The 111363-nt window shown below is 40.8% G+C and overlaps 35 protein-coding genes across 35 annotated transcripts; 16 read left to right on the forward strand and 19 right to left on the reverse strand.

The window, feature by feature from the left end:
• Window positions 1–3820: 3820 nt before the first annotated feature.
• On the reverse strand, window positions 3821–4781 carry EAF01_004202 (uncharacterized protein; the record flags this gene model as incomplete). Its single annotated transcript, XM_038912456.1, has 2 exons — window positions 3821–4165; window positions 4215–4781. 2 exons carry the CDS (start codon window positions 4779–4781, stop codon window positions 3821–3823), a joined length of 912 nt encoding a protein of 303 aa, XP_038772140.1.
• An 8063-nt stretch (window positions 4782–12844) lies between these two features.
• EAF01_004203 (uncharacterized protein) lies at window positions 12845–14861 on the forward strand (the record flags this gene model as incomplete). The annotated part of the gene is made up of 8 exons (XM_038912457.1): window positions 12845–13046; window positions 13129–13325; window positions 13382–13647; window positions 13707–13812; window positions 13861–13985; window positions 14037–14357; window positions 14409–14633; window positions 14690–14861. The coding sequence occupies 8 exons, from the start codon at window positions 12845–12847 to the stop codon at window positions 14859–14861; spliced, it is 1614 nt and encodes a 537-aa protein (XP_038772141.1).
• Window positions 14862–16264: 1403 nt separating this feature from the next.
• EAF01_004204 (uncharacterized protein) lies at window positions 16265–18089 on the forward strand (the record flags this gene model as incomplete). The annotated part of the gene is made up of 2 exons (XM_038912458.1): window positions 16265–17991; window positions 18047–18089. The coding sequence occupies 2 exons, from the start codon at window positions 16265–16267 to the stop codon at window positions 18087–18089; spliced, it is 1770 nt and encodes a 589-aa protein (XP_038772142.1).
• A 1305-nt stretch (window positions 18090–19394) lies between these two features.
• On the forward strand, window positions 19395–20334 carry EAF01_004205 (uncharacterized protein; the record flags this gene model as incomplete). The annotated part of the gene is made up of 2 exons (XM_038912459.1): window positions 19395–19787; window positions 19864–20334. 2 exons carry the CDS (start codon window positions 19395–19397, stop codon window positions 19873–19875), a joined length of 405 nt encoding a protein of 134 aa, XP_038772143.1. The 3' UTR covers window positions 19876–20334.
• Window positions 20335–21425: 1091 nt separating this feature from the next.
• Window positions 21426–22685, forward strand: EAF01_004206 (uncharacterized protein; the record flags this gene model as incomplete). The annotated part of the gene is made up of 1 exon (XM_038912460.1): window positions 21426–22685. The coding sequence occupies one exon, from the start codon at window positions 21426–21428 to the stop codon at window positions 22683–22685; it is 1260 nt and encodes a 419-aa protein (XP_038772144.1).
• A 1090-nt stretch (window positions 22686–23775) lies between these two features.
• Window positions 23776–26214, forward strand: EAF01_004207 (uncharacterized protein). The gene is made up of 3 exons (XM_038912461.1): window positions 23776–24045; window positions 24104–24275; window positions 24326–26214. Exons 1-3 carry the CDS (start codon window positions 23987–23989, stop codon window positions 25925–25927), a joined length of 1833 nt encoding a protein of 610 aa, XP_038772145.1. The 5' UTR covers window positions 23776–23986; the 3' UTR covers window positions 25928–26214.
• A 295-nt stretch (window positions 26215–26509) lies between these two features.
• On the reverse strand, window positions 26510–28013 carry EAF01_004208 (uncharacterized protein; the record flags this gene model as incomplete). The annotated part of the gene is made up of 5 exons (XM_038912462.1): window positions 26510–26739; window positions 26798–27048; window positions 27076–27470; window positions 27544–27563; window positions 27626–28013. The coding sequence occupies 5 exons, from the start codon at window positions 28011–28013 to the stop codon at window positions 26510–26512; spliced, it is 1284 nt and encodes a 427-aa protein (XP_038772146.1).
• Window positions 28014–28644: 631 nt separating this feature from the next.
• EAF01_004209 (uncharacterized protein) lies at window positions 28645–30230 on the reverse strand (the record flags this gene model as incomplete). The annotated part of the gene is given in 6 exon segments (XM_038912463.1): window positions 28645–29213; window positions 29267–29409; window positions 29470–29694; window positions 29798–29905; window positions 29922–30119; window positions 30225–30230. 6 exon segments carry the CDS (start codon window positions 30228–30230, stop codon window positions 28922–28924), a joined length of 972 nt encoding a protein of 323 aa, XP_038772147.1. The 3' UTR covers window positions 28645–28921.
• Window positions 30231–31280: 1050 nt separating this feature from the next.
• EAF01_004210 (uncharacterized protein) lies at window positions 31281–31490 on the forward strand (the record flags this gene model as incomplete). The annotated part of the gene is made up of 1 exon (XM_038912464.1): window positions 31281–31490. One exon carries the CDS (start codon window positions 31281–31283, stop codon window positions 31488–31490), a length of 210 nt encoding a protein of 69 aa, XP_038772148.1.
• A 61-nt stretch (window positions 31491–31551) lies between these two features.
• On the forward strand, window positions 31552–31802 carry EAF01_004211 (uncharacterized protein; the record flags this gene model as incomplete). Its single annotated transcript, XM_038912465.1, has 3 exons — window positions 31552–31586; window positions 31610–31686; window positions 31729–31802. 3 exons carry the CDS (start codon window positions 31552–31554, stop codon window positions 31800–31802), a joined length of 186 nt encoding a protein of 61 aa, XP_038772149.1.
• Window positions 31803–33380: 1578 nt separating this feature from the next.
• EAF01_004212 (uncharacterized protein) lies at window positions 33381–35057 on the forward strand (the record flags this gene model as incomplete). The annotated part of the gene is made up of 1 exon (XM_038912466.1): window positions 33381–35057. One exon carries the CDS (start codon window positions 33381–33383, stop codon window positions 35055–35057), a length of 1677 nt encoding a protein of 558 aa, XP_038772150.1.
• Window positions 35058–35989: 932 nt separating this feature from the next.
• EAF01_004213 (uncharacterized protein) lies at window positions 35990–36667 on the reverse strand (the record flags this gene model as incomplete). The annotated part of the gene is made up of 1 exon (XM_038912467.1): window positions 35990–36667. The coding sequence occupies one exon, from the start codon at window positions 36665–36667 to the stop codon at window positions 35990–35992; it is 678 nt and encodes a 225-aa protein (XP_038772151.1).
• Window positions 36668–39682: 3015 nt separating this feature from the next.
• Window positions 39683–40478, reverse strand: EAF01_004214 (uncharacterized protein; the record flags this gene model as incomplete). The annotated part of the gene is made up of 2 exons (XM_038912468.1): window positions 39683–40143; window positions 40205–40478. 2 exons carry the CDS (start codon window positions 40476–40478, stop codon window positions 39683–39685), a joined length of 735 nt encoding a protein of 244 aa, XP_038772152.1.
• A 926-nt stretch (window positions 40479–41404) lies between these two features.
• On the forward strand, window positions 41405–44266 carry EAF01_004215 (uncharacterized protein; the record flags this gene model as incomplete). The annotated part of the gene is made up of 4 exons (XM_038912469.1): window positions 41405–41435; window positions 41481–42508; window positions 42809–43345; window positions 43397–44266. The coding sequence occupies 4 exons, from the start codon at window positions 41405–41407 to the stop codon at window positions 44264–44266; spliced, it is 2466 nt and encodes an 821-aa protein (XP_038772153.1).
• Window positions 44267–45759: 1493 nt separating this feature from the next.
• EAF01_004216 (uncharacterized protein) lies at window positions 45760–47648 on the reverse strand (the record flags this gene model as incomplete). Its single annotated transcript, XM_038912470.1, has 3 exons — window positions 45760–46291; window positions 46353–46984; window positions 47046–47648. The coding sequence occupies 3 exons, from the start codon at window positions 47646–47648 to the stop codon at window positions 45760–45762; spliced, it is 1767 nt and encodes a 588-aa protein (XP_038772154.1).
• Window positions 47649–47933: 285 nt separating this feature from the next.
• On the reverse strand, window positions 47934–49292 carry EAF01_004217 (uncharacterized protein; the record flags this gene model as incomplete). The annotated part of the gene is made up of 4 exons (XM_038912471.1): window positions 47934–48230; window positions 48285–48740; window positions 48793–49149; window positions 49212–49292. The coding sequence occupies 4 exons, from the start codon at window positions 49290–49292 to the stop codon at window positions 47934–47936; spliced, it is 1191 nt and encodes a 396-aa protein (XP_038772155.1).
• Window positions 49293–50314: 1022 nt separating this feature from the next.
• EAF01_004218 (uncharacterized protein) lies at window positions 50315–51478 on the forward strand (the record flags this gene model as incomplete). Its single annotated transcript, XM_038912472.1, has 1 exon — window positions 50315–51478. One exon carries the CDS (start codon window positions 50315–50317, stop codon window positions 51476–51478), a length of 1164 nt encoding a protein of 387 aa, XP_038772156.1.
• A 364-nt stretch (window positions 51479–51842) lies between these two features.
• EAF01_004219 (uncharacterized protein) lies at window positions 51843–52682 on the reverse strand (the record flags this gene model as incomplete). The annotated part of the gene is made up of 4 exons (XM_038912473.1): window positions 51843–51872; window positions 51934–52020; window positions 52101–52496; window positions 52671–52682. 4 exons carry the CDS (start codon window positions 52680–52682, stop codon window positions 51843–51845), a joined length of 525 nt encoding a protein of 174 aa, XP_038772157.1.
• A 467-nt stretch (window positions 52683–53149) lies between these two features.
• On the reverse strand, window positions 53150–54003 carry EAF01_004220 (uncharacterized protein; the record flags this gene model as incomplete). The annotated part of the gene is made up of 3 exons (XM_038912474.1): window positions 53150–53483; window positions 53541–53599; window positions 53758–54003. The coding sequence occupies 3 exons, from the start codon at window positions 54001–54003 to the stop codon at window positions 53150–53152; spliced, it is 639 nt and encodes a 212-aa protein (XP_038772158.1).
• Window positions 54004–54377: 374 nt separating this feature from the next.
• Window positions 54378–55379, reverse strand: EAF01_004221 (uncharacterized protein). Its single transcript, XM_038912475.1, has 3 exons — window positions 55292–55379; window positions 55083–55219; window positions 54378–55022 (listed from the first exon to the last, which is right to left on the reverse strand). Exons 2-3 carry the CDS (start codon window positions 55206–55208, stop codon window positions 54711–54713), a joined length of 438 nt encoding a protein of 145 aa, XP_038772159.1. The 5' UTR covers window positions 55209–55219; window positions 55292–55379; the 3' UTR covers window positions 54378–54710.
• Window positions 55380–59502: 4123 nt separating this feature from the next.
• Window positions 59503–61753, reverse strand: EAF01_004222 (uncharacterized protein; the record flags this gene model as incomplete). Its single annotated transcript, XM_038912476.1, has 6 exons — window positions 59503–59746; window positions 59805–60715; window positions 60770–60836; window positions 60888–61404; window positions 61456–61578; window positions 61744–61753. The coding sequence occupies 6 exons, from the start codon at window positions 61751–61753 to the stop codon at window positions 59503–59505; spliced, it is 1872 nt and encodes a 623-aa protein (XP_038772160.1).
• An 827-nt stretch (window positions 61754–62580) lies between these two features.
• On the reverse strand, window positions 62581–62946 carry EAF01_004223 (uncharacterized protein; the record flags this gene model as incomplete). The annotated part of the gene is made up of 3 exons (XM_038912477.1): window positions 62581–62690; window positions 62749–62838; window positions 62901–62946. The coding sequence occupies 3 exons, from the start codon at window positions 62944–62946 to the stop codon at window positions 62581–62583; spliced, it is 246 nt and encodes an 81-aa protein (XP_038772161.1).
• Window positions 62947–71067: 8121 nt separating this feature from the next.
• EAF01_004224 (uncharacterized protein) lies at window positions 71068–71909 on the reverse strand (the record flags this gene model as incomplete). The annotated part of the gene is made up of 2 exons (XM_038912478.1): window positions 71476–71909; window positions 71068–71422 (listed from the first exon to the last, which is right to left on the reverse strand). Exons 1-2 carry the CDS (start codon window positions 71649–71651, stop codon window positions 71068–71070), a joined length of 531 nt encoding a protein of 176 aa, XP_038772162.1. The 5' UTR covers window positions 71652–71909.
• Window positions 71910–75144: 3235 nt separating this feature from the next.
• On the reverse strand, window positions 75145–76743 carry EAF01_004225 (uncharacterized protein; the record flags this gene model as incomplete). Its single annotated transcript, XM_038912479.1, has 1 exon — window positions 75145–76743. One exon carries the CDS (start codon window positions 76741–76743, stop codon window positions 75145–75147), a length of 1599 nt encoding a protein of 532 aa, XP_038772163.1.
• Window positions 76744–78812: 2069 nt separating this feature from the next.
• Window positions 78813–81825, reverse strand: EAF01_004226 (uncharacterized protein; the record flags this gene model as incomplete). Its single annotated transcript, XM_038912480.1, has 3 exons — window positions 78813–80601; window positions 80649–81556; window positions 81694–81825. The coding sequence occupies 3 exons, from the start codon at window positions 81823–81825 to the stop codon at window positions 78813–78815; spliced, it is 2829 nt and encodes a 942-aa protein (XP_038772164.1).
• A 1885-nt stretch (window positions 81826–83710) lies between these two features.
• Window positions 83711–84196, reverse strand: EAF01_004227 (uncharacterized protein; the record flags this gene model as incomplete). The annotated part of the gene is made up of 2 exons (XM_038912481.1): window positions 83711–84125; window positions 84168–84196. The coding sequence occupies 2 exons, from the start codon at window positions 84194–84196 to the stop codon at window positions 83711–83713; spliced, it is 444 nt and encodes a 147-aa protein (XP_038772165.1).
• A 905-nt stretch (window positions 84197–85101) lies between these two features.
• On the forward strand, window positions 85102–86638 carry EAF01_004228 (uncharacterized protein; the record flags this gene model as incomplete). Its single annotated transcript, XM_038912482.1, has 3 exons — window positions 85102–85494; window positions 85587–86387; window positions 86429–86638. The coding sequence occupies 3 exons, from the start codon at window positions 85102–85104 to the stop codon at window positions 86636–86638; spliced, it is 1404 nt and encodes a 467-aa protein (XP_038772166.1).
• Window positions 86639–87771: 1133 nt separating this feature from the next.
• On the forward strand, window positions 87772–88248 carry EAF01_004229 (uncharacterized protein; the record flags this gene model as incomplete). The annotated part of the gene is made up of 1 exon (XM_038912483.1): window positions 87772–88248. The coding sequence occupies one exon, from the start codon at window positions 87772–87774 to the stop codon at window positions 88246–88248; it is 477 nt and encodes a 158-aa protein (XP_038772167.1).
• A 515-nt stretch (window positions 88249–88763) lies between these two features.
• EAF01_004230 (uncharacterized protein) lies at window positions 88764–92613 on the forward strand (the record flags this gene model as incomplete). Its single annotated transcript, XM_038912484.1, has 3 exons — window positions 88764–88790; window positions 88853–89161; window positions 89248–92613. 3 exons carry the CDS (start codon window positions 88764–88766, stop codon window positions 92611–92613), a joined length of 3702 nt encoding a protein of 1233 aa, XP_038772168.1.
• A 297-nt stretch (window positions 92614–92910) lies between these two features.
• On the reverse strand, window positions 92911–94048 carry EAF01_004231 (uncharacterized protein; the record flags this gene model as incomplete). Its single annotated transcript, XM_038912485.1, has 3 exons — window positions 92911–93680; window positions 93731–93812; window positions 93863–94048. The coding sequence occupies 3 exons, from the start codon at window positions 94046–94048 to the stop codon at window positions 92911–92913; spliced, it is 1038 nt and encodes a 345-aa protein (XP_038772169.1).
• Window positions 94049–94919: 871 nt separating this feature from the next.
• On the forward strand, window positions 94920–97014 carry EAF01_004232 (uncharacterized protein; the record flags this gene model as incomplete). The annotated part of the gene is made up of 4 exons (XM_038912486.1): window positions 94920–95251; window positions 95317–95431; window positions 95481–95863; window positions 96060–97014. 4 exons carry the CDS (start codon window positions 94920–94922, stop codon window positions 97012–97014), a joined length of 1785 nt encoding a protein of 594 aa, XP_038772170.1.
• Window positions 97015–98837: 1823 nt separating this feature from the next.
• EAF01_004233 (uncharacterized protein) lies at window positions 98838–99353 on the reverse strand (the record flags this gene model as incomplete). The annotated part of the gene is made up of 1 exon (XM_038912487.1): window positions 98838–99353. The coding sequence occupies one exon, from the start codon at window positions 99351–99353 to the stop codon at window positions 98838–98840; it is 516 nt and encodes a 171-aa protein (XP_038772171.1).
• Window positions 99354–99954: 601 nt separating this feature from the next.
• On the forward strand, window positions 99955–101911 carry EAF01_004234 (uncharacterized protein; the record flags this gene model as incomplete). Its single annotated transcript, XM_038912488.1, has 5 exons — window positions 99955–100207; window positions 100671–101081; window positions 101132–101492; window positions 101543–101800; window positions 101860–101911. 5 exons carry the CDS (start codon window positions 99955–99957, stop codon window positions 101909–101911), a joined length of 1335 nt encoding a protein of 444 aa, XP_038772172.1.
• A 644-nt stretch (window positions 101912–102555) lies between these two features.
• EAF01_004235 (uncharacterized protein) lies at window positions 102556–103609 on the reverse strand (the record flags this gene model as incomplete). The annotated part of the gene is made up of 2 exons (XM_038912489.1): window positions 102556–102961; window positions 103032–103609. 2 exons carry the CDS (start codon window positions 103607–103609, stop codon window positions 102556–102558), a joined length of 984 nt encoding a protein of 327 aa, XP_038772173.1.
• Window positions 103610–105627: 2018 nt separating this feature from the next.
• EAF01_004236 (uncharacterized protein) lies at window positions 105628–106092 on the forward strand (the record flags this gene model as incomplete). Its single annotated transcript, XM_038912490.1, has 1 exon — window positions 105628–106092. One exon carries the CDS (start codon window positions 105628–105630, stop codon window positions 106090–106092), a length of 465 nt encoding a protein of 154 aa, XP_038772174.1.
• Window positions 106093–111363: the final 5271 nt, after the last annotated feature.

The raw sequence follows: 111363 nt of genomic DNA on the forward strand, positions 1-111363 counted from the left end.
CGCATCGATTCGTAAAGCGTCACAAAGAATTAAAGACGCGTTTTAGTCGTGTTTATGACTTTCAAAGAGCTTTGTGCGAGGATCCTGAGTTTATTCGAAAGTGGTTTCGTCTTATATCGAATATGCGAGCGAAATTTGGTATACAAGATTGCGATATGTGGAATTTCGACGAAACAGGCTTTATGATGGGAGTTATAAATGCTGGTATGGTAGTTACTAGTGCTGAGAGGAGTGGTAGGAGTAAAGCAGTACAACCAGGCAATAGGGAATGGGCGACAGCGATCATATGCGGTAGTAGTGTAGGGGAAATCATACCTCCATTCCTGGTGGTTCAAGGACAGGTGCATCTTTCCAATTGGTATACGGAAACCGATCTTCCTGCAGATTGGGCTATTAAACCTACTAGCAATGGGTGGACGAACAATGAGACAGGATTGGAATGGTTAAAACACTTCGATAAACATACAAAGGATTGCAGAGTAGGCAAATACCGAATGTTGGTGCTAGACGAACACGAAAGCCACGAATCCATACCTTTTCAATCATATTGCAAGGAGAATGATATTATATGCGTATGCCTACCACCGCATTCAAGTCATTTAACTCAACCACTTGATGTCGGATGTTTTAATAGGTTAAAACAAGAATATGGTACTCAAATTGAGGGGTTTATAAGGGCACATATCAATCATATCTCAAAGGTTGAATTCTTTATAGCTTTCAAAGCTGCATATCAACGATCGATCACGAATCAGAATATGAAATCTGGATTCCGAGGAACAGGATTAGTCCCCTTTGATCCTGAAATAGTACTCTCAAAATTAGATATTCGAATACATACACCTAGTCCTCCTCCTTTTGTCAATTTAGACCTCTGAATCTCTCAAACTCCTCACAATCCTATGGAAGCTCTTTCTCAATCAACATTAGTTAAATCTCGAATCAATCGTCATCAATCAAGCTCTTCTACACTTATATTTGAGACTGTACTAGCTCTAGCTAAAGGCACAGAGAGATTAGTTTATGAGAATACACTTTTAAGTGCAGAGATCTGTATACTTCGGGTAGCAAATGAGGCATTAAGCAAGCGTCGACGTGCGAAAAAAACCCAATTGCGTTAAGGAGGAGTATTTACTGGACAAGAGGCTCTTGATATATTATCTCAGCAAAAGGTTGATGTTCAGATTCAACGCGACGAGCATCAAAAAGGGAGGAATCCTAATGGGGAAGTATCTTCTAATAGATGCTGTAGTAAGTGTGGAAAACCAGGTCATAATTCAAGAACTTGTCAAAACGATATAATAGATCTTAGATTATTAGATTCTTAATAGTTTTAATCAATTGAATCAATTGTTGTTGAGTAATATGGATTTAAAAATACAAATTGAGGTGAAAGTGGGCCGCATGATGATATGGGCCGCATGATGATAAACCACGTTAATTGAAATACTTCGATAATGTTACGATGGGTAACAGAATGCCATGTGACAAGTGTCACGTGGTGAAGTCCCCAGGAGCCAGGGCTCCAAGGAGGTCCTTGGGAGCCAGGACTCCAAGAAACTCCAACCAACATCAGAGTACGAAGATCTATATAAGGGAATGGGATTTCATTACAATGTAGAGCTTCGTGCTCAAGAACAATCATTAGTTTCATTACTATAGTTACGAGAATTGCAACCAGTTACAACCTTATTGAATTCCTACTTGAAGTCTAGTCTAAACCACCTCGAGAGATCTCTAGACACTTCCACGTGACCCTAGAGGCAGCTCCCGTAACAGATAAGCATATTAAGAATTGAAGAAAGAGTAAATATCGAATGTTGATGCTAAATAGATATAAAAGTTATAAATCAATAGCTTTTTAAGTATATTACAAAGAGAACAATATTATATGTTTAAGTTTATTATTGTATTTAAGTTATTTAACTTAGCCACTTGATATTAACTATTTTAATAACCTGAAACGTTCATATGGTGATTAAATTGATGGATTTATTAAGATACATATCAATTATATTTCGAAGGTTGAATTCTTTATAGCTTTTAAAACTATATATAAAGAATCAATCATCTTTTAGAATATAAAATCAGAATTTCAAGGAATAGATTTAATACCTTTCAATTCTAAAGCTATACTTTCGAAACTAAATATTTGAATTCGTACACCTACTCCCCCCTTTTTTAATCAAGATTTATAAATCTCTTAAACCTCTTATAATTTATTTAAAGCTTTTTCTCAATCAATTTTAATAAAATCTTAAATAACTTGTTATCAACCAAACTTCCCTATATCTATATTCGAAATTATATTAATTTTAATTAAAAATATAAAAAGATTAATTTATAAAAATATACTTTTGAATATAGAGATTTGTATATTTCGAATAATGAATAAAATATTAAATAAATATTAATATATAAAAAAAACTCAATTATATTAAGGAGAAGTATTTATTAAATAAAAGACTTTTGATATATTATTTTAATAAAAAGTTGATATCTAAATTCAATATAATAAGTATTAAAAAGAGAGGAATTCTAATAAAGAAGTATCTTTTAATTAATATTATAATAAATATGGAAAGACTAGGTATAATATAAGGACTTATCAAAATGATTTAATAGATCCTAAATTATTAAAATCTTTATAATTTTAATCAATTAATTTAATTATTATTAAATAATATGAATTTAAAAGTGTTTATTGAGATGAAAGTGTTACGACCGAGGTCGTCACATGACTAGATTGATTAAAATATCACCTGACCAAGGTGTCCCACTGAGTCCCACTGAGTAAGGCCCAGTGGGACACAGTGGGAAGCAGTGGGACAACAGAGAACGAAGGTCTATATAAGGGAATGGGATTTCATTACAATATAGAGCTTCGTGCTCAAGATCAATCATTAGTTTCATACTATAGTTACGAGAATTGCAACCAGTTACAACCTTATTGAATTCCTACTTGAAGTCTAGTCTAAACCACCTCGAGAGATCTCTAGACACTTCCACGTGACCCTAGAGGCAGCTCCCGTAACAGAAAGTGGTTCACTTGATGATATAATCCACTCGATAATAAATCACGTTATACAAACTTTCATATGCAGATATCGTTGAAGGATTTGACCGTGACAACGATTTATTTCAAGGCAGCTTTTTATTTTTATGTCATATGCTTTGCTATTTATTGTATTGAGCAAGAATGAAGAATGGAAGTCACTGCTCTCTTTGGAAGTCACCATCGCTCAGCCAGGCTTTACATATCATACATTCTGCCCGTTTCCTCACTACACTGTGAATACTGCATATACTGCATCCTGAAGAAGAAGACTACCTCCAGCGAATCTTTCAAGTACACTTCCACTGAAAGCCTCAAGATTACTTGAGTTTCCTTCAAGGTTATCTTAGTTAAGAGTACCCCTTTTTCTACTAGCAATTCATATACCTTTGTCGGAACTAGTTCTATCAAATCTTCGATCATTGGAACTTCAATCAAGCCAAATTCAAATACCGAGACTAATGCAAAGACCAGCGTCAAGACTTCAGATAAGCCAAGCTCAAGTGCTACTCCAAGGATCATTGGAATATCGCTAAACTTCATCACAAGATAGTCCACTAGGTCCCCCAGCACTAGCGATAGCTCTTTCCACGCACCCAGCCTTGATTGTCGTTGGCAACGTAAATCTATACTCCCTTGTCCCCATTCAATCCCCACGTCACCCAGGGATAATGGCATCGGATGCCTTCCCATCAAGTAGGGCACCACATCCACTTTCTTGCTTTTTCAGGGCCGCACCCAAATCGCTTTCGAAGCTGTTTGTAATTATCTGAAATTCAACCAAAGAGTGTCATCGTGCAGGAAACAGACTGCTCGAGGTGCCATTGGTGTTGGTCTTGGTGTCACCAATATGATGGAGGTAACGGTAGAAATGCTTGCTGTGAGCGACGCAGTGATCGTTGTTGTAGTGGTTGATTGCAAGGAGCCGTAATATTTCAATCCGGCTTCGATGACAGAAGGAGCAATAGCATCGTAATTGGTATTTGTAGGCGTCCGATCTATATCGTAGAAGCCAGTCATGATTGCTGTTGTTACAGGATAATGTGTTGTGTCGGTAGTAGTTGTTCTTGTGTCTCTGGCGCTGCATGCAACGGACTCCTGGCATTCATTCTAGCATCATCGTTAGTTGTGTGACTAGAGGAGAGTTTAAGTAGCATACCTTTGTTGTTGACGAATACTCTGTCATTGGCGAAGGGCCCCAATTACTAATAATCCCCGTACCCGCCAACGCAGTAACAGGATCATCACAATCATTATCGTCGTTGACATTCTCATTGTTATTGCTGTTATTGTTACCACCGTTATCGGGCCCACTAGATCCGCACCCTGTGACATAACCAAGGCCTCCACACTTAATAAGGGGACAGTCCCCCCAAAAACATCCGAGTGGACCGCAACCACCACTACAGCCAAAAATTCCACACCCACCGTAACAGGCAAACAAGCCGCAATGTGATTTGCAGCCAAATATCTTGCAGTTACGAGTTCCATGACCTTCGGCGGACTTCGTTGATTTAGGCTTGCCACTTGAGATTGTGACGGAAGGGATAGTTTTTGTTAGCGGGGGAATGACGATTGACACTGTTGGCAATGGCTGGATAGTAATTGGGTGTGGTGTCGAGAACCAAACACCAGCAGGTACGGCAGTGCTCGAACTTGAACTTGAATCTGGACCCGTGGTAGATTTCCAAGTGGTTCCTCCATGCAGGCCGCCCGCCGAAGTCATCAGCGCTGGGAATGGGGGTTGTGGAAAACGTATTCTGGAATGCGGGAATGGTATAAACAAATGAGGATGGCATAATACTTTACATGGGAAATATTTTATAGGTTGCATTGTGCGTCGCGTGCATTGTAATTGGTTGAAAATGGACCTCTGATATCGCGAATAGTGGAGCACTGATTGTTGATGTCACTGTTTGGAGTTCTCCAGTGGAAGAAAAGAGAAAATTTGTAGTCAGTAGAGGCCAAGTAACGGTGGTTGTCGTTCCCGGTGGAAACGGAGGGAGAACGAAGATGCAAGAAGGCTCGCAGGTCGTAGACAAATTGTCACTAGTCCCACTTCTTCCATCACTGCTTCCATCACTGCTTCCACTACCGGTCCGGATAGATAGACTAACATAGACTTTTGAGCTGCCGCCACAACCAGTTCTATTCTTCCCATTGTAGGACTGGAGGTCGACTGTCCAGTCCACCGTTTCACCAAAGTTGTACTATTTAAATAATGCCGCTCGAGCTGACTTGGATGTTTTTCGACTTTCTGTCACGGGGACACAGATTACCAAGCTGGGTGGGGCTCGAACCATCGGAGGCGGTAATACAGAGGATCTATGGATTAGCAATCAAGGAACTCTTATATCTGATGATCTTCACACTTGGCAGGATACTAAGGTATATCTATGATTCTACAAAGGAGAGTCCCTACATCATAGAATACAGAACCAAGGATAAGAGAATGTAAATAAAGGGAAGCTAGTGTAGTATATATAGTCCAGTATATACTGGGGGTTAATCAGAACATATAATTAGACTTAACCAGCCTTAAATATACATTATTACCCTAAATATTACATAAGTTTCATTCGGAATCTACTCGACATATACCTACCCTATTACAGAATGTGAAGGACGGGAAACTAAAGGAAGGGTATTTTAGTAATTTGTAGTCATTGATAAGGAACTAAAAGGAAGTTGGAAGCGAAGCTTTCAATTTATACGAAGAGAGTTAGTTAAAGAGGCTATTGTAGACGGTCACGTGCCATGGAGGGTTCGTACGCCCTTATATAGAACCTTGATATTTTCAATCCTTTTATTTGATTGGAATCCGACTGAGTTATATTTTTATATAATGATTTATAAATGAAAGAGAGATGATAGGGAGTGTTACACTGATTGTAATACTGAACAAGGGAGAAACTTCCTTTTACGTCTCTTAGACAATTATATCAGGGTGCCTAGCTTGCTTGACCAGGAGGCCACGTCGCTCTGTTAGCGAAGTGTTTGATAATTGACCGTTGATTGCTGTCGTATTCTTATATATCATATACCTTATAGGCGACTACATTGTCTAATCTAGGCATATATAGTTGGTATGATTAATATGATCAAACCTGAAGTGAATCTAGTTTATTATCTTTATTACTATCTATTCCCCGATCAAAGTGCCGAAGTTACATAGTCATTTTCCATGATAAAAATAATTAGGTGTCCGTGGATAATCTGCAAATACTCTGTAGATTATCCGTCCTAGATTCTAAATTGTCCCCTCCGCTGACAGATTGTCCTTGAACTATCCTCCAAGGCCATTATTCACCCTGTAAGTAACTACTCGTTGAGCGGCCTAATAACAAACTGAATCTCAGACAATGGAACGTTGATCTGGACCAGGACTTTGACGCCTTGCTAACAATTTCAAGTGAGTATTTTGTCAATATTGAATATTTATTTGTTTTGTTTTATGAGTGCCTAAACGTAGCAGTGTTGTAATTAGCATTTCTCAAAGGTGTTTTGCCAATGATTACTGATATTGTACATTCTTTCCGACTGAAACATCATGCTTTCTACTCAAAAATAGTTGTAATGTAATCGATTCGAGAAAGCCCTATAGGGTGTACCTGAGAGTTCAAGCGTTTCTCTTGGAGGTCAGCTCTAGAATAATAATAACAATATTAGTATTCTAGTATTAGTGGAAGACTTAGTCACTTTTAGCTTTAAGGGATAAATCGAATATATAGTATGAGAGTTGAATTGAAGACAAATTATAAGAGAGAGCTTAATTGAACTGAATCTGCTTGCTTTTTCTAGGTTTTCTTTAAGGAATATCCTAGGTTTATATAGTTTATAATAAAATTCTAATAATTTTTACACTTATAAATAAGATAGATTTAAATCGAATCTTATAGAATCATTTATATTATAAAAAGAAAAAATACAATCAATCAATTTGGTCTATTTTATTAATAATCTTTTATGTGATTTTATCACATTCTATTTCATTATAAATCAATTTGATAAGAGATATAACAATATAGTAATATAATGATATAATTTTATGATATAAAATTATATTATATATATATTAATCATCAATATATCGCTTAATTAGTAAGATATTAATAAGTGATTTAGTATAGAATCTCACAACATTAAAGTCTATCTGTGTAATTAAATTTCACTAGTTCTGACGGGCGTGAATCTGGCATGATTGCACTGCATCCCCAGGAGCCCTCGTAGAAATAGCCGCGCTTCGCAGTAGTGCGAGAAATATGCATCCATTAGGAGCAGTGTGGAATGCTAGCCTTATACAATCTAGATCGAAACGCTGAAAAAGAGTCTGAATATATTGGATTCCTAAACTTTATTGTATTCCAATTCTCTTTCCACATTCCAGATCTTTTTTAAGCTTCTTTTAAGCCTTCCCCAATATTCCAACCTTTTTCCAATATTTCAATTCAATGTTTTTAGTCTTTCAGTACATCCCTTATATAATTCACATGAATATATACAAAGCATCGTATGAAAAGCTTTCATACGGTTCAATATATCAATCCTGGAATAATATACTAGTCTAGACAGTCAATCTGCCTGACCAAGCTATTTTAAACCTGGAACTGTTAACATCCAATGAGTCACAACAATAGTTCCTATTTATGTAATCGATACTTACTTCCATTGTACCATAGTTGACAGTTTGTCATCTTTAGAATCCCGCAGCACTAACATATCAATCATGGACTGAGGCAGACACCTTCCAAAGAAGACAATTCGAAGTGTTCTGGAGGATTTACACTTCATTGGAAAGAAAGAGTAGTAAGGTTGCATCTACTGTAACCTTACATTACAACTGAATCCGCGACGACCGCAATGCAACCGTATTATTGGGCTTATGAAACCGAAGATATATGCTATAAATTAGCTCAAAATCTTATCTAACAGAAGAAAATCCAAGCGTGTTCTCTGAATGCTCATCTAGCAAGTTAATTCTTTCTATTAAACGTCTTCACGAAACGCCAGTTTGAGATTGAGTCAACTCGATGCATCGAAACTTGAAATAACTACGTGTTACTGTCTATGAACAAATCTTAGAACCCGATCGTCAAAACGAAGTTTCACCAGGCTTCAACAAATCGCACAGAAAATTAAATCAAATGGTGAGTTTAACAAATAGGATAGCTAAATGTAGAAGTGTCAAACATCTCACAAATAAGAGGACCCGGAAGATCCTGCTCTTGCTCCACGCCCAAAGTCTCCGCCGTCTAATTCCGGAATGCTCCTGTAGTAGGTATCAATTGATTAGATCTGATTAAATTTATAGGGGCAATATAGTTCAGCAATGAATCATCTTCGGAGTCAGGATCGTCACTAGAGATATTCTTGATACTAAAAAGTGTCACGTTAAGTTCCTGAGTAAGTCGTTCCATAAGCCCCAAACCAAATTGTGGCGTGAATGTGGATTCTCCGTTATTGCTTACAAGTTTGACGAAGGCTTTGCGTTGTTGCACTTCCATGTTGATTCCGTTGACGAAAATTGTGTTTTTGAAAACGTCAGTGAGGTCTCTGTTGGAGAGCCGGAAGTCATCGGTGGCGTTATGTATAAGGTTATTAAGGTTCTAGGGGAAGCAGTGATAGTTAGCATGATAGAAAGTAGTGTTTGAAGTTTTGGTGAAACGTGCAATCGTCACTTCTCGCCGTTGATTTGTGGTACCAAATAGATCTGCCGAAACAACAGTTGATAGGACAAGAATCAAGGAGATGGCAAGTCGGTTGAGTTTCATATTGCTAATCATTATGTATATGATAGTCTTTGTAAGCAATTATGATTGGTCTTGCCAGTTGCTGCACCTAAAAGCAACAATGCACGTGGTCTCCTAACGAGTTAGAACTCAAGGGGGCTCGAAGTATTGGAACGAGTAATTCAGAAGCACTGTTAGAATGCAATCAAAAAGCCAGAGATGTATGTTCTTCTTTATAATATGTTGAAATCCCACACATCGAAAGAAGCTATTGGGAAATGCGAATCCTACACTCAAAATATCGTCTAAACTATATTCTCGTTAATGGCAAACCCCAAAAGCTACCAGTGATCAATCATAGTTAAACTATCTTGGGATAAACTGATCTGGTCTCATTTGCTGCGGTGCAAATCAGCTGTGTGTACCGCAGTACTGCAACACAAACCTCTTGGTACTTCAGTGGTTCATCTCATAGAGTTCAAATAACTACCCCCTTTGAAAATCATTCTTTTCTGTTCTAATTCCGTTTTTCCGGGACTAGTCACTTTGTAATTAACTAAAAATCGTGATTTTAAGATCAAATCTGTTCCTAAATGTTGTGTGCTGAACTAGCGCAAATTCTATGATCAACAATGACTATAGGGTTTGAATTATATTCCAACCCTAGGGTCCAGAGACGCAACAAACAGTAAGCCTACATCAAACAGATATGAGGAAATTCGGCTCCTTCATCTAATCCAATTTCTAAAGCATAACCGCTGTCTTGACGTTGTACGCTAAGACACGAAGCAAGTGTAATGTGAGAGAAGATTCAACAGAGTGTGCCATATCATAACATGAAATTGAAGTACCTCGTTTCTCGTTCAGATGGCACAGTTTTATTTATTAGGGGTAGGTGAGGTACATTGTGAAGGTTAGCTACTGCTCACCATCATAAAAATATTCGTTCAAAATAAGTTGTATCTTAGGGCCCGTTTGGCTCGATTCTTGTATAAATAGTGCGTCACCAAAATCAAAGTGTACACATTTGATCTTCATATATATAATTAAAGTGTATACTTTTGAGTCGATTCATTTGGATCACTATCGATTTTTCTCAAAAGTGAATATTTCGACTTTGCACAAAAAGTATATCATCAAAAATTCAACAACTCGATTATAAAACAATTCGATGTATTTGAAAGTGTAAATCCTTATACGATTCATTATCTGCCTCTGAATCAACAGTCTCATCAAGTTTTTCGGTGTTATTAACCTCACTACCTTTTTTCTCTACAAGTTAAACACTTTTGCACTTTAACAATTTTAGTAAAAAATGCACGCTTTAACTTATACGCACATAGCCTAATATTTATACAAAGTGCCTGTCAAACGGGCCCTCAAACACTATATAAACATTTCTTTACTTCGATTAGTACTTTTGATGATTAAACCACCTTATGACACACTGCAAACATTAACACACGATCAGCAAACCAAGCAAGAAGCTATTCTAGCAAACTCAAAGTCTCCGTGCCGCACAAAGCCACTTCGCTAATAGCAACTTCTCATCATCGTCAACATACTGCTTTCTCCCAGATAAATTTAAATGCTCTCGAGTAGTGCTCTCACTACCTTCCTCTCAGGGATAACCCCATGTTAGGATGCGTGATTAGGGCTAGAAAACAAGCATACTGACAAAAGTCATCGCTTATTCTATTCAGAGTAAATAGCTACTCTCGCTACTCAATCACGGTCCATACTCGACATTATTTCACTGACTGTCAAGAGCAAATAAACCATCAAAATCAAAAATATAACATTCGCTACACATTTAGTATTGTGATTCAGATACATGTCAGCTTCAGGGTATTCTATTCTTATTTGTGAGAGTTTCATTCCAACCCTCCGCGCTCAAGAAAACACCTAAAATGACATCGATAAAAAGAGTGACTCTGCATAACGCCAACCGAAAAGCAAAGATACAAAAACGCTCCAATGTCTCCATCTGCTCACAAGCATCCAATAAACGAAAACAAATAACCAAACACAATAAACAAACCACCGCTCTCAGCCTCCCTATTTACTTCTAATGCCATCTACTTCCAATCCCCCAAGCACCAACTCCCCAGCCCAAAACCCCCGCATCAAAAGCCTCTCCTCACACTCCCGGAGCAGGAAACCCCCCCTTCCCCCCATCAAACCCACAAACCTCCAGACCACCCGGAACCACCCCCCACCCCCTGCCGACCTCCATGCCCTCAAAGCCCCATTCAAATAATCAAAACACCAAATCCTCTCCAACGCATTCACAATTCGTTTTACCTGAACCTCAAACGACGCACTCTGCGCATTAAGCGCGATGAGATTTCTTAATTTCTCATTGATCCCGCTGAATGCGCTTTGCACGTGATTATGTCCTTGAGTATCTGGTTTGGTGTTGGCGATGGAAGTGAGGAGTTGGTCGTTGAAACCGTGAGTGTCAGCTTGAAGTTTTACGGTTGAGAGAAGGGTTTGCAGGGAGGTGGTGAAGGTGGGGGAGTGGGAGCTGAGGGTGTTGAGGAGGAGGGTTGCTTGCTAGGAGGTGGATGGGTGGTTAGATGGGTTCTGGGGTTGGGATTTAGGGGGGGTTTACTTTGATACTATCATTCCATTCGCTTATGATGGTTTGGGGATCGCTTGGGTAGCCGTGTGAGAAGTTGCGATGGCGGAGACGCCCATAATCATTAAGGCGCAGATGGTAGCAAACTTGGTGAAATGCATGTTGATTATTTTGGTCAACTGAGGAGGAAGAGATGTTATATTTAAGAAGGATGAGATTGAGGATTTGCAACGAAGAATTCTTGGAGCCAATTTCGAACGTAAGAAAAATGAAGTAGTTTAGATGATCACTGCTAAAGTAAGTAAAGAAGAATTATATAATTGAAAACAAATAGATCGCCGCAAAAATTATCCATATGCATACTATTCCGAGACACCCATCACCAGAATCACCAACTCTTAAACACGATATATAAAACATATACTATCAGAATTAAATAACTATAGATTTCTATATCAAAACAATATATATACTATTCTTAACGAATATAAGCTTTTATACTGTAACAAGTTATTCAAATATTAAGGTGTTAATACTATTCTTAAATAGTAAACTAGAATTTAGATTTATATTTTGAGATAAGATATTTAATAAAGAAATAAATGAAAGTTAGAATCCATTACAGCTTTATTTAGGGCCATAAACGACAAAAAGTAAGACGACTGATATGAGCTAAGTATACTACCTAGGTATATACTGTACCGAATGTTATTCGCTTTCTATCCGCATTACATCATTATTCAAAACCAATGCAGGAGAATGAGTCTCAAGAAATCAGACTAGACCAAGTCAATACCAGAAAATGCGACGTAAAAGAAACTTGATTGATATTACTGCAGTGTCTAATTTGCAATATTCAACGTTGAAATTATTCTACTTAAGCTAGGGAGTCCCAGAGAACATTCTCTCGCGAAGTCTGATCTCTTTCCCAATATCATGTTGCGAGTTTGTTGCGTTTCTAAAAAATGATGCTTGACTTCACTAGAAAGTCGGAAGCTCCGATATTTGCGACAAGATAAGTAAAACTTACACCATTTTTCGCCTCGTTAGTTACCACAACTTGGAAAAGATTAGATACCAATTCCTTCATGGCATTTTGTGAACGAGTATGGCTGACATCAAAACCTCACCAATGAAGTGCTTCGAATATCTTATCTATCATCACGTAGCCTATGCATGGAGCACGTCATGAGGGGTACATTGAAGTTTTGCCCGCAATATAAATCGCAATCACTACAGAAAACCTTTTGGAGAAATTTTTAGCAATGTATATGGTAAAATTGTCGGCCAACGTAGGGTTATAAATACTAGGTAGTCGATGGTGTCAATGGCAAGGATCATATCGAAATATCAGCAGCCCGAACTTTCGAGGGTGTAGTTCCGCACATTTTGTATGAGATGATTTACATAAATCAACGGTACTTCTATCATATAGAACGAGCATTCATCGGCACTCTATCAATTCTTTCAACATTGAAGATGACTTCCGACAAAAATAACTTGGTTGTACATGGCCACGTGATCGACAATTCCAGTTCAGAAGAAGTGTCGAGCTCGATCATCAAGGAGGAAACAAAGAAAACGTGGACTAGTTATATATGGGATAGTTTGGATAAATCCCCTCAAGAAAGGCGGTTTTTGTTCAAGCTTGATCTGGCAGTTTTGACGTTTGCTTCTCTGGGTAAGTTTTGTTGTCCATTTCCAACGCATTTGGTACTCTCATAATGAAAGGACTTCCCAATTTTGACTAATCAACAATGTAGGATATTTCATCAAGAACTTGGATCAGCAAAATATAAACAATGCATTTGTCTCGGGTATGAAAGAAGATCTAGGTTTGTATGGAAACCAGCTCAATTACATGGTCGCAACATGGACTGCAGGATATGTAATTGGCGAGATTCCTAGTAACATTATACTCACTCGAGTACGGCCTTCTATATGGATTCCTACCATTGAAGTATGTACCAAATACCTATTGACGATGGTTGAGTATGTTAGCTGAAAGTCTTGCAGGTAGTTTGGACAATCTTGACAATGTGTATGTCGCGTTGTAATAACGTTTCGCAAATATATGCATTACGCTTTTTGATTGGTCTGGCTGAGAGCGGTTTCTATCCGGGAATGCAGTATATCATCGGATCGTGGTACAGGAAAGATGAGTTGGCGAAAAGGTCGTGCATATTCCATGCTACAGGTGCACTTGGATCAATGTTTTCCGGATATCTGATGGCTTCCGTGTACCATCTGGGTGGCCGAGGTGGTCTAAAAGGTTGGCAATGGTAGGAAAAGCGAAAGGGAGTATCATCAGCCTGCTGTGTGGTGACTAACCTCTACACAGGCTGTTTATAATTGATGGGGTCATTTCCCTTCCTATCGCCATAGCAGGATATTTCATTCTCCCAGATGTCCCAGAAATTGCCAAGGCGTGGTACTTCTCTAAAGAGGTTTGTGATCAACCAGCTCGTTGGTCTTCCTTGCTAATGAATCAATAGGAATTAGACTATGGGAAGAAACGCATGGAATTAGAAGGTCGGGAGCAGAGAAAGCCATATACCAAAGCAAAGATCACAAAGATTTTCTCGTCTTGGCATATGTATGCTCTTACCATCTTATATGTGTAAGACTCGAGTAATTGAATGTACTGTAGATCTAGCTGACATCCATTTAGAACTTTCAACAATGGGGCGAGCGGAGCGGCCCCAGTTTTTTCTCAATTTCTCAAAGACTCGAAAAATCCCAAGTATACAGTGGGCCAGATAAACACATACCCGACAGGTACTTCCGCAGTACAAATTGTGACTACACTTGCGTATGCCTGGACTTCAGATGCTGTTTTGAACGGAAAACGCTGGCCACCAATTATTTTTGGCGGAGCTGTGAACATTTTATGTTATGTTTCTCTCGCGATATGGGACATACCCATTGGATGGAAATGGGCTTGTTATTATCTCATGGGCTCCGGGTATGGCCTTTCTGGTCTTTGCATGGCGTAAGTTTCCACGGGCCTCATGTATATGTTGAAATACTGACAAATATTCAGATGGGCGCATGAAATCTGCAATAAAGATAATGAAGAAAGGGCAATAATTATTGCAACCATGAATGAGATGGCTTACGTTCTTCAAGCTTGGTTGCCATTGATTGCTTGGCAACAGGTTGATGCTCCGCAGTATCGAAAGGGGTTCATCACCATTAGCGTACTTTCGTTCATTCTTATTCTGACGGCGTTTGCGATCAGAGTATTGTGGAAGCGGGAGAAACTCAGGTAGGTAGCTTATGGATCGAAGTTGACTGTATGCATCGAGGCTAATGCAGATGTAGGGAAGCCAGACATAAAACGGCTGAGTCATTGACAAGTAATAAAAATAATGAGAGACTATTCGAGGATGTTGAATCGAATATGGGTGTGGGTAAGGCTTTGGATTTGGATATTCGAGAAGGTAGCATCCCTGGTCCACAATCCAAAGAGCACAGTTCTAGGATCGATGAGTGAGCAACGCTGTTTTGATATTGGCTTCACTGGAGAGATCATAGCGCCACCTCATCTATCACAAGACTAGGTACTCCAATCTGCTCTTAACAGCGGGTGCAGTTCGGCTGTGGCATCAACTGTGCGATTGCTTATTGAAAAGCATGACTGCCCGCTGTTGTCGCGAGACATCTTCCGATCGGATGTTTGGCCCGATTGTCTGTGAACGGCACATTCTTCTCATGGGGCCGACTGTCATACTTTACAGATAGTACAAATGATACAGTGATAGTGTACAGTATTCATGACTTCCCAGCTTCATCACTCTGTCGTGAATGGTGGGTGATATTTAGTCGTCATGGTTGACCAAGATTATCATTGTTCCTATCGATAGAAGTGGTTCTTCATGAGTCGCATGTGGTGGGGTGAAAGATCAACCAATGAAAACCTGACATCTCGATGAAACGACCATACCCATCAAGACTGAGGAGGAACAAAGCCTTTGGATGATTAATGAATGAAGTAAACTCATATAAGTTAGAGGAATCTATCGAGGGAGCGAAGAAGGTAGAGAGAAGTAACGATTACCTCCTTACTATCATTATCATGTGATCACGTCGTAGATCCAAGGACTGGTCATTCATATAATTGTTCATATTAATTCTCCCCCCTCATTCCCCTCTCTCCCTATTAAAAACTAAACTAGTTATATAATTACTTATATTAATTCTCTCTCTCTTTTTCTCTCTCTCTATTCCCTTCTCTCCTTACTAAGAACTAATCATATAATTATTCATATTAATTCTCCCCTCTCATTCCCCTCTCTTCTCATTATTCAGACCAAGAAGAGAGAGTCTTCCGTCTGGGGTGTATAACGTACCAAGAGCTTGTCATAATTCTGCCCATAACAGGATCATTCACCGCCTGCTGAAACGACGCAGGATCTTTTTCGGTCCAGTCTATCAAGGTGGGATGTGGGAGAAAAAAAAAATCCTAAACCTTCAAAATGTCGTCAAAGTTATCTTCTGTTCGCAGGTATCGGCTCAATTTTCGACCTTTCAGTCACCATCAATTCCATCGGGATTGATTGTGTTTCTTCCGTTTGAAATTCAACTTACAATACAATCATCGGGTTCTGACTTCTCTCAAAAGAGTCGTATTGGAAAAGTCCTAAGAGTAAGTCCGTTCTCCTTATCTTACACGTTCGCGAATTTGGACGTCACGCTCTCTTCTATGAGTTACACCACGCTGAACTTCCTGAACTTGTTCCGGCGACAAATACGAATTGTTACACTCATAAGCAGTATTCTGCGAGTCCAGTGGTTTGAATTTAAATGCCCTCAAATTTGTCTTTTATTCCTTATCAGCAAGGGAACTAACGGAGTCGACATAGAATTCATATAATTACTCCATTAAACTTTTACAAAATGTGCGGAATTCTCGGTTTGATCTTGGCCGCATATGACGACCCCAATTCTACTACGGCGGCGTCGCAAATACACGAAGCTCTTTACTATTTGCAACACAGAGGACAAGATGCCTGCGGAATCGCTACATGTGCCGCTGGAGGCCGAATCTACCAATGCAAGGGTAACGGTATGGCTTCAAGAGTATTCCAAGATGGATCTCGCATTCAGGATCTCCCAGGCTTCATGGGCATCGGTCACTTGAGATACCCCACAGCTGGCAGCAGTGCTAGTGCCGAAGCTCAACCTTTCTATGTCAACAGTCCTTATGGAATTACCTTTGCGCACAACGGAAACTTGATCAACGCCCCAGAGCTCAAGCGTTTCCTCGACTTCGAAGCTCATAGACATATCAATACCGACAGCGATAGTGAGTTGATGCTCAACATCTTTGCCAATGAGCTCAATGAGACTGGAAAGGCCCGTGTCAACGAAGAAGATATCTTCAAGAGCTTGGAAAGAATGTATGGCAGATGTGTTGGAGGATGGGCATGCACAGCAATGTTGGCTGGGTTCGGCATCCTCGGTTTCCGCGACCCACACGGCATTCGTCCCCTCATCTTGGGTTCTCGAGTAACCGAAACAGGAGCTAAGGATTATATGATGGCTTCTGAATCAGTTGCTTTGAAGCAACTTGGATTCAGCGATCTCGTGGATATTCTTCCTGGACAGGCCGTCATCATCAGAAAGGGTTCCGAACCTCACTTCAGACAAATTGTTCCACAAAAGAACTATGCTCCAGATATATTCGAGTATGTCTACTTTGCTAGACCCGATTCTATTATCGATGGAATCAGTGTTCATAGAAGTCGACAAGCTATGGGAAATAAACTCGCCGATACAATTAGCAAGGTTCTTGGCCCTGAGGCAGTCAAAGAGATCGATGTCGTTATTCCAATTCCTGAAACCTCCAATACATCAGCTCAGAGTGTTTCGAAACGTCTCAAGATACCTTACTGCGAAGGATTCATCAAGAATCGCTATGTCTTCCGCACTTTCATTATGCCCGGACAAGGTGCTCGTCAAAAGTCTGTTCGCCGCAAGCTTAGTGCAATGGAGTCTGAATTCGCCGGACGTACAGTTCTCTTGGTTGATGACAGTATTGTCCGTGGAACGACCAGTAGGGAGATTGTATTGATGGCCCGTGAGGCAGGTGCAAAGAAAGTCATATTCGCTTCTTCTGCTCCACCCATTACCCACGCTCACATTTACGGTATTGATCTTGCATCGCCCCAAGAACTTGTCGCACATAATCGTGATAGATATGCGATTGCTGAACATATCGGTGCGGACGAAGTAATTTATCAATCATTGGAGGATTTGAAGGCAGCTTGTGCAGAACTCTCTCCTCGCGATCCCAAGACACAAGAATTTGAAGTTGGTGTTTTCTGTGGTACTTATGTAACACCAGTTCAAGATGGTTATTTCGAGCACTTAGAACAAATTCGAGGTGAAACTCGTAAGATGAAGGTTTTGGAAAGTGCGAAAGAAGCTGTTATTCATGGGGTAGCAGGAGAAAAAGAATTCAATCTCATCAGCCAGGGAGCAATAGTGGATTCAAATGGTCAGGTCGTCCCCGATGGCAGCCAAGATCAGGCCGGTAATGGAAATGAGAATGGCAGTGCGAGACCCAAGCTAGAGTCAAGCGAGTCAAGCACACCTTCGGTCAGAGATCGTCAAGATATCAGGCATGTTTACTCGCGATCGATACTTTATCCTGGACAACACACTGACTTTTGATAGTTTACATAACTTTGCAAGTGACTCCAACAGAGATTACAGCTGAAATTTTTGAAATTCAGAAATAAATTTCAACTTTAGCAAACTTTTAGATTAGATAAAAATGTGGCGCGGCTTTTTGAATTTGGCTACTTTGGTCAGATTAGCGATTCAACGAATACCATAAGAGATTTCGATGTATACAATCAGTGCTGCAATTAAATCATGAATAATCATTGCGCGACTCGTGAAGTGAAAGAAAACTCTGTCAGAACAATCTCAGCATGTGCCTCAAACTAAATGTTTTCATTCTATGTAATTTGTTGCTAGACCCTTTTGCATACACCGCGCGTCAGTCGCCGGTATTCTTGCTTCTCATACACGGTTTTCTTCCTTTACTGTCACAACTAATTATAAGACAGAAAAACAGATCCTTTCAGCGCCTCTCTCTATTCATATGATCCGCTTGAACGCGAATAATTGTTATAGAATGTCCCTTCTCATCACCGTATCCGGATTCCAATCAAGTACACCGTCTTCAGGTTTCTTGTTTCACTATTAGTGTTATTCAGTCAACGAAATACCTTTTCTCTTCTGCATCTAGCCCACATGGTGATAATTACTGCTAACATCTCTTCATCTGTCTCATGCCAGGATTGGGTCCAGATAGAGTAAGCTCGAAGTAGGTGATTACAAGTGCTCGCTTAGGTTTTGGATAGATACTAGGTAGGTAGGTACCAACAATTACTTTTTTATGGCGATGCAGAACCAACAGTTGTGAATATTGTTTGTCTCACATCTCGCATGTTCATTCGTACTTCGCCTCATGACTTCTGGATGTATCTGGGGAGGGGGGCTTTTTGATATATTGCGAGGTTGGGATATTGGATCCTGGGAAATGTATGGTGGAGGCATGTAGGAAGTTTATTTGTGTATCGTTGTTGGATTGGCTTTTGATGGTGGTTTAAGCGCAGGGTTAAGATTTAATGCGGAAGGCTATGAGAGTTGGTTTGCTGGGATGGGAAATATTGGGGATGAGGCGTTGGGCTTCTGGATCTTGGGGACGGCATGGGAGAGATCTATGAATAGTTTCTTGATGAGAGTTGGCTTGGTTAGAGAGTTTGTGTTCTTGATCGATGGCGCTGAGGTGGATGTTTGTTTTTGGTTTTCAGTATGCATTTCTCATGGTTATACAATGATGGGTTTTCTGGGTGTGATATTCATGGTATAAATATCTATGTTTCATCCCCCTCGAGAATCTCCATTTCAACATCAAACAGCCATCTTTCTCATTTCTCATCAGATCAATCTTATATCTTACATCTCTTCAATTCCTCAACTACATACTCAGCTTGTTAACCATCCATTAGCCATGCATTCCATCCTAGCACGTTCTCTCGCTCTCTTGAGTGTTTCCACCTACTTTTCCACAGTATCAATATTGCCACAAACATCTCCCGATCTTCAAAATGCCTTGGGATATAATATCGCAGAAGCAACTTTCTCTCCTTCTACAGTAATAGATTCCAAGACTTCCCTAGCAACATCTGTTTCTACAATTCCTTCCGATAAATCATCGTCCACAATTCCACTCAACCAACGCAGAAACACCGACACGGAACACAAAAAGAAACTTCCCCCACGCAATCTCGGTCCATTTGGTCAAGAAGGATTCAACCTCGCTACATATCTAGATACCGATCTCAGCAACACCGTTGTCGCAGTGACTTCTCAAATTCTCGCTCCAGTGCCTTCAATTACTTCTGTGAATACTCTTACATTGCTCCCCAAATATCCATTCCTTGCCTTCATCAAAAACTCAAAAGTGCTAATAAACCCAGGACCCGAGCTAGAGCGAAAAATTCCTCATTCCCACAACCACCATAACTGTTCCCGCTTCTACGATTTATTACACCGAAGCCACAGTAACGATTACCCAAACAACCATTACAATTACCGCCAGGGGAATTGGTACATTTGCAACCCATTCTCCCATTTCCCAATTACAAGAAAATAAAGTATCAGCACCACCGCAAACATTCCACACAATTACTACCGATAGGGCGTCTACACGCGCTTCTTCGATTCCTGGTCAAAGAGAAGGAAAACGTGGGCTTGAAGAAGAGAAAAAGGCGTGTGAAGCGCTGGGGGAAGAGGAAGTGCTGGGTTGTTTAGAAGCGGAGGGATTGTTGGTGCCGTGGACGACGAGGATGGAGGTGCTGGAGGGAAAGACGATGGTGATGGTGGAGGTTAGTGTGGGGACGGGGTGGGGAAGGAGGGCAATGGAGGCGAGGGCTACGGGGAGGGGGTAGGTTGAGGTTGGGATGAGGGGGTAGGTGTGGAGATGGAGATTTTCTTTTTTTGTTCGTGTGTTTTAGCCGCGGATTCGGGGTTGGTTGGGAAGGGGTTGAGGGAGTTGCGTGAAGGGGGTGATGAGTGAAGGGGTGGATGAATATCGATAAGCGAGAATGACAATGTCAAGTTGAAAACTGGTCTGTTTGGAAGTTTGGAGTACTCATGAGGAAAAAAGTAGCACAAGTTCGTCCTCTTTAGTCGAGGCGTTGCTCTTGAGAATCGAAACACGAATCCTGAATCATCAACAAGTGTGTCTCGTGCAGATTTTGTCACTATGTGAAAGAAAGTGAGGAAAAAATATCAAGCAAGATCTCAAGCCGGTTCATTGTGCTTTTCCATCGCGCATGAGGTTTGTTGATGATACGAAATCTTTCGTATACTGGTGAGCGTAGCAGACTAAGTCTAGACGAGGAGGATGTTGAGATTTCTGGGCTCCAATCCATGGAAGAGATACGTCTCAGTGACCACATTCTTAAAACCTATACATTGTGGAGACAGAAAGGTTCCATCGGCTGATTGCGCAAGATAGTCAGAAGAGTGGTCACTAGCAGGTATCGGATATTCCGGATTTGCACAATAGACATGAATGAGTCTTTGATGCGTGAGAGATTTGAGCAATATGAGTATAAGTTGAACGTTACTATCAAATTGGAAAATGAAGGAAGTTCCTTTACTTTCCAATTGAGAGGCAGATTAATATTATCGACCGTCCTGTTCAATTCCCCAAGACCTTTTGTTTGTTTGTTTGCTTCGAAATTGTTGATTTCAAATATCAAATGGGTTTAAAGCACTAGAAGATAGTCTGGATTATGGAACGAAGATATTTGCGCCTTCCTTCACAAGCTAGCGGTGATCGGTCCTTTCTTGTCGTTCCTTCTTCACTCGTTTATAAATTGGGTGTATTTCACTCTTCTATCTCCCTTTCATTTCCTAACCACAACACATTCTTTAATTTTAGTCTTCATTCGCGTGCATCGTTCTCTTTTACTTCTGAATCATTGAAAAATTATCTTTATATATTCTTTTGTATATCGAAAAATCCATAATCATGACACCAACAAGTTCAGAACTTTTTAATTCGAAACTCTTATGGCCAAAAAGTCAAATCATCAAAGGTCTGGGACGAAGCACTCTAGGATCAGACCCTCAAAGGGCAGGCTCTCTAGATTCAACTCCTCTGATATCAACCCCTCCAATGTTGGACCCTTGCAAAGCAGCCTTTCCAACATCAGCCTCAAACTTGCTATCAAAGCCCAAATTAATCAATGTCGCATCGCGACCAATTCCCCTAAGAACCTTAATCACCCTCCTCAACTACGAACGCGTAACTTCGGATTGGCGATTTGAAAATTTCAGTCTTTACCATAGCTCAGAAATGGAAAGTAGAAAGTTCGAAAAGTTCGACACAGTGCATACAGAGGGAGTGCGATGTTTCTGCTACGACGATAGTCCTTACCCACCAGACCAACAAATATGGCGACAAGCTACCTGCAGAGTACATCCTGAAGCACCTCCAGAAACTCGACGACTAAGTTCTTCGCAGCTTGAGCGCGCATTTTATGAGTCTCGGAATGCAGAGTGGAGTTTTGGAGTTGAGTTGATGTATCAACTTTTCTTCAAGTTTTGTGGGCAAGGTCAGCAATTGAAGATTCAAATCAGCAATGAACAACCAGTTTTGGTGGATGCGTCTGATATGCACGTATTGCACTTTCTTTTGATACATCCGAGACATCGGAATCTCAATGGGAAACATCGAGCGACAGACGGTGTCTTTCACAAATTGATGTTAGGCCGTCGCAAAGGAAGCGTTCTGGTATTTCCTCCGCGGCTGAAGGACATGAGTCCACCGGTAAACGATAAGAATCACACTACTAGATTTGAAGATTGCTTTGTGGTTGATATGCTACATATGCGATATGGTAAGAAGGGATTATTTGAAGAGCCTTACTTTCTAGGCAATGGTAGACAGTGGCAAAGTTTTATGTACGCCAATGTTTGTGAAGGTATTATAGATTGTGGAATAGAGCGACCCTGTTTGGCAAAGAACCGAGGAGAGTGTTCTGTGCGGACGTGGGATTGGTTTTACACACATTCACTGAGAGCCTTTCATAGATGGATAGCGAATGACCAAAACCCAAATTTTCTATGGTGCCACTATTGTGGAATCGGAGGAGCAAGATTTATTGGATGTTGTGGAGAGGGAGAGGAAATGACCAGGTATTGTAGTGAAGAGCACAGAGAGAGAGGATGGGCGTTACACCGGTTCACTTGTAAGAACAAAGTCATAGATTTGTGGGATGTGGACTAGTGTTGCAAGTAGGGTGGATTCAAACTCTAAAGCAAATTTAAAACTTGTAAGGAGTGCGAGAAGAGTGGGAAGATAGTTGAGTATTGTAGTTCAAAGCAGCGAAATAATGGGTGGCAGTTACACCAAGTGTCGATGCGAACGCAAGAAGTATCCCATGAGTTAGCGGGGGGAACTCAAGCGATCGGTGAGAAAATGAGAACATTAAGTCGACTGCTTCAATAGGGGAACTACAACTCAAGCGTATTTGTTTAGGGAACAGAACTCTAGCCAGCGTCCAGTAGTTTTACTTGCAAATATACTACACATTTCCATCTTGAAGTTGTTGTGAAAACATATTGACGTCTGAATACTTTTCAAAGCAAAGCGACATGAAGACACAAGATATGATTCTCGTCTAATTCGTGTTCTCCAGATGAGATGCCAAATCCCATTGTTTTGAGATACAATGAGACGACGGGTATGATCTGACGTATATTTCTAATCTTGCCCTTACCACCAAGGAATCACTCTCGTTATTGGAAGCCACAGTTGCCTTCCAAGTACTGATTGGAGAGAGCGTGGTTTCAAGAGAATTCTCCCATCTCATCCTTCCATATCCTATCCTTGTAGTACAGAAATGCCATTTATTATTCAGAATTCCCAAGAAATTGTGATACCTACCAATAGATAGTGCGGTTGTATGCGTAGTTTCTCGTCCGTAAGCGTGATATCCAAACACGATCTTCATGATTGGAAATCGATATCTTTAGTAGATATCTCAAAGCATCAGTTCGTAGGTACTAATGTCTACAACATCAAGAAACACTATGCAGCCTACAATACTTCGTAGGATGAAATGAACACTGGGATACTTGATTTACCGCCATGCTTGGATGAGTGGACATTATTCGAAGCGAGAAACACGGCATAGTACTTCAAAGGACTACCCGATTCAGTAACACGAGGCCCCTCGGTCCGTGTTTTGCATATAGCCTAAGTTGTTGTACGTAGGTTGTTCAACGTTGTCATCTTTCGGGGTCTTGTGCGGAAGGTTCCGTGGTGACACTAGCAGGGATTAAGCTCTCCCCAGAGATTTGTTTGGGCCATCATTGCGATGCTACTTCTTCCTTTTCTGAGAAGGTTGTTGTTCTTTGAAAGCATGCTTTGAAAGGGTTTATTGATCTTGGGGTCGTATGAATTGATCTGCTGTATTTCTTCTGGTCAATGGGCACAGTGCTGGATATCCTTCATTGAAAACAGGCCACCGAATCGGCCAGCATTTACCAATTTCCACCGGTATTGCTTAGGTGCAATCGACCAAAATGGAAAGAGACCACCCCCTTCCAGATGGACCTTTCGCAGGTTGGAAGCATGGAGATGTGTAAGTTGAGTTGGCGCAGAAAAATTGGAAACCATTGCTAATCTCAATGTGTGTATAGTGAGAAGCTCATGTTCACATTAGCCGCTGGAGCTACAGCAGTTGTTGGATGTTTTCTCTACGGAACAATTCGTTTCATTGAATGGTATAATGCGGAGCCAATTCTACGCTATTCTATTGCTGAGCTCAAGGCACCAGAGGAGAAGAAGATTTTGGAAAATCCGAGCATCAAGGTTCGTGGGAACAAAATAAATACAGGAGCAATGACGCTGATGATATATAGTCCGCCGAATCCTCAAATATCCAATGCTATGCTCCAGCAACTGGACAATTCCTAGGATATGTCACACCTTCAACGCCTGAAGATATCGATAGAGCAATTGAGAAGGCACAGGTCGCACAGAAGAAATGGGCGCGAACAACATTTACCCAAAGACGACAGGTACTACGATCTATGATGACATACATATTGGATCACCAGGATGAGCTTTGCAAGGTCGCATGTTTGGATTCAGGCAAAACCATGATTGATGCCGCATTGGGAGAAATCTTAGTGACTGTAGAGAAGCTAAGCTGGACTTTAAAGCATGGCGAAAAGGCATTGAGTCCTTCTCGAAGACCTACGAACTTGCTCATGATGTATAAGAAGAATACGGTCCAATACGAACCCTTGGGAGTTGTCGCTGCTCTAGTCTCTTGGAACTATCCTCTTCACAATTTGCTTGGTCCAATAATCTCTGCAATATTCTCTGGAAATGGAATTGTGGTGAAAGCATCCGAAAATACGGCTTGGAGTGCACAGCATTTTTCTCTTGTTGCAAGAGGAGCATTATATGCATGTGGTCATGATTCCAATCTGATTCAAGTTGTTACATGTTGGCCAGATACCGCAAATCATCTTTCGTCACATCCTGGGATCTCTCATATAACTTTCATTGGTAGTCGACCAGTCGCCAAATTGGTAGCTGCGGCAGCATCTAAACCTTTAATTCCAGTCGTTGCCGAGCTTGGAGGGAAGGATGCAGTCGTTATCATGAATTCCGCAGTCAAAGATCTTCCACGCATCACCGAAATCCTCCTTCGTGGTACATTTCAAGCCGCTGGACAAAACTGTATTGGTATCGAACGAATTATTGCTCTTCCAGACGTTTACGACAAAATTGTCGCAACACTCGAGCCACGGATTCGAGCTCTTCGCGTCGGCTCTGCTCTCGACTCTACAGCAGAATCGCCAGTTGATGTCGGAGCGCTTATTTCTGATGCTTCATTTGACCGACTCGAGAAATTGATCGCAGGAGCCGTCTCAGATGGAGCTCGTCTATTGGTTGGCGGTAAACGTTTCAATCATCCAGTCCATCGCTCCGGACATTACTTTAGTCCTACTTTAATCGTCGATGTCACCCCTGAAATGGCCATTGCGAACGAAGAGTGCTTCGGACCTATTTGCGTCGTTATGAGAGCCAAGAACCCTGAAGATGCCTGCAATATCGCAAACCAACCTGATTTTGGACTCGGTGCATCAGTCTTTGGATCCAAAGATTGGGAATTCAACGCTATAGTCAAGAACATCAAGGCTGGTATGGTAGCTATAAATGATTTTGGTGCATATTATGCAGTTCAATTACCGTTTGGCGGCGTGGCAGGCAGTGGATATGGAAGATTCGCTGGCGAGGAGGGCTTGAGAGGACTTTGTAATATCAAAGCTGTCTGTGAGGATCGTTGGCCATGGTCTCCTGCTTGTACTGCTATTCCTCCTCCACTTCAATACCCGATTCCGGATACAACAAAGGGCTTCGCATTTACGAAGGCAGTGGTGGATATTGGGTATGGAGCTGGAGTGAAAGGTAAATGGAGGGGAATCAAAGTCATGTTGGGGATGAATTAATACGAGATAGAGTAGTAATAGATGGAATGGCGGGCTGGCTATCGGCATGGGTGGAGGTATTTATTTAAGGTGGCAAGTTTTTGAGTTAATATCATATGCAAGATACCTTTATGCGAATACTTATCATGTACATTTGGGATAATGATCTTCGCAAGGGGAGAAAGAGGGAATAGAAGAACCCAAACTAAATCAAGAACCGAGACAAACGTATATTGTTTCCAAATTGTTTTCATGACTGGGATTCTAACAATGGAATTCGCTTCACTCTATGCAAAGATTCTCTCGTTACCTAGTGGTGAATACCAGTGCATGGCCGACTCATGTAGTAAGCAAAGTCTGATAGAGCAATGAACGAGACTTTCCACTCAGATTTCGCGCAAACCAAACATCCAATTACAAACTCGCTTCAAGTCTTGCATACCTCATGTCATCAAACTTACATTTAAATGATTTCGACCAGATCTGTTTACAGGATATGTTTTCGGTCTCTAATCATTCACGTTGGTTCCATCCTCCTCTCCAGCTTTTGAGCTTAGTATGCGTCAAATTTTCGACAGAGCAAATCCCATTGATTTTGAAATATTACAGATGAATCTCGATAACTGGTCCATTCCACTCATGTCTCCCCAATATAATATAGTATATTACACTAAATATCATTACGGCACCAGTAACCAAAGAGCTATAGTTCATGTTCGCTGCAGTAACCGGTGATGTAAAGGGCCAAAAACTGAAGAACAGAATAGTAGTCAAGTAAAGACTAGCAAAAGTGCTGTTGATAGTACCGAATACTCCGGGAACATGCCATGGTCCTATTGATTTAGTTCGAGTTAGTTTCCTGACACTGCAATGGAGAGAAGATTATCTTACCCCAAACCAATTGAGCACCTGTAGTATTTACCAAAGTTGGTCCATCGGAGATATCTGTGAGTTTTTGAAACCGTCCAGTGAGTCGACGATATAGTAGAAGAAGCGCGCAGATTAGATAGGAACTATAGAGACCCGCTACAGATAAAGATACAACGTCGTTAAAGTCGGTTGCGGAGCCGATATTGATCAATGCAAGTAAGCATGAGACAACGCATGTGATGGCAATAGACCATAGTGGAATCGTAGTGCGACTATCAACCTAGATTAAGATACAAAACCGTGTTAGTGTCAAATTAGTTGTAGTCCACGAACAATTCGTAGGATCAAGAGTGTATGGACTTTTGCACACCCACCTTTGAAATAGTTCTCCAGCCAGGTACACCATGATCTCTAGCAAACGACCAAAGCATACGGGATGTCGAAGCGAGACTGTCAACAGTAGCGCATAAACCACTAGCGACGCCATAGTTGTCGACCCACTCACAGATCTTGTCGCATGAAAAAAAATCTCGATAAATGGGTATCCAGTATTTGTCGATAAAGCAGCATCAATATCTCCAAGACAAAATAGAATAGGTATTATCATTGCTAATCCCATGCTTCCGTTTAGTATTATGCTCAAGATGATGGATCTGGGTACGACTAGAGATGGATTGCGGATTTCTTCGGACATCTGTGGAGCTTGTTAGTCTCCTTTGAAAATCTCGCTAGGCATTATTTAATGCCTCGTTTAGTAGATTACTTACGTGGAATGCACCATCCGCACCTAAGGCAAAGTTAGCACATTATCTTTATACCACCATTATCCAAAGATATTCAAAAGCTCACCAAGAAACGCAAAAAAATTCCCAATCAGCCCAACAAAAAACGAAAGTCCCTGACTCGACCAATTTCCTTCATTCAGCCACCCCGTCACATCCTTTGCCGAATCATGCGGTGCCAATATAACCAACGGGATCAAGATGCTAAAGAAACCTAAAATATGCAGTACCAGTATCAAACCTTTTAACTTCGGCAACAAACTACTAACCACCGTATTAATAAAACCCGCCAAAAATATCGCCGCCCAGTATAACAACGTGTCTTGCCACGAAGTTTCAGACGCCGCATATGAAAGAACAGTCAAGACAATCAAACTCTGGATGATAGTCCCCGTGAGATATCCCCCCGAAGCAACAAGACCTTGCCAGCCCGTCACCGTCAACCAGCCTTTCATGTAGCTCAGAAATTTCGAGCATCGACGAGGCGCAAGCATAGAAACTCAATGATAATGAACACCTGACGTAGGAGCCATCGAAACGAGTTCTGAGAGGGTGAAAAATACAGAGAGCTTACCAATCCAGACGAAGAGGTATCTGTAGATGATTCCGGCGGGTCCACCGTTTTGAAGACCGTGAGGCTTCCTTCACAGGTTATCAGGATGGTGCAGCTGAAGCCGAGGATGGACATGAAGGCGAAGTTTCGCTAGGGGATGTTAGGATTTGATGAGGCATCTTGGGGAAAATTGGGTGATGAGCGATGTTTGGAAAACTACAAGATTAACAGACCTTCAGAACTGGCTTCTTTCCTCATCGTTTCAAATATCTCAAGAGGAATTCTCTCTTTTTTCTTCCTCGAAAGACAATGAAGAATGAGATAATTTATCGAAACGATATGGTTACGGAATTAGATGGTTACAAGCTCTCACAGGGGTCTAATGAAAATGCTACATGTGTTTTTTTATCCATCCATGGAGTTGCACCTGCACATCGGCCAAGTCGTTGTTGTAGACTGGATTTAGATCCCTGATACATATCAAAATACATATCTTTCCTGAGCACTAGTCCGGGGGTTGCTTTATAGTTGAATGTTCTTATGAAAGAATCCAATTATGTTGGTATTGAATTTGATACTGATGTCGTGAGACTTTCTTCTTTACATCTAATTTACATCTGATTTACATCTGATTTCCAAGTACGAGGTTCGGCTATGATTCTGGATTGACTAAATTCGCTCTGTGCATCCCATAAATTTCCCTCATCAACCACTCTAACAGTATTTGATTGAGCAGTTGAACGTGCCGGCGCAAATTCTGACAGTTTCTGGCTCTCTAAATTGCCCCTACTCGCAAAGCCTAATTTCTAGCTAATCATGATTCTTATCTTTGATTTTTTTGATTCCTCGAAGATCAGATGTTTTGCGATTAAAATCGCGATCATCTTCTGCCGCCCTGCTAGCTCGTCGACGCAAGTTATCCAACCGTAACAATCCCGATTCTAGACTATCGAGAAACGTCTTCGAATATGGAACACATGCTGTGATGGTACTAAGGGACTGCACGATTTGGTTGCAGATTGTTGTTCGCCAGGGATCAAAAGTTGGATCATGTATCCTTTTATTCGAATAGAATAGCTGACAGGACACAGCGGCAATGACACTAAGTTTAGTTTAGTCAACTGAATTTCAAAATTTCCTTGTACTTATACTGACCAGATACGAGTACCAAAGATACCTATTAATGTGAGTTTCCTACTCCAGGTAGTCTGTATGTGTAATGCTATGAATATTATGAGCAAGATTAGACTGGCGTCAGTCACAATATTGACGATTGCGCTATAATTCCAAAAGGCTATCTTGGTCAAAGAATGTCAGCAAGAGTTTGAAAGCAAAGGCAGAAAGTAGAAAATACTGACTTGGTTGAAACATTCGCCACCTATACTATCCCACACCTCTGAAGATTGACACTGGAAGGCAATAGCCAAAATAGAAGTGATAGCCCATAATGATATCACAATCCCAAGAAATTTTGTCGCTATTCTCTCAGCTGCGATAGGTGTGAAGTCATATATGAACATTACTATAGAAATCTTTGCAAAGAACAAGCTTGCGATATAAAGTATACTTGCCGAATATTGGGCCTAAAATACTACCGATTAGTTTGGTGTATTCATCTTGAATCGTGGTTACCTACTTTCAAAATCGTTTCTACTTGCCCGTCTGTCAGTGTGTCGAAAACTTTACCAAGCCCATTTGCACATTCAATTGCAATCGCAATTGTCTGGCCGATGGAAAAAGCCTAAGGTCAACTGTCAGAACACTTCCACGTTTTCTCAGAACTTGCTTCGCTCCCTATTGATATTATTACGAAATGATCTTGCCATTCAAATTTCTCCGAAATAGCCAACTTTGTACCTAAATGCGCACATACTCCCAGAGTTGAGGCAGTGATTGGAATCCACAAAAATATCTGCACCAAAGGCGTCTTGTTGGAACTCGTTATAAGCGCCTGCGTTTGATTCACGCCGGAGGCCAAAAGGGGGAGTGAATAGGAGAAGAAAACGGGCTGCACAATATGGTTTGAAATGAAGAATCTTGTCAAAAGATGAACGAAGAAACAAGATAATCTTACAATCTGCTCTGGTCATGCTTGTAGGCTATGGTTTCTAACAGTCATCTTAAGATACGTAGGTGAACGAAAGACCGGGAATCATGACAACACTTGTTCCATGAGCGATGGCATTCAAGTTTCAACATTACGAATGCTAACGGAGGTTATGGTGACGCTCCTAACAGTTGGAAAACGTCGGCCTCATTTCCATGGAACATGGTTGTTATGTGCGACTGATAAATGCAAATCTTGATTTTCATCCATTGCGATATGGTAAAGTTCCTATAAGATTGTTATCAACAGATTCAGTTAACACAACAACCTAGTGTTACTTCTTGATTCCATGATTCTGTGTTGAAACCTGATAGCACATACCTTTCCATCCAAAATATTTTCCAAAAATGAAAAGATCGATCCTAAAAGATGGGACGGCTGAATGCTCGGCGCTATTACGAGGTGTAGTCTGTGATCGTCCAGCTTTTGCTTAGAAGCTAAAACTATTGTGAACTGTGAATGGAACCTAGAACTGAATGTTTGCCACAAGATCCCGGTGCCGTTTCCCCATACGGCAGCTCGAAGAAGATTACGGAGCAAAGGAACCTTTCTCGAGCCATGAATGTATTCCGGCAAAAGAAGGGTGCCGGCTTCTCTACTTGATAAGAATTATCCTTTTCATACCAGTTGCATATATGAATGTAACGTTGACAATACCTAAGACCCGCACTAAACTTGGCTCAGAATCTTGTTACCGTTTTATTTCAAATAACTGCGTCTATGCCCAAGACCCATCAGGGCATGTCTAGTCTGGACGAATCGTTGGTACAAGATTAATACCGGTAGTCTGGAACGCCCTGGCTTAGTGCTTACAGGTCCACTCTAAATCATCCGGACTTTGTTCCGGACCCTAGTTCCCGTATCTTTTTAGGCTTAACGAGATTTAATTCTAGTGAACACAAATTCGTACGGTACTTTAACCAATGTGTAACCGATCTTGTTCTAGACATAGCCGGCACATGTAGTTATCGCCTAATCTATCACCTATCCAGAACGCCCGAAACAACCTCAGGTCTGTCCATCTCATCGATATGACTACATGTTAGTACTCGAAGTCTCGAAATGACTCTCCAGCTTCAACCCATTGATTCCGAGGTTGATTTTCCTGCGCTTGCACGATGCTTGTTTGAGTCCTACGAAAGCCCTTCGCAGAAATTCTCTCACATTTTCTTCCCCATCCATGGAACAAGTGATATTGCCCACGAAGATGCAATCAATGAAGCAGCAACTCGGCTGAAGCTATGGCATACGCACGATCCATCGAGTTACTAGCAAAAATTCGTCGATACCGAAAATAGTAGAATCGCAGGAGGAGCCCTTTAGAAAATTTACCATGGAAATCCATTTGAAAACCCGCCCCCTTCTACTGTGACTTGGTTTTCGGATGATAGCTCCCGCAAGTATGCCGAGCAAGCACTGCACACACATTCTAGACCTCGATCTAAAGTGACACAGAAACCACACATCTGTGAGTAGATTAGTCAAATATACTGCTTGGAACTGACCAAAGTACAAGATCTTCATATCGTCTTCACACATCCAGACTACCGACGCAGAGAGGTTGGTCAACAGTTCATGAACTAGGGTATGAAAAAAGCGGATGATTTAGGGTATGACTTTCTTTTAGATGCAACACCGTACGGACGACCTCTATATGATGTGAACGGTTTTGTCTATGTCGAAGAGAACATAAATCATCCACAGACCGATCCTCCGGATAGAAAATGGAAGGAGATCGACGAAAAAGTAGGTCCCTTCACTTTCTGGCTCATGAGGAGGCTACCTGGCAATAGAAGTGAGGTAGAAAGACAAAGCAAATAGTGGAAAGATAATCGAAAACAATTCTGTACCAGTAACTGAAGTTCAAAACACATTTGACTGTTGTTCTTACACTTGCATCGAATGCGAAGTAAACCATTCCCTCTCCGCAAATCTCGAGCATCACTTTTCCGAAGCATTAAATTCGCAATTAATTTGTACCAGGTGTTCACATGAGTGAGTGAGCGGCGTTGGATGATAATGGTTGCAAGAACGTGCCACCACCCTGAATCGAAGGGGAAAGAGCTGTATGGATGTCGCTGTTATCAAGCGGAATCATTTACTCTGCGGAATCACATTGGTTGACTGCAACAATGAGCTTGAAATCAAATACCCTGTGTGTTTCATATCGTCTTCCAAATCAATTGTTCCAAATCAGGATTGGGTACTAGGTAGAGATGTGTGATCTTCCAAGCTCCATTGTCCTCCACCATTTGGGTATTCCACATCGATCTCTAGATGTTTGGCATACTTATAAAACCATAAACCATTCCAGAGAGTGTGTCCAATTTCCTCGCATTAGGCATTGAGAATTGGTATCTGGTTGATCGATCAACGGCATAGGGATGAGAACAAGTCAATACTCAGTAGGTGTCAGGGAAGTCCATAATCATTTCCACAGCTTCCTCTCCTTACTTTTAAATGGCAAACAGTTCCCAGCATCCATCTGAGGTCCTTTTTGTCCATACATCAGCTGTATTTCATCGAGGCAATATCCCTCAGCAGATGACGGGACTGACTAGGAAGCAAATCCTTTCCTTTTCTCTTTCGAAACAAGGAAAAAGAGTGAATGAATCGTTATGGTCCCATTTCATCCTTAACATTTGTAATGAAAAGTTCTATTGAGGTGAATATAAGATTTCCCCTCTTGCTTTCGAGGTTTCAATATTTCCCACCAGTTATTCATAGATACATCTCAAGTTATCCCGAAGTTTCCCCAAGTGGGAAGATGCTAGAATAATACTAGAAAAATACCTAGTATATCTGACGCTCAAGCCACTCTGCAGTCAAAGTCTATCAAACAACTACTCGTTTGGTATTAGTAAGTGTGTCAGTGGCGTTGATATTGTCATCATAGAGAATATACTCGAGTACCAGCTTTCATTGCCAAAAGTATGTTGACTCCTCATCTTTCGTTCTTCAATTCACTCTCTACATCTTGTTTTCTTCTACTGCACAACCACAATTCATCTCCATCCTTTCTCAAAATTGATCAATCATTTCTGCCTTGGATCTCTTTATTTCTATCATTAAGTCTCTTCCTCGAGCAGCTCCCAATTATCCTCACCTCCAAATTGACGTTCAATTCAATTAAGGTCAGGTTCCCAAATTTGCAATTTTATCATGCCCACTCGAGCCGCCACCAAGGCTGCAGAAGCTGCTGCTGCTCTAAACTCTGCAGCAGCAACTCTCTCATCTCCACCAACTACACCCGCCGGCCGTAAACAAATCTTCGAAAATGTCGCCACTGGTTCGCCAACCAAGTCTCGAAAGCGTGCTCCACCGAAGAAGAAGGCAAAGTCAGCGGCGGAGCCAATGACCGGTGGTTGGGATGTTCTTCCTCATGGAATGGGACAAAAGGGTGATCTTCTTGATGACAATTTCGGCAGTACCGGCATGGAAGAAGCGACTCCCACCACCCCTAAGAGAGCCACCAGAGTCAGAGTTACCAAGACTACTGTTAAAACTTCTATCAAAGATGAGGATGAGGAGAAGCCACTTAATCTTGGCGATTCAGTTATTCCTGATCTTCTTGAAGATATCAAGGAAGAAGAGCCCAAGAAGAAGAGATTGCCACGCAAGAAAAAGGTTGTCGATGTATCCACGGAGGTTGATGGTTCCTCAGCTAAGCCTATCAAGGCAAAGAATAAGAACTACGGTATCGTCTTTGGTGAAACACCTTTCCCCGACCACGTCTCGCCCACTGCTCAAGAGGCCGAGACGGTCAACAGCTTGTTGACTGCTCTGCATGGTGAAGTCAAGCCACCAGTTACAGTTCCAGCTCCCTCCGATACTGTAACTGGATGTGGAGAGGTTCCGGATGTTCTCGACGCGACTATGAGAACCCTTCTCAGTGCTGCGACCACTGCTGGTAACGCCAACAAATCAATGGCAGGTCTGAAGGCGGAGTATGGGTTGAGAACTTCTGGCAAGGGCGCAGGCAGCGTTTCATGGGAAGCTGTACATGCTTCATCAAGGGAAGATGTTGAGGAGGCTATCAGATCAGGCGGGCTTGCTAAGGTCAAGGCAGGCTATATCAAGGCAATTCTACAAGTGGTTTTCGATAAAAACACCGTACTTCTAGAGACTCTACTAAAGGAGGTCAATACTAATGTTCCAGTTCCATTCGTCGGAAAGGTTCTAGAGACTAAGGAGCAAAAGGAAGCCGAAATCAAGAGCTTGCGAGAGAACATGCTCTCACTTGACTATGTCCACTCCTTGGATAAGCCAGCTGCCATGCGCGTATTGATGGATTTGCCAGGTATTGGGGTCAAAACTGCAGCATGCGTTGCTTTGTTCTGCTTGGGAAGACCTAGCTTCGCTGTCGATACGCATGTCTGGCGTCACTGTGTTTGGCTTGGTTGGGTTCCAGAGAAAGCAAGCCGCGATCAAACCTTCAGCCACTGCGAAGTTCGAATTCCCGATCACTTAAAGTACTCTCTCCATCAATTGTTCCTCCGACATGGAAAGACATGTGGTCGCTGTAGAGCTGCAACAACCGAGGGTTCTGTGGATTGGGAAAACACTGTTTGTCCAATTGAGCACTTGGTCAATAGAACTGGAGACAAGAAGCAACCAGGGTTCAGGGCTGGCAAGAAGGTGGTTGTCAAGAAGGTTGTAAAGAAGGTTGGCAAGGGTTCTAAAAAGAGAAAGAGAAATTCTGAAGACAGTGACGAGGAAGCAGAGGCTGAAGCAGATGCAGAAAATGATGAACAGTTTGAGGAAGGCAAAGAAGAAGACGATGCTGACATTAAAGTCGAAGTTGACACTGAATCCCGCGTCAGCGTTCAAACAGACTGAATAATTCTTATCATGGAACGAAAGAGGCATCTATTCACGGCACATACAAGGAATGAAGCATTTGCATACTTGGGGTTATTTTCTAGCTATTTGCTATCAATTTGGAGCTGACATGAGGGTGGCATAGTTGGCGTTTTTACTAAGATACCCATTTGCTTTTACTGATTACGTATCATTTCATTGAGATGATGTACTGGGAAATATTGGAGTATTGGGGTACATGAGAGGAAAGAGATACACGGGAACACACAATACAATTAGGTGCATTGATTGCATTCACATGGGATAAATAGGCATACATTGTGAACAGAGCTTGCACTTATTCCATTGTAATAATAAGTTTCAACATAACTATTTGGCACTTGTGGAATACGCGTGATGAAATTTTGTTGCTTTGATACATGAGATCAAGTTTCCTCGTTCAATGCGTATGCCATTCTGATTATCATCACACTCTTCCAGTCCTACTTCTAACCTCATAGATCCCCGTGCAAAAATCACAATGGCTCCCTTGCTTTCCATATTCTATTGTTAGAGCGGAAAGTCTAATATAATGTTTATGTATTGGGACCGAGATGAGTTAGATAGATCACTCAAGGTTGAGATTGAGGAGCCGCCTGGATTTATGGAACAATTCAAAGTCTCCGTAGGCCAGTGTATACTAATATTTCCAATGGTTCTTTACATGATCGATCCCACTTCCATGCATTTCACTATCCATGTAAAAACAATGCCTAGCGTATCAAAAGTGCAGACTTTCAAGAAAAGCTTGATGACATAAACTTTTCTTATAAGTACATCACCTAGGTATCACACGCAATTTAAAAAAGACTTTTTCTCTCCTTAAGTCAACTTATCATGACCTCTCAATCCTCCCGTCATCATCTCCCTAATCGTCTCTTCTATCTCCTTTGGCTTCACCCCCACACTCGCTAACAGCTCATCCGATTTTCCATCCTTAATCTCACACTCTCCTTTTCACTTAGCGCCATATAACTACTAACCCACCACTCCAACATCGCTCTCGGGAACCCCTTCTCCGCATAATACTCGACATATTCCCATTCTGACACAATCTTCAATCTGATTTCCCTCCCCTTAATCCTCGACACCGTCTTCAGAACCTCATTCAAAAACACCGATTCCCTCGGACTCAAGTACAAAAATTCCTCCTCATACATCCCCGACCTATCCACTAATACCAACGCATCCGCAATCCCCAAATCCTCCAAACTAATCATACTTACTCCCCCATCCCCCGCAACCACGACTTCCTCTCTAGAATCCGCAACCGTATCATAGAAACCCGCATACAGCGGCCAGGATTCCTGGTACAGTCCCTCTCGTACAATCGTCCACTTGATATCTGCCAATGTTGTCAAATACGCTTCAGTTCTCAAATGTGCACGCATCACCCCCGCTTTACTCTCTAATCCAAATGCTAATGATGCGTATACGATATATTTCACCCCCGACTCCCGTGCAGCATCTATTGCTGCGAAATTATGTTTTTCGCGACCCTGGCCGTGAGGTACATTGTGGTAATCGAGATCATCTTGAGGTGTGGACATTAAGAGGAGTTTGTCAACGCCGGAGAAGGCAAGCTTCATGGTGGATGGGTCGTTGTAGTCTGATTTTTGGATTTGGATTCCTTGAGATTTGAGGGAGGTCAATTTGGGGAAGGAGGGGTCGGATGAGGGAGCGGAAAAGGAGGGCGTCAAGGACAGCTTTGCCTATTTTGCCGGTAGTTCCTGTGAGGGCGAGCATTTTGATGGTGTGCTTATTGGAGGTATTTGCAATTGTTGAATGCGTTTTTGTAATGAGGAAGTTTAGATTGATGAATGAAATAGCTGCTTCTTACACTCCTCAGGTATTTGTATCTCATGTGGAGTCAACCATGATTAATAATCTCGAGCAAAAGAACACTCTCCTGTGGAGTTTAATGGGGCGCATTGAATTCGGGGATAGGCAATAGATGATGAATCGTCTGGTATTCATCATCTATGTTGTACAAGAATATGTATAAAGAGAGAGACCAGGCAAATATACTTGCCTGACAGGAAGATCTTTGAGATTCACATTTATTCAAACCATCACAGGCATGCTTCTCTTGGAAATTTGAGTATTTTGAGAATACCGTCAGACAGAGTAATGTTGAAAACAACTATAAAATCAAGAATGGGTTGCAGAATGAAGCTGGAAAGGAAATTGGGGTTTGCTTTGTAAGTGAAAGGAGGGGTTGTACTCTTTGGATCACGTGAGACTCAATCCCGAGATGGATGATCTTTGACTAACAATCTGTATGGAACTTTGAGATCCAGTCTTGGTAGCTGGTGCTTAACAATATTGAGATTTTGCTTTCAAATCTTTATCGGAAATGTCGTATATCTCTTATTAATCGAGGGCTGTACTTGTAAGAAGCTCAACTGAAGTTTCATAGGTAGGTACGCATTATTATTTTCCTCATAAGGATAATTCGCAAAGATATAGCAACGGCTATGGATTGAAGTGGCGAAAGAAGATAATGATTCTCTACGGCGCAGGTAATGAGAATATCATCTACGCAGAACCATTTCTCGAGGGTGAAACAGCAGATGGTTACGATCACAAGCTTGATCGTCAGAGCTCAGGCATACAGATATACGACTACATACTTCAAATTACCAAGGAGAACTGGGGCAAAGCGTAATAAGCCATAGATGAACTGCAGAATGATGAGTGGGAAGATCCCTATCTCAACTTTCTCAACACTAAACTAGATAAGATTGCAGATTGTAAGGTGAGAAAGAATTATGTATCCGAGTCACGCATCACAATTGCGAAAGTGGAGCAGGAGAAGGAGGAAAGATCAAAAAAAGATATCAAGGCTGAAGTATGGAAAGAAGATGAGATAAAGATCGAATTCGAAGAGCAACAACGTCTCAATGCAGACTTGGCTCTGACGTGGCTATACCATGACTGCGTTATCTTTGTGTCTTGAAGTAGATGTGAATTTATGAGAACTTGGTCTATTCTGCATCCCAAAACCTCGCGTGTACGCAAAGCTCCAAATTATAAGGATAAAGTGGCTCTTTCATAAATGCGCGAGGATTAAAACCCATCCGGTGGCTCGAGTTCTGTTGTAAAAATACTTTTAGATGTTTGATTCAGATGCTTGAAGTATGAGGACAAATACTAATCCACAAGAGATCGGTAATTATTCCAAATAAAACAGATCTCTTCAACCTAAGGAATTCTTGAGGGCTGTTCTAGTTGTTTCTTCAAGAGTAAGCAATGCTATTCCAAGTTCAAGCTGGCTCAGATCTAAGTTCATAGATCATTGCCGGTACATAATATTTGAGAATGCTGTATGACTGTATGGGACGGAGAATTGCGTGTGCTTTTGAATGGAGTGGAAATACTGCAGAAACGTGGCTCCAAAAGCAATTACAAGGGAATGCCAATTAAAACTACTTTGTTTTTAAGAAATCGATATTGAAATGTTTAATACTTCCTCTACGCTTTGGTACTATCCTTTCGGTCAACGTACCCCGAATCCTTGATCCTCGCTTATCAACTGTCAGATTGTGCGTGCAACGAGGGGTTCGAGTAATTATATGTAGAATTCTATGAAGAACTAGGAAGGAATGCGAAGGTTTCCTTTACTGATATAGACTAGGCTAGAGTGATGTTTGGCAACACTCGATTTGTCGGCATCGCTCCTCCACACCAACATTCACGAATCAACCTCACCAGCTCACTACCAAATTCAAGCACACCTTTAGACTGTGTGTTATTCGCCTGGCATTCATGAAATCAGCGGCGTGTATTGATTTTGATGAGTTTGTTTAGAATGCAATAGGATGAACCTTGTTTATGAATTGGAATCTTCCTTTTAGTAACTTTCTTCTTGAGATCGCTCCGAGGGAAGGTTCTCTTTATCCATGCTATCTCATGTGTTAATGTATTTAAATCTTTTCCGGGGCTAGGTCTCCAATTTTTTCTTTCTGCTATTCAATTGAAATTCCTATCTTTCAAGGTCCGCTCTTTCGCGAAGGATCTCGGCTCTCGTTATAGTAGAACTTGACTATACCGGACTGGGATATACCGGAATCTTGGATATATCGGAATAATTTCCTCATTTTGATATTGGATTTTTGGATATATCGGAATACTGGATACTTTTTTTGTAAATCCGATATAAATTTTAGTGGTCAATCTGGCTGAATAAGCTATATTTTGGATGAGTAAGCTTGAAAGGCTATTATCATATGATATTTTCTTGAAGATATTAGGGTTTAAAGCTGAAATCGAATATAAATTTTAATTAGGAAGTTTAGGCCACCATTTTTTATATCGGAATCTTTTTTATACCGGATTTCATTAGTCGAAAATTTCAGTTTGGTATAATCAAGTTCTTCTGTACTATATTCATCTCGCTTACGATTTTGCTATTCGTTTGTTAAATATAAATTAATTTAACCCTAGCCCTATGCAGCGTTGTCGTTTGTTGCGAAACAGACTACATTCCTGGTCTGTTACCTTCGTCATTTGACACCGTGGAACATGAACTTGAAATAATCTATTCTCTCGTCGATTGTTTAATTCGGTTATAACGTGATGTTGTTTTCTGTGTTTCGAAGAATCTACGATTCATCTTCTAGATCATTTGGTTCGACCACCGTTCCACATATCCACTGGCCAACACCGACTATGAATTCAGAATTCGAGGCCTCGACATAGTCTCCTGGATAGCTTTTAGGTAGTGAAATCATGGACTCATCGTTGATACTCCAAGAGCTACTCCAAGAGTTTGGAGGAGGTGAACAAAAGTTTTCGTGATACAAGCTCATTTCAGAACTTCTTGATGTATCAAATCTATCAAAACTCTTGCAACTCTGATTATCATCAAGGTTAGGCTTTGAGCTTTCAGTCGACATGGATGGTTCGAGCCAAAGATCATGAAATTCTTCCCATTCCTCGCATCGGGAATCGAAAAGCTCAAAGTCCTCGAAATTGAGTCCGCCATCGAGATTGGTCGGCACGTCTATTATTCCTGGGAAAGATCTCGATATTGATACCTGGACTTGTTCAAATTTATATTCATCTGTTGATAAATTAGATCTAGCATATTTCCAGTGTACTAATGTGGAGGTATGGCAACATACCGCAGTCACTCATTTCGGTATTGGCACTTCTATTCCTGCAATAATGATTCGTAGAGCAGCCAATAACATCAAAGGATAGGGCCAGCTCATCATCAGATTGTAAGTCATAGTCCCAGGTATGTGTCGGAAAGATTAATTGTGATATTGCCTCTTCTCCATTGAAGTTTCCTTGTCGACCTTGAGGGTATATAGAATTTGGAGACGCTTCGTCGAGCCGCGGTAAGTTATGATCATATTTGCAATGATAGTAGGGAGCTCTATTAGTGTGCGTCATTTCGATTGATACGCAGCTTGCTCGAGAGTGATTCGTTTTAAATTGGTAAAGAATAAGTACAAATAATAAGACAGTATGCAAACTGGGCTGCTTTTGTAGCCATCTTACCTCCCAAATAATATGGATAGTGACCTGTGCACTGGAGGCGGTCTTTTGTTTAGAGGATAGATATTTGCAAGCGGTCTCATCACTGATTTTGAGCTTATAAACACATGGCATCCGTAGAATGTGGTGGTTGATCCCGAACGCGGGATGGTCTGTAGGTGATTTTGTTTATTTTGGTAGGGCTGGACTGTAAGAAGGCGGTCTCTGTGGATTTCTCTTATAATCACCCCTGTCAAGATACTAAAGTCGCACCACTTGATCTGACATCGCCGTGTATGGTGTGTTGCTATTGATTTATATCGTGCATCCGTTACTCTCATCCGAAGCTAAGCGATGTCCAATCATATTCTAGGAAGGTATATATATTCCTAAGACCGCCTTCGCTTTCTTGCCTTGGGTTGACATCTACAACCCTGCCTGAAACCCCGAGGAATAGTAAATGTCTTCATCAAAAGAATTTATTCAGTCTACAGTAACAAATTCTCACATACTCGACACCCATTCTCAACTTTATTATCTATATTGAATACATTGTTTCTTGTTGTTTAGTTGGATACTCAACAAGGCGGTCCTCAGCAAGATCAAACAACCGAAGGAGAGCAAGCACCGTAGTATTCTTATGCCATATGCTTCAAGTCCCAGATAGATTCACCCTTGCCGGCTCCATGTCAGTGATCACTTCTATCAACAGTCAATTATCATTAATGTTATTGACTTAGCACACCCCATAGAAAGAACAGTCACTATTCGCATGGGGGGTTTTGCGCTCACGTGACTACATTCATGAGACTCGAGCTGCCTCTCGATCATTCATCCTCATCATGGATGACTTCCTAGATACTTCTGGAATTGGTGAATATACTACAGTTTTCACTTTGCATATGCTAATTCTCATAGATATGAATAACAATTCAAATCTTTCCATTTATATCCAATTGATTACCTTCAGAAAAGGCTCGGCGGATGAAATAGTCATTGATGCACGAGAGGATTGCCAAGTCGATACTGCTCGATGTCTGTCGAAACGACTAGATTTTCGATTTCGCTATGCATATGATACTCGCAAAGTCACTATCACCCGGAATTCATCTCTTCATAATTTTGAGTTGCCCGATTTGGACAATTATCAGACTGATTTGCAAGGATCGTTTTATCATGATTTCATCATTGATGCTGGAGATTCAAACATGGACGTGGACATTTCCGCGTACCAAGATCTCTTAGCACCACTACCTGAGTTCTTGGGTGATTTCGATGTATTTGCACAAAACATGGGACTTTCAGATGAGCGATCAGCCGACGTGCTACTGAATGATTTGAATCCGAACAACGACACCTTTGATACTTCTACAAATGGCTTTCAGATCGAGCAAGATCGCGATGAGAGGTTGCCAGACTGGATTGACCTGGTAAATATCGTGGATCAAGAGGACTTCGATCCGGACACCAACATGCTGGATGACACTCGACGCGACAATAGTACCTTGGAGAATGCACATGAATCATGCGAAAGTGTTCAATTGGTAACGGATACTGCAGTTGCCAGCGGAATTCAGAACTCTGTAACCGATATACCAGCATGGAGACACACACCTCCAGCTCATGTGGCGGTACTAGACGTACCAACACCTCGACTTCTTAGTCCTGTAGAGCCGGTCCATAGTGTGCCATCAAAGAATCAACAGTCACAAGGAATTGACATTGTTATCAAACCTAACCTGGATCAAAGCGATTCTAGCCTCGGCAATACATCATCAAGTTATAAAGAAGGTGTTTTTAGTTCGACGCCTGGTTTTTCGAGTATGCCAACTACTTATGGATCGTCACCCCGTCGTATGGGCCCTTTGGACTCCGCCACACGTGCCAAAGCAAATGCTGTAAAAGCTATAGGGGCTTGTTGGCGTTGTAAGTTCTTACGAAAGCCAGTAGGTCTACCCGTCTAAATTCCCTTCACCTCCAAACAAAATTTTTGTGTGGTATGGTTTTTTGTTTTCTCCTTTTTATTTATCAGTGTGGCTTGGAAAATCTACGCAAATCACTTTTTCCCGGCAATGATAATTCGTTCACTACTACCTTGAAGTGTGTGTCGCGACACATCAGCCAAATGCAAAGAAGGCTCTTTTCAGACGCTTGATTTGGTGTTATTGTATACGGCTCTACTATTCATGAAGATTGTGCCCAGTCCATACTCAAACTATCAAGTACAGTTAGCTGACAATCTAAAGTGTGATGCACAAACCTGTTGCAGTCAATGTAAAGGGAAGCAGGGTGGACAGTGGCACAGTATTGGGTGCAAACGGGGAGATATCAAAAACAAAATGTTGCCGGTATCATTGTGTCCTAAAAGAACCATGCAAGCATCGATTCCATCCGAATTATCAGAAATTTATAAGCCATGGCTTTCTGCAAATCGATGTCGCCTCGAGATCTCCGAGTGTCGCGAAAGGGGTTTACGTCCCGAGATTATGAGCGCATCACACCCCACGAAAATTGGGCGATTTCTTCAAAATTTGGCGACTGATAGGCAGCTAGCAATTGATCTACAGCGAAACAGATGGTCCTTGTTAGAAAGATTCAAAGATACTGCACCAGCTATGTTGGAGCCGCTTGATGATTGTATCTTGACTATAGTATGGGGACTTCTCAATTGTGAAAGTGCAGCAAAAGCAGTTCATCCCTGGATGGCATTACACAATGGGACCCTTGAAGATTTTGTATTACTCTTAAATTCTGCTGCTGTATATCAAGTAAGTTTTGAAAGTGTAAGTAGTAGCATTTTACATTCCTCATGGCTCGAGCTCACAAATTTGCAGAATCAACTAATCGCTCACTCGCTCACCTGCCTTCGGACTTGTGTCGAAGCTCTACACGTTAATACATTGGGCGGCTTCAAAGATTCCCATGGAGCATGCGAATTAGCTACTTGTAAGATCGATTGCATACGGGATCTCGAACTACAAGTAGAACAGTACCTTGATGAACTATCTCGGGTTATTTTTCTGAAAGAAAACATGCGAAACCGATCCTGGTGGCTGTCAGCATTCTATAGTCTTTGTATTCAAGGGGTGATTCGACAAGCATTAATATTATTATCCTCTAACGACCACAGCGAGACATCTGGAATTGAGAAGTTGACTTCTACGCAGTATTTATACATTGCGATTCGGTTATTCTCTGCGAGTTCCGGCACCCATGATCCGTTAATTCAAGACTGGTCTTCGCAAATTGCGTTTCGGTCTGCTGAAGTCGGAGCACCAAGCATCGAAGATTACCAAAATGCCCAATCAGCAATCAATCAATCCCAGTGGAAAATTAGGGGTATCAAGAAGTCTGGGAATTATCTGAAGAAACTATTTGAAGACAATGGAGGTGCTCTTGCAGAACCCCATGATTGTGGAACACTCACCATTTTACCCGAACCATATCTTCCGAAAATATTTACACTAGAAACTTGTCGTCAACTTCGCGCCGACTGGGACTTAGCTCGATGCAACTATACGAAGAATTTGTTACAAATCGTCAAGGATTGTGGACATGACTCAAAAGCGTACACTGATGCTGAAGGGAAATGGGGATTGGTGGAGGCTGAGTGGAAAAGGGTAAATGATGAGGCTATGACGAACACTGTCAACCAAGCGCACAATGGCCGCGAAGCACCGAAGCCTCTCATTCCAGAGACATAGTACATTTCGAGTCGATTGAGGAAATACAAATGTCAGTGTTACAGTCATTGACAAGTTGAAGTAAGCTACCCAATGAGAGGGCATCAAACAATTATATGAAACCCTCGGAAACACCAACGCTAGATGTTCTCAACATTGCTTCCGTGTCAAACTACCCCGCCTCAATTTCCCATTTCACTTCCCCCATTCTTTGCCCACCCTCGCTCTTTTCTCATCTATTCTTCACGCCTCCTCTGAAACCGAGTTTCTCTCGCCTTTGCTGAGCAATGATAAGACTTTATGGACGAGATCCAATCGGAAAGATAAAAAAGCACCTAAGTTTACGAACCGATGAGGTCCCAGTGAGGGCGTAATGCCGAAATGCCGTGAAAACTTGGTTTCGTGTTAGACTCATTAGTCTGCAACTAACAAACGAGGAAGGCGAAGTTCAAACAACTTTGTGCTCAGAACGAGATCGCCGTAGTAGGTTCCTACTTGTGGGAAGAGACCTATAACCTATCTCCATTGACCAGGATGGGTAATCTGCGAAAATCTGAAAAGTCATTACGTATCAAGAGAATTAGGGAATTGTAGAGGGTGAAAAGATAAGCGAAGAGGAGAGTAGCCAGGAGATACAAAACTGTTATATAAAGAACATGAACAATTGGTCCCCATTCGGTCCGTTAAGATAGACTTGAAGAACCACTAGAGACCGGATGATTTGTGCTTATTTTTGGGCATTTTCGAATCGATTCTTTGTGGAGATCAGATTGGATGGGAGAGGGTGGAAGGTTAAGATCCCAGAAACTTCAAATACATTGGGAATATGGGGGCATGGCTAGCTCTCTCGCCCGATGTTAGATGAGAGTGGTATACAGGTTGGTGATGAGACGATAAGACTGGACGTTATGTGAGATTACATGAATGAGGTAGGATTATATATGAAGCTCCCTAGGCAGATAGTGATAAGTATGTAATGCACATGGAAGACATTCAAGCTTGCGAATGTACTGTTTCATAAAGATACGCCTGATACACTACCGGGAAACCATTGTTTCCTTATTCCTGATGAGCCTTCCACATTGCTAGATAGCTACACATACATTCACATTATCTATCTCTCATGCCATCATCTAATTCCACATTGACTGACTCCACATCTCACACAAATTATCATCATCGAATCATCGAATCAACCAACCGAGCAAACGAACAAAGTTAAATTTGAGTCAATAAAAGAGAAGTGAGGTATCTCATTAACCAACATCCCAATCATATCTTTCCGAAAGCGGAGTCTCGTCCAACCTTCACCCGTGGATCTATCTAATCTCAGTAAAGTACAGCTAGACCATTACCAAAAGCTCCTCGCCACGTTCTTGTAAGACTTTTGCTAGTGAGAAACGCCCAACTCCTTTTTTCATACATATACTCATTCATATTCGTACACACATATCCATGACGCCATATCAGAATGTAATCTCGCCTCCCACCTATCCTCTAGATGAACCCTACATTTAAGTATCAGAAGCGGTGTTTAAACCCCTTTTCGCATGACCATGACCATGACCTGCACCCCTAGCCGCCATCTCTCTTGCCCTCTTTTCTGCATTCCCAGCAGCCTGTGCACTGTCATGAATAGATTTTCTCTGTTCCATCACCTTGGCCCTAACCTCTTCCATAGCACTTCCCCTCTCCTCTTTCAATCTTCTCCCCCTATCCCTCCTCCCCTTGTCCATTTCCAGCGCCTTCGTTTCATCCTCCGCAACTCTCCAATTGCGACCGCGCATTCCACTTTCTCCCCACATACTAACGCGTTGAACTTTCTTGAGTTTGGAGATTCCGTAGAACCAGACAATGGCGGCGAATATTCCGCACCAGCCTGATACGCCTAGGAACCCGAGGTCGGATTCTTCAATGTGGTTCTTCAAATTCATGCCGTAGAGAGCGGCGATGAATGCGCCGGAACCCATACCGAGCGTTCCAATGGATATTTTGAGCTCGAGAAGCATGAGGGAGTTACGATTGGCATCGAGGATGGCTTTAACTCTGTAGACGCATAGATTAGTACTTGCAGGACGGAAGTATAGTGAATGTTTTGAAATCATACATTTCTTCAGTGTTCCTAATGTTGGAAACTAAATTTCCAGACTCTTGAACAATTTCGTCGCAAAGTTTGTGGTAAGATTCTAACAACATTTCGACTTCTGTGTGGTCATCCTCCCCTCTCTTTAGATCATGATCTTTCTCGGTAAGATACATAGCAGCTAGATCATCATCTGCCTCCAATAACTCATCAATCGAGTCCCTAACCAATTTCGCCTTCTGTTCGAATGTGCCGAGTTTCTTGGAATAAATAAGGAGGTAGCGGAGCTTGTCTCGATCGATGTCCTCTTCTAACTCCTTAAGAACCCTAACAACTGGTTCTCGAACTGTTTCAAATTCCTTTTCCAAGCCAGATGTAACCGATATGAGAACAGCTTCGAGGGCACGAAATTCGTATGGAAGGGCACCAGCAGATGCTGTAGTTTGCTTTTGGCTAAGCTTTCCTTCTAAATCATACATAAAAAGCGATTGTGTATAAGTATCAGTAGAGCCATAAGCGTCGAAAATCAAGACTCTATTAGACTTTATGAGGACTCGAAGATGGAGGAGGTTTATGAGGATAGCTGAAGGACGAACGAGGATATGCGGAAGCGTACTCGAATCGATTTTTCGAAGATCGCGAGGAAGCAGTCCATACTATATGCAAATCAGTATTGGCACAGTCAAAATGCCTGCGAGGGAAGATGTCCTGCCCCACCTTAGCAATAAGCTCGCTCTTCTTGAACTCCCCATTCACAAGAACCACATTCCCATTCTCATCTAACTCTGTACATCGTAGCCGAGGCTCACTGGCAGCCTTCACAGATACAGATCGTCCCAGACTGAATACATCTATTTCTCTTCCATCCTCACTGAGATGTGGTAAATCGTCTGGTTGTAATGGTTTTCCATCCCTCTTCGAAGACCAAAGCTTGAATGGCCACTTTCTTGCGCCCGTGAATATTCCGCGGCTTGTCTGTGAGCGATTTTGAGTCGCAGTTTTCTTGCTCGATAGAGTTGCTCGTTTGGGTTGAGTAGCGTTTGAAGAAGAATTCGAGGTGGCCAATCGCGATCCTAAAAACTTCGGGTTTTGGAACCCAGCTTCAACGGTCGCTCTGCGCTGTAGTGAAGTTGAAAGTGATCTTCGACATGACATCGAAGGATAACTGTATCCTAGGCTAGAAGCTGGAACATGAGGGGCTTGATCGAAAGAATAACCTTGTCCTGGGTTGGAACTGAAAAAACAAACGCCTTCAGATTGTGCCCGCAGAAATCTCAATAAAGATGCTGATGGTACATGGTTATGTATATGTGACCGCATAGCAGCTGAAAAGAGCTAATCCAACCGTTCACGGATCACTTGCGGCTTCATGTGCCTTTTTTGAACCGTTGATGTTGTAAATATATTTCTCTCCAAAAAAAAAGCTTGGACTATCCAAATATTCAGATCTTAGTATCACCATGATCACGTGAATTATTTCTATGCTACTTCTTAATTTTTGAATTTGCGTCTGCATAATAAGAAGCTTTTGAGAGTCGCATATGAATTTGGGTATTGGAAAGCATTTGGCTATAAAATCTAATCTTAACACCCGACCCTAAGTAATCAAACATCGAATACCGTGAGGAAATCCTCGACCAACTTAACCTTCTTGTTATCATTCTCATGCTCATGACCACTTCTGAAGCGGAAAATTTCTTCAATGATCCAAGGGTAAGGGTCTTGATAAGGAAGGTAGACCATCAGAAGTATGGTCATAAAATGCCTGTTTGGATCTCCATTTTCGAGAGTGTATTGAAAAATGTCTTCATCAAGCTTATGAATGACGCCAGCATACAATAAGAGGTGTATGACCTCGATTCTACACTCTCGAACAGCATTTTTATAACCGATAATAGCTGCCTAGATTTCTATTAGCCATTACCTTGACACAAGTCGTTTTCAGGGGAGCAATACCTCTCCGCTGGTTGACGCGAGCCAATCAATACGTGCTCCTCCCATAACTAACCAAAATAAGTATTTGACAGCTTCCTCATTCCATGGGCCCATTAACAGTGTATGAGGTATCTCGGTACCTTTAGCAATATTCGCATAATTGCGAATACCCAGGTCGAAAATTTGTTCTCTTTTCTCACCCAAACTCGACATCAAATCCATTGTTTCAGGGGCATCCGCTGTATGAGAGATATCCATTCTTTGAAAGGCATTACAATACTTGGCAAAATCATCGTCAAGTAATTCAGCTGCCGAGGCATTCTTGGGGTCAATACCTTCTATATTGTCCCCATGGTGAAACGCAGCCATCCCAAGAGCAAGCTGAAATGGACGTTCCAGTGCGTTTTTCTGAACCCATAAGTCTTGCCCTTGCAGAAGGATCGGCAACTTTGCCCAGCGAAATTTTAAAATAGTAGACTATGTCTTGATCGTTAGTCAATCCTGACCCAGCTACAACATCCAGGCTTACCTGTAAACTGCTATTGCCACTATAATCCAAGTCCAAACCTGGATCCAACAGTTGCCCATACCATCTATCCCAAACTGGACCAAAAGCAGTAATAATAATCTTGTTGTAGACAGCAGCACTACTTAGTTTACCTCCTATGACCGGACTACATGCTGGCAAACTCAAGTTCCAACAGCCGAAGAAAATCTGCTCGAGAATCTCCGTTGGCAATTTCTCAAGTTCCGACATCTTACGTCTCGATTTGATGTTCTTCAAAGTGCGGACCTTCGACTCCCGAAGAATGGAAGTGAAAGGCTTTGACGCTTGTGATGCGCCCTTTGAGGACTTTTTCTTGAGAGGCCTCCCAGGTGGTCGTTTCTAGAATCCAAAGTTAGTCGAGCTGGTTCAATATGTTTGATTTTTATTATGAGAGTCCATACCATAATCTTTCTAGCTAGAACAGCAGATTTGCTAGAGTCACGAGTATTCTTTCCCGGAACCTTGATCGGTGTTCCAGCCATGATTTGATGATATGCACTCATACTCCATATAGTCCAACATGAAGGATGGAAAATCCCGAATTAGTTGCAATGGTGTATCAACAGCACATATCTCTCGTCCAGCAAGAAATTCACCTAGCGAGATTCACTAAATCGTAGACGTTATAAAAGTAATGCAATCTACGTAGTGAATGAGAGACGAGACCAATCATTATTTATTTTGCAACTCACCGCTTTCATAATGCCGGTTAGTCGATAGCGGTGAGACTCAAATATAATCACCTACGAGTACAGTAGGTACATAGCTTGAGATGAGAGTGATAAACTTCCTTTGAAGGGCAGTATAGGGGTATGTGAAGAGCTATGTTGGCGACAGAAAGTCAGAGAGGACGAAATAAGCCATCATCACCACAGATCTAACAACTGCTCGTATCACCGTACCCGAACTGGGACTCCAACAGCATTCATCGTCTTTGGGCTAAACTCTAATAACAGTTGTAGCGTCGAACATTGGAAGAACTATTGCTCAGTAATTAGACAATTCAAACAAGACGCGATCGAATACAGAAAATGACGCTCGAGCATCACTGCCAGTAAGGATTTCCGCACTGGAAAGGCATGTTACTAAAATTGAGTATCTCAGTATGTACTAGGGACACAAAATACCCCGCCTCGGGAAAGTTACGCTAAAGACCCTGCATATGTGCTCGAGCAAATACCGTTAGTCTACAGAACACGCCTCGCACGTCTTGTACAACCTACAAGTTATCCACCGGAAAAAAAATCTGGCTTCAAGATACTGTAATTTGTAAAGTCATCTTTGTATTAAGTTGGTAGTTAATCTTCAAGCGAGGTTGACAGTTCTTCCGTCATCATTCTTCCAATGATCAATTTGAATGCTAAACTAAGCGAAATAACCATACCACTAATTCACATCCCATTTATTGAATCGAATGTTCCTTTCACTTCAAATCATCACTTCATACGATACCATCAAGCAGCAAACGAACAATCGAATAGTCAGATCGAAGAAAGAATCCCCAATGTCTTCCAGCCCTGATTCCAACTCTCACCCCCTCATTCTAACCCATCCTCCTCCGCTCAATCCAGCCTGGGAATCACATATTCCTCATCTCCCAGCGCCTAGTACCTCCACCTCCCCTGATATCCGCAAAGCTGTATACAGTCAAAACTGCATCAATCAAAACACCAGTCTTCTCCGCACTTCTCTTATTCACCTTACTCAAGACCTCCTCATAACCTCTTCTTCCATCCCTTCACCATCCGGTCACAAGATCCCTACTCGTCTCTACACTCCCACTTCCGCCACCAACTCCGCCTCTGTTCCCAGTTCAGATTCTCAATCACTAATCATCTATTTCCACGGCGGCGGTCTTTACGTTGGCAATCTCGATTCCGAAGATCTAACATGTCGTCAACTGTCCCTTTCTCTTTCTCTCACACTCCTCTCGGTATCCTACCGCCTAATGCCCTCGTACCCTGCCGACGATGCTGTCTCCGATGCACTGACCACTTTCACCCATCTTTGTACTGAATTCCCTTCCAGAAAATTCATCCTGGTGGGGAGTTCGAGCGGTGGGCAATTAGCTGCTACTGTTGCTCTGACTTATCTTCGAGAAAAAGGGAGGAGTGATGGGAAAGAAGGTGGGCGTATACTGGGAGTTCTTCTGAGATGTCCAGTAACATGTGATGCTACGGATAACGGTACAAGTATCCCAGAAGAATGGAAAAGTATACACACGAGTATGAAAGAGGAGTTTTATACAGGGATATTGAATAAGCCGGCTGTGACGAGAGAAAATAGAGTCAAGGGGTATAAGATGCCTTTGGAAATGTTGGCGGAGATGCCGAAGTTCACTGAGGCATCCAAACTTGTTGGAAGCGATCAAGAAGACGTCAATACAAGATGGTTCATACAGCTTTGTACTAATGATATATATTATTCTGACGGGGTATGTCTTGCGCTTGGGCTGAAAGAGAGAGGATATGGTGTGAAGGTTCGAGTAGAATTTGGATGGCCTCATACGTTTTGGTTGAAGGGGATGGTGTTAGAAGAAGCTCAGAAGACCGAAATGGAACTTGTTAAAGGAGCGAAGTGGATTTTAGATAGACCAGAGGGAGCTGACACCAAAGAGCTGCAGGAACAGAATGATTGGGTGAAACAGAGTGAGGTGGCCAACCTGTGAGGAGGAGGTTTGAATGGGGTATCTCAATATTCGTGGATAGTTTAACTCGGTTATAAAACGCTTATACATTTAATGACACTGATACTTTGCTTCTCCAATTTTCATTTCTCTTGACTCCAGGAGTGATGAATATGATATACATGCAGTTCCAACACCTTACAGGTTTACTTTCGACGACTTTTTGTAACAGCATTCAATCAAAACAATAAAATTCATCAGATCTTCGAGAGATTGAGGGAACAATTCATGATTAGCCAACTTGGCACTTAAACGATTAACCACCATGATCTTGCTTCTCCAACAACCGGTCCCTATCTACAATAGTGCGGGTAACAAAGAAAAGGGAAAGTCGAATTTATTCCATCTAAAGCATAGAAAGATCGCCGAATTTCTCCTATAGACATATTAGCAGCCGTATCATTCATAAAAACAAAAGTTTGCCATTTCAAACGTACCTTGTAACCTGGAACACCCCAGCGACCTTTGGAAACGAGTTGAGCAGTCTTCTCGTCAATATCTGGACGAGCAGCAGCAACTTCATCCTATAGACACACATCACACATTAGCCAACTCCATTTCTTTCCTTTGACTTTCCGTATCCTTTCCTAGAGCTGATACATACCACAGTCAAATCCTCAAATGGTCTAGCCTCCTCAATGTTCTTCAATGTCTTCTCCAAATCCTTCAACTCCAAGTCCACTCTGCCCTTGGTCTCCTCTGCATTCTTGATAGCTTGGGCCTCGAAAGTCTCGATTGCCTTGATTTGTCTGGCTACATCATATGTGGCTGGCTTGAAGGTAGCGAAATGCTTCTCGATTTCGTCGACAACGGCGGTGTTCTTGAGAATCGACTTGTAGTGTGCGAAGTCTACTTTGGTGGGTTGCTCAGAGAGAGCTTGAACGCGACGACGGGCATCTTCGTTGCGCTTCTTGAAGGCTTGGAGGGAGGTCGCGGTGGCTCCCTTGAGTCCAAGGGATTGGGAAACTTTGGCCCAGTCGAGTTTGAGGGCTGCGCTGCGCTGTGAAGGTAGAACAGTTAGTCATAATCCGGACTCATTTAGAGCGAGGGAGTGGAAGTCGGGGCAGAAGTCTTCGGAATTCTTCGGAGGGGTGCAAAGTCTGCACGGCAGCGAGGTCTGGGGGATAAAGTTCTGCTGGCGACAGTATGACTTCAACTAAGAAGATTGACTTACTCCGGCTGCCATTGTGAAGGTGTTGATATGATGAGGAAGTGGAGAACTGAGATGTGTTGAATTCGTCGTCAAAAAGTTGCAAGTCTCGGTTCAAGCTAGAAAATACAATATCACGTGATGCTACCACAATACTCAGCCTGGTGAAAGATCTCCTAATGTATCAGTGTTAGACAGAATGCCAATTTTGTTATCATTATAATTGTTATTTTTTCCGAACTCGTATATGTATCAGACATTTGCTCAAGTGGGAATATTTTTGAACAGATTTCACATTATTGCGAAGTCACATTTCAATTCGGCGAGCGAAATTATCTATGCATATGAAGGTGACATAGTTTAAATTGTTGTTTTACTATTTAGCACTCCCAAATTCGTTCAGGATGTGTGTGACTGTATGCCCATGTAATACCATTGCCATCCATTCATAGAAGTCTACCCAGAACAGCCGTGCATAAGGATCCAGCTAAGTAAGCTTAGACCTATATGCTTAGAGCCATAATCGAATTGACTATATCGTTGTCATTCTCCTTCAATGCCTTTACAGCCTTGTTGCGCGAAACACTGGCTTGGGTCATGACTAATTCAATATCCTTGTCCTCGAGTCCAGTGGCATCGACCTCCTCTGTGTCATCCTCTTCCTCTTCCTTCTTCTCCTCGGTGTCAACAGCCTTGCCCTTTCCGTGATCGTGGGAGTGGTCGTGGCCAGAGTGATCGTGACCGGCGTGATCGTGGGATTCTTGAGCAGCCAACTGTGCGGCAGCAGAAGCTTGAGCTTGAGAGTTAAGGTCCTCAATCTTAGCCTCACCGAAAACACTGGAGAAATCATTAGTCCAAAATGTATTTTTGTAGTGCGGGGTAGAGGTTCCTTACATGTAGGTGTTGCTGGTTGGGGACTTGTAAACCTCTGGCTGGTTGATGACAAAGAGGATCTATAATCCGAGATTTGATCAGTAAGAAGTCTTAAGGTTGTCCTCAAATGTTGTCAAAGCTACCCCGCGCTGGTGAAGCAGCTGCGAAGCAACAGCCCTTGATCGCAAGAGCTTCCTTCAGAAATCGTGAACCGACAAACCAACGAGAAGTTGCTTACGTTCTTTGGTCGTCTCAAAGTGACTCTGGTAATACCAGGGACTCTTGTAAGACCGAGCTTAGCAATTGACTTGCGTGCCTTCTTCTCGTTGCGGGAGAAAGCGACTTGGGAACCTGCTGGGATACCAGCTACCTCCTCTCCCTCTGCCTCGGAGTCAGAACTGTCGGATCCCTCATCCTCTGCGGTAACTTGTTGCTTGGTTGGCTCCTCGTTATCTGGGAGTTCTTCAATACGTGGGTTCGACATGTTGGGTGGTGGTTATGGCTGTACAAAGGGTTGTTAGAAATTTTGATGATATTGTCGTTGTTTTGGTTTTCCGAAATTTTGTGCGTGCGCTAAAGAAATTGGGGGGCAGTTTTCTTGTACGGCGGAAAACTCCACCACAACAAGGCTGATGAACATTGTGAACATAATGGCATTCACTAACCTGACTTTACAAGAAGACGATGATATTAGATATTGGCTTAGGGAATCGAATATTGAGGTTGTCACCGTTGCAATTAATTAGGGTTGTGAGAGTTCGCTAAGTATTAGGTAATCAATGTATCTACTCCATCTTGCTGAGATTGGGCTGGGTCAATTCTGGGGGTACAAATTGTTGAACGACGTCAGACTGGGTCAAGGTGCATTTAATATCATTTATGGTTGTGGAATTATTAGTATCAATATCTGGATTTGTCCGATAAAGCAGTAAAATGGCTCCTAATTCATTGTGCAGGAAGAGGTTCCGCACCTCTCGTGTCGAGAATATTTCAAAGTTCCAGAACCAAATCACATCAAAATAACGCCCAGTATTCAGATCTTGGAGAGAATTGGTTTGGAGGTATTTTTGAAGTCCATATGCTCATTACGCCGGTCAAATTGACGCAGGATACAAAGCTCAGTTAAGAGCAAAGGAACCCATCAACCCTTATGTAGTTTTGCTTGCGCTCCCAAATATTCCATTACCAAATCTATGCCGCGGCGATCTTAGCCCTGGCAACCTTGACTTGGAATCCAGCTCTCTTCCTCAATCTCATAACCTTAAATCGCTCGAAATCTGTCAAAGCAGCTCTCTTGGCTTGCTTCTCACGCTTCTGGGCCCATGGGCTTTGTTGCCACAACTTCTCGATACCAGCCTTCTCCCACTCCTTTTGAACAACACCAGTGCGCGAGGCTCTTGGAAGACCCTTGAGGACGAGAGGTGTGAGGACGACATTGGCGAGGGAAATGGCTTGTCTTGGGACAGCTGCGAGTTTGTCGGTTGCTGGGCCATCGATAAGAGCCTAGTTTTTACATGTTAGTTTTCTTCCTTTTTCCCTCCAATCTTCACCAATTGTACGTACGCGCTTGTGGTCGATGATCTCAACGATCGCGGCAAGCTTGCCATCGTGTGGTCCACCAGTTACGAGGACGACACGGCCGACCTCAACCAGTCTCCAGGAAGATGCTTTGATATCTGCGTCACCCATTGTGAAATCTTCTGAAAAGAAAGTATTAGTTGATTGATTTCTAGAAGTTCAATGAATCGAATAGATAATTAATGAAAACGTACGGGGCGTCGTTGGCGAGGATTTGTCGATGTTTAGTTGTCGATTACTTTCAAAAAATCCGAAAATCGAAAAAGTGCGGCATAAGATCTAAGCGAAATGGCCCTAGAGATATACAGATCATGTGACGCAGCGGCCGCATTTTTGCATCTGTGGGATAAGGCTAGAACCAGATCGAATTAGCGTTCTTTTCCATGGGCTCAGAGCTTTTCAAATGGACTTTCAAAAACTTATAAAAGAATTCTTCCGACCAATTTCTTCATCTTTTTTCCATCTCATCAACAACCACAACACAAACTCAAGAAGTACTTGAGTACTTCATGGCTTGAATTGATTCATTCTTGCTTACAATATGCCTCTTCTTGAGCGATATTCTGCACATCTACAGGTATAAGGTTCGTACATCAACATTCCTCTCACCTCTTCTTTTCCTACTTAAATGATGAGATAATTTGCGATTGACCTCACTTCGATGGCACCCTCGCCGGGGTCGCTATATCATGCGAGTGGATGAAATTCATTCTTACATATTCTGATTTCCTTTCCAACACAATCATTCATACCTTGATATCAATTTGGTCGAACTCTTTGCTAACATTTCGAAGTACTAGGAAGCATCTTCATTGATCACCTTGGAACTGCCAACTTGCTACAAAATTCCCCCGCCGACTAACATAGATCACATGAACGATCCCAATGTTCACCTTGACAGGTATGTTACAACCTTTCTTCGTACATCATCTTCCCTATCCTACTATGATTAAGAAAAATGCACTGAAAATACTGAACTCCTCGGAGTCATGAAAATTCAACTTAACCAAGATCTATGAGCACAACAAACTTCCGTTCTTATTACTAGTTGCTTCACTTCTAGAATCTCCTGCTAATCAGCTCAAAGCTTAGGAACAACTTTATGCCACACATTTGAAGGATATTGATGGATCGTGCCAAATACCTTTCGGGGCATCACTGGAGCCTTCTGGGCGGCTGGAATCTCAACAAAAGTAACAATCGGCCATGGCTATGCAGATGCTCGGGACCTCATTGGAGGAATGATTGCGAGTAGATAGATTGGTAGCTTAAGGACAATCAAATTATATTTCCAACTTTATACCTCTGCTCCACATGGCTGAGTGTTATATCACTTTCTCTGTTTTACCTTGCTGGCTTTTGTTCTTTACGTGCACAGTTCATCTCGTTCACGTTTGCGACAGCAGCGTTGACCTGTTGGAATTTCGTCTTCCTTTTCGTAGCTCGGTATGTCCCAAGATGTCAGATTCATCACACTGTGTACCTGTGATCCACATCTCGATAATTTGTCATCAGGCAAACCTGACATTTCATTTCATATCACACAATCTGAAGATGTTCCAACAACCTCTCATTTATCCTCACCTCCACCTCTATCTTCAACTCGGCATCAGCTGCGCCAAACGAACAGTCTGTGTAGGATACGTCAATCCTATTACTCATAATCATAAGATAGTAATAAATTCATTGACGTCGCTATATTACATCCTCCAAACCCAACGTCTACCAACCTCAGCGTCTCCTTTGCAGTATTTTCAAAAAGTCCGCTATCACAACGAGCATCGCATACACCCAAACGTCGGTACCCTCCCGTGAGAGTATGATTGTATACTAAACAAATGAAGATCACCCATGGCAAATTGCGATATTTAGTAGCACTAGGAGATGAGCAATATACCTCAGTGCGGTTCTTCACGCTGATATTTTGTTGATTACTGGCGTCGGTGTTGAAGTTGAGTTTTTGTTTCTTTTCTTGGTCTGGTACTGTGGATGAGATGGTGGTGTTTGTCGAATTGTATTACGACTTTGGATTAAGTTACATGGGGTTGTGAAATAACCATCAGACCATATTGCATTATTAGCTCATATCAATCAACTACATTTTTTAGTATCAATTATTGTATGAAAGATGATATGTTATCAAAAAATACCTTAATTATAGACTATATAACTAGATTTATCTGTCGAAGGGAGCCAAACTAGCACTAGGAATAGTAGACGTCTTAGATTGAAGAGCCGTCTGCTTCTCCCTCCACGAGTGTGCGCTACTGATGAACATTCTTAATTCATCTATGGCTTCGGTGCTAAGCTCTTTCTTGGATGCGTTGCCTCAAAAGGGCTGACTTCCAACCGTAAAGGGCGTACAAGACGGAGAATCAACTTCATGACTTCATCTCATGAAGTTAGCTTAAGTCAGATGACGCTTCATGTTCACTCGTACCCCGCAGAACACTCAATACGAACAAGCAATTAGAATATCCCCAAACAGCACTTTTCTGGAGCTCAAATAGCGTCAATACAAGCTAATATCCGCCTATACAGTCTTCTACGTGATTTAATTTGTTCGTTGCTTAAATCTCCGGGAATTGGCTTCATTCTGCTGTATGCTGTGCATTCTGAGGTGTTCGCCCCAGCGGTCCCCCAGGCCTCATAGTCTGAGACTCATCTCGCCAGCGATCTTCACTTTCGCCTATATGTGTTTACCGAGCGAGGTCTTCTGGGTTACGAGCTTTTGATTCAGTGCGTACGTCGTACCGACAGCTGTATCTAGCACTCGTCTCTCGAAGTTTCTATGTTCCCTTTCTGTTCTGATGTCACCAATAAATTCTCGATGATATCCTCATGCTTTTTGTTGTAGTTACGATGATGGTTATTCCCATAATTATGATTGTGCTTGTGATTTTTATTATTCTTATGATCAATATCGTTTTCATAGATCCTCATGGTCATTGTCAACCATCTTTATGAACCATCATGATCATTGTCATTCTTATGAGTTCTCTTGAACATTATCATCTTCATCATTGTTATATTTATGATCATTGTCATTTTCATACTTGTTATTATTCTCATGATTATTGTGTTTTTCTAATCATTCTTGTCCCTTATAAACATTGTCAGCCTCCTGTTTATTTTCATCCTCGCGCCCTGATTTTCCGTTCCAATCAACCACCTAGCCTTCATAAATCCTGCTGTCTGGGCTCTGTAGTGCGTTATTAATTGTAAGTACCCAATTTTATATGGTGATGAATTGTCCACGTTTACTCCGCACACGCTGGACAGATGTGAGCATTGTCAATTCATTTATTGAAATTCTACACCAGAGTTTGAAATGAAAGTAGCTAGAAGTTTCCAGATACTCGACAGCGATCCTCAACTTCCTCAATTGAGTTACAAGCACTATTGATCCATCTCACAGCTTGATGAAAACCTGCATCCGAATGATTGACGTTTCATGCCATCAACAGACGAGGAACCTTCACTATGTTCATTTAGATCTACAATGATAACTAATGGTGAAATATCATCCAGTTTAACCTGAAAACCATTCAATCGGGTGAATACTGTGATGTTATAATAGCATTGGCAGCCCCTCTCTTTCTCGCTTCCGACTTCGAGACCCCAAAGCCAAAAACATTGCACAATTTTAATACAAAACTTAGTGCAGAGCATGATTTGACAATCTTGCGTTACGTTCTGTGGTATAGTAAGTTGTACAAAGTGATCAGCTCATAGTAGAGGCTCATAAAGCGGTGAACATGTTGTCAACAATATAATTGGAGTCGCATAACTTACCATTGATAGTGATATTATCAATATCCATGGCGATATCATCTAACTGCATAATTTGCCGTTATCTTGTCATTCTCTCAGAGGGGATACCAGACGGCCGAGAATGGAGATTAAATATTGACCTTGCGCTATTTCTCACGAACATCGACCAGCATCAACGTCCTTTCAACTAAAGCAGACGGCTGAATTTAGTTACGCTTAATAGTTCATTTGCTCTTGTCTAAGACACGCATACGTTCTTGCAAATTTCGATTATAGGCAATAATCTGAAGGACGAGCAATACTTCGCGAAAACTGATTGGATAAAACTCAATAAATTCTCCCACATTGGCTCTCACTACTCAGTTATAAGCCGTTGGTACAAATCCCATCTTGAAATGTCTCTTCGAAAGAGTAGAGCTTCCAGGTGAATTGATGCGTAGAGTGAGAGTATCGAGAGTGGATCCAGACTCCCGAGACTAGATGAAATGGAACCAGCATTTCAAAGACTAATATCATAAGTACTGAATACAACTTTATTTCTGGAATTTTACTCGTTAATCAAGTGTACTAAACTAACCGTTGATATCCTTCTGACATAATCGCAATTTTCCACTATTCAAGTACCAAAATCTTACAACCTCGCTTTTCCATGTTTCAAATCTACCCAGTGATCCCGGTGGAACTCTACATATGTATTGCCTTTACCATTCTCCTCTATCCACAGTAATTTATCATCCGCTTTGACTTTATCATGATCAACGCCCTGTTCACGAAGTGGTGTTTTGTGCTGTTTATTGTTGTGGATTAGGACCATTTCCTTGACGATCCGGAGGAATACCGGAACTGCGTATTTAGGGAGATGTTTGCGTGTGTGTCTACGATTTGTCAGTTTGGAGTATGGGGCATGAACAATGAAGCCTTGAAATGACTTACTTGAGAAGCCCAGCAAAGTCGAAATTGTCAATGCTTGGATCGATAAACACAGCAGCACATCCAGCTTTACCATCATGAGAGGGTAGTTGAACACCATAAACAATCGCCTCCACAACTCCGTCGTATTTACCTAATACCTCTGCAACTTCTGCCGTGCTAACGTTTTCTCCTTTCCAACGGAAAGTATCGCCTAATCGATCGAGGAAAAACCATCGCCCGTCATTATCTCGACGTAGAGCATCGCCAGTTCTATAATAAAGATCTCCTTTCTTGAATACATTGCTCTCGAACTTCTTACTCGTCGCTTCTGGGTTATTGAAGTAACCCGCAAAGGCAGCTGTACTGGGAATCGCAACGATGATCTCGCCGCCTTTTTCAAATGGTTCACGAGTTGCAAATCCAGTTTTAGGATCTCGTGCAATGGCTCCGGAAACATCGTCTATCTTGACGGGAACATAAAGATCATTAAACTGCCATCTGGAGATAAGTCCATGATGTCCCACGCAAGTAGCCAGCCAATCTCCACGTGCATGATTGGTGAGTGCAAACACCCCTTCTGTACTGTTGAAGAACTCAACGACTTCAGGGACTCCAAATCGAGCTTTGAATTTGTTCCACACATCTGGACGCATACCGTTTCCAAACATGACTCGAACGCAATGATCTTTATCCTGAGGAGAAGGAGGTGCAGCGAGCAGGTAGCGAGCAGTCTCCCCAACATATGTGAACCATGTTGCTCTAGAGTCTCGTATATCTCCCCAAAATTTCGAAGTGCTGAATTTCTTGCCGACGCAATTTGTGATTCCACTCATCATGTTTCCTATGGCGGTAATACCACCGGTTCCATGATACAAGGGCATACAGTTGTACCATCGGTCATCGTCCTTTATTGGGGATTTACCAGCTGCTCTCTATGGAAATTATCAGCATTCATTGCGGTGATAATATCTTAATCTAGGCCTTACCCCAACTCCCGTCATGAAGCCTCTGGCTACCTCAAAAGTACATCCTTTAGGTAACCCTGTAGTTCCACTTGATGATCGATTAGCCATCTGATTTTTACAGCCCGGAAAGAACACCAACCTGGTATACAACAAACCCAAGGGCGAGGTCCCCTTCACTCCCTCTCTATAGATATCTCCTGGTCTTTCAGCCTTTCCGCTGCGAATTTCCGACAATGTAGAGCTATCCATGAATATAATTTTAATCCCTAAATCCCCCTCCAACTCCTCCTTCTCAGCCTCAATCCTCGCTCTCAACTCCGCATCATCATCCACCAAAATGAGTTTGGCTTTTGGAACCTTAACGCAGTGAATCAATGCTTTCCCAGCTAGATTATAATTAATCATTGCCGGAGCAGCTCCTATCGACCATAATCCCAACCAAGCAAACAGAAAGTCCGGAGAATTCTGAAGATAAAATGCTATCAAGTCCCCAGGCTTCACGCCTTGGGAGAGATACCATTGACCGTATTGATTCACGAGATCGTAGGATTGTTTCCAGGTGTAGCAGCCCTCCCGGGACCAGATACATTCTGTGTTTGGATGACGATGCACGCTATCCTCAAACAGATAGTAAAGACATAATTTTCTATTTTTCTCTGTGTTGGGCTGTTTTAGTGAGAACAATGTGATTTGGGAAGATGTCTTACCAGCTTCGGCGTACCATTTCATGGCTCGTCTCATTTTCAACTTATCATTCAAATCTTTTAATATCGAATATTTGCCATCGAGGTACATTGCTGCAGCAGATGTACCTGCTACAACTGCTGTTGCTATTCATTTCGATTAGTATGCTGTTTAGAGATCGAAAACGAAGCTGTCTATAGTCGGCGATGGTAGAGAGTGACATTTATTTTCCAATTCATGTAATGAGGCTGGAATTGGGTTGTGTCTAACCGTGGCTTGACCGAGTAAAATGCGGGGTTTAGTGTGCTTACCGAGCGCCATAATGATTGGAATCAAATGCTGTCTGTTGCTCTACAAACAAATTGGTGTATAGGGATATCAAGAGCTGCAAAAAGCTACAATAATCTGTGAAGTGTCAAGAAAAAAGAATAGAACTCGAAAAGATAGAAGAGCATTAAACGGAATCCCCAGACAAGTTACATCAGTAAATGTAAATGTCTTTCGTCGGTAAAGCTACCTAGGTATTTGTCGATCACCGAGGCAGGCTACCCCGGATTTCTGACCCAGGGCTGAATCTTGATTGGTTAGGCTTGAGGCACAAATACGGACGAAACCTTTGCCGTCGCTCCTATCCGCCCCACCTCCGCTCTATGATACTTCTGACCCACGCGATTCCCTCCAAAGCGGGTATATTCCTTGTTGGTCGAAACTAAACGTGGAGCTGGAAGTAACTTGTTTGATGCGTGTGCTACGAGATAGACTTGTGAATGGTTTGAACGCCACATTGCTTGTCAATTTCTTAGGCAAACGAGCGAGTTTCCATATTTGCACGATGCACGGCGTTCGGAGCCTTGATTCCTTGAAGGGAAGTGGGCTCGATGGGTTAAGATATCTGGATTCATTCGCGTAATCATAGTAGATTTTGGTAGTTGTGCACGGGCTCCCTTCAGAGGAAACGACAGCAATGAAGGGGCAATCACCATTCCTTGGCCGAGAGTACTAGACTTTGAATTGAGACTCGCAATTCAGGATTATCTTTGAATGAAAATACATTAGTCATCCATTGTCTTCATTTTTGGGAACATCAGTGTACATTTTTTTTTTAATCTTTTGTGGATTTTATACCCTTGGACAGTGTGGGTAGGGATCTATTTCAGTAACTCGATGTTACTCATGCGTATCTCGCCAACCAATTGTAGAATCAAAATCTTCTGCTCCAATCCTTTAGGAGATCCCTCCACGGCTCTGAATTCCGACGCTACTTATCTGTCAGATATCTACTTGAAATGGAGGGAATTGTGTTGAAATTTACTTACGTTTTCCCGACTTGAATGTCCTTGATTGTGCCAGACGCCCCTCTGCTGTCGGGGCGACAGATTGGACAGCAATCCACCTCGAGAACCCATCTGCATTGCGGTTTAATGAACAGAATGAGGGTTCTGGTGTAATCTAGACTGAAGCTGGTTACCGCTGGAGTTTGGAGTGTCTGTAGGACCCCCAGGATCCGGGCTCATGCCTGAAGCTTGTACCTGCGAACCAGGATTTTTCTTATGCATATACTTAATCTCAAAAATAAATAAATGTACCTGTTGGGACAGTGATCATGTGACTACGCTAGCGTCTTCCGACACTACAGTAATACGTTTCGTAACCCTAGCTTTTAGAACCTTAAGCAATATAATAACAATATAAACCATAGTACTATATTAACTTCATTATCCCCATAGTAATATCAATATTAATCAATGATATTATAGATTAGAAGCCTGGTATTTTAATTTTAATTATAATATATGGTTTAAATTAAGATTGATATTTCTTTAAAAAAAATATAAATTCTTATATCATTTTAATATAATTTAATATTTGTTTTTATATAAATAAAAGTAATTGATAATGTAGTAGTAGTTTTTATATTAACTCTAATTTATTTTTTATTTTTTATTATAATATATATTGAAGAGTAAAAACCAATAACATTTAGCTTAAGCTTAGTATTATACTCTTCGAATTCAAACTTTATTATATCTTAATAGAATTAATATCTCATTATCTATTTATTATTCATTAAATATTAATTCTTTAAATTGTAATTTCTATATTAATAACCTTTTTTATAAACGAAAATATTAATTATATCGAATCTAAAAAACAAGTATTAAATCTAAGATTCTATTGTTACGGGAGCTGCCTCTAGGGTCACGTGGAAGTGTCTAGAGATCTCTCGAGGTGGTTTAGACTAGACTTCAAGTAGGAATTCAATAAGGTTGTAACTGGTTGCAATTCTCGTAACTATAGTAATGAAACTAATGATTGTTCTTGAGCACGAAGCTCTACATTATAATGAAACCCATTCCCTTATATAGATTTTCGTACCTTATGAATCGACAAGTCGATTACCGTAAAGCCGATTTCGACAAGTCGGTTTCCTGATCACGTGATGTCCATCCCGTGACTGGTAATGATGCCACCGCTTATCTAACCTGTGCTCTCTAGCCGACCTGTGACTGCTGCTTACCCTGTGCCCACTGTAGGGTAGGTAACAACAAAAGATAGGTACCTATCTTTTAATCACTGATTACTTATCTGGTTACCGCTATCTTTCGTTACCCTTCAATTCAACTGTCCCTACAGTGCTGTTTTCGTAGGTTCCAACACCAAGGCCTTAGGTTTATCTTATAATCCATGTTGCGGTGCGGGTACCTCCGTAACATCTATTTCCTAAATAATAATAAACTTAATAATATTAAATATATAAATTGTTTTATAATATCTATTAATAATTCAATATCAATAATTTTTATTGAATTAAAATAAAAGGAGATCAATAATTTAATAAAAAACATTGTTTTTTAATTTATGAAAATTACAAATATACCTGAAAATATAAGAATATTTAATTTAGAATTTATTAATAAAATAAAGAATAAGGGAATTAATAAGATATTCTTAAAATCTTAATTAATAATATAAATATAAAAGGATTAAGAAAAAGATATTATTTTAATATAATTATCTATAATATAATAAGTTAACTAATGAATTATATTATTAATAATAATTATACTCTTAAAAAGCAAGGTAATTATAAGTATTCATAATATTATACAAGTATATATATAATCAATATTAAATTTAATTTCAAGATTTTGTATATAATTATTAATAAAGATGAATATCCTAAAAGGTTTTATTCTATAAATAATACAATTATTATATAGTGTCCTAAAAACAAATAACCATTGATTTAATATCTATTATAAATATTATACTAATACCCTTAAAATAGTATAATCGATTTACAACCTATATCTTTTATATATAATCAAAAATGATATAACATTTAGTATTATAGAATTATAAATAAATAATATATTTATTATTATTAATAATAAATTTATAAATTATAAATAAAAAGAATTCTATAATATTAAATTTATAATAAAAAAGTATAAAACATTTATATCAAATATATTATTTAAGTTTAATAGCGAATTAATTATTTAATAAAATGATAATATAATTTACTTTAATTAAAAGAATTAATATGAAAATCTATACCTAATTAAATTAGAACTATTTGATATATAAGGAATATATGGAAAACTAAGAAAATTTGTAATAATAAAGGATTAATATGTTATATAATATACTCAAGGAGTATATATCATAATAATATATTAATTAGAGATAGCTTTTGATCTATCTTATGCTATACAAACTATTAATTCTAAGGGATAAAATGTCGATTCTCTTAATAAATATATTTAATAGTAGATTAATAATTCAAAAAGAGGCCTATAATTTATTTCATTTAATATAGATTCTCTAAAACTAATTGTATTTATTGATATATTCTTTATCAATAATAAAGATTTGTTCTCTCAAATTGAATATATTATCGTTTTAATGAATAAGTATAATAAAACTAATATTATTCATTAATTATTCATCAAGTATAAAAGAGTTATTAAAAGTATATTAACATCAAAACTTTATACTATAATTTTAGGGTTTAATATAAACATAATAATTAAAGGTATAATTAATAAAATCTTCCCGAACTATAAGATCTCATTAATTATATATATCAACTCTAAATCATTTTATAATTATCTTATAAAACTTAAAACTATTAATAAAAAAAGACTAATAATTAATATTGTCATGGTATACATGTGATCGCGTCCGATCGGGCTAGTACAACACTAAGCTCCAAACCGATCGCATATATAGCTCTATAGTATACTTTCTTTAGTTCTATAACTTTTAATTTTAAGGTTGATTTTTAAATATTTGTTAGATTTGTTATATTATTAAAAGCTCTTTTAGATAAGAAATAGAATAATATTAGTATATATTTATGAATAAAGCCTTTATATATATTTTGCTTACTTTTATTTAGATATATTGTTTTTGCTTTCTTATTTATATATAAATCTTTTTAATATTATTTAAAGATATTATTTCTTTTTTTATTTTTAATTTCTTAATTATGGATTACGATTTGATAAACCTTATAATTATAAAACTTCGTGGCAAAATAACTTATTAATAAAATGAAATTTTGTTTCTACGCTTTTTAATCTTTAAATGTATTTTTATTATTCAAATATTTTCTTAATTGAAATCCTCTTTTTCTAATTCTAAAAAGTTTAATAATAACTTTTAGAAATTTGATATATAATTATTCTCAATTCGAATAAAACTATAAATAAATAGTATTATAATTAGTAATTTTATTACTCAATTTTATTATATTTATTTCAATCTTAAATCTTATATACAAGTTATAATATTATCTTAACTTTCTTTTCTCGATTAAAACATTTCCTTAGATTATATAACAATTCTAAATCAATTTATATATATTCACAATAATTCGAATAAAATATAAGAAGCTGAAAATAAATTATTTAATTTTAAATAAGGAATTGATTCTTTATATATTTATATTACAAAATTTAGAAGAATTTTTTACAAAATAAAAGGTTAGAATAAATTAATTCAAATAAAATCTTAACCTTTTATAATAAATTCAATATTATTTTTAGAAATTGTTTTTCTCAACAACTTTTATTATTTTATTTATATTCCAACTTTATTTAGATTATGTAATAATTAGCTATATATATAGCAAATGAATTCCTTATATTATCCCACTTTAATAAATCTAAAGCCTTATATTTATTACAAAATTCATTTCACTTTTAAAACCATAATTCAATGAATATTAATAATCTTAATGTTTTTAATATCTTTGATGCCTTTTTGAATAAAGCTGATTATACCCCGATTTCACTCTATATTAAAATACTTGAGTTCTTCCTTACTAAAAGAATTCAATTATATAAGAAAAATAAATACATTCAATATAAAAGTGCTTTTTATTGAGTACAATCCTACCTGCTTGATTTATATTAAGGCGCTTAAGATCAAAAAGAATCTATCTCAATTGTTATATTCATTTCTGTTAATTTCTATAATAACAATGATGATAAGGATTTAGATGAGATAATTAATAATTAATATTTTGAAAATCTTTTAGAAAAGATATAAGCTTTTATTAATACTTTCTATTTAATAATAATATATTTAATCTTTTAAGGTATTTTATAAAAAATCGATAAAAAATAATAATAATAATAATGAAAAAGAGTTTTATTGATTATATTTTGTATTTAAATTATTTGTTTAAAGTAAATTCAAAACGAACTTTTTAGAAGAAGGGGGTTAATGTTACAATATATATATAATTGTGTTTAATTGGGCTAGTATAATATTAAGCTTCAAGCCAATTACATATATAGCTCTGTAGTATACTCTTTTTAATTTTATAGCTTTTAATTCTAAAGTTGATTTTTAAACGTATGTTAGGTTCGTCACAAATATAATAATAATTCAAAAGGTATATGAAAAACAAGAAATTGTAAAGATTAAATAAATTAATGAAGATTCTAACCCTATAAATTTGATAACTAAATTTAAGCTATATCAAGTTCTAAAAAATCTAATTAATAATAATACCATAAAGATTAAGATTATAAAATGAATTGAAAGAGATTAGAAGAATAAATGATTACATAGGTAAAAGAGGTATTAACTAGAAGAATATAATCTAGTGACTTTAAAGAATTGTCAATATTGGGACAAGGATTATATAATTATATTAATATTGATACTAATGTTTTCCAATACTATAGTAATACATTTTATAGCCCTAACTTTTAGAATCTTGAGCAATATAACAACAGTATGAATTATAGTACTATATTGACTTCACCATCCCCATGGTGATACTAACAGTACCCCTAATTATTTCACACCAAATTAAATCTAATACTACTTTATCATTTTAATTAATATTTTGTATAATATTTATTTATTTTAATAACAACTTTATAATATATTAGTATACTTTCAATTAACTTTCAAATTTATTCTTTTATAATCATATTCTAAGTCTTTAATATTATATCTTTTAATTTATAATAAAAAGAATAAATTTGAGAATATCATTCTATAATATAATTCTTAATAATATTCTATAAAACTTTAATTAAATTCAAATTCAAGTTTTTAATTAACTAATAAATCGGTTTGATATTTATTCTCTTAAGTTTTATAATTATTGATTTTATATTATAATTTAAGGTATTATTTTATATATAAATAAGATCTCTTTATAGATAATAATCCTGAATTATAAGTACAATCCTTTATATATATAATTCAAAGATAATCTTACCCCAACTCTTTTTTTAGAATACATAAGATCCTTTCCCATATAATCCAGAAATATAATCTCATAATATCCATCCGATTTTATACTAGTATTTTAGTTCAATATAATCTTTATATAATATTTCTTTTATACATCTTATAATTTTTACTTTTTTATATTTTCCTGATTATATCTACAATTTATTATTTTATAATATATATACCCAATCTTCAAATAATTAATTGATATGCTCTAAAACCTAAACTAAATATACTATAATATATTAAGGTATAAGATCTAGGTTTTTAAAATTATATAATACTTAAATCCTTTAAGCTTAAATATAATTTTGATAACATAAATATAACAATTCTATTTGAAAATAGTTAGGATTTTATACTAAAATGTTTATCGATTCTTTTTAAATATACAAACTTATTCAACTAATTATTAATATTTAGAAAGGCCTAAGAATAATCAATAACCAAAATACTTCTTTTAAAATATAAATAAATAATATAAAACATATTTAATTTAACAAATTGAAAGATTCAATTATAAAATAATTTCATTTTTTATAAAGCTAGTATACTAATATAATATCTATATCTAAAATCAATTATTATATAAATAATAACATTATATTTTAAATATAAATATTGAAATTGTAAAATTTATATAAATTCAATTAAAATTAATAAAATAAAAATATAAAAGTAGCTATTTTTATAAATATTTTCATTAATCATTTTCTCAAATCTACTAAGTCGATCACCCTACTTTCAGGCCACCCCTATTTTGAGCCACCCTTTTACACTAAAAATCGTTTTTTTAGTCTATTAATATCTCTATCAATATATAATCTAATATAATAAAAATTTAAATATATATAATTTAAGCTATTTTAAGCTTATTTTGAAAATTAGAAAATTTTAGGAATTTTTTGTATTGAGATTTAAAACTTTAAAATATTGATTTTTAAATTTGTATAGGAATTATATATAAATTTGAAACTTTTATAAAATCTTTAATAACTTTTTAATAAAAATTATTAAAAATAAACTATAAAAATTTATTATAAATTTATAACATATTTATTTTATAGGATTCAGAAAAAAAGAAAATTTCCTATAAATAGATACTTAAAAGAATACTCTCAAAATTATAGAAATTATTTATACTATTCTAAACTTATTATATATTATATCTCTATATCTATTAATTTTTTTAATTTTTTTTTAATTTCTATATAGATTTAAGTTCAAAACTTTCAAAAAGATATATAGTTTTCTTTTAATAATTATTATTAAAAAGTTATTAAAGATTTTATAAAAGTTTCAAATTTATATATAGTTCCTATACAAATTTAAAAATCAATATTTTAAAGTTTTAAATCTCAATACAAAAAATTCCTAAAATTTTCTAATTTTCAAAATAAGCTTAAAATAGCTTAAATTATATATATTTAAATTTTCAATGAATTCTATTCATAAATAAGAAAGTTAAAAATTCCATTTTTGGTGTAAAAAGTGGCCCAAAAGGGGGGTGGCCCGAAAGTAGGGTACCTGACTTAGAATATCAAATAATTAGAGGTACACTTATTTATCCTCGAGACCAAGTACCAGTGCTGGCCGAAAGGCCGGATGATCCGGACACTTTTCTGCTTTTCTCCAATGATAACCTGAATCGGATTTTTACAATGCTATCTCATAACTGCGAAGTCAGGGCAAATTTGTCCACAGGCAGGATGCTCCTCAATCGTCTTCCATTTCGAGCAGTCGACCGGGCAATCGGCGAATACGTCCTTAAACTCTGTTTGGTAATTCTCATAAACATGATGTTGTGCTAACCCGTCTTATATCATTCGAATCGTGATATAAAGACAGTGGCATGAAAGAGCTGCATGGCGAGTTCCTTTGCAACCTAGACTCATTGAATGAGAATGAATGCTCGATATTACAAAAGCACCAGGCACGAGAATTTACCAGCAAGTTTTGAGCCATGTGCTTTGAATGCCGTGTTGTCTGAAGAACCAGCACCTTCCAGCGTCTTATAATTAGAGGAAAAATGTCCAACTTTCATATCCTAGCCGAAAAAAGTGTTTCTTTAGTTAACGTGGTTTATCATCGAGTGAACCATATCATCGAATAGGCCACTTCAAAATACACTAAAATTAGCCTTTTCCTAATATTTACATTTTAATAATTAATCAATATTTTTTAAAAAAGAAAAAAGATTTATTAATAAGAAAAGATTTCTTATATAAATATTTAGTTTTTATATGAAAATTAATATTATATTTTATGAAAATTATAAATTGTTATGATTTTCATTACAAAAATATTATTTTAATAATAAATTTTATATTAATTAGAATTTTAAAAAGCAAATTAGATTTCTATAATATTTATATAATTAAATTTCATAATTTCAAATTTTATAAAATGATATTATTAAATGAAAAAAGTGTACAATTATATATAAACAAATTTTGTATGTATTTATAATGGCCTACTTAATGATATAGTTTACTTGATGATAAACTACGTTATACATTTTATGTTATACAGATATGTAACTTTGGCTTTTAGTATCTACATGGGTCGTTGTGTGTAAATCATGGTTGAACCACTAAAAGTTCATCACAGCATCAATTTAAGATCCCATTTTCGGGATTTTAGCACATGAATTTGATACCAACCTGTCAGTTATGATTGACCGATCTTGACCACCGCTGAGCAAAGTTCATACGTTGTAAAACCACCCACTCAAGCATGTTTTTCTTGCAGGACCTGTAAGACTGGTTGTGGTAAGATTGATTATTTAGTCAACTACCTTTCTGAATTGTGTACTCCATAATTTTCACTCAACCGCCTTTCCCCTGCGTATCTGACCAGTGACTTGGCTTTGATTACAAATCGAACAACCCCCTAGTACCCCGTCTGCTTTGAGTGCCGTTGATTTGCCTGCTAGGACCCTGGACCGTGGGAGCTGCGTGGGATCCGCTGGTCTGTCCCCCATTGCCATCGTCGTGTCGGTCAAAATCTCTTGAATTCTGTCTGGTTTGATTAGATGAGCGTCTACCGGCATGGCCCCCACCCCTTCCAGTTCCACCCCTTCCAACTCCACGCCTTGCGGTTCCGCCCCTACGACCAGCGCCTTGGCTATCTGCACCCCCATAACCTCCACTTCCAACCTCAGTTTCGCTTGATCCAGAATCGCTATTTAGATCATTCGGGCTACTGGTGGAACGGGTCCTCTGGTAACTCATCACCAATTAATTGAGCTGTCTTTGAAAACCTCATCGCTTATATCTTACCTCTGAAACCTGCAGTTTGGACAAGGACACTCGTCCAACGATTGTAAGTAGACGAAATGGTAGGAAGACACTCTACAAGGATGCATTACAGTGCCGTACGTGCAAGGAAACACGCAGCGACACTCGCGATAGCCATCGGGGCAGGATTCCCAACGTTTTCCTAGATAATAGCACATTATGTTTTCAAGTCAGTTCTGAATACACGAGGGAAATATCTTTCGAAGTAATGAGATAATATTGAGTTATATAGTATGGCTAGAGACAGGCTGTGCTCGGGCTGAAGGAGTTTGATTCTGAAATATTCATTGTAGATGGAAGATAGGTCGTTGCTTCTAGAACTTCCTTTGAGAATTGCGGCCTGGGATCATTACATTAAAGAGTCAGCTCACTATACTGGGGTGTGGGACAGTCAAAATTTTATATATTTGATCCAGACAATATGAAGGAATGATATTTCAAAGAGAGGAAGAAAGTAAACATGGCAATTATCCAATGAAAGACTTATTCCAGTACTATCCTAAGAGTCCTTGACCAGATATAAAAGGCTTCCACGACAAACAACACCTAATTGTGACGAAAGAAGCTTCTCTAAGCAAAATGAAAAGACTCAATTTTTCAAAGAACTTCCAACCTTCATTTCAGGGGGTTACAATTCTAGGTACATGAATCGAAAAAATAAAAGAAAGTATCACTTGCACGATTTTCTAGCACTTTTCTTGAAGAAATCGTAGATCCATGAGCACCCTCTTCATTTGTCCCTCATGCATTTTATCAGAAGAATGGTGCGACAGACTTTCGTGCGATATCTGGTATGCATTGCAGAAAAATAAAGAGTTCAGTAAGATTTAGAGACAATGCATTGGCGATAGACCTTTAAAAGCATATATATAATCTCATAAAACAGAAACAACCATGAACTCCCTTTCTTTGTAGCTACATGGAGCACTTGATCTCAACTTCGACAACTATGCATTCAACAAGATAATAAGAACCTACAAAACAAAAGTTTAATGCGTACTTTGTGTATGTGTTCTCACAAAGCCTTCAGATCAGGTCAAGAGTCATTTAATCTGCGTGTTGGAAGATGTCAGTATCCTCGCGAACATCAAAGACGCCAACCCGCTCGTAATGTTCCGATCTACAACTTGAGAGTGTGCACAGAAGAGCGCAAATTCAAGACGCCGTTTTTGGTTTTGTCGTTGAATCTTTCAAACGCATAGTACCGACAACCATACAAAGTATTTTGGTAGTTTCATTGGTTGCATGGTCGTTGGAGAAGTCGAGACTTATTATTGTCTCGGGAGAGGGAGCTTTCGCTGAATAGCTTGCGAAATTCAGCGTTACTCCGCCTACTTCACCATGTTTCTTCGCAATTTCGCCAGCTACTCCCAAACCTTGGATTCTTACCTTAGGGATATCCGTTTCCAAGAATTTAAGAGACTCAACAGCTGTTGGTGGCAGGTTTGTACCAATATAAGAGAAGCATTTGTGTGTTTTAAAAGTACTATCCTGAGTAGCAGGAAAGGTTATGATTCCGCCATCTTTGAAAGCTGCCGAAGCCCATGACCAACTACATGCAAATATTGGTTTGTTTTGTGATATGTCTTGCTCATTTTTTTTAATTGATTGGTGAGCCCCCCTAAATGTCCAGAGAAGACCTCTAGCTATATCAGACTGCCAGGGACCAGCTAAGTATCCACATTTTTATCGGTCCTGAAATGTACTTGCGACTCCAATGAGAGCTGTGAGTCGGTCAGTCGGTCGTGTCAAGCTCAACTTGCAGTACTCCCGAACTATATCGAACCACTGTTCAAATACTTTTAAATCTTCAATCTGTTCCAGCTTAGACTCTGTTGTGATAGAAATCGCGTACAACTTCTCAAGTCCCGTACATTCACACCGTAGGCCTGATTTACATTCCATCACTAGTTCCGATGGATGGAAATGGATCGTGCGAGGCGCTAGCCTCTGTTCTTGAAAGACCCAGGCTCGAGTCAAAAGTGGCGTGCGTGTGCTGAGCACTGCGCGATACATTAAATATGGGTAATTAGGTGAATTGTATCGATGATGAACCACCTCGAGTGAGGGTCTGACAAAGATGGAGCTTCCATTCTCTAATCTTCTTAATCTTGCTGAACTGATTCGATGCGATTGTAATGAAAGTGTTAAGTGTTTGAGAAGGAGTTTTCGGTGATGAAAGCACCCCCTCGGCTATCATACGAACCAGTAGCCGCCAAGTTTAGGTTACTATTTGAGTACACAATAACCATACGGGCAGCCTCTTTCTTCCAGTCGTCCTCGTCATTCTGAATTATGCACAGACTGTCAATCCAAATATACCGAATGCCAAGTGCTCTCACAATCGAAATGGCGTCTCCAAACGTTAACGGCAAGGTTTTCCATACAATGGCCTTTCTATGTTGCATGAAAGTTTCGCTTTTAGTTTGTAGAGGCTCGTGACCTCCCCAGCGATGGCTGAGAGTTGCACAGCGCTGCTTGAAGCCAATATTTTGGGGACTATGAAATGACGCGTCTGTTTTCTCAACCAAGACAACTATCGCCGACTCTCTTCTCAGTTGACAGACATCAAGTAAGCGTGTTGGGAAGGCTTTATAGTTAGCTCACGATGTGCATTTTGTGTGTTGACTGTCGCGATTGGCGATCCATTCGCGTATGATTGATGCGCTTCTCTAAATTGGATTGAAAGTGGAAACATCTCGTGCAATTCCAAACGCTGACACTAGTTCAGATTTTGCATGCATCGTATCTTCTGACATTCACGTTAGATGTGACTTTCATCTACAAGTTCATTGTGGCAAGTTTTCGTGCTGTCATTCTAGACCTCAATGCGATTTTTTTCAGGAAGCATAAGAATTGTAGATTCTGTAAACACTTCATGTAATGTCCTTATAAGGCTATAGTCGCACACAAAGTCGCACAGCATTATCATATTTTGCACTATGGGCAAGATCAGTAGGTCAAATGGGCTCCACTCGTTTAGACGAGAATGGGTAAGTTTGTGCAACGTTTTTGGAGTAAAGTATCCGCGGCCATTATGCGGATTTGATAAAATAGGTTGAGCCCAACGCGTTTTGCTATATGACCGTGAGTCTGATGCTGAGGTAAATAGGCTATTTGAGCATATTGTAATAATACATGTTGATAAAGCCAATTGCAAGATGTCAAGGTTGTGAGGTCCTGGTATTGACTCAATGGTCTAGAGATATAGCGTATACACATAGATTTAGATAGCGTCCTATTTCTGGCATGCTAATAAACCTAATCACTTAGACAAATCTTCAATGAAATCTTTGGGCAGTGTAATAGAAGTCATGCTACGCTTGAAATTGTATATTGGAGTGAAAGGGGTGTCATTAGTGCCATAGTGTTGCCCTTGCTTCACATTTTCAAAATTCCTCTGCTCAATTTTATTAGAAGTAACATATCCCATTAGTGTTTTTGAAAATATCCAGATATAAGACAAGGCCCTACATCGTGAAAGAGCTTCCTTTGGTTTATCAACCTAATTGAACATTTCTAATGATACAAGGCGGATCGCTCTGAAAGTAAGCCAATATAAGTCAACTACCCCACTTTCCGACCACCCCCTGTTTCCGACCACCTAAAAAATTCATATTATCTACACTTAAAACTTTAATAACTCAATAACTATTGAACTTCAATGAAATCTCCTGTAGAATCACTTTCTATAGCACTAGAGCTATCATCTACCTCATCTTCACGATCTCCAGCTTCAATTTGTGTACGCCTTATAGCTCTAATCCCTGCGAACTTCGAATTTGGAGATACCACAACCTTTCGCCTTTTTCTAGGTAATGCTTCATCTAATTGATATTCTAGCTTTCTAATCTTATTCTCTGCCTCTAAGAGTTCATAATCCTTAGCATCGAATCCTTTTATAATCTTGCGAAATAGTAATCTTCGTGTTGGCAAATCGATCTCCTTCTCTTGAATCATTATATCTCTATATTTTCTGATATCGGCTCCTTTTTGAGGGGTTTTCCATTGAATAAACGATGAATATATATTCCATTGAAGAATAGGATCATCATCAGATTCAGGATTAAGTGATAAAACCTCTCTATTGCTATTTTCAAGCAAAAGTCGACTCATAAGAGGTTTAGCCATATTTTTGGGCCAAAGACCACTAGCTTGCCACCCAGACTTGATATTTTGAATAGTTAAACCTTCTATTCTAGCCTTCTGATAGCAAGAAAGGAAATTGCGCTTTCCAATTGGTGAGGAATCGGATAATAGACTTAATTTATTAAGTTCGATTCGATATGCACTTTTTAGGGGTGAGAACACAGATAAATCGAGTGGTTGTAGTACGTGTGACGTATGTGGTGGGAGAAATAAGAGATATATGTTGTTATTAAAGCATTCTAACATAAATGCTGTAGTTTCATGGCTTCCGTGTCCGTCCAAAATGAGGAGTCTTGAATTTTCCGGCTGAATAGGGGTAGTTTGAGGGATATAGATCTTTTTCAGCCATTCTAAAGCTGTAGCATCTGTAGTCCATCCATTTTCTGTAGCGGTAAAGTTCCAATCCTTGAATAGAGTCAAATCTGTTGGAAACCATTGTTGTTGAACTGATTTTCCCTTATATATTACAAGGGGAGTAATGCTTTTTCCATTGGCTGAAATGCATTCTATAAAAGAGGTCCAAATTCGAGATCCAGGTTGCTTTTTTTGAATAAATCTTCGATCAGTGCTTCCTACTACTAGTCCATTAAGACCCTGACCCTCCATTATACCTGCTTCATCCATATTCCATCTGTTGGCCGGCTTAATAGCCTTGATTTCAGGGATTGCGAGGTTCCGGAACCACTTCTTAATAATATCAGATGTAGCACCTGAAACTCGTGCAGAATCGATTTGATGTTGCTTCTTAGTTCCAATATTAGGATGCCTTCGAAAAAAGCTATGTATCCATTTCTTTCCAAGTGAGGGATCCTCCCCTCGTACAATAAGGAGGTGCTCTGCCATCTCTCTGATTTGACGATGTGTAGGGCTAGTACCAAGAGCTTCCTGTACTAATATCCATTCTGCTAGTCGATTCTCCTGAATTGGAGATAACTTTTGAAGTATTTGGGCGCCTTTTTGATGCGAAACTCCACCATATATTCGATCGTGAAGTGTGGTACGTGGAACACCATAATCCAAGCTAGCTCTTCGTATGCTTGCTCCATTTGTAATCGCTCTAAGAGCCTCTGCGATATCTTCTTCGGTATATCTATTCTTCATATCACAATTATAATAATATCAAAATTTCAAATCAATTGATTAAAGCATTGTTGAGTTATTCAAAGTATAAATTTTATAATTACTCAAAGCGGTGTGGTTTTTGAGGTGGTCGAAAAGAGGGGGTGGTCGGAAAGTGGGGTAGTTGACTTAAGTAAGCTTTTTTGTTTCTATGGTGTCTTCGAAAGCTTGCAAACAACGTGGAAATAGATCCATATAGAAATCTAGCCTTCGTCTTTCTGCTTTTTACTCAGGATTCTTTTACTCTCTTCAAATATCTCTTTGAGTTTTGACTTCCTTCCTTTCGATTCAACCCTTCTTTCAAAGTCAGACAGTACCATAAGCCCCCAGCAATCCCAAGATGGGTCTATTTCAGTGTATTCGTGCCGTTGTATTGGGCGGCATCCAAATTACACACACGTATCACAGAAAGCAATATTTACGACAGATCTATTGCGTATGGAGAATGTGTTCATACAACATGATCACCTACGTTCGTTGTAGACAGGATCCAAAACATGAAAGGGTCGCTCTTGTGACAACTTTCAGGGATGGGGATGCTCTGAATCGGATTCTGTGTGATGAGGTATTCACCCAAGAACCGCCAACAACTGCAAGTTATCAAACAAAAGATCTGACGAATCCGTGTCCCATTTGCGAGTGAATTAAAAAATTGTTTCCCAATCAATCTGTTCCTTAAGACTGACAAGTTACCAGACAGGATTTAATCTTCGCGAAGCTTAGACCGAGTCCAAATGATGGTAGCGGGGGGGGTAATTTCACAAAGATTGCTGGAGGTACGATCAACACAATGAAACGTTGGACATCACGGACTACAAATGGTAGCCCTACAACATAGACTTCCCGATCTACAGAGATAAATGGTCCAATGACATTAGTATGAGAGCTAAGTAGACTTAGAGTAGCTTCACAGCGTTGTAGAAAATGTCTAGAGAAAGTGTCTAGAATTAGACCAGAGTTGCCCAAGTCTTCAAAATGACTTGAAATTCAAGTTGCCAGTAAGCTACCACCCAGTTTCGAATTCCACGTTGAGCCGTGTCGATCTTGTTTCTCATCCTGAAGATCTGTTCCTGGAAATATCACACATAGGCAGATTCTCCTAAACAAGGAGAACTTTAAAAGCTTTTTCCATGATTGAGTTGCGCACCAGAATCAAGCCCAAATCAGCATCAAGTAATTCCAGACACCCCACGCAGTAATATCTGCACTTTCAGCACCCAAACATAGTCATCCATCCACCAGACTTTCCATCACTGCCTCTATCTGACTTCGAACGCTATTCTCCGTCAATCTCGACTTGACTTGACAAATATAGACTCGGTTGAGCTGTCATTTCTCGTGAAAATGCATGAAAATGAAGTATATCGCAAAAGACCGCTTAACGTAAGATTTCTCCTTTTAGTCATACTCATAACCGACCACTAGTCCGTTCGTATGCAATTGAGATCTGGCATAAGGAACTCCGTTCAGTAAACCACTTGGTAAAAGTAAACACAAAAACAATATGAGAAACACACTCAGCACCCCTATCATCCCCATCATCTCCATTATCCCCATCCTCCTCTACAATCCCCTAAGTATCCCCAAACCCATCAAACACACAACCACCAAACCAAATCCCCAACCCAGAAATCCCAAGCATAACCCCCTCTGACCCACCCCACCTCGAGCCCACTGAATTCTAATAAACCCCAAATATCCGTGCGCAACCAAACCAAGCCAAACCCCCGCCCCACCCACATAGGTAACCAGGGCTCCCAATTACATCCACACCTCATCCAAAAAATGTGGTTTCGAAGCAACTTCAATTAGGTACTTATCTAGAGTTTTGCCAACATGTCATGATTGTTAAAGCCAGAGAATCAAATCAAATCAAATCAAATCAAATCAGAAAATAACCAAATACAAGAGATTTCTTCTCCTTGTCTATATAAATACACACTCTAACTCTGTATCTATGTATTTATCTCAAATTATATACAAAATGTCCGCCAAGATTACACCAAACCACATCATCCCCATAGGTATCAAAGAATCTCAAACTCAAAAATCTAAACCACCAATAATAAAGCCATGACCCCCATAGCAGCCATAATACATCCCCGAACACTGACCTTTGAGACTCCAGAGTCTAAATAAGGATAAGCAGTGACAGCACTGGCATCGCTTGTTCCAGTCGCGCTGTAGACGCTTGGAATGGCGAATATGAAAGTTTCGGTGCTTCCAAGTGTAGAGGTGTCGATAAGGATACTAGTACCGGTTATCGATACGCTACTTGAGGTAATAGTTTGGGTAGAGGTAGCGTTGGCGGATGCAGATGTGGGTTTTGTGATGAAGGAGGTGGTTGCGTAGGTTGGGGTAAAGATCATTGGACTGGTGGTTCCAGCTTGGGCGACTACGCTGGATGATTGAGGAGTGCTAATGCCTTCGGCAGATGTAGCGACTTGAGCAGGAGCAGATTGCATGGGAACCACGGTTGCGGTAGAGAGGATGACCGAGGCGTCACTTCGAATAGGAGTGTTGGTTACTGATGTAGTGGATGGTTGAGTGGAAGTGGCCACGCTCGAGCTTACAGCTTTTGCTGGAGTGTCTGGGCAGGCTGCTTCACCGGAAAGAAGAGCTCCGGAAGCGACACATGCGGCAGAAGATAAAGTTAGGGTAGGAATAACGACCGAAGAAACAATGCCAGTAACCTCACCTGAGAGAGTACTAGTCGATGTAGCGGGTGTTTCTGGGCAAGCTGTTTGGCCAGACAAAAGAGCACCACCAGAGGGTACGCAAGCTGGGGAAGAGACGCTGGTGGTCTCACCAGAGTTAGCTCCAGCTGAAGCAGTTGGCACAGAACTATCACTTTCAGCATATGCTGGAACACTTGGGCTTAAACCAACAGGAACGACAGTACTGGTTCCCTCGGTAGTTACAGTGCTCCAAGCATATGCGGCCTCAGATACTTGAGTTGTGGAAGCTTCTGGAATGACGGTAGCAGTTTGGAGAACAACAACAGCACTGCTGGTGTTTTCTGCAATCGGACTGCTAACGGCAACTCCCAAAACAGAAGTCGAACTAATAATAGGACCGCTGGTCACAGCGATCTCGGTAGATGAAGGCTGAGCTGGGACAGTTGTTTGTGCAATTTCGCTAGTGGCTACAATGATAGCAGAGGATACTTCACCTGGAAGTGTAACAGTGCTGTAGATTGTAGCGGCTGATTTGACGCTTGTGATAGTACTTTGAATAGTTGTGGTCGAATCGACATTTGCGCTGGATGGTGAAGGAGTGGCTTCTCCCTCGGCAGCAGTGATTGGGCAAATGGTAGTCGAAAGAATAATGGTTTCGGTTACAACAGATCCAAACTCGTCAGTGCGTGTGTTTGTTCCGTAGATGGTAGAGGTAGTATGGGGGTATGGAACTGAACCAGTGGTAAGAGCGCCGGCAACTGAGGATTGCTCAATAGAAGATGCTGAAGATACAATGCGAACAGCGGAGGATTCTTGAACGGGAGATACTGATGCAATAATACTGGCTGTGGAAGATGTCTCTAATGGAGCTGCTGTGGGAATAATTGTAGCGACAGATGGTACTGAAGCAATGATGCTTGTGGTAGAAGATGCCTCTACAGAAGATACCGGGCAAGCGGTCTGGCCAGAAATGAGAGCACCTGTAGAGACACATGCTGCAGAAGATAATGAACTAGAAGCGACAACGGAGACAACAGATGCGACTTCGGAAGTCGCGATACCCAAAAGAGATTCAGCTTGAGCAGTCGAGCTAAGTATTGGGCTAGCAGTAGTTGAGATTTCGGTCGAAGAAGCAACGATAGCGGCTGATGTAGATGAAGCGCTATTCATGGTTAGTATACACTACTTTCCTGGATTTTGAATACTTGCCTAGTAGCGCTAGTAGCGGCCAAGGTATCATTTTGGTAAACCTTAACACTGTTGATGAGCCAATAAGATTCCTTGTATGCTTCTGGGTTTGCTCCAACATAACTATCACAGGTAGGATATTTCTCTGCGTCATAACAAGTTGTCTCTTGCCAGATTCCAATTTTTCCAGCATATACTCCACAGAATGTTGTATCGAAGATGATCTTATGGTTGGCAAATAATCCATCAATGTTACAAACTCCTCCTTCGGTAGTAAAGGCAGGAAGATCCCAGGTGGATGGATCTGGTGTACCAGCAGTTATATCGGCTGGAATCGCATGAGGTCCAAAGTTCCACATTCTGATAACATCGCTCGTCCATTGCATGGCATATACACCACCCCCGTTGCTATTGAATGTCGTTCCGTAAGAATTTGGGTCGGAATTAGTACCAGAGCATGCAGAGGAGCCTTCTTGGGTTCCAAATATGCTTGAGGTAGCAGAATCATCGCAGTTGTATGTTGTGACGTTATCTTTTGATTGAGTTGAATATTGGTTACCGGAAATATAGCATCCTTCTCCGGTATGAAGCGTTTGCAAGCTGACAGTCTTCTCGTGGATGTTTCCAAGAATACCTATCTCTCCGTATTGTGGGTAATTGGTAGTATTGACGGTCCAGAACGCTGGCCAGGTACCACAAATACTAGCCGGCATATGCGCAAGGTCGGCAATAATCAAGCCATGAGTATAGGTCTCTTTACTTTGTATCCTAACACTGGGCCGGCCAGTGGTGACCACATTGACGTAGTCGACACCCATATAAGCTTGTCCATTCTCGACCTTTGTCAAGGCTACACCAAGCTCGCTGTTTGCATTTTGGGCTACTTCTTTAGAAGTATATGAAACGAATCCGGTTGTTGGGTCGGCTCCCTATTTTCAATATATCAGACAAATTCGTTTCCCAAAAGATCCGTTTCAACATGTATAATTCGTCCGCTAACTAGCCGTGACAATTGTCGCCCCGTCTCTTTACTTCTATCTAATTATTGACAGAATACCGCACGTACCGTATAAAAATCGAACATATCAAAAAAATTGGTTCCTGCATAATCATCGACTAACGTATACTTATTCGTCGCGGAAACTTCACCGATGAAAGCAAGCGCCAGAGTGGCAGTGGACACGATTCGCCGAATCATAATTAAGAAATTAAATGAAGAAGAAAAATAATGAGTGACTAGACGTAACGTTCGAGGAATTGAAAAGAAGAAGATTGACTTTCTCTCAGAAAGAGTGATGAGAGTATGTCTTCAGCAATAAATGAGGAAGGAATGTATTGTTGTGGACGACAACAACCTTTTGAACAAGGTACTACGAGTTCCTTTTTCGCAAAGCCATAACCTATCCAGTGCCAACTTTGATGACTGAGGACTCAAAAAGACATTTCGAGACGTTGAAGCCATTTTCCTTATATGAGGGCCTGTTTTAAAGTGGAGGTCAATAGTATCTAAACCCGATAGGATACGATGAAACAAACCAAAATGACTGGGGTTAAAGATTGGAGATCACTTTATCTTAGATTCTAGGGACGGATCAAGGGTAGAGTACCTCTTTCTGAGCATATCTGGACACAACGCCGGGTGTTCTGGATGAATTGGTTGCGTGGAGATGAAAATTGTTGTGAATATATTAGAAATATGGAGCTTTGAAAACCTTGCCCTTAGTATCTTTATCACTTGATATGAAGCCCCCCTGTTGCCCCTGATTTTTGGTATAGTGGAGATTTTCTACTGTCCGCGACTATTCACAACAGGGAATGCAGGGTGTGGAAGTGGAATCTCATCCTAAGAATGGTACGCGCCTTTGGTGTGTCGTGCTGATTGGACAAATGTTTGAGATGTTTTTGACGCTCTGGATCTCGAATATCTACCGCCCTATCAACAAGAAGAAGAGATGAGATGTACCTAAAGAATCTGTTGGCATTCTCTGGTTCTGGAGAGGCAATGGAATTGCCATCGATGTTTGTGATAATTGTGATGCCTGCGCGAGGCATCAATAGTATTGGTTCACATCCTGCTCGTGATTTGACGCCCTACTTGCCCTATCTGCCCTGCTCACTATGAACTCATTCATGCATGTCATGTTAGGTCGGAGGACCTCTCAGCCACAACATGTATCGTCAATCTGTGATTGGTCACCCGATGTTGGTGGAAAGATCAAAAATTTGAGCTCATGTTACATGAAACTTCATTGGCTTGCTCTGACGATTTCTCGGTGGTCGTGCTCAAGGAGGTAAAATTTCGGAGTCTTGAGTGTGCGGTGCGCACAAAATCTTTGGGGTCCAATAAGCTCAGTTAGAAATAATCTTCAAGTCCGTCAGTCACGTGGTATGATGTAAATTCAATCAATCTCATTAGAACATGTCTACTATCAAGTATCAGACTTTCGGTATGCTCAGCTTCAATTCCAAGCCACAAAGATTACTTACTTATAACACTAGACAAACGCCAGAAAAAGTCAGATGCATGTCACGTGATTATCCAGGGATGGGTTTGGAGTCCGCGAATGTTTGATATCTTAACCAGGCTAACTGGGTAAGGAGAGATCAAGGAAATTAAAAAAAAGTTGCGAGAACGACTGACTATGCAAAACCCCTTCCTCGAATCAGAGTGTATGAAATGAAATGAAATGAAATAAGCGTTGCAATCCCCCGACAGTAGCTCTTTCCAAAAACCCAAAAAATGAACATTCTCAACAACATTAACCCAGATCGCAAAACACACCATTTCGATCGAAATGAAAAGCAAGGAAGAAAGGTTCCCCAGAATCTTGCTATTTGGCTCATATCTGTGGCCATAACTCCACAAAAAGAACCTTGCCAAGTTACATTTACAGCTCAAAGTGGTGAATACGTCGAGCATGATCCATCACCTTGTCACGACGATAAAATTCCCTGCCACATCCAGGTGCGGGGCAAGAATACTCTGGAATTCCATGCTTCTTCATGTGACGATTGCAGTCACTTTGGCGTCCAAAAGTCTTGCCACAACCAATTATGTTCAGTGCCAACGCGAAGAAATCCGTTTACTGGCCGTGTACATTGATGGCCGCATCGATTCCATCCCAGAGACCCTGAAGATACCTAGTATCACTTGAGGTCGCTTTTGGCTCAAATGATATAAAATTCTGGAAGTTCATGAATGAATCCAAGGAGGTGGTTGCTGTGTCGCCTGTTGAATTGTAATTCCAGTTCGGAACTTTTGCATGGTTGAACTCAGTGGGAAGTAATGCTGTCTGGTCGGCTCTCACATCGTCGTTCCAATTAGAAATGTCGAGAGTTTCGACATTGTCGTACAACACATTGTCAATTGGATGTGTAAGGGGAAAACTTGCAGGAGAATGATCCGAAGAAGCTTCAAGATTGCCAATAGGGACCTCGCCGGGGCTGAGTTCGAATTGAAATTCGATTTTAATCCATTCCGTCTCGGGACTGCTTGAGCTGGAGGAGGCATACTTGCGTTAGTTCCAAAAAAAAACTTACGACTGCTCCTTGTTGATCGTGGCCGACATATTTGCGTGCTGCAGATAGATTTCGGACGGCCAATAAGATGATGTGGCGATGTAAGGCGGCGGTATGATGAGGCGAGCAAAACACGCTGCACTGGAATTCCGAATACTTGACAAAATTCAAAAATTTAGAGAGGGGAACATCTTCCTATAAGTGATTTATTGGTAGGAAAATAAGATCTCACCACACTACAGACTCATCTTCCATACACCGATTTCGTGCATACAATCCCTATAATTTTCAAATCTCAGAATTGATACATTCCGCCCGATCGCATGCTCTTAGCCTTTGCGCCTCTTTGATTATTTCTTTCTACTATATTTGACTGTTGAACTAGAAATCAACTCCTACATCATTTACGTATTCGATGATGTTGTGATGACATCTAGTACCGCCAGTCTTCGGGCTCCAGGCACGTTTGGGTGCGAATTCTGTCCGAAAGCCCTGCCTACTAAAGGGTCTTTGAAGTATACTTTTCATAGTCTCCATCCTCTCTTTATTAAGAGCTTAATATAGCTGATTATTGACTCTAGTCGTCATTGGAATACTCACATACGGCCATACAAGTGTGTTACATGCCAAAGCGGCTTTGCTTTGCGCAGCGATTTACGACGCCATGAAGGCAAGCATGGAAGCGTGGATCCACAATACATGTGCAAGGGGCCTGAATGCAAGTTCAAAGAATCGGCACGGAAAGACAATCTGATGAGGCATATGAAAATAATGCATTCAAAGGTAGTTAACAATGACGAAGAAGACGTTTGCAATGTCACCAGCCTACAGGATGCCTACGATGAAGCGATTCAGAATCGGAAGGAGTTAGAAAAAAGTCTGACTATTTGAAAATTGTGCAAGGTGGAAATATATTACTTCGCTCGAGTTGCTGCTACATGAAGGGGGGAATCTTATGGAGACCACTGATACTGGAAAAACCGCACTGCACGTAGCTGCCTTTAATGGCCATTTGAAGATTATCAAAGTCCTTCTCAATACGAATATTGAGCACAATGCGAAGGACGCGGCAGGAAGATCTGTACTTCATGATGCCGCTAAAGGCGGACATTCTCAAATATTCCGAGAGCTCATAGTTGCGGGGTTGAATCTATATGATAGAAACAACAATGATGAAGATTCATTGTGTGAAGCGTGCCGTAAAGGGCATCGAGATCTCGTACAAGAGATACTCGAAACACAAGCACAGCTTAGTTCAAGCGATGGCTCGCCAATGGGTTCTACTCCGAGTGAAAGGTCAAGCATCACACAATCATCATCTGATGAGTATCATGATTGGGTAAAGACCGTTGGTCTGAAAAATACATCAAATTAGCAATTGAAAATGGACACCGTGCTATAGCGGAGATTATTCTAGTCCAACACTCATATATCAATCAGGAACACTTGGCATACGCCCTTGAAAAGGCTGCGGGTATCGGAGAACATCAGCTTGTTGTCTCAATCCTCCAGCAAAAGGATCAATTAAGTCTGAGCGTCTGTTTTCGCGCACTTAAGCTTGCTGCTACACACAGAGACATCCCCATCATGGACACATTGTTTGAGGAGGTAATCCGGCCTAAGATTGAAGCTGACATGGAGATACTCCAGATCCTGCTTCTACAGGCGATTTCCAGTGGCAATGATTATGTAGTTCGTTTTCTCATTGGAAAGGGGGCAAATCTAAATCACCACTCTGGTAGAAATCGGATGACACCCCTATACACGGCTTCTAGCTGTGGCAAATTGCCAACCATTACTACGTTACTTGAAGCGGGGGCTCAGGTGGACCTCCTCAGTTCCAAGGGTACAGCGCTGATCATGGCAACAAGCCGAGGAAACAAAGAAATTGTGGCTTTATTGGTTGAAGCTGGAGCTAACGTCAATATTTCCGTCGATTATCGAGGTACAGCGCTTCAAGAGGCTGCTAAGACAGGGGATAATGTAATGATTGACTTGCTGATCGAAAAGGGAGCGGAGGTAAACGCTCCCGCTAATAGTCATTCTGATACAGCACTTCAAGAGGCTGTTAAGAAAGGGAATGAACGGATTATCACACAGTTGATTCAACTCGGTGCTGATCTCAACGCTCCAGGAGCCCCAGGACTACGCTGGAACCCTAATCCTGGGGTTGCAATCCAAGAAGCTGTGAAACATGGAGATCAAACAATCTTAGATATGTTGCTACTAGCTGGAGCTGATGTCAAAGTCCCGGCTAATAAAATTGTGGCACGCCTTTACAGGAAGCTGTAAGAAATGGCAATGAGTATATGGTCAAAAAGTTGATCGACCTCGGCGTTGATATCAATGCCTCGGTTGCTCATTCAACGGGAGACTCTTGGGAGCGCAACTATAATCCGCAAATTGCAATCCGGGAAGCTGTAAAGAATGGTAACCAAACTATCTTGAATATGCTCATTCGAGCTGGCGCGATCGACCCCAGGGAAGGTTGAATTGCCATGGTAATTGGAGCGAATGTCTCTTGTCAAACTATGCTCAATATCAAGGATTTGTCTTACCCAGCATATGTCTGGTAGGTAAGGTGTGATTTAGCAATGCTTTTAGGTCTTTTGGGCTCTGGGCTGTATGTTGGTATATGCACATCTATGACAGATCATTACTCACGAATCAAAATTCTTTGTATATTCTTGGTGGATGTTAGTAACACATCACTGTTGACTTCATTCTTGATGCCCGTAACAATGTTAAAGTGAGTGGTGGCATAATAGGACTTGTTTAGTGCACATAGACCTACTAGGTACGTAGCTAGGTAGACGATTGAAACAACACAACAAGGACTTTGTTATTATTCCTTAACCCAAGAAATCACATCCATTTCAGATCATGCATCTCAAATATGAATATGTAAATGAGATAAGGATTAATCGAATTCGATGATAAAAAAGCTGGCAAGTTGATCAGACTCCATTATTAAACCAAATCAGTGCACCATCAAGAAAACCTCACCTTTCCATGTCAACCATTCTCAATATTCCAGAACCCTTCCATGATCTTCTTTCACCTCAGACAAGATCGAGCCAGCTCACCTTCAGCTCTTTATCCCCGTTACACCACTGCATTTCTGGCGGTAGCACTTCATTTCGCTTTTCTTTGTTCGCCAAAAATTGTCTCAGCCAGGATTATCTATTCTTTGACTACACATGTGAGAGATTCTCAGCAAAATACAGCAAGATAAATCTTTTCATTATCAAAGTAAAGTTTTATCAAAACTGCTTTGGGATAGTAAATTGTGCTAAGGGATAATACGCGCGATGATTGATTGAGAAAAGTCAAAGCCGATGTTCTAGCTTACTAGTTCGAAATCGCAAATCTTTTGTGTTCTTCGTCGGCTTCTTTGTTAAAGATTGAGGTTACAAAGAGGATTTTGAGAAGGCGTGGAAGATAATTGGTGTACAAGGCTTTCGTGGATAGATCGATGGTTTAGGTATGTTATACTTCTATGCGCTAGGCAGTTTATATCATCAAAATGGTTGATATGAGCCTCACGCAGATTAATCAAAGCCTGCGTCAATCCCACAGTCATGCTTACTATTCATCTTCCACTCTAGCTCTTCCCAGAAATCCAATGGAGCCACCGAACGCAAAACCAGCGCTTCCCAGCAAAGAAACCCCTATCCCACAACCTCCAGGAACAACTCACGGCTCCATACCATCTCGCCACCGTCAAGAATCCGCAGCTGCGCAACGTGCCAGAGAATCACTCAAAATAAACAACCGAATCTTCAAAGGATACATCAATGCCGAACTCATCCGATGCTGTGCACTCCTCGCGACGTCCGAGTACGAACGAGCTTTGAGTCATGTGGAAAATGCTTCATTTCTTGCAGAGGAACAGAATTTTTTCTATGAGATTAGTAAATGTTATTTGTATCGAGGATTGTGTTTTATGGGGATGGAGAGGTGGAAGGAGGCGAGGGTTGCGTTGGTGAGGGGGGTTAATGTTAGGGGATGGGGTAGGAAGGTGGAGGGGTTGATGAGGGAGGCTCATATTAGGATTGATGAGGAGAAGAAGGGGACGCAGGAGACGAAAGTGGGTGTCTGAGGGTAGGCAGAGGTGAATGTTGTTGTGAGTTTGTGGCCAGGACGGAATCATTGATACCAGTGTTACATGAAAAATCATTCTTCTATGATATAGATTCATTGTGAACAGTTCTTTGGACATTTCCAAGACTCGCTTGACATTGAGATCCGAGAATGTAATAGTACACAAGACCTCAAGCGAGGCTCGAAGCGGACATGTATTAGAAACTCTACGCCCATTGCTCTTTTTCTTCAGCAGCTGCAGCGTATTTTCTTTCAATGCGACACCAATTAGATTGACAGACACGCGATATCTCTTTGTGATTAGGACTACAAAAAATAGTTATTTGTGCCGGATGCGTCAAAAACAATGGACTGAGTTTCCTCAAAGAGCTCACTGTATATCGATCCATGATCCAGATCCATGGTATGTTTCTACACTCGACATCAACTACAAGTTTAGATATACTGGTCTGTGAAAACCCCAGCTGACCTTACTGTACCAATTCAAGAAAGTAGCTATTGAACTTTGTCACAATGACAGCGGTGCCACCACCAGGTGACGTAAGTATGACCCTATACTCATAACCACAAGTCCAAGAACCCACCTAATTGATTTGATACAGGATGATCAGTGGGCTCCAGGGTTCGAGTTGCCTATTCCGTCCGCAGAGGGAGAAGATAAAAAAAATGAGGGAACGTCCGGATCCAAAGATAACGATAAACCAGTGCCCACGAAGAAAGCAGAGACCATACGAGGTACGGCCACTGTCAATCAACCTGGGCCGAACTTGGCTGAGAGACCCGAACAAGAAACCACGGCCGAGTACTTTGCGAGCTGGGATGAGGCGGAGAGGATGATGAGAGCCGATTTGGAAAAGGGGAAATTCACACCAGAACAAGTTGACGAAGTTAAGAAATTGATGGAGGCTGGTGTAAGTTCATGTGTGATTTCTTTTTCAAGCAATATCTAAGCACCGGTAAAATTCGGATGTAAGACCAGTACTGATTATATCAATAGGCCATAAAAATGAAATTGCCATATAAAAAAGCACCCGGAGAAATGACGATAGCGCAATGGCAAGAGAAGGCCGCAAAGCTCGAGGCTGAGCTAAAGAACAAGGGACAAGAAGGCGACAAGTACGTGGCTCAATTGATGGCGCTCCAAGACCAATTAAGGCGGCAGGAGGTCGCACAGCTGGAGATAGAAACCCGTAATGCAAAACTCGATAAAGAAAGGAGAGAGGCCATGGCTAAAATCGACAAGGCCGCACAAGAAAAGCGCGACAAAAAACATCAAAAGGACAAAGAAAAGGAAGAGGAGACGAGAAAAGCTGAAGCTGAAAACCATGCAAAGGCCATGCGTGATAAAGATGACAAAATTCGGGCACTCGAACAAAAATTCGATGCTTTGTCTAAACAAGCAGAGGTCGAGAAAAAAGAAAGAGAAAAGGCTGCCGCCAAAGATACAGACAAAGACAAGAAGGTCGAAATTCTGCAAAAACAAGCTCTCGAAAAGAATGAGAAAATCAAGAAGTTGGAGAAAGACTTGGAAGAGGCCGAAAATCACGGGGATGATGAACTTAAAGCCACCATCAAGCGTTTAGAGCACGAGAAAAAACAACTTAAGAAGGAAGTAGCTAAAATGGAAGAGGTGAAGAAGGGCTTGGACGAAAAGATTCGCGGATTGGAGAGCTCACAAGTGAGATTCCTAGATGCAGCTATCAATGAAGAGCAGGCAGGAAAGGAGAGAGAAGCTCTGGAAGACAATGTTCTCGCGTTGAAAAAACGAATCCAGCAATATGTGGACGAAGAAAAAGAACAAATCGTTAGAGAGCAGTTTTTGAAAAAAGACAGAAATACTCTTGGCGCTCAGGTTGTCCAGCAACAAACCGTAATCAATCAATTGAATGAGAAAGTCAAACAATCGAAGGAGAGAATCACTGCGTGTGAGAGTACTATAGAGACCTTGTCAAAAGCACTGAATGACTCATCTGGAAAACTGGGTCGGGAATTTGTGGTCTTGGAAGCGGAAATTGAGAAACTCGAAAAACGAGTGAAAGAACAAGACGTCAAAATTTCTCAACAAGAGTCTGAAATTGGAGCCCAGAAGCTGAAAATTGGAGAGCAGGAAACGAAAATTAGGATTGGGACCCCGGGTGCAAGCCATGGAGAATTGGCTCAGCAGAACCAGACCATACTTAAGGAGAATATGGAGCTCAAGAAACAGCTGGACGACATGCAAAAGAACCTAGGTGTAGAGAACTCAGGAGAACTCAGGAGGCAGCTAGAAGCTAGTCAAAGACAATTAGAAGCCAGTCAAAAGGAATACGGCGTTGTTCAAGAATGCGTAGAGAAGTTATTGCAGGAGCTCGAAGAGGTCCGAAAGACAAAATTCGGCGAAGGAGCAAATGCGAGCGAGATTGAACGTCTGAAGCAAGAGTTAGACAAGGCTACGAAAGATATTGAAAATTTGACGCAAAATACAAGGAAAGCTGTGAATGAGATCAATCGACTGAAGAAAGAGAACACGGGAGGTGCCGAAATTATTCAAACTATTACGGGAAAGTTAAGTAGAGCCACAAGCGAGATCAATCGCTTGGGTGAGAAGAGAAAGGAAGATGCCGAAATGATTCGACTTCTAAAGGAGGAGAACGAGGCACTCCAGTTCGAGATCGGTCGTTTGAGGAGCCTGCGACCAAAAAAAGTACAACCTAATCCAAGCCAAAAAGAATTGGAGCATAATAAAAACAGGGTTGCTGAATACGAAAGGCAGCAATACGAATGGGGCGCTCAGGAAGAAAAACTCAAGGCTCAAGTTGACGACTACCAGCAGCAGATTGATGAGCTGACAGCAATAACGCAAGAGAGTAATGCTCTAATCAATACCATGACAGCAGAGCAGAAGGAGCTTCACGAAACTTTGGATAAACTTACGCTCCACTTGGCAGCCGCAACCGCGAAGCCAATTGACAATACTGAGGGTGGGGGTAAAGCACCTGCCGTCGCTGCTGAACGTGAGCGGGCTCATGCTGAGAAAATTAAAGAACTTGAGGAACAAAACAGCGCACTCTCCAAACAAGTTGATGCGCTCAAGCAAGAAATTGAGAAGATACGAAAGAGCCTTACTGAAACCAACACAGATGCAGAAAAGGAAAAGAATCAACTCAGTCAACAGCAAGCACATGCCAGTGCTCAAACTATTCATATATTGATGGGTTTCATGATTCTTCAGCGAGCCTTAAACGGTAAGGTCACTGGCGATATGAATAGAGTGTTGGCAGCAGTGGATCAAGCTAGACTTCAGGCTGAAGCAGTCAGTGATGAGAAGTTGATTGTAGAATTATCGTACTTGGCCGCTATTGCTGTATACTATGACGGTGATACACCTAAAGCTCTCGAAACTTTGAATGTCGTCAAGGACTCCAAGGATTGGGATGATACGAAGAAAGATCTCGTGAAACAATGGATTGCGCATTGTGAGAAGGGGACTAATTGCCCAAAGGGAAGGAGCGGGTATAGAGAAGCTCTAGGACTCGGACCTGCGCCACCAACTTATCGCGCTCCTCTGAAAGTTCCAAAAGATAATGATGGCGAAGAAGCAAACAAAGCAAGGAAAGAAGCTAAGAAAGCCAAGAAGGAAGCAAAGAAAGCGCAAAAGGCAGAGAAGAAAGCAGCAAAAGAACCCAAGACGGGGACGAAACCAAGAGGAGCTTCAGAGCCTAGACGTCGTGGTATACATAGGCCTGATTTATACGTCGGTATCTTATCGCCGAGACAACAAGATATTTGGGATACTATTGACTTTAGCGATTTCGATTACAATCACCTGACTCCCGAGCAGCAATCTCTATTTTCATTTTCCCCAATAGATTCTGAGCCTGAAAGCCCTCGACGACCAATAGTCCCTCGCCGACCAGTAGTCCATCGAGGAGCCGGACCTTCCAGTGAGCTTTCGCCTCTACCAGCTCCCCGTGCACACTTCGAGCTCCCACCACGACCACCTAGTGATTCTGAATCTGATCCGGAAGCACCACCACCACCACCTCCTCCTGCTCCTCTAAGACCACCAGGAAAGATCAAGCCTCAAAGACCAGCTTCGAGCGGGGCTTTCTCTGCTGCCTCACTTAAAGCCGCCCAAGGGGTTCAAGAAGGGCAACCCAGTCGCATGAGTCGTCCTACTACAGATGCAGCTCTGCATATTCAGTATCTTGTTGCGCAACTGGCTGAAAGTGGAAGACGTATCAAAGAACTCGAACCTGCAGGTGCCACCGTACAAAGTTTGACAGATCGAGTGAAGAGGAGAGATAAACAGATCGAAAACTTAAAAATCTGGGCCGAGCAGATAGTTGCTGAAAACAAAACGTTGAAAGGTGATGCCCAGTAGTGCCGGTACAGAATCATACCTGGAGGCAGTTCTGGGACTTTGATATACCTTTGATATTCTTTTCTTTCCAAAGAAGCATACCTCAATGGAATTGATGGATCGTAATTGTTGTACATTTAATTATTATATAATTCACTTAGAGGCATGCTAATGTCCAAACTACACTTGTGGATGCCTCTACTGCCCTAACTCGCTATGAGGTATTGAAAAAATCATACATGAATATCATTTATCTAGAATCTATGTGTACATATTACAACGACTGAGTATGATCATAAGCCGTGGATACACTGCCCCTCAAAAAGTATAAATGCTTGAAAATGGGACATTCCATACCCAACTTGCAATACCCATAGCTCCCAAGCTCATAGTCAATGCCATAAGAAAATTGACCTCATTATTATCAAGGATGTTTAAATATCCGTTCTCGATGATACGACTTGGATGGCCAGGCTTGAGACTGGACTTAAGTGGAGTATTGGAAGCATCAGATTGGGTGATCTTTTCCTGGTGCAGACCGATGGGATCACTCGCAACGACCAGTACGCGTTTTCCACCTTGTCCTTCGACGATACGTCCAGTCCTTGTGTCCACAACGCTCATTTGGAACCAACCGCCTAAGAAGCTATCCACCACACTGCCAAGAGCTCCCCATATGGTTAACGCATAGGTAAATCGTTGTCGCTGTAAGAAGGACCATCCATTTTCCGCAAATTTCTGAGGGCTACAGAATGGCACCAGAGCCATCGAAACAGTAACTATAATGAGAGAACCTAGCAGACCTGCCACGAGCCCCCAAACCGTAACACCTCCATTTGTTCCCGGTGGTACTTTTCGCAGGGTCGGGGATGTAATAAGCCGTGGATGGGCTGAAGATAGGATTCCAAGTTCCGAGCTAAAGGTATCTGCCGCAACAACTGCATAATTTGCTATTATTCCCACTACAAGAAGATCACCACCCCATGTGTAGCATGCGTCGTTAGACGATTCTGGCTCGTTTCTTCGTTTGTGTAGTTGATATGCGTGCATAAGAGTAAGAACAGAGGCCACGGCAGAATTAGAAATAACTAGATACACATGTTAGTTTAGCATCGGGATAGAAGAGGCAATTTCGTACCTTGCATGTGAGTACGAGCTCCTTCACCACCGGCAGACCCGGTAGATTGTACTGTTAGCTTAGCCTTGACATCGTGTTTGACCTATATTCATCAGAACAGTAGATGGACGAGGTTACAAAGGAGTAACGAACCTTGGTAACTCTTGTGCCAATGACATAGAATATAATCAAAAGCGCAAAGGGTAAATTCCATGGATGTAAAGCGTGTGCGGCAGCTGTGAGAACCGCTGCAACAATACCTGCTGGAGTTAAGCTTTTGTGCGATCCAGCCCTGTATACCATAGCCAGAGTGACCGGAATAGCGATAGCCGCCTTCATAGTGACTCAAACTATATATCTATTCTTATTAAAGACTGTTGGAAGAGCTTCAGTGCGTGGTAGGAAGGAAGACGCTGCTTTGCAATGTCGAATGTCAAAATGTTGAAGAACAATGAGTGCGATGCTGATATTGTGGCTGTTCGTGGGGAGCCAATCAACGATGTCATCATGGTGTATATCACTATCAGGTTGGCTGACACATTTTCAGACAACACGATTTACTAATTAGTAATATAAGAACAGCATCGATGTAAGATTCATTTGTAGATAGATTTTGAAATCATCATTTTTTTAATAGACGAACCCTTTTCCTCTTTTTGCCATTGTCCATTGCCAATGCCCATTCTCCATACAATAATAACACGAACGATGTCAACACATTATGGGAGACACGGGATCGGTAACCTTAAAAGGGCGTTCCGTGACACGTGACTTCTGTCTCCCGGTGGCCAGAGGCAAGTTTCCATTTGTCTATCACAAACGAATTTCTTCCACAATTTCTTATCTGCTTCCCACTCTTGCTTTTAAAGTATAAACAAGAAACTTACACCGACGTTCTTTATCTCAAGTAAGTCGGCAACGTCCGGCCACTTCACCGGTAATGAAGTGGAGGATATATGATGAATATTTAATGGTTATACCCAGCAGAAAGGAGCTGCTACCCATGTCTTGGCTTGCATGAGCGCTGAGATGGAGATATGCAGGTGTATCTGCAACTCCAAAGGTGGGTGATATTTCCCCTCTTAATGGAGAGCATACGCATCCCTTATCGGTATAGCTGATAGTCGTCAGTACATAATGCTTTTCATTTTTTAAGTCTTGCTTTCTCATTTCTTGCACTTCTTCCTGCTCTCTCAATTTTGCCAGCACTATGGTGCTCATCAAAGCATTGGTCACAGCGACTACATTGATTACCTCGACAATTGGTAGTCCAAGTCCGAAGTACCCGAAGCCTGTCTCTAACATCACCGACTTTGTTGAAGCCCAGCTCTTAGAGGACCCTTCTCCATATGATTTTCCTATTCTTCAAAATGGCAGTCTAGCGGACAGTGGTCAATTTCCTATGCCATTGTGCAATGGGTTTAAGTTAGAGGAAGCTTCTATTGACCAATTGCAATCGGCCTTGTCAAATGGGACATTAACGTCAGTGCAAATCGTTATGTGTTATTTGGAGAGGATCTACCAAACAGACGAATACATCAGGTGAGTAACATATGCCTCAATGACTAGCGGCATGCTCATGCACCGATGGTTAATAATATTGATAGAACTGTGATGCAAATCAATCCTGAATTCATCCAAATAGCTTTTGCGCTCGACCATGAACGTAAATCAGGTAAAATCCGCGGGCCATTACATGGCATACCATTTCTAGTGAAAGATGTGAGTTTCAAGCAACAGGTTCTTTCGTGGCCCTACTGACAGGTGCCAGAATATTGCTACCAAGGACAAATTAGAAACTACTGCTGGTTCTTGGATGTTGCTTGGTTCCATCGTCCCTCGTGATGCTCATGTCGTGAAACGACTTCGCGAATCTGGGGCCATTCTAATGGGACATAGCACTCTTAGTGAATGGGCCGATATGCGCTCGAACTCATATTCCGAAGGTTATTCGGCCCGGGGTGGTCAGTGTCGATCGCCGTACAATCTAACTACTACTCCCGGGGGGAGCTCATCGGGCAGTGCTTCGGCTGTTGGCGCAAATCTTATTACCTTTGCACTTGGTACCGAGACCGATGGAAGCGTAATCAATCCCGCAGAGCGAAATGGTGTCGTCGGTTTCAAACCAACTGTTGGCCTTACTTCACGTGATGGGTACGTACTCTTCGCTATCATGGATTTTAATAGTCCTACAGTCCGGTAATGAGAGACTCTTGATTTGAGAGCAAATTTTGAACGTTGAACATGTCCAAATGATCAAGTTGTCCTCAAGCCACACTGTAGTCCCGACTATTAGATACTCTTGCTCCACCACATTCGTAGCCGAGTATCATATTGACAGTTTTTCTAGTGTCATTCCTGAATCTCACAATCAAGATACCGTCGGATGTTTCGCTAAAACTGTCCGAGATGCTACTTATTGCCTTGACGGGATTTACGGTCCTGACGCCCGTGACAACTATACGCTTGTTCAGGATGCGCCAGCCGGTGGCTACTCTCAATATCTTAGCAACAAGACCGCTCTCCAGGGCGCTGTTTTTGGGCTGCCCTGGCTCAGTTTTTGGAAATTTGCCGATTCGGATCAACAATCCCAACTTCTCAACCTTGTTTCCGAGATAGAAGCCGCCGGTGCTACGATTATTAATGGTACTGAACTCCCTTACTGGCAGACCATTATTTCTCAAGATGGCTGGGATTGGGACTATGGTACTACTCGTGGATATCCCAACGAATCCGAGTACACATATGTAGCAGTCGACTTCTACAATGACATCGTGAAATATCTTGCAGATCTCAACAATACAGATATTCGGACCGTCAAAGATATTGTCCAGTACAATATCGACAATGTTGGATCCGAAGGTGGTCTTCCAGGCGTCCATCCTGCCTTTAAATCAGGACAAGATGGGTTCTTAGCTTCCCTCGCTACCGGCGGTATCATGAATGAAACATACTGGGAAGCCCTCAATTCCTGTCATCGCACTACCCGTGAAGATGGAATAGATGCAGCCCTTTATAACAACGGCACTCAACTCACCGCATTATTGGTACCGCCAGACGTGGGCCAAACATATCAAATTGCGGCCCAAGCAGGGTATCCGATGGTTACTTTGCCAGCAGGTGTGAGCCCAGTGGATGGAATGCCATTTGGGTTGGCATTAATGGGGACTGCTTGGAGCGAGGCAAGTTTGGTCAAGTATGCGAGTGCGATTGAGGATTTACAGCAGAGTTTAGCGGGCTTTCAGCAGAAGAGGACGAGTCCATTGTGGTATGATTATAGAGCTAAAAATGTTCCTATCATATAGAGGATATTGATAGTTGAAATGCAAGCTATTTAATGATTACATATGAATTCATGATTTCAATTCGGTCCTTTGAAACTTCCATCGTTTCCTCACTTTCGGTTTTCGTGAAAGGTAAACTGTATTTTGAAGATCACTCTCTTCCAAAGATGTTTACTACCCATTGCTATTCCAACCACTCCTCCTGCAGATAAGATACAGCGACTGAAATCAGAGCAAATAGTCGCAGAAGTCCTAATATATCCAGGATAATGAAGATGAAGGTATGTAACAAGATAGGTAGGTTTCAATCGCTTAGTTATCCCGATGACGTTTTAAGGGCCCGTTTGGATCGTTTTTTTGGGCGATATTGACAATAAATGTAGTCAATATAGGCCAATATAAGCGTTTACTGAAAGTTAATGTAGGTAATAAACTTATTTTGGATTTTGTTATCAATAAAAGCAGTTTACTGAATGCTGATGCTCGCTACAAAATCTCAATATATGTAGGTCTACAAAATTTGAAAATTTGTATGGTTATTTTGTTAAATCTGTAATGTAGTTTTGATTAGCTTTTATCAATATAATGTTATTCTATATTTTGTAGACTTACAAATGTGAAACTAGGTTTACAGAATATAAGCTAAATTTATTAGTCAATATTCAATTAATCTTAATTTGACAATAAATTAAAAAAAATGATCCGAACGGGCCCTAAATGTTTACGAGGTCATCAGACAATGGGATAATTTGTAGCCATAGAGTACTGTATCTAGATAAAACTTATGCTCCCAATTGAATTCTCACTATTTGATGGGCCGAGTTCTCAAGCTTCCTAAGCTTACCTGGACCTTTGAATTGATTCTATTTCTCTGCTTTTGCCATTCGGCCCCTATTGTTCAACCTAATTTCGAACAACCATATTTCATTCTTTGACCTAGCCTTAAACAATGATACCTCATTGAATGACTCAGTCTCAAATAATCGTACCTTAATGACAAGTTCAATCTCAATCAACCACCCTCTCAAAACGTACGGCCGTGTTGATTGCCACTGTATTATCGTTCAGATATTCTTGAATCGACATTAAAGTACCTCATTAGCCAAAGATCTATTCCACCCACTATATTTGCTCATATCGACCATGAATATGGAAAAACAGAGCGAGCGATATTGGTTGGCTCTCATTTACAAAGGTCGATATTTGGTGCGAGGTAGCACTGAGCAACTTTTCTTTGTTGAAATCAACACTAGTATTCGAACCTAGCCTGAGAGAGTTTACAGAGTGATTGAACAGAGTGATTGAACAGCGCCGAATATGATGGAGAATGGTATGAAGAAAGAGGCGACCTCTCAAGCTTCCAAATTTCGGTCCAATTAGAAGAGCGCCCTTTGAATAGTAATTGCTAGATCTCGTAATGGCGCATTCCGAAAATTTGAAATACCATTTGTGAATGAGGGTTTCGAGTCCGATATTCGAGCTTATGTCAACAGCTCATTTCAGAATGGCTACATATTACTACGCTGTTAGAATTGAATGATATGAATGAGGAATATACCATCTGCTTACAATAGTCTCGCTTGTCGAATATCGATATATACTCCAGCGTTGAAGTCGTAAACAAACCCTCACCGTAACTGCTAAAGTCACCACATCGAGATGGATGATCTTCGTGACTCTGTAACGTAAGGCAAGCCTGTAAGGCGCCGAGTCATAGCAGTTGAATGATGACGCATTTATCGTTGAGCATAGCATCCGAAACCGTACAAACAATGAAACTTTCGGAGGCAAGACTTCTTTTGGCTGATGGGCTCTCGATAGCCGCTAAATCTGTGAGTTCATTTTTAAGCTGCACTGGTTTTCGCTTCTTGGGTAGATCGTCTTGGTCTCCTGGGTTGCCTCTCCGTTGCCAGCGGAAACCGTTTTTCCAGCCCACAAGTATGACACTTTCGAACCAAGACATCAGCCCAGGGCTTCTTTCCCTCCTTGCTTTGGTTTTCAATTTTAGCAGTGCATGTGGTCCCTTCCATCAACAAAGTTTGACAATTCTTACAGATCGAATGTTTCATGTCAGGAGACATTCGCATCAATCCTTTCATTGAGACTGAGCGCAAATCCGTGATTAATCTACGAGAGAGAGCTTGATTTGGTTCCTCTGTGACATTTGCTACAGCCTTTGACTCATCTTTCATGACATCCTCCATTGATGAGTCTAGGGCATGTCCCTTTGCTGATTCTTCTTGACTTTCTTTGCCTTGTACAGCCAGATAGGTCGCTGCTTGATAGAGGTATGATATTCTACTGTACAAGACTTTGTTTGGTACTTTGGATACTCCTTTGGTAGCCTGTGACTTTGCCATTGTGATTAGGAACCCAAATTTGATATCGAATATGTTGCCAAGAGGAATGCTGAAGAGCTCAAAACTGCTTTGGCAAGTTTTCTGGAGCTTAAGAGGATGTTGACCCTGATCTACCTAGGTATACAGTAGAGTGAACCAGCTTATGAAATCAAATATGCGAGCTTGGAAATTCCATATTACGTATGAAATGAGGAGTGGTAGTCGAATTTTATATTTCAATTTTGATTATTGTAACTAATAATCAGTCAAAGCTTTTTCTCCCTCAACATAATTGGCCTCGTTGGCGTAACCTAAGCTGAGCTAATAAGTTCACACGTGATATAATTCTTAGCGGCGAATTGAAGCCGCGCCGACAAAGCAATCCCTTAGTCGCGCTCACTCATCTTTCTTTCAACACCTCTACCTCCATCCATCTCAGTACTTCTTCCCACGACTTCGATCATCACGATCTATCTCTTAATTGATTTGTTTCTTCTTGTCATTCCTCATTTACTCCTAACAATTTTCAGCAAGAATAACGACTACTAAGATTGACCTTCGCGATCGACTTTACCTTTCAACAACAACGAACCTAACCTTTAACTAAACGAATTTCATCAAAATGTCTGCCGCTGAAGAGGATTTGATCGATTACTCTGATGAGGAGCTCGCAACAACAGAGGCACCAGCACCAGCTGCTGGCGCAAATGGAGGAGTCAAGGGTGATTCGGGAAATTTGACCGTGTCTGGAAATGCAGCTGCGGCCAAGAAGGGCAGTTATGTTGGTATCCATTCGACTGGTTTCCGCGAATTTTTATTGAAGCCGGAGCTTCTACGAGCCATTTCCTGGTGCGGATTCGAACATCCTTCGGAGGGTTAGTCATAACTTTCATCCCTAAACTCCATCATTGTCCTTCTCGCAGCGCGTCCGTCCATCGCAAGCAAAAATGAATACTCTCTGGTCAAAACTTCAGCAAGTTACGAGCGATCCTGGAATGTCTCTACCGGTCCGATACAAAGTTCGGAGGGATGGCAAACATATGCGTTAGGCGAGAATCTCGAAAGAAAGCGGCGATATAATTGCTGGCAAAATTGTGGGAGATTCGTTTAAAGTGCATGCCTAGAGACTTCCAGGATCGACTCAAACCGACGCCTTTGTTGCGTTTCTGTAAAGTTGACGATTTGCGCCTTCCAAGGCAAACATCGGGCCTATACTTCGATCTGTGCATTCTGGGTGTTGTGTTGTGGATGTATTTTGCGTAGATGGGCGGACTTGCGATCTCTTGCACCTGACTATATATTTGGACACTTAATCTAACTTCGGTCCGATCACTACAGTTCAGCAAGTCTGTATTCCCCAAGCGATTCTTGGTACAGATGTTCTATGCCAGGCCAAATCTGGTCTTGGTAAAACCGCCGTTTTCGTCCTCACAACTCTACAACAAGTCGAGGTAGTCGCCGGTGAAACATCCGTACTTGTGATGTGCCACACTCGTGAATTGGCTTACCAAATCCGAAATGAGTATCAACGTTTCTGTCACTTCATGCCAGATGTCAAGATTGGTGTTTTCTACGGTGGAGTTCCTATCAGCAAGGATGTTGAGGTATTGAAGAATCCTGAGACCCACCCACACATCATCGTTGGTACTCCAGGTCGATTGAACGCCCTTGTTCGAGACAAATACTTGCGCCTCAACAGCGTTAAGGTTTTTGTTCTTGATGAGTGTGACAAGATGTTGGATCAAATTGGTAAGCTTAATTGTAGTCCTTCTAAGTGCACACTGTTGATATCGTTTTAGATATGCGTCGCGATGTTCAGGAAATTTTCAGAGCCACACCACCACAAAAGCAAGTCATGATGTTCAGTGCTACTCTTTCTCAAGAGGTTCGACCTATCTGCAAGAAGTTCATGCAGAACCCTCTTGAAATCTACATTGATAATGAGACAAAGCTCACCCTTTATGGTCTTCAACAATATTACATCAAATTAGAAGAGAGAGAAAAGAATAGACGTCTCAATGAGTTGCTAGATGAGCTTTCATTCAACCAAGTTATCATTTTCGTCAAGAGTACAGTCAGAGCCACTGAACTTGACAAGCTCTTGCGCGAGTGTAACTTCCCATCGGTTGCTATCCACTCTGGTGTTAGCCAAGAGGAACGGTATGTCTTATAGCATCATCAGTTTTTGTTCATTACTGACACATGAATAGTATCAAACGTTTCAACGACTTCAAAGATTTTAACAAGCGTATCTGTGTTGCTACGGACGTATTCGGTCGTGGTATTGATGTCAACAAGATTAACTTGGCTATCAACTACGATCTCCCACCCGATGCAGACTCATACCTTCATCGTGTTGGACGTGCTGGTCGTTTCGGAACCAAGGGTCTTGCTATCTCATTCGTTAGCAGTGAGGCGGACCAAGAGGTTCTGAAGGCTGTTGAGAAGAGATTCGAAGTTGCACTTCCGTAAGTAACCCCCAAATCTCACTTCGCCCTTCGTTTCCAATACTAACAATCCATGACAGAGAGTACCCTGAGGGAGGCGTCGATTCAGCCGCCTACACCAAGACTGACTAAACGCTCGATACCTTTTACGCTGATCAAACGAAATCTCTTTTTTCACGTTTCGGCGATCACGGCACCGATTGTTTATCCAAGTTGTGTCATTCTGAGAAATCATTGCGATGCAAGAAAATTATGATTGTTTTCACGGAATTTTTTCCTTCGCCATTTGTTTATTTGGGGGGTTGTCCCTTAGTCATTGGGATTCTGAGATAAATTGTGCCTGGATGTTGATGGCTAGATGGTAGCAATGGAATGATGGATGTGATTAAATTTTACACGGTGGGAAGGAAAGCAAGTTAGCAAAGATATTAGGTGCAACCGAAAAGTTTTTCTTTGATATGTATTTGTGATCTGTATTCTATGTTCCCTTAGTGACATTAAACTAGCATTGAAAGAGGTTGTCTTGATATTATCCTGAGAAGCTTTCGTTTTTCCAACCGCCCGATCATTACATAGATGTAAAGTTTCAGCACTTGAAATCAATTTAGTCAGCTAGGTTGAATGCCTGAGCCGATCCAAACGTCTAAGTCTCTCTGGATATCTGAATCTCCAATGCCTGAGCTGCCATAAGTGTCCACCCAAATCTATGATAATCCTCTCCATCGACCTTGTTAGTTATCAAGAGAATCATCCCTAGCCCCTCCCCTCTCTATTCCCTAGACAAGCTTCCAAATCCAAACGATTCCATCATGAACCACACCATCATCGCCGACCAGTTCTCTTCTCGGAGTCCAAATTCGGCCTGAAACCGCCAGTGTACTACTTGCTAACCTAACAAACCCATTCATTCTACGCTGGTCGATCGAATTTCCCATGTTATAACCTAGAAACTTCAAACGTAAATCCGCTGTCTGAACGCTTGCTACCACGATTTCGCAAAGTTGATGTAAAATATAACTAGCGTTAAAATTGGCTTCATCCAATTCGGACTCGGTGGTGTGCGGTGTGCGAGCTTGCTGGACGGCAGTAAAAGTTACCTTACGGAAAGAGTTTTGGAGTTTACAGTAGTGGCGGACGACGAGGTTGCGGGAATCGTTGTTGACTCCGTTGGGTCCGTAGAGTCTGTTTTTATCATGATGTCAGTAATGGACTGGCTGTGAATGTGATAAATTTGGGAATTGATGGTACGAACGTGAAATTGTCAGAGCGGACATGGAGATAATGAAGCTTGCCCAATCTGTTTCCACGCCTGGTAATGGTTGAGAAAACGCGCAATGTGGCATCTGAGAGGATAAAATTGATGATTCTGTATTGTGCCTGGACGATGGAATAATCGGAAGTACCGTGTAACGCGTACAGAATGGGTGGAAGGCGGCCGGCAATGGTCATGCAGAGGAGAGGTTTGTAGATAGCAAGGCGGAGCTCAAGAGGTAATGTGGTACTGAGGCGACCTGATGGTGGGATAGTTGTCAAAATAGAAACCATGGGGGTGATGTTGCTCATCGTTGTACTTGTGGAGGGAGTTGGTGGCGGGATGGTTGTAGTGGTGGAAGTTGTGGGAGTGATGTTGCTCATTGTTGTACTTGCGGAGGGAGTTGGTGGTTGCGAAGATGTAGCGGCACCTTGATTTTGATTCTCCATTGCTGCAGTTGTAATGGCTGATGAATTTTGTGTTATACTTGTTGTTTCGTTGTTTCCAACTGTGCTGGCTTGGACATTAGCTGATGCCGTTTGCAACATGCTTGTGTTGCTGTTGAGGTTGGTATCCATTGTTATAATTCTGGTTATACTGATAATAACACAAATTATATCTTTTGTACTATCACTGTTTATTTCGGGATTCAAGACACTTCTGGGACAAGATTTGGTTGCAAGTTGGTTGCTGAGCCGATGTTTGTGCAGTGGATTCGCGTAATTTCAAGTAGTTTCAGGAGAACAAGGTGAGAATTTGATTGTTGAAATATTCAATGAATTCGAATTCCAAGTTATGACAAGTGCACAGTAAAATTATAAGAGATATGGTATTTCCCAATACTTGTTCATAAGAGAACTATTCTTATCATAATGATCAAGTTAAATTGCTTAGTAAAGTGTACAATTACTTGAATGACAAAAGCTGCCTACACTTTCCAAGAACAACTTTTCCGTTCTTTCAATTTGGCACATCACTTGAAGTATATTTACACCAGAACTGGCTCTTGTTTGAAATGTTTTGCTTATTAAATACGCCTCAATGCGAACCCTTTCAGCCTTTCATTCTCACCCAAGCATTCTCTTCAAATTTTCCCCTCCTTCTCAGACTACCCAACCTAATATCTCAATTTCTATCTTCCCACTATCAACTTCCAAATCTCGATTAACGTTCACAGTTACTAGTTAAAAACTCCAGTCACAACTTTAAACGTTTCTAATCCAACTCTAGGCTCTCGATTCTTAATCTCTAATTCTCTACCTCGTCTACCTTCCCGCTCTGTCATCTCCGAAAGCCTCTAGTAGTCAGCTTCCATCTCAATTCCCATCACTTTCGAATGATTCACTCACAACCTTGAACTCCCGTTTCATCCTCACCCTTCCACCGCCTCCCAGAATCCTACATGTCCCTTGGAGTGTCCCATAAGTAATATATATCGAATTCATCATCTCCTTGCTCCAACTCTCAAGCTCTCTATCTACACTCGAGTGCTTACCATTGAGTCATTGTCATTTTACAAAGAGACTTCCAAATCAACGTGATAAAATGGTCACTGGAAAAAAAACTAGGTATGGGCTCGATAACTTAAACATCCTGCGGTGCAGCCTAATTCACTATGATACTATGGAAGAGCCGACTGCTCTGTTCGACATGTTCAATCGAATGGTTTCACGTCCATCATCATCATGTCCTCTTAAGCATAATCGTGTTTGTTTTTCTTCCAGCTAGCTATTTCAGATTTCTAGTGTTCCAGAGATTTCCTACTACAATACACATGTAGGTTCGTGATATCGTTTAAGATTAACAAATCTTGAACTTTTGAGAGTTTTCCCAGTCATTTATTTTGTACTGAAAGATACTAATCATCCCCGTTGGTAATCGAGGAGGACATTCCCAAACACCTACTTAGTACACAGTCCTACGATCTTGATTTCTTCTATCCTCGTTCCAACCACCAGAGCCTTTTGCTACAAATATTTGATTGCAGCAGCAAGACCAATCAACGTGCCCCCCAATCAGCCGCATTCATCCCTCTTCCAAATCGACTAATGCTACTGATTCTCTAAGGTTTCTGGTACTATTGCCTTATTATCTTACTCTTCTTCAACCACATTTTACACTTCTTCCGCTCTCGTTACCTTTGATATTCCTCCTCACGAGCTTCAACTACACACTTCCAACTAGCTGGAGACCTCCGCTGCCTACACATTCTATGCCAAATTCCACAAATTTATGTTCACTCTTGGCCGCGAACTCGGCCCTGAACATAACAACTCGTTCGATTTTTCCCTCGGGTTCGATACATTCGGATGATCTTGCAAGCAAATCACAGCATCAAAATGGTGTAGACAATGACCGCAGGTTGTATTCGCGGTGTCTTCTGGACCACTTGAAAGGACGGGCTCGATGCCTCATCACTTTAAAAGTATTTATCGCTAGCTGCTCTAATTCGAGGGTCTCTAAGGGCCCTCGTTATCAATTCATCAATGCTGGGCGGTGTCTGTTCGAACTTCCTTCATGTTCAAGAATTTCTCTTGCATGATGAACGGAGGACCTGCGTTAACTCTTCAATCGCTTCAATGCCGTTTCTCTTGATATGCAAGAAAGAGAAACCGCGAAGAATTTTGCAAAATTATTGGAGAAGAAGCCATTAGCAACTGAATTTGCCCAACTCTCGATCGATGATCTCTCTCCACTATCAGTCTTGGCACTAGCAACCGAAGCCCAAGTAAACGTCGTAGACAATGACAGCTTTAACATCGCCACTGCATCACTCAATATAATCATTGGCCTGGTCCGTTACGACAAGTCTACTTTGCTTCGTACCCTGTCAGGCGAAAGCTTCTTCTCTAGCGGGATCATCCATATGAGGACATGCAATATGGCTTTCTGTCACTGGGATGCCTGGATTTCCAACTGCGTCATTCGACAAGCGGTCATTGGCACTAACGATTCTGATCACGAATGGCATCAAAAGTGTCTAAAACGTCTTTGCTTAACTATGACGTTGGTATGGTTACAGATCGGGCGAAGACGTGCAATGGTAACGGGGCTTTACTGAGCGGCCGCCAGAAGTAGAGAGTTGTGAGTAACTAAAACATTTAACAGAACTCTTATTCCCAATGCTAACGAACCCCCAGAATCTACACCCTAGCCCGTGCAATATATTTCCGAGCACCGATTCTAATCCCAATGATATTTCAAGCGCCCTCGATCTCTCAATTTCTGCACTCGTCTTCTCCCGATTGCTGAGCCCCAATGATCTCTTGAAGCGTCAAGAAAGAACCTTTATTCTAGCTACGCACGCCGATACTAAGACTCCACTCTTTAGTCAGCTCACATTACAACCCTGATATGTTTTCCTAGTCGAATAGCTCAGTGATGCAGACCAAGTCCTTGTACTCGATTCTTCTGGAAACTTTTCGATTCTTCGCATATCGATGATGACGACATTGCTGCTGTGCGAACAATGGCGTTAACTTCGCAAACTCGAGATAGAGATAGATCAATTTGGAGAAAGTCGTGCTGGGCCTTTATAATGAGAGTGACTTTGCCGAGGAGAGAGTCGACATCATATTAGCGACTGACGAAACTCTCTCCAGACTACTTTCTAGAACAGCTTAACCATATCTCTCACTCGCAACTGCAATATCCACTATCCACTATTACATATCACCTCGCAAATTCTCCTCATCTCGAACAAGCTCTGCGCTCAAAGCCAACTAAAAATAACCCGATGAATATATTCCTACTTATTCCCCCGCTCATCCGCGTCTTTTGCATATTCTCAAGTCCTCAACTCTGTGTTAATTTGAAAATGGCAGATTTACACCTTTCCAAGACGACAAAAATATGCACAAAGTATCTCTCAATGCCGCCCTGACAGCCACTCTACTCTTTCTTTCTCTCAGCATCACGCTGCTTAACAGATGATAGATCTAGTCAAGACATAACACTCTCTGCATACAACCCACCACAATGCGCTTTCAAGGTAATCATCAGCCTCTCAATCATCATCATCGTCATCATCATCATTTATTCAACACGTGTATCTCATATCTAATCACATCACTTGGTATTCGCTATCCAATCCTTTTCAGGATCCTCCAGATCTTACAACGCTACATATATACTACCTCCACACATCCCTAAAACAGAATCCTAACCCCGAATACCACCTCGCCTCTATGTGCCGGAATTAGCGAGACACCTGCTCGCGTTAAGCACATCCGCGTCTATGTTTGCAAGACCCGCTGCTTTCGCAGATTTGTGTGATACTGGAGCAATTCAAAAACGGTTCTACTACAGACATGCATGTATCCAGTCCAGCATGGTTTGTGGTTATCTTGAACACGATTACTACTGCGAACGTTAGTGGGTTGGTTAGTATCGCTGTGCTCGTCTTTGATACCTCGTCGCGAGACGGATTGGGTTTGGTTTTGATGGCTGTGATGTATCTATCTAGAAGCCGATCCGATCTGAAGTATCTTATCACAAAGTGTAGTACTCTAAGACTTGATTAAAAGCTATGGCTTATCTGTAGTCGTCATGAAAGATCCATCTACTAAAAATAATAAAGAAAATACCATAGAGTAAACTCAATCTCAAGCCATGGTAGTGTTAAATTCAAAAATATTTCCTCTCCATAGATCCTAGTCTAGATACTAAACGCGTGATAAATGATATTTCTTTGCAGATCAAATCCACAGAGTTGGTTGCAGGTGTAGGATGTACGTACGGGGAGCGGAAAGAGTACATGGTATCATTCTAACGCTCCTCAGACCTCAACATTTACACTATATAGGTATCATTACCAATACCACTACCATTACCAATCTCAACATCAATACCCCAATAACCCTCCCAAAGATTCCCAGTATTATCAAGTACCAGGCACCTAATTGTAATAATTCCCAAGTCTATTCAGATTCCAGAAAGCTGAAGTTTATTATACATACATATTATACATATCATATATATCATATAGAGAGACAGCGATGAAAACACGGAAAACAAAAATTCCCATTCCCAACGCACAACACACACTCCGAAATATCAACAAACAGATTAAAACTACTCACTTACCCCTCTCACGCATACCAAATCCCATGCCCATGCCCAAGCCTATAAACTATCCTCACTATTCTCCGAGTCCAATAATCACTACATATCAAAAGACCTCAATACACTCCCTCCTCCCCCCAAGAAAATACCACGTGTCAACTTCTTCAAGCTGCAAAATATCAATGTCGACGATCTTGTGCAGAAGAAGCAAAACCACATCACTGTCAACAATGCGACAGCTAACCAGTACCTTGAATCTTAGAAGAGATCCAGGGGATAAATCTACTTGCAAATTATTCTTATAGGTGCTGGTACATCGGAGACAGCGCTGAGCAGCGTGAGGTTGTAAAGGTGGTCTGCCTCACAGGTAAGGGTATTTATAGGATGAATTTTTAAACTCAGAAGACGGGGATGAAAATCTCTGCATAAGAGAAATTTAACACAGAAAAACGTTAGGTGTCTCTACCAACAGAGAGGATAGAGTCCATGAATGAATGACGACCTCCCCCTCGGTATTCTCACTCAGGAAGTACAAGTATTCTTTTCATCGCTGTGGCTTTAGATATGTGAAAGCGTCCTCGGTTATATTCCATTCTTTGCATTCTCTTCCCCCATTCACATATTTCGTATTTGGGTTCTCTCGTCTATTCGTACACATTGTTCCAATTCTCTCTCTTGACTCTATACTTTATAATGCTACACAATTTCCCTCTTAGACCTTATTTCTTCCTCTCTCCTCTCCATCGACTTTAACTTTTCGGTCCTATCCCTCAAGCGGACAAAGTGACTACTGCATGGATATCACCAGAAAGCAGAGGCCGACACAGTGAGAAGAAAGGAGAAATGATGCAAGATAATGTCTTTAGTTGGAAATAATTGACTTTTCGATAAACCAAGACTGCATGGCATCTCTCTCCGCCCTGTACCAAAGACCTCGAACTCATGAATTCAAAGCAGAGTGTCCAATAGTCCAAGAAGTGAGAATAGATGGAGCTTTCACTGCCGGAAGAACCGATCCATATTCGAATTGATATTTAAAATTGATACCTCAAATCGATTGAATATCCTAATCTGATCGAGCAACTGAAGGCGTCCGAATGTCGGGCTGCAGTCCGATCTATCGGAAATGCTGATTTCAAAGTACGTTTGGATTGTAGTATTAGACAATCCCATCTTACTCTTTGGTCTTAACTGCTTATTTTCCACATAATACACCATCGACTTCCATCCAAGTCTCATATCGAGAATTGACATCGTTACAACGACCGAAAACCTCATCCCAGAAATGTAGAAAATATACCATGTCGTCGCACAACCAATAATATCATTTCTCCCAGCGCGCCACAGCAAAAACAAAGAGGAGGTGGCTTGCCTACCTTTCAAGCGCTCTACACCACCCAGCGTTACATCGAAGCAACCTGTCAAAACCACCGATAGCCATACGTTCCGCATCCTTCATCGTTCAACGTTCTGACCGCTGTGGCAACAGCACGATAGATTATCCGCTCGGAGATTTGATTCGCTCGTGGGCGAGGAAAACAGATAGATCGAGATTCCCTGTTCTTTTCAAAGGATCTTGTAATCCGTGCCTGACAAAGCGTTTTGTTTTCGTGGACTGGCGGAATACTACCATTGAATCGACAGGCTGAGACAGCTGAGACAGGGCGGGTATTTCGAAACGCTAAAACGCTAAAACGACAAGATACTACATGTATACGGTGAATTTGCATGCATGCACGCACGTGAAATGCACCGATGCATCAATGCTCTGCCATTCTTCTGGGCACGAAAGATTTCCGCGACGTAGTATTCCTGCCTTGCAAGCATCACATGAGAACGGACGGGATCCGAATCTCACATTGAGATTGAAAATCCTCGGTCAGAATGAGGAACCTTGCTTCCATAATTCCTAGTAAAATACTGTACTACAGTAAGAATGACATTTCAGTGAGTGATTATCAGCGTAAAGATAAGATAAGTGTAAGATTGAGAGCAGCATAGCAATTTTCAATATAATAAGCCAACGAAAACATGATGGTACTTTATTTCTTACTACGATGTATGCAGACCTACCCAAACATATTATAAGTCCGAATCCGAGTCTGAGTCCGAGGTAACGGTAATTTCGGAAGGTTTGTTCTTGATCTCCAATGGAAAACTTCGACATAAAACTGCCTCCGCTTTTGAATAGCTTGGCAACATTATCTCGGCCAGATAAATGGGATATTATTTTATTCCATAATAACCTTCCGTCGTACCTGAGAAGCTGCCTCATTTCGTTTCTTTTGAGTTGATTTGTAAAGAACATGTCGCACCAAAAAAAGCTACTTTGATGTAATAGCAGTGACTTGAAAATTCTGTCTCGTATGGACCTTGGAACGATGACTGTTCACGTCAGATTGATCGTATATTGAAGGGTTTTGTTAGCCGGGTGTATTTGACAGACTTGAGGCATTCAAGATTTTCTGGCCCTAGAATTAGGTGATGAGATAGATATACAGCTGCAAATTTAAAGACTGGCACATGAATTGGCACCTAATTAAGATGTAAAGCCTAGTATGAAACTAATAGGAAAGACCTTTGTTGTTTTGTTTCTTGTTACCTATTTTGTCAACCATGGTTTCGATATCTTATATTGAATTTTCGAGCCTCAGAGGTGCATGTAAAGCGACAGCAACATTGGGTTAGCTCAAAAGATAAAAATCCCATAACTGTTGACACCAAAATTGTGGCAGCCCTAGACGAGCATTCAGTGACTGACTGTCAGTCAGATCGACATATCTATCCACAATAATCCATGTGTATCCGTAGAAATAAATAGGAGAACGATACATGGTGGGAGCGTGGATAGACAGCAGTCCTCCTGGGTTGCCGAAGAGATAATTCCACTTTTTCTCTCGAAAGCTTGTCTATAGTGGCTTGAGTCGAACCTTGACTTGGCGATAGCTTCGGAACGCGTCAAATATATGGAGAAAAAAGGTTCTAGAGTAGAGATACGCATGCTTCTAATAAGCTCTGATCTCCTCCTCAGAGTCCTCACTCAAAGTCCCTTCTCCTGAACCATGGGTATTATGGAGCCTCCCTCTTTTATGAACCGATCATTTCGAGCTGGCTGCATTAAACACAGTCTCGTACTGAGATATCATTCTTTTTTTGGAAGATTGTTGTCGTGGAGCCTGTGGGGACCATTCGATTGCTTCTGCTGAGACGAGCGAGACATTAGTTTTACAGCCGACTCTGTATACATATCTTTTGCATCGTTCTTGTA

The sequence above is a fragment of the Botrytis porri genome (assembly GCF_014898465.1).
Source record: "Botrytis porri strain MUCL 3234 chromosome Unknown BPOR_005, whole genome shotgun sequence".
Classification (NCBI taxonomy): Eukaryota; Fungi; Ascomycota; class Leotiomycetes; order Helotiales; family Sclerotiniaceae; genus Botrytis; species Botrytis porri.

What these genes read in the sequence shown, in the direction of transcription:
- EAF01_004207 (XM_038912461.1), top strand. Translation starts at nt 23,987, where the DNA reads ATGGAAAGAGACCACCCCCTTCCAGATGGACCTTTCGCAGGTTGGAAG. An exon ending in GGTTGGAAGCATGGAGATGT is followed by an intron (nt 24,046 to 24,103) that starts GTAAGTTGAGTT and finishes ATGTGTGTATAG; the next exon opens with TGAGAAGCTCATGTTCACAT. An exon ending in TGGAAAATCCGAGCATCAAG is followed by an intron (nt 24,276 to 24,325) that starts GTTCGTGGGAAC and finishes GATGATATATAG; the next exon opens with TCCGCCGAATCCTCAAATAT.
- EAF01_004221 (XM_038912475.1), bottom strand. Translation starts at nt 55,208, where the DNA reads ATGGGTGACGCAGATATCAAAGCATCTTCCTGGAGACTGGTTGAGGTC. An exon ending in AGATCATCGACCACAAGCGC is followed by an intron (nt 55,023 to 55,082) that starts GTACGTACAATT and finishes TGTAAAAACTAG; the next exon opens with GCTCTTATCGATGGCCCAGC.